The 105,929-nt window shown below is 52.8% G+C and overlaps 4 protein-coding genes across 6 annotated transcripts; 2 read left to right on the forward strand and 2 right to left on the reverse strand.

The window, feature by feature from the left end:
• Positions 1-1,016: 1,016 nt before the first annotated feature.
• On the forward strand, positions 1,017-22,645 carry HMGXB3 (HMG-box containing 3). The gene is made up of 20 exons (XM_086621524.1): positions 1,017-1,125; positions 1,830-1,977; positions 2,399-2,573; positions 3,030-3,593; positions 4,228-4,326; positions 5,818-5,949; positions 8,028-8,440; positions 8,806-8,981; positions 9,279-9,376; positions 9,922-10,020; positions 10,589-10,738; positions 12,427-12,728; positions 14,199-14,326; positions 14,952-15,083; positions 15,352-15,536; positions 16,135-16,354; positions 18,008-18,141; positions 18,528-18,644; positions 19,071-19,280; positions 20,660-22,645. Exons 1-20 carry the CDS (start codon positions 1,017-1,019, stop codon positions 21,128-21,130), a joined length of 4,062 nt encoding a protein of 1,353 aa, XP_086477650.1. The 3' UTR covers positions 21,131-22,645.
• An 832-nt stretch (positions 22,646-23,477) lies between these two features.
• On the reverse strand, positions 23,478-44,369 carry CSF1R (colony stimulating factor 1 receptor). Of its 3 annotated transcripts, none has more exons than XM_009983877.2 (22): positions 44,270-44,369; positions 39,042-39,296; positions 37,972-38,253; positions 37,671-37,673; positions 37,296-37,432; positions 36,372-36,531; positions 35,301-35,487; positions 34,108-34,223; positions 33,718-33,838; positions 32,850-33,040; positions 32,142-32,254; positions 30,117-30,243; positions 29,530-29,634; positions 29,087-29,197; positions 28,670-28,832; positions 27,923-28,023; positions 27,659-27,777; positions 26,782-26,904; positions 26,548-26,659; positions 26,135-26,234; positions 25,421-25,526; positions 23,478-24,918 (listed from the first exon to the last, which is right to left on the reverse strand). In XM_009983877.2, the coding sequence occupies exons 1-22, from the start codon at positions 44,316-44,318 to the stop codon at positions 24,787-24,789; spliced, it is 2,913 nt and encodes a 970-aa protein (XP_009982179.2). In that variant the 5' UTR covers positions 44,319-44,369; the 3' UTR covers positions 23,478-24,786. The 3 variants fall into 3 exon arrangements, with proteins under 3 accessions (XP_009982179.2, XP_086477478.1, XP_086477477.1); XM_086621352.1 differs by having other exon boundaries at positions 27,659-27,770; positions 27,919-28,023; XM_086621351.1 differs by lacking the exon at positions 37,671-37,673.
• Positions 44,370-53,694: 9,325 nt separating this feature from the next.
• Positions 53,695-67,861, reverse strand: PDGFRB (platelet derived growth factor receptor beta). Its single transcript, XM_009983869.2, has 22 exons — positions 67,807-67,861; positions 66,669-66,965; positions 65,953-66,222; positions 65,541-65,668; positions 65,017-65,191; positions 64,232-64,424; positions 63,903-64,018; positions 63,241-63,367; positions 62,878-63,089; positions 62,017-62,111; positions 61,592-61,724; positions 61,061-61,165; positions 60,841-60,951; positions 60,310-60,463; positions 58,925-59,091; positions 58,583-58,701; positions 57,241-57,363; positions 55,717-55,828; positions 55,324-55,423; positions 55,099-55,204; positions 54,356-54,594; positions 53,695-53,845 (listed from the first exon to the last, which is right to left on the reverse strand). Exons 1-22 carry the CDS (start codon positions 67,853-67,855, stop codon positions 53,695-53,697), a joined length of 3,282 nt encoding a protein of 1,093 aa, XP_009982171.1. The 5' UTR covers positions 67,856-67,861.
• A 22,396-nt stretch (positions 67,862-90,257) lies between these two features.
• CDX1 (caudal type homeobox 1) lies at positions 90,258-101,746 on the forward strand. Its single transcript, XM_009986091.2, has 3 exons — positions 90,258-90,684; positions 101,169-101,314; positions 101,540-101,746. Exons 1-3 carry the CDS (start codon positions 90,258-90,260, stop codon positions 101,744-101,746), a joined length of 780 nt encoding a protein of 259 aa, XP_009984393.2.
• Positions 101,747-105,929: the final 4,183 nt, after the last annotated feature.

The following is a 105,929-nucleotide window of genomic DNA, read 5'->3' on the forward strand; positions in this document are numbered from 1 at the left end:
AAAATGTGTTAATTTGAAAAACGTGTCATAGCAATAGTTGCATGATATCCCGCTTTCCGAAAGGTTCAAAGGAAGAGGGTTACGAGTAGAGAGCCCGATGGGGCTTTGTTCTCTGGGAAGAAACACGCTAATTTTTAGCATTCATGAAAAGCGAGAAGGTTATTACTTTGTCAGGTATGGAAAGTTCTGATTCTTCACAACTCTGAGAGAAACGCTGATGAAATGCTAGGTCTGAGAGACCCTGTGCGTACTGGGAGTGGCCCAGCGGCGGCACAGCTCTGGCGGCACAAGGAACAGCCACCGCCTCAGCCCAGCGGCACTGGCACCTCTCGCGCTTTCAGCTGGATCTGAACTTCAGGCTGCCCCGTCTCTGCCCCATCCCCGGGGTCAGGAAGGGGGACGGACCGCACCGCTGGGCTGGCGGTACCGGAGCCAAGCAGCAGCGCGTTGCCCCGGTGCCCCTCTGAGGGGAAGGGGCCGGGCCCGTACCCGCTGCTCTGAGACTCGAGAGAGAACGGCTGCGCAGTCAGACCGAAAGGCTGCCTCGCACCGCTGAAGAACGCAAGGACATGGCGCTCCTTCTGCTCCCAGCGGCCCGAGCCCTTCGCTAACCGCGCTCCGATGGTGCCGCGCTCCGCGCCGCCCGCTCCCGCCTTCCCGCACCGCCCTGAGGAGACCTGGCCACCCCCGCTGCCCCCGCGCGCTCCTTCCCGCCACAGCGCGACGGGACGCCGCGCACACGCGGAAAATCTGACCGCTCCCGGCCACCGTCCCGCACTGCCTCCCTCACCACCCCCCACGCCGTCAGCCGCCTCCCGGCACCGCCGCGGCACCGCCCTCTCCAGCCGTCACGCCGCGACCCGGATGCCGTTACCGCGAGCACTTCCGGCGGCGGCGAGCGGCCCCCGAGCAGACGGGCCCGGTGCCGTTCCGCCCCGCGGCCCGGCCCGGCCTGGCAGCCGGCGCAGCATGCCGAGGCGGCCCGCCCCGCCCAGCCCGCCCGCCCGCTCTTCTGCATGCGGCTGGCCCCTGTCTCCGGCGCTGCCTCTTCCGCGCCGCTGCGCCCCGGCCGGGACTTGACCGCAGCTCGCCGCCTGCCCGGCCGCTCGTCCGCGGCGCTGCCCAGTGAGTGGCCGAGGCCCCGGGGCCTTTCCGCAGGGGGGAAGCGGGGGCGGGAGGAGGGTCTCACCGGGGCCGGAGGCGATCCCGCCGCTCGCCTTCCTGTCGGGCGCGGGGGGGGGACACGGGGCCTCGGTGTAAAGGGCTTCGGCTCGCTCGGAATTAGCGACTGCGCGGGGCCGAGGTGTGGGTCATGTGTGGGCTGCGCCTGAGCCCAGGCCGAGTTGTCCCTTATCTCCTGAGGCTTCTCGTGTCCTCCCTGCCTCCCGGTGCCGCGGAGGCTGGAGCTGCCGTTGGTGCGAGGTGAGGATCTGGTGGGGAAGAGGATTATGAGGCTTCCACACTCATACAGCCTCTGGCCTTGCTTTTGGGAGCGTGGCCGTGATGTCTTGCGGCTGGGCACCTACCTGTTCGCTGGGCACCAGGCTCGTTCTGCATTGCCAGACTTATCTGAGAGGTTCCTGGGAAGCTACAGCTTCTAAGTGCTGATGCAGCGTGTCTGCACTGAACTGATGGTATTGAGGTCATAGTAATAACGATGTTTTCTTCTAAAAATAGATAAATAGCTAACACGTAGTTATCTCGGTTGATTAAAGTCGATCTTACGTGCCAGTGATGCTGTCGGTTTACAAAGGTGATGAAGAGCAGCCTTTGTTGGGAGAAATGCGGTGTAGCTTGTGGAGTGCGTAACGCAAAGTGTGTGTTTTTAGCAATGGAGGCTCCGTACGATGGCACTGAAGTGACTGTGGTAATGGAGGACATAGAGGGCACTTACACTTACGCATCACCGGTACCATCTAAGAAGAAAAAGAAACATAAAAGTACTGGCGATCATGGAGAAAAGGTCAAAAAGCCTAGGTAGGTTCTTTCTGTCTTCTTTCAGTGCCCGTGTAGGGTGTGGGAGCAGTTTTCCTTGTCTCTAATTTAAAGAGTGAACTTCGCAGCGTACTTGGAACACTTTGTAGTGTAAAACTTCGTATATCAAAAGTTAGCGTGACAGTTTGGGCCTGCTCTGACGTCCGTGACTTTATTGATGCTACTGTTGCTTAGTCTAAAGTTTGTGTACCCAGAATAACTTGCTTTAGGCTCTTTCTCCTTACTTCAGAGTTTCTCCTTAGAATCTTAGTTTTCATTTGGTTAAAAAATGCATTAACAAGTAGAATTGAATGTAACATGCTTATCATTTGACCTTGGGACAAACATAAACCTTGTAGGCTTCTTTTTCCAAAGGAATTTATGTTGAATGATGTTAACATTTCGGTCTCTGGTTGCGTTTCAGGTCTGCTTACCTCCTCTACTATTATGATATTTACTTGAAAGTACAGCAAGAGCTCCCTCACCTCCCTCAATCTGAAATCAACAAAAAGATCAGTGAGAGCTGGAGGTTGCTCAGCGTGGCTGAGAAAAGCTATTACTTGGAGAAAGCCAAGCTAGAGAAAGAGGGCTTGGACCCGGTAAGTCATCTTTCTGGCAGTTTTTTACCACGTGAAGAGGGAGGCACATAACTGCTGTCACAGCACTGTGTGTGGGGAAAATCATTTAACCATAGATTCCAGTTTGTATTTCTGCTTAGGACAACCCGTAACGAAGCAATGCATGAGGCCACTGCCTCTTCCTTTTGCCTTCTGTTCAGTCAAGGCATAGTGTTTTGAAATTCAAGACAGATATATTTGGTACTGGCTGATGGGGATGCTAATCATTTTTGCGTTATGTCATCAAGGGAATTGATGGTAAAGTGAATGATAAAACCAGAACTGAGAGGGACTCTGCTGGCTCCATCACGTGGAGAAGATCCCAGCAAACTACTTCAGGAAACCAACTGAACTTCAGGCACTAAAATAGCAGGATTGAGAACTGAATCCCTTCTTTTTCTCATATTCGTTTATTCTATACTCTGTTTTTGCCAACAGAACTCCAAGATGTCCACTCGAACTGCAGTAGTTCCAGACATTCCAGGTTTCCGTAAGATTCTTCCTCGCTCAGATTATATAATTATTCCCAAAACCACTCTTCAAGAGGACAGGAGCAGGCAGTCGCTGGAACTGTGTGTGACGCAGGGTCAGGCAGCGTCTGAAGGGTTAACGGCTCCCACCAATGCCACAAACCTCTCCCGTGATGCTGTGCAAAACATCCTGTCCGTGGACTCGAGCGGCGTTGGCGTTTCTGAGCAGTGCATTGCCATCGAAGGACTAGCAGAAGAGACTGCATCCTTTGGTCAGCCAGATGCTGTGGAGGAAGTGGTCGCGTCAGAGGTTCTCTCTCACTACGTTGGGCCCGTGACAGAGAAAGTGGCTGGAGATATCCTCTTGGATGAGACTTCTTTGGAAATAGAAGGGCAACCGTATCAGACGGCTCGCGTAGTTATTGAAGAGACTCTAGTTAGCAGCTCCACAGACATCTCCAACGGGAGCATCGCTGTGGCCCGTCCTCAGGTTTCAGATGGTGTGTCTGTGGTGACCGTGGTGACTGGGAGGGTGAGTTATTCTGGTGACCCTCAGACACCTGAAGTGTCTGAGTGCTGTTTGACACATTTTACTTGAGATCCTTGGTGGCCGCAGGAGATCCTGCGTTACCCAGTGTGCTTACACTCAGTGGAGAAGGGAACAGCAGCTTTTGTAATCGAGTGATCACAGCGTCTCTGCTTGCAGATTGACCCTACCATATGCTGATATCACTTGTGTCTTAAGATGACTGCTTGAGGTTTTTAAAATTATTTCTTACAACAATACTTGGGGTGGGTTCCACAGTTGGACTGCAAGATTTTGGGGAGAAAAAATGTTACCTCTATGCTCTTGATAGCTGTTTTCTTGGTCACAGAGAGGTGGAAGGGAGTCCTTTTAAGTTGAGATGTTAGGGGTTGGTTATAGAAAACCTTACTTTGTGAAGGATTGGATCTGCTGTTTTCCATTTCAGGCTGTGAAGAGTTTGGTAATTTCTAGAGTAGACCTGGCAAGGTCATTGCTTTTTAAACAATTGCTCTTCTTTCCCACTTTCTGGTCTCATTAGTCCTTAAGACATATGTTCAATGGTGGTGTTCATGAGAGGGTGGGACACAGGTCACCATGTCTCTTGTTTTCTGCATAAATTTTCCCATTGACTTCATTGTAGGATACTGAAGAGAGTAGCTCCTCCACACCTGCCACACAGTTTATTATGTTACCTTTGCCAGCTCATTCTGTTGTGGAGACCCCAGCGTCGATTAAATTGGTAAGAAATTCAGAGTCTTGTATGGTATTACCATAGGTTTGTCTTAAAGATGTTAGAGGAGGACGGGTTTGATCATGGTCCAGTTCCTAAAAATAATCCAGTTTGGAGTCATCATGTCAGTTGATACATTTCTTGTTCCTCGTTTTATGCCTCGTGTATCTTGATGGGGATCTCTGACTTCCCAAAGTGTCTTATATGGGCCAGTTTCTGCTGCTTTCTTCCTCAAGGAGTTCTTGGAAACAGATGCAGTAGGTAATACTATCACAACACATCTGGCCAGCAGCAGTTTCTATGTTCTGTCTCTTTCGGGGTCTGTGTGGCCATCTGTGTCCTCTATTTGGATACATATTTGTCTTCATAAAATGCTGGAGTCCATCCCTTTAAGGGCAAGAATCTGCTCTTGTGACAGGAATGTGTGAGCTCCCAGTCTTGTGGATAGCTGAGGCTTTGGCCACGAGACAGGAGAGGAGCAGTGATGTAAGGTGTTGAGAACCCGCTGCGGCCCCCTGTATTTCTGTAGTCACTGTAGGACTTCATTGTACAGTCAGCACTGCAGCTCCTTGAGTTTTATTAGCTAACATCAAATCCTGTTTTCCAAGTCTTCTAGGCTTCCAGCTGGTGGAACAGTGCAGATATTTATAGTGGTGCATAGCGTGATGTTCTCCCAGGTGTCTTAGGGAGAATGGAAACACCTCAGGTTTTTGTTTCCAAGAAGTGCCTAGCTTAAATTATCTCATTTCTTCAACAGCAGCACTTGCATTTCTAGGAAAAAAAAAAACATGCCTAGCTAGGGACTTACAGCACAACAGCTCCCTCGGGAGTGTTGAGTACAGAATACTGAGAAGTGCTACACTGACAAAAACTCAATGTGTTGGTGCAGTTATCCTGGCAAGGATGACAGATTCTGCTTTAGCTGTCTTTATAAATGGTGCCTGGTGGTGCTGCTGGTGTTACATTAATTGATAGCAAGTTACAGTAAAGCACCAGGGAGTGCTTGGTCACTGCATACAACAACAAATTACTGATGAAGACTGCCTCGACATCATGAGTGCTTGTCTTCAGGTCTTGTCACCCTGTTGACATGAGCCTATTGATCACATCTTGCCTCACTGTGGACTGCTGTTTGAATCATTTTTATACCATCTTATTATGTCTTTTCCATATTAATAAGAGAACTGTAACATCACTGTAAATGCAAGGTTAGCTTCTCCAGTGGGTTATACACATTGTTCATCTCTGCTCTGCAATTTGATGTAAATTCTGCTAATACTGAAGGCTCTTGTATAGACTGAGCATTTAGACTTGAAGTAGTTCCGGTGCTGACTCGCTCTGATGCAACTGTGTCGTGGCTGATCAGTAAAAGAAATAGCAGTGGAGGGCTGGTGATTTGCTGAATAATGTTTGTGAAGCGCTTACGAGGCAAAGGGAGTGATGAGAACAGCTTTGTGTTTTTCAGCTCTGTAGAGAAGTTCTTGACAACTCTCGTTTCAGACGACCACCTATACTCGCAGGGGACACGGAAATTGCACCAATCCTGGCTGTTCCTTCACTTATGTCACCAGGCATAAGCCACCAAAATGCCCAACATGTGGGAACTTCCTCGGAGGAAAATGGATCCCGAAGGTAAATTTGCCTTTCTTTCACTGATTTTCAGACAAAATGTGCTGGTTTTGTCAATGCCTGTGATATTTCTAGACCTGTAGATCTAGCACAGGAGGTCAGATATGCCAGAATTGATCCCTGCACTTGTGTTCCAATGCTTGTGCTGGAGCAAGTCACTGCTACAGAGACTGCTTGGCCAAGATGAGACAGACCCAAAATCACCACACCTTAGGTAAAGATGCCGCTTGTAATGGTGTCAGAATGAATGGGGCTGCATTTGATAACTCTCGCTCATTGAAAGGATACACGTTCTTCTGTCCATCTGGCTGCATTATAGCTCCTGTGACTGGAAGGCATTGCTGTTCTTCCTGCTACAGCCTTAGCTAAGCTCAGGAATTTGGCTGAACTGTTTGTTTTGTGGTAGTTTATTTGTGTTTGAAATTATTCTACAAATTGAGGTTTTCTGTCGTCTTTTGGTGTTGTTTTTTCAACAGAAAGGAGGAACAATTCTCATTTACAGAAGGTATATAATCCTTTGGGAGCTGCCTAATAAAGTTGATCTAGCGGAAGCTGAAGTGCTGTTGGGTATTGTTGACTCGTGGCCGTGTGTCTAATCATTCATGATGTTCTGCCCTTTGGCTGGCAGGAAATTCCCAGGTGTTGATGGACTTGTGAAGTTCATTTGAGTGGAAAAGTCTTTTTCCACAATATCTACTCTCCTTAAGTTACTGGCATCCCTGCTAGCTGTATACAGCAAAACCCACTTGCTCCTTAAACCTTGGCAATGTCATGGTAATTAATCAGCTCTGAACAGATGTGCGTTTATTAAATTTCTGTCTGAAACAAGGCTCCTCAGGCACAAATTAAAGGATGTTCTCGGTGTGAAAATTTGCATTGACATTCATTGGCTTTATGTGGATTTGTTCTGAACCTCCTCTGTGTCTAGATCCATTAAACATTTAGAGGCAAGAACATTTTAGGCAGCTTACAGACTCTGTAGTGTCTGAGCTGATGGCTGGGCTTCCTGTGTGGTGGGATACAAATGATGATGATGGCCACTTAGCTTTTGTTCTGTAAACCTGCTGAAGTAGGTAGGTGGCTAACTGCAAACACGTGTTTGTGCCTGAATATGGCATGCCTGCTCCTGTTAAATCCTGCATTGATCAGAACCGAAAGGTTTTAGAGGGAGTTTTCTTTCTGTCTTTCAGTTTTATTCTGCTGTTCTGGGAGCATGTTTGCATAAACAGTTCCATTTGTTTTTATGGTGTCATGCCTTGGGAAAAACATGCACCAGCATTTTTTTAACTGGTTATAACATCAGTAGAACTGAAACTAAATATTTACATACCTTGCTGTTCCTTAGAAAGGAAAGGGACTATGTTATAAGGTGTCAGTTTTTTAAAACCTAGATTATCCTTCTGAGTATGCGCTCCTTAGAGAGCTTAGAATTAATGTTTTTATCATGCCAGAAACTCTTGATTCCGTTTCTGATATCTTTTTGCGTATAACCAGTTCAGTTCCATTGTACCTTTGTTGACTCCAATACGTGGCTTCTGTAGCCTTAGTCTCAAAGGTAACGTTTTTCTTAAAGTCAGAAAACCTTCCTGAGTAATTCTCTGTTTCCTGACTCGCTCAAATGCATGCTTTTCTGAATGCATGTGTTCAAAAGATACAAGTTTTCTATCCGGCTCCCGTTGGTACCTCAGTAGTGTGGAAGAACAAACAGTGCCAGAGAGCTGAAGCTGTGATAGGGGAGCGTAGGAGGCAGGTCCTTCTTACAGCAGGTGGTGGGTGAGTTTGTGATGTTGATGCTAATGGTGATATATAAGGGAGTTTAAAAAAGACTGATTCCTCCAAGTAAACAGTGTCTAAAAATAATAGCTGAAGGGCCAGGAGGCTAGATAAGATGTTAACAGGGACTTTGCTGTCGTAGGAGATGATGTCTTTCTGCTCTGGTATGGTTCTCTGCTTAAACACTTATAATTTTGCTGTTTTGATCCAGCATGAAATAGTCCGTGACAAACCTGGCATATGTGAAGGGAACTTACCTGTCTGTGAAAGCCTAAAGCTCTGAAATGTGACTGTGTCTTTGTTTCCAGGAAAAGCAACCAAAAAGCAAATCTGAGCCAAATTCAGGCACCTCTCTAAAAACTCCCCCAGCTAAAAGAGGTCAACAGTCAGTATTCGCAGAACCGGCAGCTGTCAGTGAGGGTACCTGCAGGGGTGCCTCGGAGAGCTCTGAAGCAGTCAGCCAGCTGCTGAGTGCTGTGCCTGTTGGAAGGCAGATGCAGCAGACGGAGTGGGAGGAAGTGATCGTCTCTGAGGCTCACGTTCTTGCAAACAATGTGCTTGCTGAAGAGAGAGGGAGTGCTGTCGGAGTGATGCTGGGTCAAGAGAGCCAACGGCAAGGAGACTCTTCTTCAGAGCAGGCAGAAAAAGATAGCGTAGGGCTGGGGATGCCACCATCTTCTGAGATGCCGAGTCCAAATGCCTCTGCAAAAAAGCCAGTGGGGTGAGTCAGTTTTCCGTATGCTGTGGGAGTACATGATGTCTGTTGTGTGCTGATGGGACTAATCCAAGAAATTGAAGGCTGTTGGCAGTGCTTCCTGTAAGACCTGGTCTGTTTACTGTCTGTTTTCTACCAGTTCGGGATTGTTCCTTTGATGCTGTTTTGTCCATCACAGCTAATTTTATTTTTTTTTTAAGTGACAATTAAATTGTAGTCACAGGGCAAATGTATCCTTAGCACTACTTCTCCTTTCTACTGCAATAGTTGTGATTGTTGTGCTAATAAAGCACGGTTCAGGGAAGAGAAGAACAGTGAGGCTGAGGGGGAAACCAGGAGATTTTGTTCCAATTGTAGCTCTTGTCTTTCAGAATTGATGCTCCAGCTGCTACACACAAAGGACAGGAAGTAAAGAGTAAACCGAGACCTAAGCCCTCCTTGCTGGCTGCAGCAAGACCCATGCGAGCCATTCTGCCTGCGCCAGCCAGCGTGGTGAGAGAAGCCAGCTCTGAGCAGCCTAGCAACAGACAGGCCTTTGCGAATACCGGTAAAAGCAGTGTTCTCTGGTGTGCTTTGGGAGTGGTTGTCTTTCCTCACCACGTTGGAGTGGTCTCTGTCAAATAATAAGGTATATCTGAAAGGAGATGGTGATCTACACTAGAGAAAAACACTCTTTTTCTCTCTAACTGAGTGCAGGTAAATGCCCCATGAAACACCTGCTTGAGTCGTTTCAAGTTCAGAGGAAAAATCTCACATGGCTATGATGGCATTTACCAAAGATGTCAGAATGAAACAGGTCCTGTTTTCTCCTGTCTAACCTGCTGCATCCTTTTCCTCCTTCAAGACAAGCATTCCCCTGTGAGAACATCAGGCTTGAAGCCCAGTACGCTGAAACAGCTGGGTCAGTCGGTTCTTCAGCCACCAAGTGCCGAGGAGCGAAAGGTACCTGTGCTTTGTTCTTTAGATGCATGTTATTTTCTTTTGGATTTTTTTTTCTCCAGGTGAGGGGTATGACATGAGTGATGAGAAATAGAACATAAAAATGTAGCAGCCTTATGATGGTTAGGTCTGTGACTGACAGTTTTTTTGAGATGGCTGGGAAGCAGCATGAACGCCAAATGGCTGACTGTAGAAACGGAGCTGATAGACGTGGCCGGACAGTCCTTCTGTTGGCTGCTTTGAGAACCTCCCAGCTCCTTCCAGAAGATGTTTTGAGGATCTGCTAGTGCTTTGATAATCTGACATGTAATACTGAGTACTGAGTCTTTCACCTGTGGAATATAACTGGGTATGCCAAGATGCTGGAATACTTCTGTTTGAATTGTAATGCCTTAGTATGCAAACCAGTGGGTTGTAGTCTTCTGCTATTAAATGAACATTAATCGATTTCTTGGGGGTAAAAAATGCCAATAGGTATTGCTCACAGAATGTATGTACTCAGTAGTAGATGTCTCATGGGTGTTGTTTCTTCTGCTTTCAATCTCTAGCTCCACAGCGCTTTGACCAGCGGGGCGTCTCAGGTTAAAGTAGTGGAGGTCAAACCAGACGTATTCCCGTCGTACAAGTACAGCTGCACTGTAACTTTGGTGAGCGTTTTTCATATGGTCTCACTTATGCCGTGCAGAGTGTCTTCTCTGGGATGAGACCGTTTTGTGACTTTCTTTTTACTGACTTGCGGAAATGTATCTCGCGTTTCATGTGAGACAATCTATACTTTGTGTGTCGTCTGTTGCCCTAAACCAGGGTGACTGTTGCAGTCGTGCTTGGGACCTTGTTCAGAACTGGGTTTCTCTTCATGTCCTAGCGTAATCCCCATCACCTCCATGAGTTCAGCAGGGAGGACCAGTGGTTTTTGAATGAGTTTAATATATGTTTGTGGACTCTGGAACTGGTCCCAGAATGTTTGAGTGCCAGTTAAAATACTCTGTGCAAAGTTTCTCTGCTATTTGACCTTTAAACAAGGTGTTACAAAGCAGTGAAAAAGCATATGATATTCAAGCAGACTTTTCTAGAATCTTGTTGTCATCTAAAAGTCAAGGTCAGCAAACATCTCTTTTTTTTTTTCTTTTTTTTTTTCTTTTTTTTTCTTTTTTTTTTTTCTTTTTTTTTCTTTTTTTTTTTTCTTTTTTTTTTTTTTCTGTGTATGTCATTCAGGATTTGGGATTGGCAACATCACGTGGCAGAGGGAAATGCAAGAACCCCTTTTGCAGTTACGTGTATACAAACAGGCACAAGCCACGAATCTGTCCAAGCTGCGGATACAATCTTGCCAAAGACAGAGCTGAGAAAACAGCAAAATCCCTGGTGAGGTTCAGAATAGTTTGTCTTATCAAATGGCTATTGTGGGGTGGGCAGGGAGGTACCGTAGTTTGCAAGTGCCCGTGGGAAAATGTTTTTCTTCTTCTTCGTTATGGTAAGCTTTTCTGAGAATAATGTCCTATTGAAAATACTTGTCATGATGTTTTTGTACTGTCCAGCTCCTGCACCGGTGGTGCTTCAGGCTGAGAATGAGACTGAACACACTCAGTTGTACCACTGGATGTCTCTGTAGCTTAAAAATGCCCATGATGTGTCGGTACATGCTGGGGAAATCACCCCTGAAGTCACATTTGTTGTGTCCGCTTTGTTGAACTTCAGGCTTCATCAAGAAACTCCCAAGTATGCTCTACTTTGTGACCAGTTTGTGGCTAATGTCAATTGAGTTAGTACGTCTTGTACTAGAGCTTCCTATTTTTAGGGGGTTGTAGTGCAACTTTACTTCCAGCCTGAATTTATTTCTGGATGTAGTACTTTTTTCTGTTGTAGAAAGATGTTTTTCAGTTGTCTGTTGCTCTACATGGGATGTAAATAATGAATTCTTTTGTTTGTTTGTTTGTTTTATTTTTTGCATTTGAAGTTGCAAAGGTTAGCTTTTCTCATACAGAATTATTTTGTTTAAAAAATAAAAAAAAAAAGGAGCTGTCCTGTTCTTAGCTGAAGTGTCCACTCAGCATATAGACAAGATTACATTTTAGTCTGTGTGGTAATATGACTCTTCCACTTGCTTTTTTTATTTTGAAGAACATAACTTTGTTTGCTTTTTTTTAAAAAACACTACACAAACAAACTGAAATTGCCCGTGTGAAACTCGCACATAAGCAGCTGTGTAAGGAACAGCAGTGCGCTTAGCTCAGCTTGCATTTTGAGAGGCGTGTGGCTTGTCCCTTCCTCATTTAGTGTTTTCTTACTTTCTGGTTTCTAGATGCGTTTAACATTCCTGTCACACCGTTCATTGTTGTCTCTGGGCTTTGGGTTGATCATTTATCTCATTGCTAGCATAGACAGAAAAACAGGTTGAAATGTTGGCAGAAGAGTTTAAGTGATTAAACAGATTAGCCTGTTTGCGTTCTTGCTGTTCTTCTTAGCCACCTGGGGTTTGATTCTCCTGTGCTTGTGCACTGTATCTTGATAGCATGCGTGTGTTGGGGGTGTGTGTGTCTAAGGGCTGAAGCTGATGAATTGTTGATTAGTGCGTTCTGTAATCACAGCCCCTAGTTCTCATTTAGCACTTGTCTCCGTTAGCTTCTGGAGAGCTGTGCAGACTGCCGTGGCTGGCTGAGCGTGCTATGCAGAAGAATGTGCTTGATAACCTATGGAGAAAGGCACTGATGATTGCCAGGATTACTGAAGTGTTTATATACCTGTTGATGGCTTTCCTCGCCTTCTTGATCCTCTGTCTTTGCCCTAACACTCCATTTTACTGGCACATCTGTGATGGTCTAGCAGTATTATAGGAGTTCCTGAAAGGCTGGGCTGTAATAAGTGTTTTGGTGAAGTAACTTAGGCTTGAAGCTACTGTCTGCAGTCAGTGATTGGGCAGTGGAGTAGAAGTCAAGTCTACTGAGTACAAAGGTTACCGTGTTTCTGCTACCTTTTGTGACTTCTTTGGGCTTCTTAATATTTCATCCTCTGCTTGCCTAGTTGAATATGTGAGTGTTTGACTTGCTTTCTAGGAGGTCAGTCCAGGTCAGTCTGATGTGCTGAACACCAGCGAGCCCCTAACCCCATCCCAGAAAGAGATCCAGCGTCAATCCACCCTGCAGTTGCTGCGCAAGGTATTGCAGATCCCAGAGAACGAGTCAGAACTGGCCGAGGTCTTCACGCTCATCCATGAACTCAACAGCTCGCGGCTCATCCTGTCCAACGTGAGTGAGGAGACAGTCACCATAGAGCAGACCTCCTGGTCAAACTACTATGAGTCTCCATCTGCGCAGTGCCTCCTCTGTAACAGCCCATTGTTCAAAGGGGGACAGAAGTAAGATTCTGTTTTAGACTTGTGACTCTTTCAACCTCGTGCTGGTATTCTGTGTTACAAGCGTGCCTGAAATAATACTTGCTGTAGCCCCTGGTACTGAAGCTGGTGTAGGTGCCACTGAATAAGCTACGTGTGTGTGCGAAGGTTTTAGCTGGTTGGTGATAAGTTGTTTTTCCTTCTCCTGTGCAGTGTAGTTTGTGATAGTATTTCCTTACAGCAGGAGAGCTTGATCAAAGAGGGACTGTTGAGTCTAGATGTAATTTCTTTTTTTCCTTGAAATGGAATCTTTTCATTAGTCATCCCTTCTTTGTTTTCCAGTCTGATGTTTTGAGGCTGTCAGAGGCAAAATTGTGGGATTATAGATGTGCATTATGTGATTTCCCTTTTCTTTCTCATCTTGATCTGAATATTTCCTGTGTGGATCTTTCTGCTTATTTTTTCATTCTTTTCATGGCTTAGTGTGGGCTTGAGTGAATTCTGTTTTGGAACAAATATCCAAATTGAAACCTGAAGGACTGTGAGAAATTACCGATGTGTAGGCTAGATTACCTTACCTAGATTTGTATGAAAACCTGTCGAATATCTCCTCACTAAGTCTGCTAAACATCTTCCTGTTGCTGAAGGACTGAGCTGAAACATTTCCCACAGCAAAATGTCAGGTAGTTTACTGTTGTGTTTCTTTCTTCAACCAGAAAGATTTTCTTGATACCAATTATGGGTGTTTGCTTTGGTCAGGCTAGTACTAACTGAGTTTTTTTTCAGCAGAGACACTTTTTGTACTCAGTAATTTTTGCAGAACAGTACTGTCTTGCACCCTGTCCCTCACCTTGTGACTTACCAACCTGTGCATTATAAATCCTTGCTTCAAGGCTGGGCTGCTTTGCCCAGTGCTGAAGGTGGCACTGAGTGTGAGACTCTCACGTGTGCCTGCGTGGGCTCTAGTTAAACCCCTGCCCGTGGCAGGGAGCTCACTTCGACTTTGATTCCTCTTTTCTCAGGTGGACAGCTGTATTTCTGCCACTAGGGCACACCTGGCATTTTCCTGTTGGAACTTCTTCCTCGGCAGTTGTGCTGTAGAGGAGCAGGCCTTTCTGAGTCCTTGTGTGTGCAGGGACAGGCTGTCAGGTAGAATGTGTTACTAGTCACTGTTGGTTGCCCCACAGCAATAGGGCTGACGCTTCTCCTAGGGCAGCTGGGGCTGTAGATTTTTTTTCCACCTCTCAAATACTATGCACCCAATGTACAGAGCTGGAGAGATGCTGTAGTACTGTTTTAAGAATGTGAGTAGTGACCTGACTCTGCCAGGGGAATCCATTTTAAAATGTAACATTTTATTTTTTTCTGGTGAGAACTGGTGTTAACTGAGACTGACTGACGAACTGATGTCAACTAGAACATTTTAAGTTACTGCAAGACTGGACTGAAAAACCGGTGGCTTGATTCTGAGTTGTCTTTTGTTGTCTGTTACAGTTCCTTTGCTGGTCCTCAGGAGTGCTGGCTGCTGACAGCTAATAGATTACAGGTGGTTACAGCTCAGGTCAAAGTGTGCTTGAACCTGCAGTGTCTGGCCCTCCATAGCTTCACTGATATTTACACAGGTAGGAAAAATGTGAGCATGCCAACTTACAGCATGACTACAGTCTGAACCCTTCATAAGCCTTGAGACTGTATCAGGGCATTGTCTTTGCACAGAAAAGCCTACTCTCTGCCCAAACGTGTTAAACTTGAATTATTTTTGACTTGCGTTATTCTTCTGCATCTTCTGCAAGTAAATCAGTATTTGTGAGAAAAACACGTTTGAATGCTTTGATGAGGAAGACCACGCCTTGCTTCACTGGCGTAGGTCTCCTCTGTGTAAGTGGCAAATGTTGAGTTCTGCAAGGCAACCCCTGAGATCTTAGTCAAAGACATCTCTGCAGAGTGCTGTTTCTCAGCGTTGACTAGTGAGACTCGGTGGCAGTCACTGTGGGCCTCCTGCAAGGCAACATGGAGCTGATGGATTGGCTGCTGTTCCTTGTAGCTTTTTAAACTTTAAGGCGAGTCTGTGAAAGCAGCTAATCTTGCTAATGTGCAGAGGGAGCAGTCCCAGAAGCACTATCCAGTTGTTTCCGTTATCATCTGAACCACACTCGTATGAGTATTTTGCATATCGGTAAGGAATGTGTTTCTTTGTGAGGAAGATCTGGAACCCGACAGACAATCACTGTCTCGTTTTAACTACAGGCCTTTTCAATGTGGGTAACAAGTTGCTAGTGAGCTTGGATCTTCTGTTTGCAATCCGAAACCACATTAAACTTGGAGAGGATCCCAGAGTGGCTGTTGGCAATATTCTTGACTCTGTTCAGGAGCAAACTGGTGGGTCTTCTTTCTTGTTTTTTACTGTAACACTTACACCAAACTATGACCTGGTGATGATCATTAGGTAACAAAATGGCAAAACTCGCCTCTTACAGTGCAATGTTTTTCTACTGAATCACTTCCTAAACCAAACAGTACCTCTGTGACCAGTTCTTTGTAACGATTCTCTAGAGGACAAATTTGTTTTTACTCTGTGTAGGAGAGTTCTACCTCTCCACTGACTTTAGGAAGTGAAAGCTGTAACAGTGACATGTTCTCTTTTCAGAAAAAAGCCTGAACCCTGATGAGCAGGTTCAGCTCCAGGAATTGCTGTGCAATGGCTACTGGGCCTTTGAATGCCTAACAGTCCGGGATTACAATGATATGATCTGTGGAATCTGTGGCATAACCCCCAAGGTGGAAATAGCCCAGAGGAATGTGGAAAATGTCCTGGCACTGAAAAATATAGAGGTAGGCTTTTCACAAACTTCACATCCTGTTCATGTTCAAAGCAGATCATAATGACTTTTGCTGACTCTAGTCTTTGTAATGCACAGTAATTACACGAGACCTTTGTGAGCAGATTTCTGCTGATGCCTGGCAAGAGGATGTGGCTGAAGTGGTGATGCCTGCACTTCCTCTTAGAGGTGTTGATGTATGGTTTGGTGAAAACAATATCCTCTGTCCCTGGACCACAGCTTTTGTCCAGCAGCTTCTGCCAGTAGGGACCTTGGGTGAAAGTTGCTGAACTTGGCCTTCTTCCTTTGACACGAAGGCATTCTTTTTTTTTCACCAATAGCAGCTTCCTTGAGGTGCTGTCTTCTCTAACAGGGAAAAAAAGCCCTGCTAGTAGTATGCAGCATGTCTGGCTTTTATGTCAAATAGATGATTTTGATTCTCACCCAACAAAAAGTTATTGTGAAGAACTCTAGGAGCCTGAAGTCATCTTTTTATATTTGGGCTGTGCGCTCTCCTGGGTAGTCCTCATGCCTTGAGTGAGGCTGACACAAAACTATCAGATGACCCGTGGTTGTTTGTATTTGACTAGTGTGTTTCTTGCTCTTTCTAGTTTACTTGGCCAGAATTCTTGTCATCAAGTGAAGTGAATGTAGAAGACTTCTGGTCCACGATGGAGACAGAGGTGATTGAGCAGGTGGCTTTTCCTTCCAGCATCCCCATCACGAAGTTTGATGCCTCTATTGTTGCTCCTTTCTTCCCTCCACTGATGAGAGGAGCAATGGTGATTAATACTGAGAAGGACAAGAACCTGGATGCACAGCCGGTGCCAGGTAACTGCTGAGGTTGTGCTTATTAAGGGAGTGCTTTATGTGGCAGTGGCTTCAGTTTTCTGGTGATGTTTAGAGTTGAGAATTGGTGATTGTACTCTGCCCTCGTGAGACCTCACTTGGAGTACTGCGTCCAGTTCTGGAGTCCCCAACATAAGAAGGACATGGACCAGTTGGAGAGGGTCCAGAGGAGGGCCACGAAGATGATAAGAGGGCTGGAGCACCTTTCCTATGAGGACAGGCTGAAAGAGTTGGGGCTGTTCAGCCTGGAGAAGAGGAGGCTCCGGGGTGACCTTATAGCGGTCTTCCAGTACCTCAAGGGGGCCTACAGGAAAGATGGGGAGAGGCTGTTCAGGAGGGCCAGTTATGATAGGACAAGGGGTAATGGTTTTAAAATAGAGGGAGGTAGGTTCAGGTTGGATATTAGGAAAAAATTTTTTACTATGAGAGTGGTAGAACACTGGAACAGGTTGCCCAGAGAGGTGGTGGATGCTCCATCCCTGGAGACGTTCAAGGCCAGGTTGGACAAGGCCCTGAGCAACCTGATCTAGTTGGAGATATCCCTGTTCCTTGCAGGGGGGTTGGACTAGATGACCTTTGAAGGTCCCTTCCAGCCCTAACCATTCTATGATTCTATGATTCTATGATTGCATGACTCTTTAAACATGTCTGCTGAGAGAAGGCAAGAATTCTGAGGTGAGTTCAGCTGTTTTCAGGATGCTTAGCAGTTTGAGTTTTGTGAGCCCGGTGAAGCTTGAATGCACTGGTGTGCTCTGATACGTTTGAGACATGGGGGACATGAAAATACTGCACCCCAAATGAGATATGGTCTGATTGCAGAAGGATGGATGCACAATTTGAATGCCAGTCAGTATTCGTTTCGTCTTGGACTGATGCTTGGACTGTGAAAGCTTCAGACAGTGCTTGGTGTCTCAATATCATGATCTCAATAAAGGGTGAATACGCTTTTACAGAACTTGAAAAAAAGACTAGGAGATGGACGTGTTAGTCCTGACCAGTGTTGTCAACGTTCGGTACATCCAGGGCATTGACTACACCTAACAAGAAACCATGAGGTGAATAAGTTCAGATGTACGAGAGCTAGATTTAGTTAGCCCCTCGTTCCCTTAACAGTTTAGGTATTAGGTGTAAGAGGGAAAACTGGCTTTGCAAGCTTAACAAGTGTATGAGTTGGCTTTGCAGACAGGTCTGCAGCCGTTTGAGAGACTTGAACTGCAGAAGGGCTATGTGGGCTTTTGTGGAAGTGGAGCTCCAGAGAAAGAAGCAGGGAGGAGATGTGAAGGGTAAGCCTGGAGCTGCTCGGTCTAAGGGCTGCAGTCACATATCTCTGTGCGCTTGTGTCACTTGTTCATCCTCATGTCAATCCAGCCAGTCATTTAAAGGTTACAAACAACAGGATAGACAAGTGCTTCTGGAGTCTGCAGCTCTGCTGGCCTCAGGCTGGTGGCCTCACCAGTGAAAGGTTTGAGAGAAGTGTGGACTCTTGACGCACTTTGGAAATAGGAGTATTAATGGCTTTCTCTTGCTGGCAGTTGGTCATGCAGCCTCTGCTTCTGTAGTTCTTCAGAAGAAATTATTTTGGTGACTTCCCTTCTGAGAATGAGTGGTGCTGAGACTTGTTTCCTGCCTTTGCAGGTAATGGGAGTGCCTTGGTGAGGCTCCTTCAGGAAGAAACCTTCAGGCTTGAGCTGATAAGCTCTTACAGTGAGAAGGAGCTTCAGAGCTTTCTGACACAGTGTGACATCCCCTGGAAGGCTTCAGATACAAAGGTAATGGCTTGTTTGCCCGCATACAAGCCTGCAGGAGTGAAGCTGTTCTTTCCCTCATTCACACTTGCCATCCTAGATAATTAACTTCTCACCTGACTGCACTAAGGGCAGGGGTGGGTTAGAAGTGGGTGCCTGCAGACTATGAGATAACTTACACATGGTGAAATACAGTGAACCTTTGTGGACTGGGAGAAAGGAAGCCGTAATTATCTTGTCACAGACTCAGCATTGTGTAATTGCTTGTCATCCTCACAGTGCTGAGTGTGGGATTAGGAAGGTATTGGATGAAGTGCAAATTAGCGTTTGGGAGACCTTGCCTGCAGTCTCTGGAGGAGTCCATTAATTTTAGCCACATACAGACTTTCTCTGGGGCCTGTTTTTTCTAGGACCAGCTCTGCTACTCCCTCCTGGCTCTCTATGAGTTTGTACAGAATGGGACAAACATCACACAAGCCTCTGCTGATCACACAGGAGGGAAGATCTACAAAGTGTGTCCACATCAGGTGAGGAAGCCTGGAGTCAGCAATGTTTTTTCTTACCTTGCTATTCACTATTACCTGACTTACCAGTGTGGAACTCCCTCATTAAATAGAAGCAATGGAATGAGCCTCTCAGCCTTGGGAATGGAACACATTGGCTTGAGGGCTTGGAGTATGAGCAGTCCTGCAGGAGATTTCAAGATCGACTAGTGATCTGAAGCCTGGTTTTGATTGGAGTGGAGTTGAAAATTGCCTCTTCCTGAACAAGATGAAGTGGATGTGTATGAAGAGCAAATAGAATGTCTTTAGAGAAAGTAACTGTCTGGTTACTGTATTGTCTGGGATACCTGAAAGGAAGCTTGATTTTTTTTTTTTTTTCTTAAGGTTGTATTTTTTTCCATAAGTTTTCAGTTTTATTGTGCTGTTTGGTGATAATCCTTTGTTTTCCAGGTTGTATGTGGCTCAAAGTACATCGTAAGAGGAGAAAATGCTCGGGATCATGTGGACTTGTTGGTTTCCTCACGTCACTGGCCTCCAGTGTATGTTGTTGATACAGCCTCTTCAGTGGCACTGTGTGCAGACATCTGCTGTCCTGGCCTGACTTCCCAGATGTGGGGGAAGAACCAGGGCTGCTTTTCTGACCCCATGGATCCTCCAACGGTTAGTTATGTCCACCTTTGCACTTGGCTATGCCAGTCCACTATGGAAAAGTTTCAAGTGAGATTTAAAATTAAAAAAAATAAAAATATTAAAAAAGTAGGTGTAACCTTCATTATGCCTCAAGATCATTTGACCTGGTGGTAAGTTTATCCTGATTCACAGCTTTGCCAGTGCCGTAGCTTCTGAGCGTAGCGGAAAGTATTGTGTGTTGCTTTGGGCACTGTATTCTCATTGACTTTGAGGGTGGTGAGGCACTGGAACAGGTTGCCCAGAGAAGTTGTGGCTGCCCTGTCCCTGGAAGTGTTCAAGGTCAGGTTGGATGAGGCTTTGAGCAACCTGGTATAGTGGAGGGTTTCCCTGCCCATGGCAGGGGGATTGGAACTAGATAATCTTTGAGGTCCCTTCCAACGCAAACCATTCTGTGATTCTGTGATTCTATGTGTTATGTTCATGCTCTTTAATAGGAGTTGCTGTGCTGGAAGTGCATTGTCACAGTTCAAATCATGATCTGTGGAGCACGTAGCTTATTTTGACACAGCAACTCACTTCTTTCAAACTACTGCTATGACTTGAGAAATGGGAGAGGAAGAGGGTTGCTAGTGCCTTGGGCTTATCTCTGAGGGCATACAAGTGAGGAGGGAGTGTACAGAACCACCTTTGTGGCATTTAGGGGAACCCTGAATCAGTTAGCCCTCCCTCTGTCCTGGGTCATAGTGCTGGTTGGAGTTCAGCCGAACGGCAGCTTTGACTTGTTCTTCTTAGCTGTGGGGAAGCTGCTGCTTGTTCTACCTGGTTGTCCTGGTTTTGGCTGAGATGGAGTTAAGTTTCCTTCCTAGTAGCTGGTACAGTGCTGTGTTTGGGAATTAGGATGACAATAATGTTGATAACACACTGATGTTTTAGTTGCTGCTAAGCAGGGCTTGCACTAAGTCAAGGACTTTTCACCTTCTCATACTGCCCTGCCAGTGAGGAGGTCTGGGGTACACAAGGATCTGGGAGGGGACACAGCCAGGACAGCTGACCCAAACTGGCCAAAGGGGTGTTCCATGCCATATGATGTCATGCTCAGTGTATAAACTAGGGAGGAAGTTAGCTGGGGGGGCCACTGCTCAGGAAGTGGCTGGGCATTGGTCGGTGGTTGGTGAGCAACTGCATTGTGCATCACTTGTTTTGTATATTCTTTTATCATTATTATTATTTTCCCTTCCTTTTCTGACCTATTAAACTGTCTTTATCTCAACCCATTAATTTTATTTTTTTTTTTACTACCAATTCTCTCCCCAGTCCCACTGCGGGGAGGAGGGTGAGCAAACGGCTGCATGGTGTTTAGCTGCCTGCCAGCTTAAACCACAACACTGGTGTGTGTCTCTCTCTCCCAGTATGTGTCCTGTCCTGAACTGCTAGACCAGCACTACAGCGTGGACGTGACTGCGGCCGAGCACTCTGTTCAGCACCCGATCACCAAGTCGTCGGTGCGCCGGATCGTTCACACGGGTTCGGAGCAGAACAGCCACCGAGATCCCACAGCTCGGCATCACTGCATCTCCTTGTGCCGCGAGCTGGAGCCTTATGGAGCCATCATCGCCGCTATCAACGACAGCAAAACCAGCAACATCCGCCAGAGGCCCATCACCTTTGAGAACGCCACGCACTATTACCTCTACAACCGCCTCATGGACTTCCTCACCAGCAGGGAAATTGTGAACCGGCAGATCCAGGAGATTGTACAGAGCTGCCAGCCGGGGGAGGTGGTCATCCGCGATGCTCTCTACCGGCTTGGAGTGGCCCAGATCAAAACAGAAACAGAAGAGGAGGAAGAGGGGAAGCAGGAGGATGATAGAGGTTGCTGAGTAACAAAACAGCTGGTTGGCTTCTCTCTCTCTTCATGTGGATGGGTGGGCTGGGCCAGCTTCTGCAAGGTTTGGGCAGCTGTCTGGCTTGAGAGTTTGTTTTCACAGGTTGGAGATGTGATGCTGGTGGCTTTGACTTCTGTTAACGACCAAAGAGCTGTGTGCTTCCAGAGTGTCATGGTAGCTGCTGTTGAGCAGGGGTCTGTCACCTGCCTTGCTGCAGGCTGCAGTTGCCTTTCGAGGTGTGTGATGGACCCACTGTTAGGTGGTGTGGAACATTGCCCTCCCTGCAGCTGGCGAGTGGAGAAGGGAGAGGCATTTCTGGTGGCAGGGAGTGTGCATGGTCAAGCGCACAGGTTTTGAATTCTGAATCTTGCTTGCTGACTTCTTTGTGCATATTGGTGGCAGGGCTGGAGGCGTGGGAGCAGGTGTGAAAGGCAGACAGCTAAGAAGATTTCCCCCAAAATGTTCTGAATACACCAGTTTAGGACACTGACTCCTGCTTGGAAGTCTTGCAGAGCTCTCTCATGCATTGGCTGTGAGGACTCTTTAGTCGAGGACGAGCCATGCAGCTTTAACATGCCGTATCTGGGGAGCCTCCCTGGACCAGGATTGTGTCTGCTTTGGCTGCAGAAAGTTTTTAGAATTCGTCCCTTTACATGAGCACTAATAATTTAGAAGCTGAAACACGCAGTGGGTGGAAGATGTTAAGGTAAGAATTGGCCGGGCGAGCCCCAGGGGAGCTGAGCTCGTTGGAGGGCCGTGTGAGCGCTGTGCAAGGTGGTGGCTGTGGGAAGGGGAAGGACACTTCTGTGCTCTCCTCCTGGACACTGGGTTGTTTTTTAGCAGTTTCATCCTGTTCAAGGACTTGAGTTTCTGTTGTCCAGCCCTTAGAACAGGATCGCAAACACTGTGGAATCAAGGAGGAACGATGAATGCGGTGTCACCAGGAGAGCAGGGTTCAGTGTTCTTCCCTCAGAGGAGATGCTGGGAGAGCTGCATCCATGTGTGCAACCTCCACGCTCTGTCAGGTGTCCTGTTTGCCCTGCCCATGTCCACACAGCGCTGTGTGGGTTAGAGAAGTCTCATACCACCCAGGCTGCTTCATCAGCTCCTTGAGAAGAGCCGGGCTGAGACCTCTGCCCCTACAGCGTGTGTGAAGAACACCTTGGGCTGCGGTTGTAAAGCTGTGCATGATGTCTGCTGCCAGCTCCCTTCTGCTGTTGCTGGCAACGAAGCTGAGGGTGGATGGATGTTTGCAGTGACCCGCAGAGGAGCGGAGGGGGGTGCTAGACTGCTAATTTGCCATCCAGGGAGCTTGTTTTGTCTGGGTGAGCAGGGGGGGAGATTCGGAGGCTTGCGGTGTGGCTGAAAATTCCCTTCTGCGAAGGGGAACCCATCAAGTACCGTACTGTTAAAGTAAATGTATTAAGTCTGAGCACATGCAGTTAAGTATAGCTTGGGGTTTTCTTCTTCTTTTCTTAACTTATTATAAGAGACATTAGTGACTTTTTCAGTCAGTGATAAACTTTAATAAATTATCTCCAATTTTTGGGGTGAAACTGTGGCCAAGTGACTTGTTTTTTGTGTACAAGACCTAGAGGACTGCAGTGGGAATGGGCACAAACACCATGTGGATATACACCGTGATTCCAGTCTGCATTGGAATTGGGAAAAGCTTGGTATTCTCAGAAGCAAGGTGTTCTGAGAGGAGCAGCTCAAGAAATCGCTTGGGTCACCTCACCAGAGCATCAAATAAAATTATCACTAAACATAGCTGAGGTGTAGTTCTTAGAAGTGGCAAGAAAGTAGCTTTGGCAGATGGTCGGCTCCCCTGATCTGCCTGCTCTTGTTCTGCAGTTCCCTGCACAGGGCAGCTCCTGAGGTGACTTTCATAGGCAAGAGTCTGCAGTAGGTGCCAGCAGCTTCTCTTCAGGATGTGTTTGATAGCCTGGGCTGGAGCCCCTGCTACAGGAGGTTCTGCTGCAGTAAGCACGAGTCTGGTCACCTGGAGTAGGGCCCTTCTGCCTGTCCCCTGCCCTCAGTGTTACACAGACTGGTGCCATGCACCCATCTCAAACAGTGACCGTTGACAGACATCCCATCATCACAATCAAAATTACTCCACCCTTATATCTGTGCATGCTTCATTTTTCCCGATTACAGACAGGGTCACTTAGAGCAAAGTGCTTTAAAACCTGGCTTTTAATAAGTTTTTTTGCATTATACAAGATTGAATAGTTTTGAGAACTGGTAACGAGGAACTGGAGCAAGAGTCGCAGGGTGCAAGAGGATGGGCCAGTGCATGACCCCTGCTCCAATCCGTTCCCCTCTGAGAACAGTCCTTAAAGCCCTGGAAGAGACTTGGCTTTGTTAAACTTCTGACTTTATTCTTTACAATGCAGACAGAAACGTGTTAGCTTTTTATTTAGTAAGGAGGAATGAATCACTTGGTGTTAGCACAAAACCCAGGTTTAATACAATCAGAAGTGGCCCACGACATAATTGCTCACAGTATGACAAAGGGCACCTGCCGTACACCGTAGTTCCGTGGCGCTGGAGTTTGCCTGAGCCCTGTCAGTGCTTGTACCTGGAATACTGATCCTCTACCCCCCAAGTCGGGTGAAGCGAAGAAGGTTCATGAGCTATTCCTGATAGCTGCACAGGACCCGGTGGCTGTGGCATTAGTAACCCTCAACAAGAGCTAGATGAGAAATAAGTTTAAGGGCATTAGGCCCTAGCTTATGGAAAAAACTTACCTCAGCTCTACTATTCAAATACATTCAGGAAAATATGTACAAGAGCATATCTGTAATCACAACAGGGATTGCTACATCTTTAATAATTGAGAAGTTTTGCAGGATATGTGTGATGTTGATCATTTCCAGATCTGTTTCAGCTGCCGTTCTTTCCTGGATTGGGATTGTGTGCGGTGCTCACATGGAAGAACACTGGTTACTTCTGTATTTTACCTGAGAAATAACTGCCCCTCTGTCCTCTTACTGGGGCACAAGTTCACATAACGCTGAGGTTGTCTCCTTGGCTTGCTTCACCCAGACAATCTCTGCAAAAGCATCAGCTGCAGAGAGGTAGATTGCATGAGGAAATGGAGAGGTTAATGCATATTTAATGCTAAGTAGGGGCTTCACCTGTGTCTAAACACTCACTGTGCATCGTCCAGGGTCAGACTGATAAAGGGAAGAGAGCAGGATCACCAAGGTGTGTGCTTCAGGACTTGACATTCAAGATGTGCTCATAAAACACCAGGCTTCAGTCATGTGAGTGACTTCTGGAAATGCCTTACTTGGCTGCAACTTGTCTTTTTTAAAAAAACAACAAAACCCAAACACCCCACAGACCCCTCCGAGGGGTGGAGAGGCAGGTGATGGGACCTCTCTGTATCTTGCAGAGATGGAGCATATTATCATCCTAACAACTCTCTATTACACCTGAGATAAGACTTTAGGGACCCCTTGGTGAGTCTTGGTTTTGAGTCACTCCAGTGCTGCCCTTTCAGGGAGGGAGTTGGTAACACTGGTACTTCAGTAAGCACAGAGAGGAGAGCCAAAGCAGAAGGCGTCTGCGTCCTAGGGCAGAGTGGAACCGTGCGCTCTGCAGGGCCAGGACAGGGATCTACCCCAGGGCCATGGTGCCAGCTAACAGAACTGGTAGTTGTTGCTCTTGAGAAGGGGCTGGCCGCTGTCCTCTTGCTCACAGGACTCCTCACAGCAGCCAGAGGTATCGCAGCCACTGTCCTTCTCAGCAGTGGAGGGGAGGTTGGTGTAGTCCTTCAAAGCAAAAACATCCCCAAGTGGGTTTCGGTCCCTTCAGTGGTGGACAACACCCATTTCTGCATAGATGACCAGCCAGGGATGCTAACTCTACCCTAGCCTTTGCTGTGCCCACAGGGCATGGCTGCTGGTGGGACAGGCGTGCCCATGGTTTTGTGGAGCTGCAGGACAGGTAGTCAGGAGGCAGCACTCCTTTTGTCCAGCTGCATACCCAATCCAGGGGCATGGGGCAGGGCTGCTGCACTGATAGTCATATGTCTACCTATAGAGGTTGCTGCTAAGCAGCTGTGTTTCTTTGTCCATCCTCCTTTGGTCATGGTGGGGCGTGACTTAACCCTTCAGCATGGGGAAATCTGAATGCCTCTCTGCACTTTCCACCAACATTAAAGTGCTCTTATCAGTTAAAGGTAAGGGACATCACCAGGAAAGTTGTCCAGGAGCTATATTCATGTAACGGGAAAGCACATCTCCCTTCCCCCTTCTCCCCAAAGGTCCTCACCTGTTCCTTATGCACCTCCAGCTCTTTCTGAATGAAGCAGCTGATCTGGTCAAAGGTAGGTCTCTGTGTGGGCTCCAGGCTCCAGCATGCCTGCATGATGCTGTACCTGCAGAGCCAAACAGGGACAGGATGGTTGCACTCGGATGCTGCAAAGCTGCTGGAGAGTCAGCACCCCCGGCTCTTCCCTGCAGCACCTTGTTTCATGTAGTCCCTTGTCTTCCTGCCTGTAAAACCCATGGCCAGTGCATGTGTAATGCTCCAGGGGAAGGTGAGCGCAGGAGTGGATAGAGCAAACTTCTCTAATCTATCAACAAGGGGCTTTATGCCTCCAGTACTTTTTTTCTTTAAGCTTAAACTCATTCCTTTCCTGTAACCTGCTCAGGCTTGTCTTCTCATACTCCTGGAGTCAAAAGTAGCTGACTGAAAAAACCACCACCAAGTTCAGGAATGTAGACATAGAACATGAGCTCTCCTGTCTTCCTGTCCATAAGCACAGGAAATACTGGGCAGAGCACCATAACTGACTGCCCCAAGTCTTGCTTTCCTACAGGAGCAAGGAACAGCCTGGCAGGATCCAACCTCAGGGGCAGACACACCTGGGAGCAGGCAGCAGACCTGTGACCAAGGTCCCTGTGCCATCTCCCTGCCCACTCCCCACGAAGCAGCTCCAGCCACCCTGTCACCCGTTGGGTGCATCTCAGCGCATCCACTCACATTTGGAAGGGAGCGAAGTCAGGCCTGGCCATCTGGTATCCCTGCTTCACCATGCTGTAGAACTTGCTGTTGACCACCATGCCAGGATACGGGCTTTTACCTGTGACAGTAACAGAGCAGAGGTGGCTCTCACATCAAGGCTTTGACACTGCAGCCTTGTGGGGTGGGAAGAGGCAGCCTGGAGCATGGCCTGAGCCAGTACTACCCCTTCTCAGGGATTTCTGAGTTAGAGCAAATCATCCAGGTTCCATTGCTTCCAGAGGGACCATTAAAAGCATAAGACAGTATTTTATAGCTCTGATAAAACCTAGATTTTTGTCAACCTTCCTCCTTTCTTGGAAACTTTTCTGCAGAGACATTGGCGCAGTGGTAAGCCATGGAAAACAAGGTTTGCATGCTCGCTTCTTTCTTACCAAGGGAGAAGATCTCCCAGAGAAGGATGCCGTAAGACCAGACATCGCTCTGCACTGTGTAAATGCAGTCAAAGATGCTCTCTGGGGCCATCCATTTCACGGGCAGGCGGGCCTGGAAGAACAGAGTGTCCTGCAGACTGGGACAAGGTGACAGCTTACGCTACACCCTGTCCTTCGAGCTCCAGCCTCACCCCCACCCTCGTACCATCTCTTGTCCCCATTTTAATGACTTACGTTGCCTTTTACAACATAGTTCGAGTCATTCATGATATCACGGGCCAGGCCGAAGTCACAAATCTTGGCTACCCGTCCATCTGATACGAGCACATTCCTGGCTGCTAAGTCACGGTGGATGCACTGGGGAGAAGAGCGTGCTACTGAGATCCAGAAAATGTCCCCCAGCAGTCCCAACAAATTCCCTACGGCCCAGGCCTGTCACCAAAACACAGGAGCAAGGGGAACGTGTACTGCTTGACAAGCCCCTGTACGAGGCACTGTGTCACATACGAGGAGTAGGGGCTCTCCAACAACTTCATTTGCAGTGCTACAACACTGTGACATTTCATGCCATGTCCTTTAGTCACTCATGGGGCTGTCATCCTCCCCGTGGGAGGAGGCTCAGGACCAGGGGCTGTTCACACTGTGTCCTCCTCTCTGGAACAGTCACACGGTTACTCTGATACTCTAAACGAGCCAGCTCTGGCAGACAGAGCGACGGCCACTTTCAGTTCCTTGTCCCCTGGGCAGCGGGGAAGCTGCCAATGCGAGAAAGCTTCGCATCAAAGTTCCTGACCTCACGTGAAAGCTGGGGAGAAAAATGTTGAGACTAGCACGATACACAGCCCTGGGCTCCCCCCCATAGTGCTGCCCTGCCGCGATGGCCTGCCTGGAGCCCGTGGGAGACAAAGGCTCTGAAGGGAACCAGTCACTGTGGCCCAGCATGTCTGAACCCAGCAGATAGAGCAGAGAAGTTCATTTCCAGCTTGCCTGAGCTTGGCCAGCCCATCCAAAAACATCCCGAGCCTCATGTAGAGGGGATGGCTGGTGCCTGCTGGCTGGACTGGCATCTCCCAGTTGAGGTGTCAGGGGCAGTTGTCTGCTTGGCACTCACGTTCTTTGATGCAAGAAAGGCCATGCCCTGGGCCACCTGGCTGGAGAACTGCAGCAGGTCAGAGAGACTGAGGGGACGGAGGTCCTCCCTGGTTTCATCTTCTTCCTCTGAGCTTTTCCCTGAAATTTAAAGCAAAGTTTTAGAGTTGCTGCAAGCCTGGCGAGTAATGCAAGCTATGCTGTATCCTGGTTTCCCAGGGCTAAACCAGACAGGATGGCTGGAATAAAGAAATCATGAAAACACAAAAATGAGCCTTTAACTCACCCCTGGCTTGCCCGGAATCTGATGATGCTGAAGAGGATGATGATGACACAGGCCTCATTTCAACATACGTTTCCAAACCCTGGCTTGAGAAGCCACTGTCACTGAGTCAGAAGCAATAGAGATGGAGGCAGACGGTTAGCAACCCTCCAGCAGTACCTTCTGCCCTTCTCCACCTCCACTGAGAGGAGAAACCACATCGCTGCCTGCAGGAAGTGGCTTCGCTAAAGGCTTAAGGGAAAGTCAATGTTGAGATAGAATCATAGAATCGTTAGGGCTGGAAGGGACCTTCAAAGGTCATCTAGTCCAACCCCCCTGCAAGGAACAGATCGATTCGGAAAGGGGACGACCTAGGTGCCCTGTGGTACGTGGCTCCAAGTACTGCTCCCCTTTTGTCAAGGGACAGCCCTTGGCTGATGGGGAGCGCTAGGCCTCCTGTCCTACAAAACCCACATGCCCAACAGTGCAGGAAACCAAAACGTTCTGTTTCCAGATCGTGGGAGGACAGACTGGATTGAAACCTGGATTTGTTGTGCGATGTTCAACGACTGCTGTCAAAGACACTGAAAAACTTGGAGCTGTAACCAAGTCTAAAGACACACATTCCCAGTGGCTTCCACATCCTGGTATTCTGCACGTCTCCAAAGCTTTTGCCTTAATCTCTGCCCAGCACAGCTCTCCACACTTCTCCCAGCAAGTACCCAGGCCCTGCATTGCTCAGCCCTGTGGCTACCAGAGCTCTGCTTTCACCTGCAGATGTATTTCTTCTCTAGGTCAACGTTTTTGTAATCAGCAGTGCTGTCTAAAGAGGTATCCAGGGTAGAATCCTGGATAATTATGGATTCAGCCTTCTTCCGCAGGAAATTCAGCAAATCTCCGTGGCGACAGTACTCGGTGATGACGAGGATAGGACCTGGGAGAGGGGCAGAAAGGGTTCATTAAGAAGTGACACTACTGTGACCTGTCCTGAGGATTGCTTTCCCCAGGATGGGCTGCAGAACCCATGCTGCACATAAGCACATCTGGAAATGGCCAGGCCACAGGCCCTTGCAACGTTATAGGGTCAAAAAAGACCGAGTTCGTCAGCTATCTCTGTTGTGAGACTGAGGAGAGGTAACAGTCCCAGAAGAGCAGGCCACAGGAGGAAGGCAGGCTGTGAGATCCTACCTCCATAGGTACATGCTCCCAGCAGGTTAACAATATTCTCGTGGTGTCCCAAGTGACTCATAATCTTCAGCTCAGACATGAGAGCCTCCTGCTCATCTGTGTCTGCCGATGCTGCAAGACAAGAGGAGAAGGCCTGTGTGAAGGAGTGATGGAGGCACAAGGAAGAGATAATGGGAGAGAACAGCCAAAGGTGCAGACAAAGATAAGAAACAAAAGGAGAACACGAACTCAGAAAGGAAATTGTGTCCTTTGTCTGTGCCTGTGGCCACCTGCATCAACAAAAACGACAGCAGCGCAATTACAACACCCAGTACTTGTCACAGAAACATCTAAGAAAGTAGATGTTGCAGCCTGGGAGCACCAACAGATGCGGTGAACACACGGTATGTCCTGCTTAAAGGAGCTAAGGGGATTTCAGCCTTTGCAAGTTGCTCTGGGCTTACATTTTAGCATCTTCACAGCCACTTTGAGGACCGAATCTTCTTTGCCCAGTCCAAAAGCAGTGGCTTCTACCACTTTTCCAAAGGCTCCTGCTCCAAGAGTTTTTCCTGTAAAGGGAAAAACAAAAAAGTGCTTATAAGAGGCTTTAGAGACAGATTGAGCAGTTGCCCTGCACACAGCCTTGAGGAGAATGTCTGGTGGGTGGGGATTCCTGCTACGCCCAGATAAGATGACACATCCCTTAGTCAGGAGCTGGTTAACATCTGAGGGGAACTCTACTATGGGCAAAGATGGTATGAAAGAGCCCATGTCCAAACATGGGCTCACCGGCTCTACGTGCTAGGAAGAGGAGCAAGAGGAGGGACATGGTCCTCTCAACCTTCCTTGGAGCAATGTAGGGCTGGAGGGTTGTTGTACCCTAGCATTTGCTACGCTGTGTGGAAGAGGGCAGAAAGGCCTGGTCAAGGATGTTGTACTGTCTGGATGCAGCTTTGGATGTTGCCCAGTTACTTTGGCTCTGTCCCTTGGAGGATTTCAGCTCTATGGTGAGCTGCATGCCACCAGGGAGGCAGCAAGGAAGGTTTCTTACCAAACTGGAGATTATTCCTGGGAAACTCCCATTTTTCATTGTATGGCAGCTGAGTAGGATCAATAAAGATGTAGTTATTCCCTTCACAGGCCTCAATGATCTTCCACCGCACCTGGTATTTTGGTTTCTGTAAGGAAGAGACTCCAGTTACTCAATGTTCCTCAAGTCCTGAGGGTTCCCCAGTCCCAGCATGCTCTCTAGCTCTCACCCTGCAGGCACAGAGGGAAGACTCAGGTTTCAGACCTCCCTCACTTGGGATGGCAGAGCCAGGAGAGCCAGCATGTCCCACTAGATCGGTGGCTGACAGCACCCAGCTGGTGCCAGAGGAAGGTGTCCCTGCTGTGTCTCCTTCCTCAATACCCTGGGTTGCTGAGCACAGCAAAATGGTGGAGCTGGCCAAGCCCCACTTCCCTTAAGGGGAAAAAAGAAATGGAGAAAGAGAAGTAAGAATTTCTTCTCTTTTCCACGAATCTCATGGCAGAAGTAACCAGGCAAGGACAGAGAGAAGTAGTGCTGGAGCTCATGGGCAGAGGTGGTCACCAGTTTGTGCTGGGTGTTGTCAATCATGCTGAGAGGTCTAGGGAGCCAGGGTGGAGGCCCAAATACAGAGAAAGGTGGTGACATTGCCTGGCACGAGAATACCGTGTGCGGCCTGTGGTCCTGTGCAAGGGGACAAGCAAGGACCTGCACCCCAGAGTGATAAAGGGGGTCTCAGGTCCACCAAGGCAGGCACAGGGGAGCACGGGTAGAGTGACCATGGTTGTGATGAATCACAGCATGTCCCAGCTACTGCAAGATGTGTGCTGAAATGCTTCTCCTCACCACTTCTGCTGGATAGTTGCAGAGAAGAATGCAGTGTAGGGGTACATGCTCAAAACTGGGTTAGCACGGGCAGGAAGGACAAAACCTGAGGCAAACAGATCCACAGTTTTGATGTGGAGTCTGTTTGTTTTCCCCCCCAAAACTGCTTCTTTTTCCTTTTCCTGAGAGTTGAACACTCATGCCCATGCAGGCTGTTGAAAAAGGCCCAGACAGGATGCTCCAAGCAGCACAGTTTCTGGTGGAGGTCCCTCAAAGAACACCACAGGCACTCAGTTTATTTGCTGTTGCCTCCTCCCACCTCGCACTGCAGCGCTCAGCCATAGCTCAAGAAGTCCATGGCTGAGATAGAGATTATTTATAAATAAGTCCTGCTTCTCTTGGGCTTGAAACTCCTTCCTAAAAGCTATTTTTTTCAGAGCTGTTCTTACACATTCATCCACCTCTCTTTCTCTGAACTACCAGCCAAAGACAGCTCTGCCTGCAAAGCTGTAGGTTTTAGAGAGGGCTCTGATGGATCTTCTGACAACCAGCACCAGAACTTTGCACCAGAAATTTGCAGCCTTGATGGGCTGTCAAAGGAAGAATGCCAAAAGGGAGAGCTGAAAAACAGGAGGTTTTCACCCACTGATGAAGCAGAGGTGGCTACTGAATGGTAGAGTTTATGGAAACAACCCAGAAGGAATCCAAATGCTCAAAATGACTCTTGCAGAGAAAACGGGGCAAGTTCTTGTACAAAAATAGTGACCAAGTCTTCCTGGAGACAAACACCTTCTAACATCATCCTGTTTCCCCATAAAGAGGTTTTTTTATAAAGCAGGAAGGAGAATAAAAAGTAGATGCGAGTTGCCAACCAGTTTCTTTTTCCTCCTTAAATTGGCCTGTGGATTCACAGTGACCAGAGCAAAACCAGCTGCAATGGACAGCACAGAGTGAGCACCTTTGTCTGGCACCAAGGAATATCCACATTGACCTCCGGGCTACAAGACTGAGGGATCAAGGTGGGAGAGGTGTTAATACACTGGGTTTGGTGCATGAGCCTTGCCCTGTAGCAGGAAGCTGCTGGGGGAAGTTGGGAGGCAGTGGAGATGAGGGAGGTAGCTTGCCTGGTACGTCCAAGCTGAATGCTCCCTGCTTGCAGCTGCCAGCAGAGACAGTGTGGCCTCTGAGGCTGGGCAGCCCTTGCTATGCAACAGTGAATCTGACCTGGTTATACTTGTAGAGGAGGAAGAGGAGTAGGAGGAGCAGCAGGACCAATGTGCCTATGCAGGTGGAGAGAACGGGGCTGAAGAGGTTGTTTGGGGGTGCCATGACATTTCCTGGAGGAGCAAAAAAAAACAAAGATGAGTAAAACACTCCTGTTTCAATCCCATCTCTGGGAGCATTTTGCCCAGCTCTTCACTTAGGCTTTCCCTGTATGCAACACAACCTGGCACTGGCCTCAGAGACGCCCAGAAGAGCTACTGGAAACCGAGGGAAGTTCTTGATGCCAAACTCAAGGCTGCAATGGTTTGCCCCTGTGCACCCTGATTTCCACGCAAAGAGCACCAGGTGCAGGTCAGACTGACTGGGACCAAGATCTGCGCAGCAAGAACAGATCAAAAGATGCAACCCCTGGACTGCAGTGGGCTGGGCAACAGCCGACTGCGCTGTGTCCTGGAGCGAGGTCCTGCAGTTATACGGTGTTCGTAATGTGGCTCAGCCTTTGGCACCAGGCTGTGTGCAACCAGTAATTCCCATACAGCTCCTAGGACTGGCAAATGCCAAAGCCTCCCACCTCCTGTGAGGACAGAGGGCTTGTGGAATCTAGTCCACCCCTCTTGCATGACTGTAGGGATATAAATATAGGAAGATGGGCCCCCAGAAGCCCCCAAATTCTCCCCCACTCCACCAAGCTACCAGTTTGTATCTTACTGGTGATGGTGAGCGAGTGAAACATGTCAGAAGCGTTCCCCTCTCTGTTAATGGCCACACAGCAGAAGGTGAAATTGGCACTAGGCTCCTGGAAGGGGATGGCGCTCTCCACCTCCACCTCTCGGAAGGGCAACGTGTTCACCACCTGGGGACTGGAGTCATTCAGTAGCAACCTATAGTTCTCGTTGTACCTGCAGAGGCACCAAGCAGGACAGAATGAGTGTTCTTCTGTAGCACAGCTGCTCACGGGTGCCTGTATCAGACTAGAGAGGAGACACTGGGAATTAGCATTGCAGCTCTATAAGACATGTTACTCTCTGCCCAGTTAAAGACCTCTCCCTGAGCATTGAAGCCTGTATAGACAGAGCCGTAAATGCTACAGCTGTGTTCTGGCAGCAATTCCCTCCTTGAATGGGGCTGGTACTGAGACACAATCACCCCTCTCCAGGCAGCTGCAGTTGCCTCCCATCACACTGTAGCTCAGCGAGCCTGTGCTCTGCAAAGCCTCAGACCTGTGGAGGTCCCAGAAAGGTGACTAGGACCAGCCAGGATGTAGCTCTACAATAAGCTACACTGGAGCATTTCTCCAAGGGACCCACATGTTCCTTAGAAAAGCATTGGAAGAACATGAATCACAGGTAGCTGAACTCTTCAAGCTCAGGACTTTAGGAACAGTACCTGCCCCCTTCTTCTCAGACAGTCCCCAAGAACCTGTTTTTTTTAGCAGAGCAACATCCCTGTTGCTGTTACTGAGCAGGCTCTGCTGTATTGCGTGTAGGCAAGCCCACGTGGTGCTGCTCAGCAAACGCCAGCATAGCAGGGGCAAGTGCAGATCTCGGAGGTGCTCAGTCTCCTGGGCACCTCTTACCTGTCAGAGTGAATGGGACACTGGTACCACTCAATGCGTGGGGCAGGGTAGCCAATGGCCATGCACTGAAGGATGCTGGAGTCATTGGCTGGTACCTTGATTTTGCAGACCCTTGGAGGAGCTGTTGGGGAAGGTAGACAAACTGTCAGTGCGATGACCAGAGGAAATGCACATTCCCTGTGCTCTGATTTACTTTTCAGGTGTGTAACAATATAACACCAGGAACCCCTGTGCTATGCATAGCCTTGGGCTGAGTCCCAGACTCAGTCTGGCTATGTGTCTCGTGGACACTGGGCTGGAAGCATCCTGGTACCCCACCCTACTTGCTGCCAGCTGGGCAGCAGCCCCAGGACAAGCAGGGTGAGAGAATGGGCAGTGCCGAGCACTTACATTTCACAGAGACACTGAAGGTAACTGATGCATTGGTCTCATTGTTAAGGGCATAAAATGTATAGAGACCTCCCTCTCCTTCCTGCAGGCGGTTCAGGGAAAGCGTGTTGTTATACCTGCTCACACAGAGAGAGTAAACACCATGAAGAAAGCTGTGCTGAGGAAAGCCAAACACACAGTTTTTGCTCAGTGAGATGCTGCTGCTTCCTGTGCCATGGAGTGGGTGAACACTTCCCAGCACTAATCCCAGCCCATGGGGGAAATCTGCTACCTGCTTCTTCAGGGGAAGCAGGAAGGGGCTCATCTTCCTTAGAGGAAAGACCTTTTGCTGCCAAGCACACAACACTTCCAAAAGACTACAGGTGGGTGAATGCTCAGAAAGGAGAGTTTAACATCCAGATCATTGCCTTTGAAGGGCTAGAGGATACTGGCCCTCCTGCCTTTGGCAGAATGAGTTATTCCTCCCATTTCTTAGCCCATCAAGTCATCGTCCCTAGTGCCTGCTCCCCTTGGCCCCCAGCCCATTTCTCAGGTCTCAATACAAGAAAGCGTTTGCCCTAAAGCCAGCACGCTTACTGAGTGACACAGTCCCCTTGTGGATTATTTTGGGTTTCTAAGAAAATGAAAGGGGAATTGCTAAAGCTCCCCACTAAATGGAATGATTCGCTTTCTTTCAGTCTCCTTTTGGCCTCAGTTGGCTGTAGGCTTTGGCAAAGCAGGGCTGTGCCCTCCATTGGTTCTTATTCACACAACAATGTTTCTGGCTTCTCTTGACATGAGGCATGCAGTACTGCTCAGTAGATACACTCTCCAGACCACAGACCATGGGACAGGTCTGAGGAGCAGCAAGCAAATTCATTTTTTTTGTGCTGTTCATCCATCCCTGCTATTTCTTCCTGCAAGGAGAGCGAGAACTTGAACAGCTAGACCACAAACATGATAGTGACTTCCACAAGGTTTTCTACAGAGAAGGCTGCCAAGTTAGACAGAGGTGGTGTTCTCCTTGACCTGATCAGACCTGCTCACTGTGGTTTGATAATAATACTGGAAAGAGAAGACAGAAAGGCAGAACACTTCCCCTCTTTAAAACCAGAGAGGTTTCTGTGAGCCAGTAGAGTGGGGTCTACCTGTCTCACAAGGAAAGCACTGTTGGAAACATGCCATAGCCAGTGTAGAAGAGAGAGCACACATACCAGTTGTTTCCAGAGATCATGCGGCCCTCAAATGTGGTACTTCCAGAGTCCAAGGGGTTTGTGTGCTCCCAGCCCCAGTGGAGAAGTTTTGGGTAAGCCTCAACGTGGACCTGCAGCTTCAGACTCTCTCCCAAAGCAAGCTCCTGGCTCGTGGCTTGCACTGGGGTCAGGAACACATAACCTCTCTCTGCAGGATAGAGGAGAGCATGACCATCAGCAGGCATGTCCAGAGATCTGAAACAAGCTTATACCAGCTTGATAAATGGACCATTATTGGAAACGGCAGCCTCAGCTGGGAGACTGCAGGAGGTAGAGGCATTGCACAGATTATTTTGCCAAAGGAGTACTCTTAGGTTGCTCCTTTGCCATGGCAGCTTGGATAACACTCTGCCTGAGGAGAGATAGAAAATCTTAGTGAACTTTCATGGAGAAAGAGGCTTTACATGTTGTATCCTAATAGATGATGTGGCTAAACCAGTTTCTCCTGATCATCCATAGAAGACAGGCCCCTTAGCTAAACTCCTGGCTTCTCACTTGGAAACAACTCAGACCAAGCCCTCTTTCTGAGTCATGTTATGCAGCAGCTTTGGGTCATCAGCAAACGCCAGCTTGCGAGCTGCAAGGATGAATTTCTGTCTCAAGATACAAACAAGTATATAATAGATCTGAATCCTCTGATGCAGATCTGTTACTGGAAGAGACAAAGATCCATACTCTGCTTATGTGGCTTGCCTTTCCTTCTAGCCAGCCTTTCCTGGTCATCAGCATAACCTTGCTCCACTTTTTTTTTTTTTTGTTATTTTAAAGCTGTTTATAAACACACAGAAACTGAGAGGAGCTTTCCAATTTTTCATCCAGAATCTAAAAAATGTCCTCCTGCCCCTCAAGACATGAAGGGAACACCAGTTCCTTTCCTAGCAGCTCCACAGCTCTCATATGAGCCTTCAGGCTCAAGTGAGAATGATGTTTCCAACAACAAAACTAGGAAGAAGATGGAGGCAGAAGCAACAAATACTCAAGGCTAGTCGTGATTCAGCATGCACCTTCTTGGTCTTTTGGGGAAGTGCTCACCTACTACCTGAAGCAGTGTTGAGGCATTCTTGAATCCTGCTGAATTGTTAGCTATACAAGTGTATTTCCCACTGTCTTCCATGGTCACCTCTGGAACAGACAGGATGGCGTCGATGAGGTAGTTATCATTTTCAAAGCTACGGTTTCGAGTTGTCCTGACCTGTCAGGCAGGGAGGGAACATCAGGCACTTTCTCAGAAAGGTAGAAGATGGAACTGAATGATATTTACAACAAATATACCCATCCTCTCCTGTTCTGGGCTACTGAGCTTTGTTATACAGCCCCTGTCACTAAAAGCTCTCTGTGTGGAGACCAAGAGGCACATTAAGCCCGAGTACTCAGGGCAGATGTTCCACAGCAGTTAGGATGACAGCTGTTGTCAGCCTTCTGACTGCAAGTTGTCCTTATGTTGTGTGATCCAAACATATCTAGTATGTTATTTCAACTTCTTAATAAAGGTATCAGATATAATAAGGACCTCTAGCAAACCTTATCTAACCACCTAGCAGTTAAAAGTCAGCACAACAGATAGTTTGAAATACATTCCTTTCCTTCACCCATATCTTTTTTCTGGGGAACTGTGTGTCCTGAACATGTTTGCTGCTTTATAAGCCGTGGCAGGGCTGGGTGGAAAAACACTGCCTTAGTAGGTACTGTGGCTCCTGCTCAAGGAACTCAGCTGAAGCAACAGACTTTCCTTCTGTCTTGCAGCAAGATCCTGACAATGGCCAGGTGTTTCTTAACCCTCTGTCAGCCCAAGGAAAGGATGGCCATATTGAGAGTTTTACAGCTTATTTGAATATCTGCTTTGGTTGAGCAGTTCAAGGCTTTGGTACAGGTGACTTGGGTCTGGCCAGTTCTTACCACCCTTTATCTCCCAGTTTCCAGGAAATCCCGACACCCCCTTGAAGCTGCACAGCTTACCCTCTTTGCTGCTGTCACCCATCTGATGTCATACTTGTGGGAAGGAGCAATTACTCTACAAGTGACTTTGAAAGGTTCACCCACGATTCTCACATGGTCTACAGGGTCCATCGTCACTGATACAGGCTTCTCCAGAGCTACACAAAGGCAAGCAGGGAAAGATTCAGTGTCAGCTGACCCAGTGACCTCACGTACTTCGGAGACTCCCCAGGGCCTGGCTACCTTCTCCTTTCCATCCTCTTCAGCCTCTTTACCCCAAGCCTTCTCCTTCCCTAGGGATCATCACTTTTTTGTGCACGTGCCTACAGGAAGCAGCACAGGTTGGGGAGAGGTACAGCAGCAGCAGTCAGCACTGGGTTGAAAGGAAAGAGAAACCTTCTGACTGAGCATCAGGGCCTGAGGACTTGCAGGACGTCTAGAAAATAGGTGAACTTTTTTTCTCTGTTCTGTGATAGCACCTGCAAAGATTTGAACAGTGCTGAACCCATGGAGATCCACCTGAAGGAGACAATTTGCCAGAAGCTGATAGAATTTTGCTTCCATTAAATACCCTTTAAAGATTGCAGGTTCAGAAGACCTTTCCTACCACCACTGAGGAGCTTTTGCTTAACTATCTACTGTGGCCAGCTTAGCTATTGGTGTCTCCCTGAGGATAACAGCAACGTCAATTCATTACCTTCAACAAGCAGTCTTATTCTTGATGACTTCTCTATTTTTCCATTTATCACTGCTTGGCATCTGTAATAGCCCTTCTGCTTGCTTTGCACATTGTATACTGTTATTCCTTTCTCAGTACTGAAAGAATAGTTGGTCCTGGGCGAGAGACGAGAGCCGTCATCCATTATCAGAGTCACGCTGGATCCGTACTCGGGGGCCGTGACGAGACAGGGGAGCTCAGCATCACCACCTGTGGTCACGGAGATCCAGAAACTCGGGACGTACCACACATTATTGGGATCTGCGGAAGAAACAAGGCAGGCCAGAGAATGGGATCAGAAAATGCATTGAAGCTGAAAAGCACATTCCAGCAAAGGCAAGTCTCCAGCATTGCTGCCCAGTGGGAGGCTGATGCTGGGGCAGCCCTACTCAACGTCTGCCTGACCCAGCCTCCAAAAACTTGCATGACAAGCCCAATTCCAGCTAAGGAGTTTGAGGAGAGCACAGCTCAGAGCACATACTAAGAAGTATGCTTACCTCTAATTAAACTTTTCACCAGGGTGTTAGTTAGTTTAGACCTCCAGTTTCCCTGTCCAGAACAATATTTCTGGTAAAAGGGAAGGGGTGAACTCAAGGGGTGGAGCTACCACAGCATAACTTCTTCTGGGGTAAAAGAATATTTGGGGTTCAGATCATGTTGCGAGGATATGATTCATGTGACTCTGTCCCTTATCTGGGGTACAAGCAATACCAGTATCTGGAAATCTGCGATTCCAGATCTCACCACTCATTACAACACCAAACACACTTTCATCCATTTTTCAGAAAGGGAAGCTAGGTAAACGGAGGGAGAGGTCCATTCCCATACATGCATGAGATGTAGATGCCCTGTACTCTACCCTAGAGCTTCAGCCACAGGCCCCATTTTATGTGGGCTTACATGATTGTGGGTGGGCCACTGCCCCACTAGGAACCTGCACTGCTCCCCTAAACACACACACTCCCCCACAGCCATAGAGAGGACCTGTGTAATGGCCATGATCCCTGGAAGGAGGTTGTTCTGCCAGGATATGTGAGAAGCATGGATACCTCGCACGAACAGATGCACGGTTGCAATGCTTTTGTCACTGCTGTTGACATAAGCACACATATAGGTGCCTGTATTCCTGAAAGTGGCCTTGAGAATACTGAGTGTGCTGCTGGTGTGGTTGCTGGTGTGGTTGAATGTATCCTTTCGGCCTTTCCACTCAACTTCAGACTCTCCTGAGCAGTACAAGATGACTGGATCACCGGTGTTGACAACCAGAGCAGGGAGGTCAGGGCTGATCACTGGGGATGCTGAGCCTACAAAGGAAAGAAAGAGTGAGGATACAAAAATGATCCTTAAAGACGCTCTGTTGGAGCTCACACTGCTCAGAATGGAGCAGCTCAGCATCAGGAAGAGGCTGGGCTTGGGATGCAGACTACCTTTTTGGCTTGGATCACTCCAGCCATTCTCCATCCTACCAGACTGATACGGCCTGATACTCCAAGGAATGAATTTCAGGGAACAGAGAAAACCCCACATGTGAACATTTAGAGCACTGGGACAGGAAAAACAATCATCTGAAGCTGATTAGGCCAGATGCTAGCTTGGAAATTATTCCTGTTGAGTTTTGCCTCTTCTTGCAACAGTTTTCCTTTAGAGGCAGAACTGGATCTACTCCATGAACTTCATTAGCCAACAACACCATTTGGTGAAGTTGAAGCCAAATCCAGTGGACAGGACTCTTTCTTGCATTAGCGCTGTGATGAGCTAGAACAGACCTGGAAAGCTTTTGCGGAGCACATCTTTTGGGAAGACTGGCTTTTTGGTTGCTGGGCAGTAGATTTTGAAGGACACCTACTTCAGCCTTATCATAGAGTCACACAGTGCATTTTCCTCATAGATACCACCAAATCATTATGAAGCAAGTCAGCATTATTATCCATATTTGGGAGTGAGAAACTGAGTCACAAAAAAGCTAAACAGCTCGTGAAAGCTCATAGTGGTACGTACAGCACACCCGGCCACACTGACACTGGCATTGCAACCCAAATGGATTTCCGATGCCATCACTGCTTTGAAGATGGCTTCTCTGCTGGCTGAATAAAGGGGAACCAGGGTCCCACTCCAGCTCTTAGTGTCAGAGGGAAACATTTTTTCCCTGTTTTGCCGCGTCAGCGAGTTCTTTGAGTCACCACCTATATTTAGGGTGGGGGGAAGTGAGAAATGAATCAGTGCCGTGGGGCTAGGGAAGAAGCAGTACCACCACCCCCACGCCAGGCCTTTGAGGAGGACAGGAAACACATTGCAAAGGGCTATCTGTGCTCGGGGGGCTCTGCACTCCCCACCAGCCCCTATCCACTGCTATTCTCCCACTTCTGCTTTCCTCCCCAGTTGCTAACCCATCCTCACATCTTAAAGGGACACACAGATGGGTTCAAATAATACTAAGTAGAAAGGTAGCTGCCCAATTTATCAATTCTTTGCTCTTTGGAGGCAAGGTCACTGCAGACAGTCCTCCTCTGAGGTGGTGGCTGCAGAATGAGGGCTAAGTTTGGTCTTGTGATGCCTCGAACTCTGCAGCAGACTGCTCTGAACTCCCAGGAGCTCTTTAGTTGCAAGATTTGTTGTCCAAATGAACATAAACCCCCCAATTATCAGGAAATGGGAGAGGGCAAGACACCTTATAATGACACATTATTATTATTACCAGCTGCACTTGCATATCCTTCAGGGCAAGGGGTAGTAGTGGACAGATGTTACGGCCCTTCACTGTCCAAACCTGTTGCAGAGAAGAGAAGGCTGCTCATGGGCACAGGTACTAAAGACAGTTTAAAGCACATCTCTTCCCAGGTGCTGCCTTGGACATTGTTTCTGTAACAGCCAACAGAAGAGGATGGGTGCATGCTTCATCCACCCCTGCTCGCAGTTCTCACTTGGTGAGAAAGACCATCTGAGGTACAAACATGTGTCCTGTGCTACCAGCTGCGCTCAGAGCTTACACCAGAGCCTGTCCATCAGAGCTCAAATAGCATCATTTAAGCAGTCTTGGGCTGATGCCTCTCTCCATGCAACCCTGGAGAGTGTTGCTGGTGTGTGACAACACTGCAGTTGCCCAGGGGAAACCCAAACAAGGCCTGGATCAAACTCACTGGCCCTGTAGGAAGAAGCAGAGGACAGGGAGTTTAGGAACATGGAATATTTGACATTTTATCTCCCTCTTTTTTTTGGTTTTGTTTTTTGTGGTTTTTTTTTTTGGTAATGCCTTTATCTTTCTGTGGAAACAGGAAAAGCCTCATTTATTCCTAGAGCAGAGAGAAACGTATCCCAGAATCCTTTACAAAGCCACATTTTCCACATATCTGAGGCACAACATTCCTCCCTTTTTGCTAAGCTGTGTTATCTAGTGGGGCTTGACACATTTCTGTTGCTTTAACTCTGTCAATGGATGTTTTCCCTCATCTACTCTCTACTTTAGCTATCCCTCCATATCCAAGGCTTCAGCACCATTTAATGGTGGAGTCAAGCTCTTCAACTCAGAGCTGCATTCAGCCTGGCTCAGGATGCTGTCCAGGGTGGGAGGACAAGAAAAATAAGAGTCATGTCACTCTGTGTCCTTGTTGTCAACCTCCAGTTACTACTCAGATGTTATGGCCAGAGAAGTCTCAAGATAGGTGCTCTCCATAACAGCAAAGAAGCCAGTAGCCTTCAGGCTGTCACTGGAGACTCCTGTCAATGGCACAAGCACCACTCAACTGGAGTTAGGATAGACAGGGCAGAGACACTAAAAGCAGGACAATGCTGGGTGAAGGCTACCCAAGTGTCCACTCCTTTGTGTGTGCTGGGGAATGAGTCAGACCAGCAGGTCCTTTTCCAGAATGGGGAAGCAGGACTGCTGGGGAGGCTTTATCCCTGCTGACCAGTGTGCAATCTTGCACGAAGCCCAGGGACGTCTCTCCGCTGCTCCCCAGCAGCTTCCGCAGCATTGCCAGTAACTGCTGGCCAAAGGTTTTACCACACTTGGGTTGCATAACCATGACCTCTAGCCACAGCTGCAGGCTCTGTCCCTGCTTCTCCCATGCCAGCCAAAACATGACTTTCTTCTGCTGAGGGTTTGGAAATGGTGAGGAAGGAGAAATGAAGGCTGGTAAGACAGAGAGGCTCAAGAACCTTACCACAGAAGCCACTCATCAGGATCTTGACTAGGTCCTGAGAGATAACTAGGCTAAGGTCTGGCCTCAGGAGGGACCCATACCAGGCCTGAGCTCCCCTTGCTCCCACCTCAACGATGAGAGAGAAAAGCTTGATTTCTGAGAAGACTTTCCCTGGAGTCACCAACAGTATCTGCGGGGCAGGAGATGGGGAAAAGGGTGCTTTATCATGTCTCTGCCCAGGGATTATACCTCAGAGGTTTAGATTCATCTACAACAAGAAAACAAAAGAACCCCCAGGAAGATTTCTCAAGATAGCTAAGAACATGGATGTGAGCTGATCAGGTTTCCAATCCTTCCTCTGATCGATCTGAAGCTGGGATTTGAGCCTTTGACACTCTTTCAGCAAGAGCCCAGATCACAATGGCCATACCACATCAGCCCTGGCTTCTCTCAGAAGATGCACTTGCAATCCAAGAGCTAGGAGAAGGAAGTCAGGCTCTGGCTCCAGCTTGAGGCTATTGCTTTGGATAATCTTGGCATGCTGCAGCTTTGTGTAGATGGCCACCAATGCTGGTACTCAGACAAGTGTGTGTCTAGCACCCTGACACGGCAGACAGTGCCTGATGAGGATGTCACAGCTAGTGACCTGCACTGCACAGTGCCTTAAGGACCCTTCAGAGAGATCCTGACAGATATGATTATGATCTCTTACAAATCTACATCAGACCTAGTCCCTATTACCTTAAAGAGCTTACCATAAGAACTCAAAAACCCTGCAGCCTTCACAACCCAGTTCCCAGCACAGCAGACCTGGAAAAAGCCTGCTCAGCATGTCAAAGACATGAGTTGAAGTGAAATGCCACGCAGTGCAACAGCGAGCAGGATGCTAATTTCCTGGGCTGAAGATACAAACAGGAGTGGCTCAAGAGAGATACGCTGCCTCCTTATTACATGCTGAATGCTTTCCCCCCTAGATCACACCCTTCCATGGGGGACTTCCCACCATAGTCTCATTATGTGAGGAGCCAGTTCGAAAGGATAATGAAAGGAAGTGTCTGACAAGATCCGAGAGGCTACCAGCACTTAAGATGCAAGATTAGTAATACTGGTTTCTGTCTGTTTGATTGCAAACCTCAAAACAGGCTTAGTGACTCTTTCTTGAGGTTAATGGGTTATCACCTCTTGGCCATCTCCACAGCCTCAAAAACCAGGCGTATTTATCTTTCCCTCCTTGGCTGCCTGAGTTCTGTTTCCATCACAAGGTCTGACACCTGGCTTTACAGCCCTGTTGTGTATGCCAGCACTATCAGAAAACAGCAATCTTCAGACATCTTCAGCCAGGCACAAGGTGCATTGGAAGGTGCCAATGCAGCCAACGTCTTTGACTCTTTCACCTAAAGACTAAGCTCTTGCCTGGTTTGGGCAAAGGGTTATTTCAGAGACAGCTTCCTGAGGGACATATTTTCTGCAGAACCTCTCCTTCCTCCTAATCCCCAGCCAGACCCAAACAGCAGGAAGTTTCCCTTTCCTATCTCCCCACTGCTGAGGCTCTTCCTATGCTGCGTGCACCTTTCATACCCCTTGGTCCTCTCCTGGCAGTGCTGCAGGCAGACAAGAGCAAGCCCTCAGCACGGCTGGCTCCAGAGCCAACACAGACTAGCAACACACCCTCTTTCCACCACTTTTCTCCCTCTGTGACAGCCAGTTCAGGATGGTCTTCAGGAAGCTGCTAGAGCCAAGTCTGCGCTAAAAGCCGAGCTGGTGTCTCTTTCCCTGCTATGCCATGGAGCAGACATATTCTCTTGCCTGCTGACTGCCCATGCTGAGGCTCCTTGAACCTTCCCCCAGCAGCAGCGGCTGCCTCATGAAGCAGCCTCCAGAAGCAGGGAGCATCCCAGCCCACAGCAGGCTTTTTGTAGGCATGACTGGGAGCTCAGCTTCACCCTCCACCACCAGGAGCTGAGCGCCCATTAGCCCAACTTCAGCACTGCTCCAGCCCCACCAAGGCTGTCGCTCCTCCTTGCCCAAGGAGGGATAAAGCACTCACACCAGACAACCAGGAAACCCTCACCACATCCCAAACCTGCCCCGGAGCAACATGGAGACACCACAGGGCTTTGAGGGGTCGGTGGACCTACCGTGCCAGACACCAGCTGCACTGAGCAGCAGGAGCAGAGCAGGACTCATGTTCCCAGGGACCGCAGGGCCTCCAGCATGGAGCAGGGACACGGCCGAAGTATCCTCTGGAGCAGTAGGCACCTCTCCTCACAGGCACCGTCCGCAGCACTCCCTCAGCAGGAGCTTCTCCTTTCTGACTTGACCACAAGTTAAGAAATTCCCCTTTTTTTTGTTTGTTTTTGAAACAGGAGAGAAAAAAAAAAGCAAGCAATGTTTTGAGACTGGTGACAAACGCCCTCGGCAGAGGTGGGGCCATGCACGTACCCCACTGCAGGGCCACCCCCTGTCGCAGACCTCAGAGGGCTGCAGCCCCTGGGCCGCTGCTCCAGGCCAGGGTGTGGGACAATCCCAGTCCACCCTGCCCACTGCCACACTCTTTCCTTGGAGACACAGAAACCTGACTGGTCCTTGCCTTGATGGCAGGGGACTCCATTTTACCTCAGGCCCCATGGCTCTTGCAGACTGCAGGCGCTGAGGGTGCACATGGCTGACCACCCCACAACCAGCCCACAGAGGTGTTCCCACCTGGGGCAGGAAAACACCTGTGAAGACAACAGATTATTTTGTTTTAACCAAGAGCACAATCCCTGGTGCAGAGAGGGGTCCTGTAGCTACACAGAGCCGCCCTGAAGCCCCACTCCAGCACCACGCAGAGGCAGGGTCATTCCCAGCCAGTACAGGCTCACCTTCTCTACTCTCCCCAGGAGCTGTGGTCCAGCCTGCAGACCCTTCCCTGTCCCCAGCCAGGCTGGGGGACGGGGACAGACCCTTCCTCTCCCAGTGCCCCCAAGCTCAGCCTGAGGCTCAGCACTCCTCTGTCACCATGAAGCAGCCACACAGCAAAGACCAACTCCCATCCCATCCCTCCTGCTGCTCTTCTGGGGAGGCTTTTTGAAGCTGTTTTCTAATTGACAACCTGGCAGGCACCTGGGAGCAGTAATTAGGCGCTTCGTTAACCCTCCCTTGGACTGTGCCTCTTCCAAAGCAGGGGGTGAGGGTATGCTTGAAGGAAACCAACTCTCCCAGGGATGCTCAAGTCAGCAAGATGTTAGCAGGTCAAGTCAGACACAGGGTGCCCCTCGCTCTCTGCTCTATCTCTGGATAACCTCATCCTGCAGTAGAAGTTCATGACAGCTCATGGAAGCTCTGGGGTGGGAAGTTATGGACACCACCTGACGGTGCTGGGGAGGAAGGTCCTGCCTGGGGTGAGCTGGAGGGCTCTGCCTTGGGTGCACCCAGCTGCAGCCCCTTGGGTGGGGAGGTGACAGGGACACTGGCTGCAAAACGTAGGCAGAAGGAAATGGGCTTTTCCAAAACGTCTGCACAGAGATGGCTGTCGAATCTGCACTTGCAACGCAAAGGTGCCAGGCAGAGGAGTGCCCCTCATGCCTCTGCAAACCAGAGGGGAATGGGCTTCTCCAAAGGTGGCAATTAGAGAGGTACCAGCAAGACAAGCTCCTGGGGCCAAGAAATGAGAGCATGGCTGACTGTGCTGAAGATGACTAAGAGTCATGGGAACATGGACAGAGCTCTTGGTTTTGGCCAGAGGGATAGCTGGAGAGCATGAGGGAGTCGGGAGAAAAGGAAAGGCAGCTTTTGGCTGGAGAAGATTTCCTCTCAGCAGTTTTTCCTGGCAGGATGTGGGGAAGAGGAACACAAAGTAGAGGCAGCGTGGTGTGCTGGGGGCTCCTGCCCAGAGCCAGGGGGCTGTCAAGCGGCTGGGCCACAGGAGATGTCTGCCTGATTATTCTTTCCTCCTTTTGAGCCAAAGGGGCTTTTTAAAGCGTGTTTGTTTCCCCCCTTCTTCTTTTTAGGTTTGTTTTTTTTGTGCCTTTTTTTTTTTCCAGGAACAAATGCCAGCTCAGAGAGAACTGACTCACCAGTGTGAACAACTACTAAACCAGACACGTCTCGTACAGAGAAGGGAAACAATCTCTCAGCCTCTCTCCTCTTTGAGGAGGCCCTTTGCAGAGCATCTCTGGTGGCAGTGGTCCATAGATGACAAGTCACAGCCCGTGCACACAGGTCCCCAAGCTGGGGCTGGGGGATGCTCAGGCTGGTGAGACAAGCTGTCTGCCGGGGTTTGACCCTCACTGGTGGCCATCTCTTCCTGCCTGCAGGCTGCACCCCAAATCCTGCAGCTCAGCCCCAGGATGCTCTGAGCATCACCCTCAAGCAGCTCCTAGAGGAGCTGAAACCTTATTTGGAGTAATTCAAATCCCAGGGATAACTGTGGAGGCCTTGATGACCAGGAAGGTGTGCTGGGAGATAGCATGAGATTTTCTCAGTGCCTGGGCGGCTGCAGGCTGGATGTAGAGGGGAGAGGGAGGGGCTGCTGTGAGCCCTGGTTGGGAGCACTGGGAGCGAGGATGGGCCATTCCAGCTCTACAGGACCCCTGCACTGAGTACAGCTGGCTGTGCTGTCATGCCTGCCTCTGCTGAGGACACATGTGAAACACCTCTGAGCGAGCTGTTGGTACCCAAACAGCTAAAAATCCTGGTTGCAGCAGGCCAGGGTTTGTCTCCACAGTCTGAATTTCTCTGCTTCCCTGAGCTCTTCAACGAGGTGCTCTCATCACTGGAGAGGAGACTTGTTTCAGGGTGGGGAAAATGCCCTGCTGTGAGTCTCCATGTCTGCCTACTCGTTCCCAGCCCCATGACCCCTCCTTGTGCATCCCGACCTGCAAAAGGCCTGCCAGGCAGGCAGGGATCAGGCAGTGGGAGCCAGCTGGGTTCAGGGCTGAGGGCTACTAAATCCCCCTCCCTGCTTTCCCCCAAAGCTTTTACTGCAGCCTCTCTGGAGACGAGGTGTTTTTTTTTCCCTGCTGATTCAGCTTCTGGAGAAAAATGCCCTGTCTGCCTGTCATGGCTGAGCTGTGCCAGGTGACTCAGAGCATATCTGGGGAGAATCAGCCTGAGCTGGTCAGGGAGGCTGCAAATCTCCTCGCTGGCAAACTGAGCAAAGCCAGAAGCCCGGGACAGGCCGTGCTGGAGAAGGGAGCCTTGCTGGGACTTGGACCTGTCTCCTGCTGCAGCCGGTGCCTTGGGACTTTGGATACAAGAGGGGTTTCTAGGAGCTGCGAGAGGCACGACTGCTGTCAGAGGGGACTTGCACTGGGGCTGCACCATGCAGCCTGAAAACAAGGTCAACATTGATATATTTGAACCTTGGTTCAAAATCCCCTCTTTGCAGCAACCTCAGGCTGTCTGAGCATGTGGCTCAGAGCTGGCTGCAAACAGCAACACTCAGCAGCCTGGGGTCATTTTCAGGAGGAGCAGTTTCATTGGAGCCAGAGAGAGGAGAAAACTTTGGGCTGGACTAAGGAGGTATCTGTCTGCCATGGGACTGGGGGACCCCAGCCCTTCTGGAGAGGTGACTGGGGGAAGGTGAAGGGAGCAGGAGGAAATTAGGTGGATGTGTGGACCTAAGGGAGTGGTCGTGTGGGGAGCTGGTATTTTGGGCTTGCATCTTTAAAGGGTATCAGTGAATTCCTCCTCCCAGAGGGAGGGGAGGAGAACCCAGCTCCGAGGAGAAGTGGACATGGGGAGCCCTGTGCACTGCAGTGTGGCTCCTCCTGGTGCCCTGCCCCATTGCTACCCCTAGTCTCTCCCACCACCCTGAGCTATTAAACTACATGGAAAAATCAACAGCACTGTGGTGTTCCCCATCTCCTTCAGCTCAGCACTGTTCAGGCTGACGGCTCCCGCATCCCTACCCTGATCTGAGCCCAGACCCAGCGATGCCTCCAAGGAGCATGTCAAGCCCTGTTGGGGCTGCTGGCCCAAAACTCTGGCACTGGGGATATACACGGGAAATGTTCCTGGCGTCCTACCCTCTACCCACCTCCTCCCAGTGCAACACGACCCACAAGCTGGCCAGTTACCAGAGAGACAGGTCAAATCCTGCCCTGTTCGCAGCCCCTTTTCCTTACCACATCCCTGGGCTCAGCTGTTGCCTTGCTGTGCTTCTCTCCGCCTGGCTCCAAGCTTGGCTTTTGCTAAGCGTTGGGGTCATGCACAGCGTATTAGCATGCTTAGCCTTCACCAACGACATGGTTTAAGCTGTATTCCCAGCCCCATCTGAGTGTGAGAAGGTGGCAGCAACCAAAACCAGGCAAACGAAGGAAGAGATGGAACTTTGCAAATAGAAAAACACCTTTATTTTTAAACTCTTTCTTTAAAAACATATTTGTAAAAGTTTACAGCATAAAAATAGTATCTCATGGCTATAGATGTGACATAGTACAAATCCTACAAATACATCTGTAAACCTAGGAAAATGTTAACTCTTTGGTACCTTAGTCCAAACTCTGTTTTTCCCTTTGCCCTCAGGATGGTTTCTGACAGACAGCATGGAGGCAGGTGCTGCTTCTGTTCAGGGATGCTGCAGAGTAACCGCATGATGCCAGCAAGCCAGCATAGCAGGAGGGGGAGAGGGCAGAGGGCATGCTTTGGGCAGGCTTTGCAGTTCTGGTGCAATCCATGAAGGAGGAAAGGACAGGAACAATAGAATGCCGCAGGCCTCTCAGCACAAGTTGGCTTTCCTGCCTCCTCCCACCCCTGCAAGAGTTGTGTCTCCAAAGTGCCGCTGCAGCTACACTGGAACAGTTCCCCTGCCTTTGCCAAAGCCAACTGGATCCATCTTGGCATGTCCCAGAGACTTCAGCCCTCCAGGTGAAACATGGAACTTATGCTGGGACCCCAGCAACCCATGTGCTGGTCCATGAAATCTGATTTTTAACAAATACCTGGTCTGCCCTTGTCAAGTCCTGCAGACAACATGGTGCCTCCACCATCACAGTCAGTCCTGGCTGCTCAGCGTCCAGACTGGGCTGGGGTCTGCTGCGGGAAGGACCTGTGCATGGCCCAGGAGCTGCCCGGCGCCCAGCAGGGACCTGCAGCTGCCCTGGCTACTCTCTGCCTGTGCAACCACCCGGGGCAAAGGCTGCCGAAAGGCTGCCGAGGGCTGCCAAAGGGCAACCTTCATGTTCTCCAAGTGGGAGTGCAGCCAGGCTGTGTCTGGGCTCCCCAGGGCTGGCTTGGCAGCCCGCTGCTCTCCTGTCCGTATGGGACATCCTGTGGTTTGCCCTGTGAACCAGCCACACTGATCCTGGGATCTGAGCTAAGCACTGAGCCCGGCCAGAGCCCTTCCTTGCGCTTGTATGTTGGAGCATGGGTTTTGCCTCCTTAGCACATTAGCTGACATCTCATTTTAGAAAAAGCCCCCAAAAGGAGACATCTGTGAAATCCCCTTCTCCAGATCTGCTCAGCTTTACCCAGGCACAGCTTCCCCACAGCCAAAACCTAACCCACTGCCCGGTACCCTCTATTTGTGGTGCTGCCTCTCCCCTAGCCCAGAGTCCTGACTGGGAAGAAGAGGAAGAGCCATTTCTCACTTCTGCCTGACTTCCTCCTGGCTGCACATCTGCACTGCACTTCTGCCTTCCCAGCCCCGTGGGATTCCGCCACAGCTCCCTTGGCAGGTGAACAGAGACAATTTAGTTACAAGTAAAGTCCGCTGTGCTCTACATTTCTTAACACGACACAAACACACACTAAACGTGGCAGTCTCACTTAAAAAAACCAACCAGACATGCTCAAACCGAGAAGGACAAAAGGACTAAAACCGGTGCACACATCAGGCTGAGAAGCGTCTTAAATGTGGAAAGAGACACCGGAGTGTTGCATTAATTTCTGGGATACGCTTACGTATGTATGAAATAGTGACTGGCAGTAGGATTATGCATAAACTGGTGCTGATAACAATGTAACAGCTGTAGAGTAAAATATAATCTACGAATAAAAGATATTGCACTAGAGATGGGCCCAAGCTGGGGCATGTGTCCCTTTTTGGGTGGCTCAGTTTGGGTCCACCTCTGAACACAAAACCACACCCAAACAAAAATATCGATCATCAAAACTAAAAACCCGGAGGGATCGGTTCCCTTCGGAGTCTCACCGGAGAAATTATGGCCCAGAACAGCTGACCATTTCTGCTGGCCTTCACCCGCCAGGCCACGCAGGGACTGGAATGTTGGCAGCACAGAGGGAGGAAGAGGGGGCTGGAGCTGGTTCCCTGAGCAGAGAGAGCTTGTTGGGGGGGGCTGCTGTAAGCCTCTACCCTGCCAAGCCCCCTCTTCGAGGAAAGTTGCAGGGATGCTCAGCAAAACATGTTGGCTTTGCCCAGCTGCCAGGCTGTCCCCGGCTGAGAAGATCTGCTCGCTGCAGCGAGTGTGCGTACCCGCGCTAAATGATGATGGGAATAGTTGAATAAGGACAGGAAAGTACCACAAAGTGCAAGACTTGGCCCTTGCAATCACAGGGCCAAAGGCGAATATTTGGTCACATCTCTCTGGAGTGGAGAACGGTACCATTCTGCACGGAGTCTGACGTACCTACTTTAAGAAGGATGAGGGAGGTGGGGTTAGCACCCTGTCAGCAGCCAGAACAGGTTTTGATGCAAAGAATATTTGCAATAAATCTACAAATGGGACAAAATCCAATAGGCATCCAAGTGCAGATAATGCCCAGCTAACAGGACAGGATACCTGAGTTCCCACAGCAGGGAGAAGAAATAGATCTTGTCTTTCAGGACTGTGGAAACTATTTGATAGTGGGAAATAAGTAATTTAATTAGCAACTAATCTGTATGAGATGGAGTTTAGTACAGGATTTGTGAAGAAAATAAGCACACGGCCAAGGGGAGGGTGACAAGGGGTGAATTGATCAGGAAATCTTTGGACTGGACAGAGGTAGTAAAGTAGCTCTCTAGGGTTGCTTTTGATGCTCAAAGTATGTAATATTTTTATTAGTCAGTCCAGCCCAAAACTAACAGTTTGTTAACAACATGTGCTGATGACCCGATGTCTGGAACAGCAGGGAGTATCTTGGTTAGAAATGCTGGAAGAGTAGAAAGACGTAGGTGCTTAGATTGGTCAGAGGATGACTCCAAACTGCAGGTATGCTGTGGCTGGGAAAAGGCCAACATTATCCAAAACTACACCAGGCAAATCAAATCCAGTACAGACCAGAACTATTAATGCCCTATGCGAGGTCTGGATTTGACCTCACTTGGAGTACTGAGTACTTCTGGTCACCTTTGATAGAGAAGGACAAATTAATGATGGAGCTGGTGCAGACAGGGTCTAATAGGATGATCTGATGTGCCATCCTATGGGCTCAAGTTGCAGTGACATGGATCCTACCAAGCACCTTACATGTTAGAAAAATAAAGTGGTCTGACCCCAAGGATCTCATGAGTTACTGCCTCTCTGTGGTTAGGATCATTTCATAAGCTATGGCCACAGAAGATGGCTCCTTCATTACAAGCAGGAGGAACAGAGCATGGAAAAACATTTGTCATTCACAGTGTGTTTCCTATGGATGGTGGGGAATCTGACCACATGGGCTGAAAATATACTCCACTGGCTGCCAATAAAAGTGCTATTTCTTATGTTCACATTTTACCAAGGACTTTAGCCCACAAAACATCTACTCCTCTTTTAGCTGCATAAACGGCAGCATCGCAACTATAGACAACTTGAACCAAAAGCTGTTTTGCTGAGGATTTCTGGCAGAAGTTTCATATTTTGAAAAAAAACTCCTTAGTGGCTCTGAGGTGGCAGAAGCCCAGCAAGATGCTAATTGAATTTCTGAATTTGTAAACCTGCCTGTGCAGTTTTTGTGGGATGCACAGAGATATGTGCAGAGAGTAGGGCAATGAAGGGGTTACTGGGAGTGGGAGGCATGCAGCGAACAGAGCTCTGTGCAAGGCAAAACTCCTTTCAGAAAAAAAAAACCCTGCTAGTTTCTATGGTGTCAGACCTGTAGTTTTTGGGGTCCAGCTTTCATCTCTGCAGAGGTGGGGCTCACCACTGGTTTCAAAATCCTGGTGTTCCTCCTGCTTTGAGTCTCCTCATTCAAGCCCAGCTCAGAGCACAAGTTTTTCCAGGCCTACCTGTGATAAGTAAGGAAGAAGGCAAGAAGCTGGAGGAAGGTCTCTGCCTTTTCGTTCTTCAAAACACTTTCCAAGAGAGAGGAATCCTCTTTGATTCCTCTTGCTCTGCTTGGTTCCCCATGACACTTCATCCACAGACCTGGCAGGCTGCTGTGCCTGGCCCCTAGAAAGTGGCAGGGTGTGAGATACAGCTGTGACCAAACAGCTTCCCAGCCTCTCTCCTTCTCTCTCTTTGAGATGTCCCTGGGCTGGTGTTCTGGCATCTTTATTGCTCCCTATAGTCTCGCTATGGCTCAGGAGGGACCGGTGAGACATTCCATCCTGAGAAAGGGTGTTCGGGTGAACAGTCTATCAAAAGGGAACCCTCGCTCCCCAAAGATAAGGCACAAAGATTTTGCAGCTGGCAGGGTTATATGATGTCCCAGCAGATGAGCTGGGCTTAGTGGCAGTGGATTAATGAATAGCCATATTGCTTCCTTATACTGGCCCTGGCTAGTGGATTAATATATTTGTTCCCTTTAAATCTTCAATGGAAAATGATTAGCTTAGTGTCCACAAAAACGACATGAACAACACTGGACTGCCCTCTTTGCTACTACAAGAGTCATTTTGAGGGCATTTTGAGGTCCTGGCATGCCCTTGGGGCTCCTGGTGCCATGCTGGGCACAAAAGGGTTTGGGGTATGACAGCCCCTCTACTAGGTGGGTGCAGAGCTGTGCCCCAGAGCCATGGGTACCTCTAGTGCTTGTGGTGCTCTATCCACCATAGAAGAGTTGTCAAAAAAAGAAAACAGTGATTCAGTATCTCTGAGACGCTGGCTGGTCTCTCCTGGACTTGGATGTGCTTGGAGAAGAATCTACCCCATATACTCTTGATCTCAAGCAGCTGAAGGTTGATGTTGCAGGTTCTCTACACCCCAGCAGTGGGCTCCAAGCAAATCATCTATCACAGTGGCATTTCATGGAACCACGGTGTGGCTGGTGCTGAAACCATCAGAGAAGTGCTGGTGCAGAGGAGATGAAACTTGTTGCCATCTGAAGAGCATGGAGGGGGAAGAAGATGTAGTATCATCTTAGTAATGCAGAAAGTGGTGTCTCTTGTGGAAATGCAGCCCACGTCTTCCACTTGAAAAGAAGATGTTGGTCTGTGAGATGTCTCCCTCCTGCAGTGGTTTGATCACTGAGGAGGATGTGGCAGTGATCTGGAAGGTTTCTGGCACTGAGCCACCTCTTCGTAAGGAGGAAGCGGATGGCAATGGGAAAAGTCTCTAATTCCCCACCTGATGCTGGGAGATGGGAAGGAAGGCAGAATGCTGGGACAGGTGGAGATAGCCCGATGTACAAGCGCAAAGCATGGGTCTCTGCGACGTCTGGGTCAGCCCCTCAGCTGGCCTCGCCATGGGGAGATGCAGAGTCAGCCCAGCTCTGACTACAGGAAGCTCTCCTCCACCTCTTGGTGCCCTGTGGTGGGCTCCTGGCAGCCCGGCTGTGGGTCAGATTCCTGCTCCTCATCCTGCCGGAGGCCCAGAGGGCTGTCACAGGATATTGTAGACGATGTGTTGGCCTCATTCAGCATAGAGCTGAAGGGAGACAAAAGTGAGAGAGAAATGAGTGCCTTGTCCCAAGTCTCCTAGTGAGAGAAGATTCCCAATGGCTGAGAAGCACATTGATCTCCTGGCAGCCCCAGTCTATCTGAGCAGCTTTCCAGAGGAGGACAGACAGTATTGCTTGGGTCTATTCAGCCCTCAAACACAACATACAGCCAGCTGGGTTCTGCAGACCATGGACCCCAGTGTGCCCTACTCCTTGTAACTGGGGTCTCTTGTCCCCAGCTGTGCCAGCTGTTGTACAGGGATGTGACATGACACCCTATCTTAGCTCACGTCCCAGCTTCTCTGGTTCATCTCCATCCCTGCAGGCTCATGCAAGTTTGCAGGACCTCACATGGGGATGACACCGCCCTCCTTCTTTCCTGGTAAACCCACCCCTGGTCTGTCCCATAGCAGAATGTCCCCATTTCCTCTTGAGGCCCCCATTTTCAGATCTGGGCAGCCAAGGGATGGGACAACATTCAGAAGCAATGTTTTTACCTGGCCCGGCTGATAGAGGCCTCCTGAGGGAGATCGCAGATTGCCTCGGGTTTGGGGTCGGGAAGAGGGATGATATAATCGTTCTCGCCCCCGTTCTGGTGCACGGCTGTGTAGAGGATGCTGCCGGTGGGGGAGCTGGGAGTGAGTCTGGTGTTGTTCAGCCCAGGGATCGTGGGTCTTGTGCGCACAACAGCGGGGTGGTCACTCTTCATGAACTCTTCATCCACCTGCTGGTACCTCTGCTCTCACAGGGCAGGTTACCAAAGAAGAGGGAAGGTCTTGTGAATGGAGAAAGTACACTCGCATTGTGTTTACTTTCCCTGTCTGCTAGGCTTTTGCTAGAGCGGCTGGCATCTTCCAGCTGGGTTCAGCTACCCTGACTCCACCAAAGACAGGCCACGAACATTTCCTAAGGGAGAGATCAGGGGCACAGCTCCACCGCTCCGAAACGCCAAGCAGTTGGAGGCAGGTTTTTGATCTCCTGCCAGTTCTGATTTCCGCAGTTGCTGAGATACCAGCTGCCTGTCTGGCGATGCCAGTTGTCTCGGTGATCTCCCCAGGATGTCCAAACCACTTTAATTGGCTGTTCAAACTAAAGTAGCCTTAGTCACAGCAAAATCCTCTGGCACAGCAGCACTGAACATTGGTCTCTAAACCCTAATTGAGGGCCCTAACCAAGGCAGCATCCTCCACAGAGCACTGAACCTCCTCTGTCCCTCCAGCACAGGCTCCTTTGAACATACCTTTCTGTAGCAATCCACCAAGAGGTTTCCCATAAGCACCACTAGCTGTGAGAAGGACGGCCTGATCTCAAACTTCTCCTCCCAACACTTCTGCATGATATCGTAGCTAACAAGCGGGAAGAGAGAGCACTCTGGTGAGTTAGCGGGTGGCGAAAACAGAGGCAGAAATGCTTCTGAAGTTCATGTAGGGCAGGGCCAGGGCAAACGTGTATGGGCAGCACTTACATTTCATCAGAGGCGTGAGTGGGTTTGGACATCCGATAGCCACGTTTGATGGCGTTGTAGAACTGTTCATTCATAGGCAGTTCAGGGTATGGAGTCCCTCCTGGACATAAAGGGAGAGCAGGAAATCAGGCTGGTGGATTGCCTGCCATCCCCATGCCAGCATGCATTTCACACCAAGGTTTCCTTTTTTCTTTACCTTTCCTGTTTCATTTAACTTCCAAGTGGCAACGACAGCATGGGAAAGAAGGAGACAGGGAATGAAGTGCTACTCTGATGCTGGTAAGGTAGGGACTTGGGGATTAGAAACGGATTTCTGTTGTCTCAGTTTGGGAAGGGATCCTACTAACATGCTATCAGACCTATGGACACCACCATGATCTCCAGGGTATTTACCTAGAGTGAATATCTCCCAGAGAAGAATCCCAAAGGACCACACATCACTCAGGGTGGTGTAGAGGTTGTTGAATATGCTCTCTGGAGCCATCCACTTAAGTGGTAAGAAGGTCTAAGAGGAAAAAAATGGAACAAGAAGAGAGTCAGCTGCATCTACAACACTTGTTTCAACAGGTGAGAGCCTGACATCCGATCTACAAGCAGAGAAGACCCTTCAGAGCTGCCTGTCAGCCCAACACATCCACTGACATCTGCTGTCAGCCAGTCCTTGGAGGGACCAGTTTCCTTTTTCCTTGTGGAGGATGAACTCAGCAGGCAGGAGGAAAGGTGGGGGTGCTACATCCATTTCCATCACTGTCTGCCATGGTGAACTATCATGGTGTTCTTGGATCCCTAGTTCTTGGGGAATCCATTGACTGGCATAACATGACCGCAGCCCTCCTGAAGGGAGTCTTTGGAAACCTGCAACCAGGCTGGAAAGGGCTATGGGATGTCTAGAAAAGAGCTGAAGGACACATCCGGCTTTTTCCTGCTTTTACTCAGAGTGATACATGAAAAGGAGCCTCACTTGACCAGCTTGTATGCCGCATTGGCTGTGCTGTTCCTGGGATTTGCTTGCACAATGAATACCAAAATAATCTCCAGGAAGGATTGCAAAGGGGCCTATTTTCACTTCCCATTTTGGAAGGAAAAGCAGCCGTGCCAAGGCTGGACTGGAGAACCCAGCTCCTCTGCAGGAGGGTCTCCCTGCCCAGGCACTGAGTACTTGTCTGCCAACCCATGCAAATGGGAGAAAGCAGGCGAGAAGTTAACTAGTTCATAGAGCAGATAAAGATTGGAGTTGGAGGGGCCTGGCTCTACTCTCAGCTCCCCCAGCCTCAGTTTCTCTGTGTAGGAATTACATGGCCTGCTTTGCTAGGGGTTGCACATTCCCAAATGTCCCAGGACTGGAGAGGACATGCTGTTGTTGAAGTCACAGGGGAGGTTCTGGGGAAGCCCAGTCACACCCTCATCCTCTCCCGCCTCGAAAGATTGGAGACGTCTTTCTGGAAAGTAGCTACTCGCAGGAAAATACTTCCTCTTGCCCTGTGGTCTCGTGGTTAGGGCAGAAGTCTGTGAGCCTCTTCCCAGAGTGGCCAGTGACTCACTGCAGCGCTGTCAAGCTGCCTGACCTTGCACTCCTCCTGCCTGCAGCTCAGGAGCAGACTCAGTGCCGTGCAGAGAGGGGATGCAGCACTGCTGCCAGCGATGGGCTGTACCTCGGACAATCCTTAGTTTTGCTGCCACTGCTGCCCAGGGACTTTTGTAGGACCCGGAAGATATGGGCATGCAATTCTGCTACTCCACAGCACACAGAGAACATCAGGTGCAGGATCGTTGGCCACTGACACCATCTTCTGAGAGTCCTGCCCTGTTACCACCCCTGGGCACAATGACGGACAGGCAACTCACAGGGGGAGTGTATAGGGGGTGCCAGGCCCACAGCCCTGGCAAGAAGGGGCTTGCATGGCTCCAGGTACTCACGCTGCCTTTGGAGATGTAGTTGGAATCTCTCATGATGTCCCTTGCCAGGCCAAAGTCACAGATCTTCACCAGCTTCCCCTCGCAGATGAGGACGTTCCTGGCAGCCAGGTCCCGATGCACGCACTGCAGGGGGGAGGCAGGGCACTGTCACTGCGAGGGGACCCCAGACAGCCCAGGGAAGCAGCCCAGCTCCAGCACCAGCCCATTTCTGGGACTGCAGGGATAAGAGTCAGCTCGCAGCATCTAAGGCATCTCCTCCACCTCTAGGGACAACCATGGCTCAAAGCCACTAGCAGAGCTACCACATCTTCACTGCTCACCTGGACTGCTACCCCCGTGACAGCAACAGGCATACAAATCTGACAAGGGCAATTTGAACGATCCAGTAGAGAAGGGATTGCCAGGGCCTGACCAAGCAAGGAGGCTGATGGGCTGGCAAGGAGGGGATGTCTCCATCTCTGTTTGGACAATCCAGCTCAGCAGTCTGAAGACATTAGTTACACCAGCCTAGCTTTTGCCTCCTGGTTTGCCAGCATGTTGGATGCTTTCCACAGGAACAGCCCTGAGGTTTGTTCAAGGCCCTGTGAGATACCACTAGCCTGTGTAGTGATACTATGCACTGTAAAGCATGACTGTGGGAAGGTGTTGGTAGCTGGGAGCAGCTCTTCTGTCCTCCATGGGTGAGCACTGACCATGCACTTTTGATGGTCAAACTGTCTGGCTGGAGGAAAAGAGCCTGGAATTTCTCTCCACATATCATTGATGTCGTCTCTACCCTGTCTCTAACCCCTTGCCCTGTGTGATGCTTCATACAGACAAACTATATTACTGCCTGCCCTGGGCTAAGCCAGACCTTATGAAATCTCAGAGCCTGGTCCTCCATGGTGGCTTAATTTCCACTACCCAAGCACTTCTTATTAGGCCTGAGGGGCTCAGAGCACATGGTGCAACAGGGGTGTCCATGGGCAGTTGTAGCTTTGCTGTGGAGTGCCTGGTGCTTTAGCACAGGGAGGCTATCGCTGTTTGGTCATCCTGGTAAATAGGGATGATATGACACCACAGCTGTGTTGCACATGGCTTGGGAGGAGCTCAGGCAGGGAATTTGAGGTCTGAAGCTCAATTTAAGCCAGCGTTAGCTGTCACGTGCAAATACAGTCACGCTGATCCCCGGGGCTGTGTTTCCAAAGAGAAGTGGTCAGCAGCTCTTCAATTGCATGGCCACTTCTCCTGCGAGGAGGTTGGTATGGACAGAAGGACCATGAGCGGAAACTGACCACAGGACACGGCAGAGCATTGCCAGCCTCCACTGCCGCAGGCACCACGGACCAGCTGGCATACGTACGTTTTTGGAAGCCAGAAACTCCATCCCATTGGCCACCTGGAAGCTGAAGCCCACCAAGTCCATGTAGCTGAGGAGTGGAGACTCGTTTATCAGTGTCACCCGGTCTGTTCTTTCAGGAGCTGGAGGGCAAGGAGAGATGGATGTTCGTGTTACTCCGCACACTTGTGGGCTGCCCACCGGTGGAGGGATAAAGAGGCAGAGCTGGGAGCTCCCATCATGAGGACATCTGCCATCGCTGCTGATAGTGACTCTTTGCAATATGGACCATCCATCTCTGCAAGCAAAGACATCCAGCGCCCAAAGTGCAAGGACCTCTCCCTCCCGCTGTGGCTGAGCTGTTACCTGACGGGGAATAGCTGTCCAGCTCGTACGGGGTGCCGTAGTTAGAGGACTCGATGTCAGCGTACTTGACTTCACCCTTCATGTCGGACATGGGCACATAATCCAGGGAGTCATCCTTGCTCATGTCCATGTAGCCCCCGTCGCTCTCCACAGACAAGGAGAGGTGGCTGTGGGGGGAAGCAAAGAGGCTGGTCAGGTCAAGAGGAGAGGAGGAGACACAAGGGATGGGGTGAATGAGTTGTGGGACTGCATGGGTCTTCAGGTGTCCTTACCCACAGGCTGAAGCTTCTCATGCTCACCTTGCCTGGCAGAGCACAGGCTTGGCTCAGCACATGAGCTCTCCACTGGGGAGGGCAGGAAGGGAAATCAGGGCCACGCAGCTCCACACAGCAGGAGTGCATGAGACCCAAGGCAGAGTGGGTCAGCGAAACCCTTCACCTTGGCTGTGCATGTTCCCAGACTGGCCAGGACTGGCCTGGAGAAGGTTGAACTGACCAGGCAGGACACAACCTTCTGTGCACAGTTAAACCTTCCCATTTTGGATCAGCAAACACCTGCATCCTTGAGCACTTCTCCCTTGAGTGAACAACAATTTCATCTGGGAAACAGCATCTTGAAGCCTTCCATGTGCTGGTGCTGGGCAAGAGAAACCTGCTGCATGGCCAGAGTTGTGGGGCACGTCCTCACAGGCTTAGGAGGCCATGTTTAGTGCTTGGAGGATCTCAGCTGCCTTCAAGCAGAAAGTGCTGGGGCCAGCTGTGCTGATGTCCTAACACTGCTCTATTTTACTATTGGTTTGGTGTGCTGGAAGGAAATGCTGCTTTCTAACTTCCCATGGGACTGTTTCTCTGCGCTGCTGTGCCTGCATCCCTTACAGCTGGCAAATGGACAAAGGACCGTTTCCCTTTCCTTGTAGCACCTCTTGTGCAACTGCACTCTTTCCAGCACTTGTCCCTTACACAGAGTGGCAATGTGATCTACCCTGAAAACGCAGAGCTGAGGTCCTCAGGGTTAAGACATGCTGGGAAACCCTTCATCTCTGCACTCAATGCATAGCTATGGTTATGCCAGTAAAGTTAACCATGCCAGGGAATATTCCCAGCTGGCATGGAGCAGCCAGCGTGTGTGCTAGCAAACTCAGCCTCCAGGACATACCGATTGCCTCCGCTAACTAACTCCTCGTCTGCCAGGAGCGGTTTGGAGGTGGCTGGTTGGCACATGGGTTGGTCTCACAGCAGCCAGCTGTGTCCCAGTGCTGGGCCAGCATTTATTTTACTGGTCTGGCGGAAATATGGGTATGCTTCCTGGCAGCACCAGCCCCCCTCATTGATGGGGGCTAGGATAGGGTAGCACCAGGAAGGAGGAGAGTGCTGCTTTCCAGGTACCTCTGCACGTGGTCCTCCTTAGTGGTGTTCCCGTACAGCTCTGCTTCTCGCCGTGCCTTCTCTCCGTAGCACTGCAGGAAGGTGTGCTTGTTGCGGTGCAGGTAGTCCACCAGGTCCCCATAGCGGCAGTACTCAGTGATGATATAGATGGGACCTGGTAGGAGAGAGCATCTGTGTCAGCCCTGCCTTGGCCCTGCTCACTCCTCGGGGCAGTGAATTTCATTCCACAGGGACATTACAGAATTGTAGGACATCTAGGCAGGGCCAGAGGGAAAAACCACCTTTCTGGTATCAAGCATTTCTGGAATTTGAAATTTGTGTTTGGGGAGGGAGGTGGGGGTTAACAGAAACATGCTGTCTCAGTTTCAACCAGATTGGAAGGAAAGGCTTTCAGAGCCCCCCAAGGCTTCCCTAGGGGAAGGGGGAACGATTTTGAACGAGAAAACAGGAATTATTCTCTCTGAGGTCACCTCTCCTAAGCACAGCCCAGGACAGCAAGAAGAGGAGACAAGGCGCCCAGGGCTCAGCTACCTCCTTTGGTGCAGGCCCCCAGCAAGTTGACAATGTTGAGATGAGGTCCCAAGTGGCTCATGATCTTCAGCTCGGACATGAGGGCTTGCTTCTCGCTGCTCCGGGCAGTGGCTGTTGGGGAGAGCCGGTGTGAGTGGCAGGGTGAGCAGGGAAGAGCATGGGCACTGTTCAGCCTTGCAGCTTTGGGATGGGGGAAAGGGATGGTATGGGGGCAACTCACACTTGAGCATTTTGACCGCCACTTTCATGGTGGACTGCGAATGGCTCAGGCCGTGGGCTGTTGCCTCCACCACGCGTCCAAAGGCACCAGAGCCAAGAGTGCGTCCTGCAAAGAAACAGTGAGGAGACAAGGTTGGCGGTGGCCTTCAAGGAGACGTGAGGAGAGGAGTTTGGAAAAGACAAGTGTCCTGTCTGAAACCACAGCAGCCTCACTGCAGCCATCCTGGTGGGCATGGAGGTGGACGTGAGCGATGATGTTTGGGGTTGGGGTTGGTTTCTATCTGGCCGGGGGAAGGAGCTGCCAGCCACAAGAGAGGATAGCCAGGAATAACCCAGTGCTTCATGCCAAAGGGGATAGCAGGCTTCCCACCGTGGTCCCAGATGGTCCCTCTGTCCCAGGACCACATCGTAGCTCCAGGGATCTCTGTGCCCTTTCTGGGTTGGTCTCTTTTGCAGATCTCAAACTCAAAGATATCATCCCCAGACAGCCGGGACCCCAGAGGTCCATCAGTGGGACCTGTACAGTCATTACCTAACACCAGCTTGTCCCTGGGCACCTCCCAGCTGGAGTCGTAAGGGAGCTGCATGGGATCCACGTAGATATACTCGTGCCCATCGGAGCTGACTGACTCGATCACCTTCCAGCGGATTTCATAACGAGGTTTCTGGCAAGGGGAGCAAAGGGGAAAGAGATATCTGAGATCCTGAGGGTCAGGGAGGGTGTGGGGGGTGTGGATGGGTTTTATCAGGGAGTCTTTTGTCCCTGCAACCATTGCCTCATTCCCCGTCTAGCCTACAGATGCCAGGTAGATGCAGAGGCCGATGGAGGCTCATGGTCCCTGACATGGGTGGGACATCATCAAGCCCATGCCAGCAGGAATTCACAGCTTTGCTCTTCCCAGCCACCCTGACACGTGGGTACCACTGTGGCAGCCTGGGAATGCTCTCCTCTTTTACCTTCTGCCACAGGACGATCAGGATGATCAGGGAGATGACGGTGAGGACCAGCAAGGCCAGGATGACAGAGATGATGAGCACTTTGAACGGCAAGGCTACAACGATAACAGGGATAGCAATTAGACTTCTCCAGCCCTGCATGGCTTGGACAACCTGGGGAAAGGGGGGGACAGCAGCACAGAGGCATCCCTGCACAATTTTCCTTTCCTCCTCTATCCACTGTCCCCGTCCTGTTACACACTTGCCCCCCGCACATTGACCCCAAGCTCTCCTCTGGGTGGAGGCAGTCCCTGTCCTCTCCTCCTGGGCAGACCTGCCTGGCATTTGCAGGGCCAGTACCCCAGGGATAGTAGGGTGATGAGTTGTTACAGCCTGTTGAAGTCCTTGCAGCCTTGGGAGAGGTTTGGCCATGGGAGGGTGCAAGGAGCCAGAAGGACTAGTTTGCTTGGGGAAAAGCTGGCAGCTCCAGGCCTGGGTTTACACCATCCTTCCTTAGATTTGGGATGCTCAGCACACGGATGTTCGAGTCCGTGGCACCATCTAGTGACCCGCAGGCTAATAACAAGACACCAGGGACCTGCTCAGGCACTCTCATCTTGCCTCCCTGAAGGGATGACCCTGCCAGTGGTGAGAAGAGGATGTCCATGGCCAGCGGACATTGGGCTCCAGACTTCTTCTGGAGGAGCCTTTCCTGCTTAACTCAAAGGAGGCTTCATTTTGGGCAGAAATACCCAGGCTTCCTGCCACCGAGGACTGCAGTCATCAAAGGACAGTCCTGGCTCCTAACGCCTCCAGGCTGGAGGCATGGAGAGAAAAGTCTAGCTCCCCACAACGAGCTCAAACACCTCCCTCAGCGCTCACCGTGTGGGACCAGGGTGATGTCCTGGGAGCTGGTGCCCAGGAAGTTTTCCACAGTGCATCTCAGGAGCAGGGGCTCGTCCACCCTATGCAGCTGCAGGGTGCTGTTCACACGGTACACCTGCAGCTCCGCGTGGTATGAGGCGTTGGTCTGCAGACCGATCTCTGCGGACTCATTCCCCAGCAGCCGGGTGGGCTTCCCCTTGGTGCTGCACCTGGCCCGGGGGAGGATAAAGGCATCTGAGACCACATGCCACCATGGGATGCCTGGACGTGTGGGCCAGCAGAACACAATAAAATAATAGTGTATTATTCTAATAAATGTGAGAACCCAGACGTTCCTCTGGGCTCCATCATGCCACCTACCATTTGATGTCGCTGCAAGTAGACCAGCTGATCTCTGGCTGGGGCATCCCTTCAGCAGAGCACGTTACAGTCTGCTCCCCGCTGCTGGCACTGCTGTTCTCCTTGAGATCTACCACTTTGGCTGGCACTGAAACCAAGAGACACTGATGGGAATTCATCCTCCACTTTGACTGCAGGATGGAAAGGGAACATGATTCCCCTCTACCCCTAACATGGCCCAGGGGTGAGGTGACAGTGAGGTAGGTCTCATCACAGCAATCGTGTTTCATTTTTGAAACCTAATGGCAAAAAGAGAACTGTTCCAGGAGGTCATGAAGGAGATCTGTCCACATTTATGTTGCTTAGAGAACAGAGGTGAGCACAAGGGAGAGTGCTGGACACCAGAGCTGCCCACCTGACTCTGCATCTACTACCTTAGGCCATGAAGGCCAAGCTGCTGGTGTCTGCACTGCCTCCCTGTCTCCCTTGCTCTGATATCACGTGTGAAATATTTCAAGTGAGCACGTTTCCTGCTTTAATGCTCTTCCATTTACTAAAATCACTCTGGAGCTCTAGTCAGAGAAGAAAGGGCATCAGCCTGGGGGTCCTGCGGCAAAGGATGGATCCATCCCCTGAGACTGCCCCCACCCTGCTCAGCCCCACATCTGCACACCCATCCTCACCATTTATCTGCAGATGGAAGGACAATTCCTGCTCATCATCCTCATTGGAAGCCCGGATGGTGTAAAATCCTCCTTCTTCCTGCTTCACCCGCACCAGGACCAGAGCTGTCTGGTACCTGGAGGAGACACAGTCCCAGAGCGATGGGTGGGGGAAGGTTACCTGGGGACTGACAATGCTCAGAGGCAGTCAGCTCCCACCTATCTGAGGCATGCTCAGAATCCACTTATGGAAAGACACTGAACCACCAACTACATCCAAGCTGCAACTTGGAGGTTGCTTTGTGAATTATCCCCTCCCTGCACCCCGGTGACGAATGATGGGCCCTCACCTTGTTTCTGACAGGTTCCTGCTGGTGATGGCGAACTCGCTGCTGCTCTCCATGGTCAACGTCTTGTTGTTCTTCAGCCACACAATGCTAGGTTGCGGGTAGGCCTCCACCTCCACCTGGATGGTGTGGCTCTTGTGGACCTCGGCATACACCGTGCTGGGTAGGTGGGTGTGGAAGTGCACGAAGCCATGCTCTGAGAGGACGAAGGAGGAAAAAAGGGCTCAGTGAGAGAAAGAACCCCCTCTCCAGCTCTTTGGGCAAACATGAATCTGGAATAAACCATCCAAACATCCAGAAATTGTAGGGCAACTCCAGATCCATCCCTCAAGGCTTCACGCTTATGTCCAAGAGGACTGTGGATGCAGAACTGCTCTTTGGATCAGGGGAGCTCATGGGTTGTAGGCGGCATGTGGGGAAAAGTCTTAAATGTGGAGATGGGGAACGTTCCCTCAAAGTAAATGAAAGGAGGACAGAGGCAGATGGGAAGTGGCAATCTGACCTTGCAGCACATTGGCTCTGCACAGTGCAGAAGAGCTCTCACCCACACCCTCAAGTGTCTTAAAGGGTCCCAAAAGCCATGGTGAGGGATTTGGGATGTTTTGAAGCCAAGAAGTGGGCAGGAGCGACATGGGGTGAGGGCTAGCTTTTTGCTGTCATTACTCAGGGCAGAGGTGAGGAGAGCAAATGGCTGGAGGCTGTGCAGAGAGAAGAGGGTGCCACCCTTGGGCAGCCTGCCTGGACACCCATGTGGTTTGCTGACTTTGGGTGCATGGGCAGCAACGCACCGATCACACGGACTGTGATGTCTTTCCGGTCTGTTTTCTCATGGTAGCCCTCAGAGACATTGCAGACGTAGGTCCCGCTGTCCTCCAGCTCTGCGTTCTGGATGACGAGGATGGAGCGGATCTCGTGGGTGGACCCAGGCAGGAAGTCGGTCACTGGCTCCACAGCCTTCCCTGCCTGCACAATGGGGACAGGAGATACAGTCTGAGAAGTCAAGAGCGTGTTCTGCCATTGGAGCTACAGAGCCAGGCTCACAGGGAGGGAGGAGGAGGGAGTAGAGGACCCCAGTCTGGCTGCAACAGGGACAGGGAACATGCACAGATCAGAAGCCACTGCGACAGACAGCCTTAATCCAAGGATCTCCCTATCAAACTTCCCTGTGTGGCAGCAGCAGCATCCCTGAGCTTCTGCCATGGGATGAAGCTTCCTATGAAGCGTCACCTAGGACACTGAGGAGTGATTGCCATGGGACATCTGGGCGAAGGCTGGAGCTGCTGCCTGGAGCCTCTGAGACTGGAGCACTCACCTGCTTGCGGGGATAATCCCAGTTGAAGTTGACCAGCTCATTGCCGCTCACGGTGCACATCAGGGTGACGTTTTCTCCCTGACGCACTATGGTCTGCACTGCACTGATGGAGACATTCACAGATGAGACTGTGGGAAAGGTGAAAGAGAGGAATGAATAATGAAGGAAGGGATGAGTGGGGACCCAGTCCATTTATCCTGGGTGGAGTGGTCCGCTGGAAAGTCACTTCCCTAAGGGATGAGGTTGGCACTTTAGCAAAACCAGTTCTCTAATGGAGACAGGACTAAATTCAGCCTCCATATTGATCAGGGGCATTGCTAAGGAGACAGGGAGAGCTTTGCTGTCCCCTGCAATTGGGCTGAAGGAGCTGCCACAGCAGGTGCACAGGTATGCTAAGACAATGGCAGCTCACCCTGGATCCTGTAGACATAGAAAGTGTCTGAATCCACCTCCTGGTCATCCACGATTGTCCGGCAGAAATAAGTCTTGTCTTCAAAAAAGCCTTTGAATCCCTGTTGTGGGTCATAAACAGCTGGGATGGGGTTCTCCACCTTTTTCTCATAGAGGGTGACCTGCATCTGCGGGTTGGTCACACGGCAGGGGATGATAGCCTCTGTGTAGCCGGTGATGAAGATGAAGAGCTCTTCAGAGGTGATTGTGGGGAGGAAGACTAGGGAGGGATCTGTGGGAGAGAGGGAACAGTGGTTACAGAAAGCTGCTTGAAGCTGAACCAGGACTGTTCTGTGCTGCTCCAGGACAGCTCCAACATAGAGCTCTGTCTCCAGACTGGTGGGATGCTTCTTTCCTTACTCCCCATGGCAAAGTAGAGCTGCCATGTCCTGGGCTTGCCAAACCTCTCCCAGGAGGTGAGAGATACCCAGACATTTCCACCTAGCACTATTGCATCCTCCACCACTTGTCCCAACACACCACACAGGGGTCTCTCCATGACCTGGCACACCAGAGACATGCTGCAGCCAGATGACCCTGCCATGAGGGCTCTCCTGCAATGGAAGGAAGGATTTTAGGAGGCCAGGTGCTTGGAGATAGAATGATGATTCAAAGTCCTCTTTCTCTTGGTTGCTAAACCCCGTGGAAATGCAGAGACAAGGACATGCTGTCCCCTACCTGGAACGTAGATGTACAGGGCTTTCCTCTCCATGGGCTCTGGAGCCTGGTCAGGGCTGTAGGTGCATGTGTACTCCCCGGTGTGACGGCCCGTCACGTTCCTGAGAGTGAGATTGCTGACAAAGACGTTGTCCCTGTGCTCCAGCGAGGCAGCAAGGGGCTGACCCTCCCGTTCCCAGACCAACGCTCGGTCTCCATAGCACAAGAGGGAAAAGGTACTGTGGAGGTCTAGGACGAGCTCAGCATCTCTGGGTTTGATGTGCAGCCCTCCGCTGCCAGACGTTACCTCCAGCAGACCTGGAAGAGGAGGAAGATGAGAGCAAATAGGATTCCTCTGAAATCCAAGGAGAAGCGCACTGGATCATAACCTCATGCCGATATATTTGGTTCACGGTGTCAGCCTTTACACTGAAAAATAACTCCTGTATTCTTCCTCCTTGGTGTAGCCACCGCTGACCACATTCTCTCCTCAGAAATGTCCTGTCAATCCCGACCTTGGTGGGTCACCCTTCATTCAGTGTACCCCCTGAACCCCTCACTGGGAAGGGAATAAGACATCACAGGCTTTAGCGACGTTCCACATTGCCCAGGCTGTCTGTGGGAACGCTGGGTGGAGAAATCCCTATTTTATGCTTTAACTATATCTGCCCCCATCCAACCTTTCTGCCAGGCAGCTGCACCCTCAGTGCCACCCGGTGCTGCCTGGTGCCAGCAGGTGGTGAGGAGCAAGGGGCTGGCTCGGGAGGGATTCGGGGCAGCCTTTGAAACAGAGACGAGCTGTGATGCTGCTGCACCAGCCCATGGGGCATCCTTGGTGAGGACGGGGCTGGAAATGGGGGTGACCTGGGCCTCCCCCACATGGTTGCACCTTCAAAGGCTCGGAAAGGCCATACATTTAGACAGCACCAGCATGAAGCAGGTGTGGACTTTACACCCACCTCGCCATAGGATCGAGTCAGCATGAGCTGATGGACCTGAATCATTAGGAGGGACGGATGCGCCTGGAGCAGGCTGTGCACTGCTGTGCCTCCCCAGACCATAACCCCTTTCCTCCCCCTTGCCCTGGGGTGAGCACCCTGGGGCAGCGTTCCCACACAGGGCCCAATCCTGCAGACACCACCCCAGCTGCAGCACTCACCGGTGAGGACAAGGAGCTGGAGAGATGCTTTCAGAGCAGGACACAGCATGGTGGGCTCCACAGCTTGACGGCCAAATCCTGCCATGAGCAAAGTGTGGTGAGTGCGGTACTGCCAGCAGAGAGGGCTCCCCCAGCCGCCCTGCGTGGGGGGGGTCCCCAAGTCCCCACCTGAGCCCCCTTCTCCACCTCAGAACCCCCCTATCTCTTTCCAGTTTCCAGTTTTTCCCTCCTGACAGGGTGGTCGGTTCCCCCTTGTGCTGGATCTGCAGAAGAAGCTGTTTCTAAAGCATCTGCCGCTGGTGAACAGGGATTTTGCTGGAAGCTCCAGGAGTTGTGTCAACTCCTGCTCATCTCTGCTTGAAATGCTGCTCCCCCCGCTGCAGGGCCTTGCCTTTCTCCCAGCCTTTGCTCCATCGCTTGCCTTTTTTCCCCTTTTTTTTTCATTTTCCTATTTTCCCCTTAATTTTTCGCTTCCCTCAGTCCCAATGAGATAAAACTTGCTAGAAAGCAGATCCCCCTCCAACTCTCCCACACTTTCTGCTCCTTCCAATTCAATGAAACAAGCCCAAAGAAACCCCACAAAAAAACTGAGTTTCTTGTACTTAACTTTTAAATAGATATATTTTAAGTGAATATTTAAGAGGGCTTTTTAGTTAAAAATCCCTTTTATCAACATTTCTTGAGAAATCCTTTCCACCAACCATTTTCATCCCTCCCTGGTGTATACCAACAGCTCCCAAGAGACGAGACCAGAGGTCCCTAAGAGCACTGGGGTCTGTCCCCCATGTAACGGGGTGACAGGTAACCTTCCCCATTGCACCCATAGGTATGGGGATGAGTATTTTGGGAAAAGCAAAATGAAGATGCTAAGAAGGGGAAGAGTAAGAGGAAAGGCTTCCTCTGTGCCTGGACAAAGCTGAGGCGAAATGAGTTCAGTAGTCCTGAACTTGGGAACACTTCCGCATGGAGCTGAACTTCATGGCTTAGCCATGCTGCAATCCGGGGCCGAGCTCCTGCCCTCTCCCAGACATTTGGAACCTGCTCCTGAGGCAGATCCCAAGGAGTCTAGCCCGAGGAGATGGCTAGTGGCCATCTGGGCTTGCTGACCTGGCCCCAGGCACTGTCTCTTACTGAGCGTCTCTGCTGCCTCTTGGCCCTGGAGTGGCCTCCTGGTCCGCTTGTTGTTAAGGAGGAAATGTTTTTTAAATGACGTGCGCTTGTCAGATGTTTTTATTATTCTCTCGCTTTGGCTCAACAAAAGTCTGATCTACCAGCAAATCCTTACAGGTCTCCAGCTTATTCAGCAGCTTCCCTCTCCCCACTCCAGAAAACCCCTCCGTGACTCCCTCTCTCTTCTGCGTTTGCCAGAGGGGATGAGAGCACTTACGGGGATGAGAGCACTTACAGGGAAAAGCTGGGGGGAGGTAGGATGAAATTCAAACTGTAAATGAATGTGACCTTGCTACACCCACCCTCAGAAAGCACTAACCGGCAGGAGAGAGGAGGAGGATGGAAAACCTAATCTCGCTGCTCCTGCCATGAGAATAATTAGCTTTGTTTCCCAATTCTCCTTTACAGAGGTGCGTGATTTGTCCATTATTCAATGTTCAAGGCTCTAAGGACAACTGGGATCCTCTCCTTCCACCTCTCCCTGCCTGCATGCACAAACCAGGCTGTATTCCCCCTCTCTCCAAATCTCTACCTGCCAGCTGCTAGGGTCTTCCCAAGCTCATGTCCAGCTTTTAGCTGCCTGTGCAGCCTGGTGGCTGTCAGTTAGCTCTGTTGCAGGTGAGATCTTGGCTCTCTCTGCCCACACGGATGAGTCCCTTGCTTCACTGGTGATCTCTGCAGGATCACTGATGGGGAAAATTGCTGCTGTGCTGGAGCCGGGGAGCAGAGACGGGTGCATGCTGGTGCTGGGCTCGCATGGGTGTTGCTTCAGCGACAGTCCTGCAGCCTCCGCCTGCTGCCTCTGGCCGCCTCCCCTGTGTTCATAGCTGGGTTTAATAAATCTGCTGGTTTTGCAGAAAGGCATTTCTCTTGGAGAGGCTTCCCAAGCAGAGTGGGAGGGTGGCAACATCCCACAGAGAGTGGTGACCTCTCCCTTGTTTGTCTGCGCTGGCCGGGGCGAGAGGAGTGCTTGGAGCCTGCAGGAAGCGTGCAGAGCCTCGCAAGCAGAAGGACAAACCTTTCTCTCTCTGTCTCGGGGACACGTGTGCTTGCACACGCGAGTGCGCACAGGCATTTCACAAGGGATGCAAATGCACCCAGCTCACTGCCAGCCTTGAGAGCACTTCTTGTCTCCCTCCTCAATCTCAGCTTTGTTCTCAGCAAGAGTGGCAAGACATACCGTATAAGTGCCAGACAAGGAGGAGCTGAGGTGGTTGCAGCCCCCCTCAATGATCCGAAAGCAGGTGCCCAGATGTTATGCCACCCAGAGACCCAAACACGGGCACTTACGCAATGCTCAGCTTCCTCGGACCGTCTCCTCCTAGACCTACGGGTGAGCAGGGAGCCATGGACCCCTCGGATTCCTACAGATGGGCCAGGACCTGAGCATCTTCGAGCCATGGGACCATTTGCCTCCACCCATCCTGGCACAGGCCTGGAGGCCAGGAAGGTCCTGCAGCAATGCCACGTGCCACATCCCACGCCTGTCACTCAGCCCTGCAGCTCTGCAACAGCCTCCCGCCTTGCAGCCTCCAAGGTCAAGTCCCAAGTCTCCATCTCCACGTTATACCCCTCATCATCCTCTCCTCCCCATCAGCACAGCTACAGACCTTCCCTCTGCCCCTCTCGGACACCATGATGCAAGGGCAAGCCATTCCCAGCCCGGCAGGGCCCGGAGCTTTTCTCTTGAGCTGCACTGTTTATTATTCTAAAAGAGGAATTTGGCTGGGAGAGGAGAAGGGAGGTCAGCTGGCTCGGAGAGAGGCTGGGCTGGCTGGGGGATGCAGTCCCTCACTCAGCCCCACGTACCTGTGGGGTGGCTCCGCTCTGCCCGGGGCTCGGGTCCCCAGGGACATGCTGGGGCTCTGCCGATCACCACGGGGGAGGACGGGTCCCCACCAGCTCTCACACTGTGTCCTTCTCACCTCCGCGCTGCCAGCCAGCGAGGCCGGGAGCTGGGCACTGCAGGAGCAGGAACGTCTGGGAGGTCTTTGAGTCCAAACAAGACACAGATAGGAGCGACTGTCCCTGCCCGGTGACACAGCCGTATTGTCTGTCCTTATCTCTCCTCTGTAACCACATCAGCCTGGCCGGGTGCTGCACGTGTGGCCGCAGGAATGCACCCGGCGGCCGCTCCTCCTCCGGAAGCCAAAAGCTTCGGGGAGCATTTGCAGGCGAGACGAGGGAGAGTTGTCCCAGCTCCGGGGCTGTCAGGTTTCCCAGCCCACTGCTGAAAGGAAAGCGTCCCACAGCCATGCACCGTGGGGGCTGGCAGGGCGCCTATGGAAAGCCTGGTTGAGCATCTCTAGCCTTGTGCTTTTGCAGAGTGTTACACGGGGCGATGGGATAAATGGGAGCCCTCCGACATCCCTAAGCAGCAGCGGCACGGTGCAGAGGGCACCCCAGGCTCTGACAGCCCACAGAGCTGGACAGGAGACAGGCAAGAGGGCCAGAGCAAAGAGGTCAAACACTCCGGCCAAGGCCACACAGCGGGACCATGGCTGTGCCAGGACTGGGATTCAAGTCTCATGATTCCCCGTCTCATGACTTCGCAGCTTCTCCAGAGCAGCCTGCTCTTGTTTCTCCTGCATCCCAGATCTGACGACAGCTGAGCTTTCTCCTCCGCCTCCTCTCCCACTCCCCCACTCGCTGCTGCGAGCGGCGGCCGGGGGCTGATGCCTCTGTGGATGATGAACTTGAACAGGAATTTCTGCAGTGCGAGAAGGGCTACGCCCAGGATTTTGGATACGAGGAAGAGCCGTATCCAGCCTCTGCTGGGGACAGGCCCACCTTTATTTAGGGAGGACCATTCCTTCAGCCATCTCTGCCACTCCTCCCACCTCCCAGTGCCTTGCTAAGGAGCTCGAGCATCACCAAACCTTATTGATTTATTACGGTTGCCCCACCCCAGACCTATCTCTGGTTTAAGGATGCTATTAAGCCAAAGATGCCTTTGCTAATGCCCAAAATATGTTGTGTGGGCTCAGTCTTGACTATTCTTGGGTAATGAGGCAAGAATTTCTTTTGCCTTTGCTCATCATGCCCTGTCGTACCTCTGAGCCCCCTTCCCTCTGCATTCGCTCCCAGCACACATACAACGCAGTGCACCTGGCACAGCAGCTCAGCATGCATGGCAGCCACTGCTGACACCAGCATGGCATGACACTGCCCATGTCCAAGCACCGATCACACAGGACAGGGCCATTTCCAGCACCGTGAATGCCTTAAACCATGTGAGACCTACACAGATAGGCATCCACACCAAGGAGATCCTCCTGATCCACTGCCCTCCTCCCCAGCATGCCTAAACTATGTTTCCTTCCTCTCCTCCACAACCACCAATGCCCTGCAGAGAACCAGTATGGGGGTCCCGCAAGCACCCCCAGAGCTGCGGGAGCTGGAAACCAGCCTGCAGAGCTGATGGACAGGGAAGGGGATGGCTCAGCATGCCAGGGAGGGGCAGAGCAGCCATTGCTGCCCTGGTAGACACTTTGGAAGGAGCTCTGGTCTCTACAGACTATCAATCACTGGCAAGGGAATGTGCTGTCTGCTGGAAACTGAGGTGCACAGCCCCCTCTCAACAAATCCCATTTGCATTTCCAGGGGCACTTCCTGCACCCCTTGCACCACGCTGCTCTTCTCCCACGATCTGCTGCCCTTGCCCCAGCCTCCCCACTCCAGCGGTGCTGGCCAGAGGTGCTGGCACTGGCCCAGCCCACGAGGGCATCTCGGCTGGCAGCAGCACGACCGCAGGGAAGGAAGGAGCGGAGAAGCAAAGCCAGGCTCCTTGCACAGCTGCCGGTCCTTTCTCTTCCTCTAGTTTTCTATTTCTAGCCCCTTGCCTTGCTGGGGCTGCGCTTCCAGGCGCTCCCACAATGCTGGCCGGCCCTGCGCTCCTGCCAAGCAGGCCAGGGACATCTGGTGCAGATTAGCGGGAAGTAAAATATACTTTATTTCTTCTTTGTCTAAGCGCATCTGAGTCATTAAGTGAGATCACGGGTGCCCGTATGCAATAAAAAAAAAGCCCCATATGGATCGCATGACCAATGCCGCTCACAGCCACGGAGCGAGGGCTTCTCCTGGCCGGAGGGACATCATCCCCCACTTTTGAAGGCAAACATGTCCCCAAGCAAAGGCTAGTGGCCCCTGAAACCCAAGCTTTGCTTGTCCAACAGCGAAACTCCTCGGCTTGTCCTGTTTTCCTCTGCCACCCTCCCCCCGGCCTCCAGGACTGCTTCTTTCCCACCCTTTAATCTAAATAAAACTGAGTGGGTTTTTTTTTTGTTGTGGGTTGTTTTTTTTTTTTTTCCCTTGGCTGGAACCGTCCGGAGTTGCAACATCTCTCCTCTGGGGTCCCTCGGCTCCCATGACACCGCGTTTACTCACAGGCCAGATTACCATCACAGAGCACTTTTTCTTTTTTTCCCAGCACATGGCTAGAATTAGGCAGGGCACACACATGGGGAGCTTGTCATCCCAAGGCCCAGAAACAGCTGCTGATAAAACGCAGAGGTCGGAAATCTGAAACCAGGCTGAGGAGCAGAGGGGCTGGCGAGTCCCCCGGGTCCCACAGGCCATCCCAGCCCGAGGGCTGGACACTGGGGGGCAAAACCTCCTTGTCGGGCTGCCTGCCAGAGCCAATGGGCTCCTGAGGCTTTGCCCAGGCACTGGTGAGACCAAGGGTTGCTGAGATGTTTGCAGCGTGCCTGGGTTTGGGGGTTTCTTTTAGTCACACGTCAGTGAGGTTCTGCAAACACTCACAGGCAGCGTCACAAATGCCTGAAGCCTCTGAGGGGTTTTGCCAGAGCACCTTGGTCTGTGAACATGTGATTAAAGCCATGACCACTGATCCCTGGTGTGGACCAAGCTCTCTAGGAGATGGTCAAAGCAGGGGTAGATGCCACTTCCAGGGCAGCACGAGCTCAGAGCCACCATGCCCACACAGGAGGACGACTCTCCTGCCTGCCGCTGCTGCAAAGAGCAGGGCCGGTATGACTGGACCCCCTGCCCAGGACCTCAGACCCTGGTCCCCAGCTTTGGTGGCACCTGGAGAAGGCAGTCACAGTGATGCTGGTTCTGCAGCAGACAGCGGGACACGAGCTAGCGCAGCCAGCTCCTCCGGGCCAGACACGGGCTATCATGGGCTTTGACAGCATCTGCCAGAAAGCCAAAAATGAAAACCGTGACTCCAAAGCAGAGGGGAGGCTGCCAGGGAGGATGACGAGTCCACACTGAGCCCCGGCAGCATGATTCAGCAGCCCTGGGGTCAGCGATGTGAGGAATGGGGTGGGTTTTGAACCCCACGCAGCCCCGTTACAGCTGTGGCCATCTCCTGCTCCCCCTCCACGCATGGGGGGACCGTGACATCCACGCACACAATCCAGCTAACTTCCAGCCATGGGCTCTCGGCACCTCATTGCTGCGAGGACCTGGCACGGGGGGTATGTGGGACCACAGCAAACCCTGCACTCTCACCTCCAATCCCCCCACTTTCCTCCTCTGTTTTAAGCCCATGGGGAGACGGAGGAAACGAGTGACCTATTTAGTGCAAGTTCAAAATAAAACGAAACATCTGTTTGGAGAGGTGCCAGCGTTATAAATAATCCCCCAGCCCCGAGTGTCGGTATTCGTGGCCCTTTCGGCTGCGCATGCTCCCCAGCTTCCGCTTTCGGAGGAAAGGCCGGGTCCCGGGGCTAGCGGGGCGGCTCCCCAGGGCCTGTGAGCTTGGCCCAGACTGTGGGAAAACCCTGGGTGAGAACCAGGGCTCACCTGGGGCTGGGGAAGGAGAGACGGGAGTGTTGGGAGGAACAGCTGCCACGTGCCGGGCGAGGCAGATGCAGTGCCCGGGCTGCCCCTTGCTGCATCCCCTGCTCCTTGCCCTGGCTGAATCCTGCCCTCTTTGGGCTCCCTAGGGCAGCTGGTGGGGGTTAGGGTCATGGTGATGCTGGGGCTGGCCAGTGTTTTGGAGCACAGCCCCAAAGTCCGGCGTTGTGCATGACAGGGGATGCTCATGCCAGGTGTGGGGAGCTGGGCTCTGTTCAGCTTTGGAGATCACCCCGTGTGGTGCGATGAACCCCCGGGGAGGAACAAATGTGCCCCTTGGGGCAGTTTCAGCCTTTCCCAGTACCCTTCTCCAGCAGGATGATCTAAAGGATGCAATAGAACCCAGCCAGGGCTGCCCATAACTGTCCCCCAACTTCTCCATTGCCCCCTCCCCCAAAGACATTTTTGGGAGAATGCACCACGCTGCTTCATGAGCAATGTGAGTTACAGATGTGGCCATGGGCCAGGACCCACATAGCTCCCTGCATCGCTTCACCACTGACTCTTCCAGCCGGGTAGCAAAGCCTCGGGCCTGACTAGCAGTGGTGACTCTAAGAGGTGTCTGGACCCTCCAGCCCCAAACTGGCATACTGAGGGGTCCCAGCTCCTGAGCACGTGGGGCTAGATGGGGCTTACCTCTCTGAACAGAGCCCATCTGCTGCTTTTCCCCACCACCAGCAGAATGGAGAGGGGAAGCAAGGGACATGAGAGCGAGGGCACCATTCTGACTGCTTGTCCCATGCCCTGGCACCCCCAGGGCTTTCCTCACTCTTATGCCATGGCTGCCAGAAAGCAGAGATTCAAGGGAAGGTATATGTGAGGAGGAAAACAGTCCCCAGCACATTAGCATCTCCATCACCTGCTCACAGTTGCTGTTGGAGGGTAGCTGCTACGGTGGAGCCAGGGCTGGAGCCAAAGGTCCTGGCTGGCTCTAATTAACCACTCATCATCAGCTACGAGGGGAGGGCAGTGGAGGCAGGAGGAGAGAAAGAGCCTTCCTGAGCCCTAGTAGGAATTAGGGGCTTTGCAAAGCCCCAGAAGCTGTCAGTGTTGTGGTCTTCCCAGCCCTACATCCCAGTGAAGGATGAGCAACCTGATCCTCCTCTGAAAATTTCCATGAGACACGGATCTGCTGGGGAGGAGGAGATAATCTGCGTGGATGCATCGGCTCTTCTCTTCTCGGCTGCCCGAGAGGGACCCGAGCTTAATTGTTTTGTTCTGGGGTTTTAGGCTCTCGTGGCTGGGATTAGGCGCTCACCAGCTCTGTGGTCAGGGCACCCTTTGCAGGCGGGACCCAGAGATGAGCCTGGCACTGAGGACAGGGTGGGAGAGGACGGGGCTGGGCAGTGCTGGGGTACAAGGGGCAGAGGCTGATTTCAGGGGGTGGCTGTGTTTCATCTGGCCCTGCTGCCTCTGGGTTCCTGAGAGGCAGCAAAATGTAGCTGCTGCTGCAGCTCTTGGTGCCAGGGGTTGATCCTGCCCCCTTCTCCATAAGCCCACCTGTGCGGCAAGAAGACCAGGGTGGTGGCACCCAGCACCAGGACTGCACAGACAGCTGAAGCGCAGTGCTGGGGGCAGCCACCCTTGCCCTGTGCCCCCTTGCCCGCTAGCAAGCTGGGGACAGATCCCCGGGCAGCGATCGCGCGCCAGTGAGGGTCTGGCCCCTACCTCCTTATAACAACAGGACCTGGGGACAACCGTGGAGCTTTCTAGGGAAGGGAGGAGCAGAAAGCCAAGCACATTCCCTGTGCAATCACACATTGCATGAGGGATGCGTCCCTCTTGGAGAACCTCTTCCTATGTGCTCCAGCCAGGCGGCATGAGCCGTGTTTGCCATCTGGCACACAGGGTCCTTTATAGCCTCCAGCAGTTCCTCTCCCCTCAGTCACCAAGCAAAAAATCCGCTCCCTGTGCTCTGCAAACAGCCCCTGCCCCCAGACGCCATGGATATTCCGGAGGAGAAGTCAAGGCAGGGTTCGGCGTTGGGGCTGGTGGCTGCCAGCACCCCCCACTCCCCCCGAGCGCAGCCTTAAAACGGACACTGAGTCCTGCTCCCCGCACCAGGAATTCACCTCCTTGAATCAGACCATGCTCTCCCAAACAGCTCCCAGGCTGGAGAAGGGAAACTTGGCAGCTGCCTGCAGGGACATGGTGGGAATCATTCTGGCTGTGCCGGCAGCACTCAGCCCCGAGGAGAGCGAGGTGTCTGTTCTGCAACTGTTTGCTCGGCGAAAGCTGGAACTGAGGTGACTTCCAGCTCACTTTCGGAGAGCGGGGTTCGAAATGGTGAATTTTCTGCTGGCCCCAGTTCAGACAAACCCACAAGCAAACATATTTTTTTGTATAAATAAGACAGTGTGTCTCGCCAGTTAAAGCAATTCAAACATGAATGTAGCAATTTAATTGGTGCCAATTACTGTGTCTCGGTAGCATTAAGATTTCAGTCACAGACTCTCCCGCATGGTGGATGAGCCAGAAGGGGAAGGCAGAGGGACCGGCGGGATGGGGCCTGGCCCATCTCCTGCCTGCTTTGGGAGCCTTGTCCCCCTCGAGCAGCCCTGGTGCTGCCCATGGGGTGTGCTGAGAAGTCTCTTCTGTTACAGGGAGAAGGTACCTCCTGCTCCATCTGTCTCTTGGTTTGCAACCCGGGGTTTGGCAGCCCTGGTTACACCTCTGCACTCTCCAACACTTCCCTGCTCCTGCACCCCCCAACCCTTCCCTGCTCCTGCACCCCAAAGCGTCCTGTGAGCCCCATCACATGCCGGCTCTCGCTGAGCCCAGGGATTTGCATAGGATGGGTGTTAGGGCAGACCTGGACAGATAAGCGGGTGCCCCAGCACACATGCCCGGGAGAGGACGGGTCCTCCCATGGGTGCAGAACACCCACCGCTCGCACCACGCCAGCCCAGCTCTCCTGGCAGCAGCTTTTCCATGGGAGCTTTTGTGAGCTGCCTGCTGCCTGCATGGGCTCTCCACACCATGGTCCTCTGGCCATGCAGGTGGGTGGTTGCCAGAGAAGGGGACAAACGCAGATCAGGGCATGCCCCAGCCTGTGACCCAGGGAGGATGGAAAACCAGGGTGTGAGGGGCAGCACATAACTGTACGTTTCCTGCTACCAGGCTGGGAGGGCAATGGACCCGTAGGACCACCTCGCTCAGCTCACAACCCGTGTCCCAGCACCCCTCTGTGCATCACCGACACGTGTCCCTGTCCCGGCTGGGTCTGCTCTGTGTCCCTCATGGTGCTGGGAAAGTGCTGCACTTCCAGGAGGAGGCATCCCAGCGGGAGCAGAGCAGGGCAGAGGTGTGCTTGGCTCGAGGAGCCTAATTAGGCAACAGGGGAGAGGAGGAGGGGAAACAGCCACCCCTAAAACAAGTCTTGTTATGTCCAATTTGCCTGGTGGAGCGGAAGGAGCCTCCTGGAGCCACTCCAGCCCCTCAGGAAACAATACCCAGTCTATACCCTCCCCTCGCAGCTCTTCTCCAGGGGATTTCTTTCCCTTGGTTAAAGTACAAACAAACAAACTCCATGAAGTGTTCGGCCCGGATCCTCCCTCACAGCGACAAGACGTGTCCAGCCAGCCCCAAGCCTGCAGTCCCCAGCTCCTGCCAGCTCCAGGCCAAAGGCAGCCCCCACTGCCAGCGCCGGCAGCTGCGCTCCCACAGGATTTGGCCACCGCGAGGCTCCTCTGCTCCCTGCCCTTTGCTGCTGCATCCCGGGAAGACGTTTCGCCGGAGCCTGACCCTATGAACACCAATGCAATCCCATCCCGCTTCAGCACGGCATCGGACACCAGGGCCAGAGGGACCTTGGAGACCACCTGGTCCCAGCGTGGAGCTGGGTGCAGGTGTCCCTGCCCAGACTCACCATCGGTGGCCGGTCACACCTGTCTGTCACTGGGGTGATACCATGGCCAGCCACCATGGTCTCTTCTTGCACAGCATTGCTCTTACAGCTAGAGACCATTTCCTAACCTCGCCTTTCCTCTGGTGCTCCCCAAGACACTTTTGTCTTGCCCTAGTCCTGGAGAAGAGCTCAGTGCTCTCCTCTTCCCTAACAGTGTTGTTCTCAATGCATTAGAAATCCAGTTACAGACCCATCAAAAATAAGGCTGAAAGACATCATGGGGTCATTGCCCTGCTGCGGTGTCCCCATTTCCTCAGCCAGAGGTTTTCCTGACGTGTCCTTTGAAACCTGCAGGGCTGAAGGCACTCAGCCTCATGTCTTTAAACCTACTGACATTTCCCCTACAAGCCAACATTTTTCTTCACGGTGACCTTTCCTGTGCATGAAGACAGTGTACCACCCCCCTGCAACACCCAGTGACCAACCATTAACCCCTCTTCCAGTCCTCCGCTGCCTATTCTGGGCTTCTCATCACCCTTGTGCTCACCCCGAGTCTTTCCACTCCATGCACATCCCTGCTGAAGATGCTCGGCATCGCTCGCTGGGGAGGACCCGCTCCATTCACCCCATGTGCCCAGTCTGCCTCCAGCACATCCCATGGGAAGAGCCATGGGTTTCCCCACTCCATGCCGCAATCTGGTTTGTGTCCGCTATAGCCCCCAGATGCTTTCCCACCATACAAACAGCCTGGGCTGCTGGCTCCCAAGATCATGCACAGCCATTTCATATTTGCTTCCCAATGGCAGCACTCTGGCACAGCTCACTGTTGCCTGGTTGATGCTGGACTCCTCCTGGAGTCCTCTGGCATCCTCCCGCGCTCCGATCTGCCCGCACACCAGCTGTCCACCCAGCTTGGTGCTTATCTGTCACCCAGGCAGTTAATGTAGGAATTACAGAGGACCAAGCCCAGGCCAGAGCTCCGTGGGACCTTGGTAGCAATGCCCAGGACTTTGGCCAACAAGCCATTGCCAACTTCCTCCTGACTACAGCATTACAGCCAGCACTGCCTTCACCGTCCTTGTGTTCAGACTGTGCTCCCTGTACAAACTGCGGGCACCCTGAACCTCCTGCCCTGTGCAGGGATGTGGGACATGAGCCGATGGGAGATATTTGGGTGGCTGTGGTCCCTCCGCCTGGTCATTCAGTGAGGACCCTCCATGCTGTTGAGCTGGAGGAAGGAACAGTTGGTCTTAAGGAGAGAGAAAAGCCCTTTGCATGCCGCAAATGGGTCGCTGTGACTTGGTGCTTCTCCAAAACACTGACCCCTCCCAATGCACTGAGACTCGGGGCTGTTTCTTGGACCCAGGGACACTGTCCAGGGATGGCAACTGCTGCCAGGGCCATAGCACACCCAGGCCTGGCTGACAGCAACATCAAGGAGTGACTTCAAGCCTCACGTCAGACCATACCCAGGGCTGGATGCCAACCGAGGTGGCTACCTGGTGGCTCCCCCACCAAGCCAGCCTGGCCACATGCCCTCTGCCAGGAAGAGCCATGTCTTTGCCACTGGCTCCAGCTGCCTGAATGAAACTTGCCCCTTTCCCGAGAGCATGTGATGCACAGGCACCTTCTCCCTGCAGTGCCAAGGGGGAAATGACCCTTCAACTAACACCTCAGTGGCCCTTGGGGAGCACTGGGGCTCAAAATTGCTGGTCCTTGTCATCGATGTGAGACCCTCTGAAAAGATTTGGGGCTACCAAGCCCATGCAAACAGGGTTGCATGTCAAACTGCCTACTTATAGCTATTTGCCCACTGCTTTAGCAGAAGCCCCAGGTGCTCTGCAGCAGGGATGGAGCAGCACAACATCCCTGTCCACCCTAAGCCTTGCTTTGAAAGTCTCTCTGTTGGCAGGTGAGCACAGGAGCTGGATGCTCTGAGCCCACAATGGTCCCAGTGTGAGTGCCGAAGCCCTGCAGGTCATGCAACCCTGTGTCCCCACACTGTTGGGGCTGTCTGAGGTAGCACAGCTTCGCTCCAGACGAGCTCCAGTCTGTTTGGAGACCCTCAGATCCTCCGCTTTTGGGATAGCATTGCCCACATCCATGTCTAGAAGGGTTTTACCAAGCTCTTCCCTATTCGGTACCCAGCATGCGGGGGTGCAGGTGCTGAGCAGGGCTCGCAGACGTCCCTCTCTGCATTGGCCTGGCCCATGGGGACAGGAGTCTCAGCAAGAGCAGAGATCGAAGCAGTGTGGTCCTAGGAGCACTCTGCATTTAGCAATGATTGTGGATGTGTTCGGATGGTCTAACGCTGCGGTGACACTGCTCTGCAGCGGGGCACACTCATGTCTCTAAAAGCTGTCTCACTGGGGAGGGCAAGCAGCCCCTTCCCCACACCCCCCCAGCCCTTCAACAGCTCCTAGGCTGGGAGAGCCAGGGTAATCCCCCAATCCAGGGAGGTACCGAGAGCTCCCCAGGGAGAAGCAGAGATCCCCTGGGCCCCACTCCCACTGCAGTGGGGTCCTCCTGCCTGCCCTACAGCTGCTGCGTCCCCTTAGCTCCCCACGTCCCAACAGGACAGCTTTTCCCGTGGGATGCCGCAGAGCTCGGCTGCTCTCCACCACACACCACCTCCCCAGGGCTTGGCAGGGCGTTTTGGTGTGCCAGCCCCTTGCAGGAGTGCAAAGCCCCTTCCAGAGCAACCTGGCTGGCTCAGGGAGAGGGTCCTTGGGGTCCCGCACCACCTCCAGCGCAAGTATTCCCGGCCAGAAAGAGGGAGCAGGGTGGGAGGATGCACCAGCAGCCGGGTGGGCAACGCAAGGGCTTACCTTGGGCAGGGTCCCACCAGGCAAGCACTGGTGCCACACGTCCCGTGGGCTCTGGCCGCCCCGAAATTCCTTCCTCTTCTCCTCCTCTGAGCTCTTTATCTGCTGCCTGCCAAGGCTCTCCCTGCCCTCCCAGCCTTCTCCAGCTGGCAAGGCTTTTCCACTTAAAGGAGAAAGAGAGGGAAGGGCAGAAATGAAGTGGAGGGGGGACGGGTAGGAAATCAAATCAAATCAAAAAGAGAGGCAAGGCTGTGCCAGGGCTGGGCTGCAGCCAAGCCCTTGCTCTGCTCCTCTAGTGCATCTCAGCATGGCAGCCCCCAGCCCACCTGGGAGGGGGTCCGGGTGCCGCGGGCCCCGGCGTGGAGCGGAGCCCCGGGCGGAGGGATGTGCACGCGTGTCTGTCTGCGTGTATAAATAAAAGAGACCCCGGCAGGAGGAGAAGGGGGGGCGCCTCGCCAATGAGGAGCGCAGCGCGTCCGACCTCCTCCCTCCACCCTCCGCGGGGACTCTTTGCAGAGCAGAAGTTGTGCTGAAAGCCCGGAGGACGAGTGCGATGGGGGGAAAAAATAATTCAAAAAAAAAAAGGGAGGAGAAGCCAAGGTGGCTGTGAGGACAGGGGGGTTCTGCCGCAGCCTGCCGGTGACGAGGAGCGGAGAGGGCCCGGCTAACGGGAAACAAAAGGAGCCCGGACCAGCCCGGCTCTCGCCTCCTTAAGCAGGAGGGAAGGAGCTGCTCTCTCCCTGTGTCTGCTTTCAATTCTGGCCTTTTTCCCTGTTTTCTTTTTCTTTTCTTTTTTTTTTTTCTCTCAAGCCCCCCTCTCCCGTTTTCGTTTTCTTTTTCTTTTTCTTTTTTTATTTTTTTCACTCTCTCAGGATATGAGGGGATGTTTAGAAAATCCACTGCCCACGCCAGCAGCTGACTCATGTTTTTATTAAAGAAGGCCTGTACTGAGCCGACTCCGCGTATTCCCCCCGGATGCCTCCCCGTGCTGTGCCGTGCCGGCACTGTGCCTCCCGCCTCACTGACCCTCGGCCGGCCGCAGCCGCTCGGGGACCGCCAACGCATCCTCCCTGCCCCTTTTTTCTGTTTGGAAAAGGGAATAAAAGGTTTTGTGGGATGGTGTGGCAGAGGGTGGGTTTGGTTGGGGTCTCGGGGCCGTTTGGGCTGTGGAAGGGCATGGAGCTGGGAGAGAGGGTGGGAGTTTCCAGCTCAGCCATGCCATCGTCTCAGATGTCCTGCACCCCCCTGCACTCGGGGGGTGTAATCCAGATGATGAACCTGCTTTAAATCCTCCACACACCTTGATTAGTTCAAATAAAGTTGCTGAGAATCTCTCAACAGGCAAAACATAATTTGTCCAAAAGGGGATTTTTTTCCAATTTGTTTTGGCACTGTAACAAGGCGCAGAAGGTCTTTGGATCAAAACTGTCTTTTGACCCACCAGTTCTTGTCACCGTTTCCATCTTGGGGATGCGATTCTGTCTGATCCAAACAAGAAAACTCCAAAAATGCACTGGTTATCCTGAAAAAGGAGACTCCCTTGAAAAGATACCTTTCCATCTTTTTTTTTTCTCTTTCCAAGAATAAAAAAGCCCTTCCCATAAAGACAACACCGCTGAGATCTGTGTTCCTGGCTTGTTTGCAAGGCAGACTCATCCCCTCCTGCCTCACTAACGCACCTGCACAATGGGCATGGCTAATGATTCCCCCGCTGGACGAGCCCAGGAGATTGCCCCTTATCGCCTGTTATCTCCGTGTTTTCTTTGCACTGATGAAAAACCAAACAGGATGGCCTTTATTCTGTGCAGCCATGGAGGGCAAGGAGAGCCAGTCTGTGGCACCTCCGTTATCCACACACAACGAATGGCACATTGCATGGGGCTCATGCACCAGCTCCATGCCTGGAAGGGTCTGGCAGCTGGGCAGGCACAGCCGGAGCCAGGGCAGGGGAGATATGGGCCTGGCTGAGCCTGGCAAGAGATGGAGGCTGGGGAAAGGAAGGATGCTGGAAAGGCACAGCCACCCGGAAGCTGGAGGGGCTCTTGTGTCGGCTGCATCGGAGGATGAAGCGGTGATGGCTGGGCGAGACCCCGCTGCTGCCCTGCGCTGGGCTGGCTGGATTCCCCAACTCCAGACATGGTGGTGGCCACATAGTGGGGGGCCCTGGCAGCCCCCCCGGAGCCCAGGCGGTCTGTCGTGCAGACGAGGAGCCGGCGAGTGTGAGAGAGGCTCATACGAGGGACAAGCGGCAAAGGGGACGTGCCGTACACATGGATCTTCCCAACACTTTTCCCAAGGGATAAAGACGTGTCTGGCGAGTCCTTGCGCAGGGACATGTGGTCTGTTGGGAATAGCTCATCAAAGTTATTTCCCGGCAGCGTCCCCCCCTCCAAGCACAGCACTGCTGCTCCAAACGCAGTGGGGTGGGGAGAAACCCGCTGGTACAATCTTGCTGGGCCCCTTGCACCAGGGACAGGCTACCTGGTGAGCAGGGGGCGGAAAAGCCAGCACGGACCATGCTTGAGGGCAGAGCATCCTGATCCCGAGGTGGGACATATTCCCCCCTCTCTGCCCTGCAAACAGATGACCCCAGTGCCCACTCCTGGGCTGGGAGCAGGGACAACCTGGGCAAACAAAACTCTCTCCCAGAAGACTACAAAGGCCGGGGTTCATTATTTTGGGGTGCTGGGAGAGCCCCAGAGAGCCCCCAGCATCCCAGCAAGCACATGTCGGCCTGCGCTGTATGTCCCCAGGGAGCATCCAGGGCTGCACACTGTTTAGGAACAGCACATCGGGGTTACGGCAGCTCCTGGGAAAGGCCAGCTCGGAGGAAGCACCGAAGCCAGAGGGACTCGCTTGTGCAAGCGTGTGGGTGGAGGGGAGCAGCTCGGCTACCTCCGCCTCATCCCCGCTTCGTTGCTCACCTCTATTTTTGGCTCCTGCACCCCCGTTTGTGGTGCTTGCAGGACTTAGTGATTCCCCCAGGGCTGGGACAGCTGCAGTGTGGGCTGCCAGAGCAGCTCTTGCTGAGATTTCCAACCTCAATAAGCATCGTTAAGTGCTAGTGGGGATTTGGGGTCATGTAGTGCAGCATTTCTGATGGGGACAGCAGGCACTGAGATAGGGACACTTTGGGGCATTTGGGCTGCTCTGGCATCACCTGGGTCAAAGGAGTTCTCCAACCTCCTGCTCCATCACAGGTGGAGCTGGGACCATGGGGAAAAACCCATATCTTGCACCTGATGGGGATAAGAGACACCAGAGCCAGGTGACCAACATGATGGTGGGAATGGCCATGCTGGAGTCAGCGACAGGTCCCACATGCCAGAAGATGACAGGCAGGTAGGAAAGAAGAAGCAGATGTCGGCCTTTCCCACTTCTCCAAAGGTTTAATGAGGGCCAGGTTCGCCCCTGGCATCGGTTCCTCTGAGCCTCTATCAACTCCAAGACAGCCCAGGAATTTCAGCATCGCTCTGATGTGGCGTCGAGCTGCAGACCACAAAAGAGGGGTGGTGGGTACCGGGGAGTGCAGCCCCGCATCTGGGCAACCCATCCGGCGTGGCAGCTGCCAGTACTTGCTCCTGGCTGGATCCAGCCCTTGGGCCCTGGGGAGGCCCGCACAGAGGCTTCATCCAGCCCTTTCCAGAGCTCTGCCCTGGCCTCTGGAGGAACTGCTGCCCTGGGCATGGTCCTGCTTTGCCAGAGTGGAGGTGGGTGACAGCAGTGCCCAGGGAGGAAGAGGAGGCAGAAAGTGCTGGGCTCCTTCCAAAGTGACCATATAGTCAAGCACAACATGTTGGGAACATCCCGGGCTGAGGCACGTCCTGCAGCACCGTCAACACCAACCACGGACACTGCAAGGTGACAGTGGTGTCAGGAGGTAGCACTGAGCCAGACGCCATACGGTGCTGTGTCCCTACGGATCCTGGCCCATCCCCTTCATCCCCTGGGTTCAAGAACTTGATGGAGGCACTAGCCAGCGACAGAGGATGCTAGCCCTGTGCCTCAGCCTGCCTCGGGGCCTCTCTACCCCTGTCCCACTCACTCTTCCTAACCCCCACGACGAGCTTTGGTATTAAATGTGCTCTGCGGAGCCCCGGGAGGCAGCGGCAGGCTCCTGGGTGAATACTAATAGCGATGCCGTCCGGTCGCCCCAGACTTTCCCACACATCTGCAGCCACTTAACGTGGGAATCGTTAACCCTCTGCTTTATGCAGCGCCTGAAACGTGGCGAAGGAGCAAAGCGTGGTCGGGATGCTCCCCACCGGGCCTCGGCCACCTTCGGGACCCCACATCTCCTGTCACGGGCTGGGTGGGTGAGCTGTGCTCAGCACCCACGGGCTGCATGGCCAGCACCCAGCGCTGGGCTGGTGCAGGGGGAATCACATCACCCACCCAGTGGGAGCAGGGCCCCCGCATGTGCTGGAAAGCCATGAGACATGCCAGTGTGTGCCACTGTCCCCAATGCCCTTTTGAGGCTAGTCCCAAGCTTTGTGGCTTTTGCATTTTTCCAGGAAAGCGGATCCGGATCCCAAAGAGCGACATGGAGTGCTGGGGAGGGGAGAGGGGGGTGTATGGCAGTGCTGGCAGGACAGGGATTTTGGCTACCCTATTCCAGCCCCCATCTCTCTGGGGACCAGCTCTGCATCTCTCTATGGGGACACAAGTGCCAGCAGAGACAGGGTTCAGGCACCCAGGAAAAACCAAAGGGCAGGCAGGAGTCTGCAGTGGGATTCGTGGAGCTGAGGCAGGGGGTTGTCCTCTGCAAGAGAGTTGCACCGATGTCTCTATTGCCAGAAAGGAGATGATGCTCTTGGGGCATTTGGTGGGGTGACTTTGCTTGCCCCATCACTCCCTTGCTCTCTGGGATGCTGCTCCAAAGCTGTAGGGCAGGGATGATGCCCAGGAGACATGCTGTGCTCTCCCTTTCCTCCTGCTTCGGGAGGACGGCAGGAGAAGCTGGGGAATGGGAAGAAGGTGCTTGCTGGGCTGGGGTGTGCGTGGGGCCACGCAGCTCTGGGATGCACCGGTCTGAGGCCCCAGGATTGCCTCTGGGAGCAGCAGAGTCTAAGAGGAGCGGGGAGGCCATGGGCCCCAGAGAGGTGCTGGGGCAAGAGGATCTGGGGGGAAAAGAGGAGCGAGGGAACGCACCTACTTAACCCTCTGCAGGCATCTCCCTGTCCTGCTGAAACATGGTGAGGTTCAGAGCAAGCCAGGGGACAAGGCAGGGCTCGGTTTCCCAGGGTGAGTGCCTCTCCCTGCAGGGGAGGTGGTGGGCTGGTGATCTCCTCTGCAAACCTGCTCCAGCTGTGATTGATAGCTGCTTGAAGCCTGGCCCTGGGGACCTCCCAGCCCTCCCTTCCCCAGCCCTCCTGCTTCCAGGAGATGGCATCACTCGATCATGGATAGCTGCACCAAGTCCCAGGGAGCGGCTAGGGAACCTTGGCCGCTCTCCCTCTGCTACATCCGCCTGGTTTCCACCAGGAATCTCAGGCCTGGAGGATTAGAAGGAGCTCCCCAGTCTGGGTTTGGTGCTGGGGGTCTCTGGGGTGGATGGAGAGGGTCCTGCCACCTCCTCTTGTCCAGCTGGGAACCCCTGAGGGCTCTGGCAGCCCCTGACCTGCTCACCCATGGGACCCCACTGTGGGTGACATCCTGGGGCACCGAGGGTCCCCAGCAGCACCCTTCAGCCCCAGTCCAGTAGCTGGGCTGCTCCTCGGGTATCCAGTGGATGGGAACCCATGGAGGGCTCCTTGCCTGGCACTTCCCCAGCATAAATTTTGCCAACCATATTCCTCACCAGCAATTAACAGGCCAAAGAAAAGGAAAAGAGGGAAGTTATCATCGGTGGATCTTTATGGCTCAATTGTCTTCCCCTGCCCCGTTTGCCCTGCGCCAAGGGAGCTCCCGGCACAGCTGTTTGCGGGCACCTGGCTATGCTGTACCCCGCTGAGCCCTTCAGCTGCCGCAGGGAGGGTACAGGTGTGGGGTGCTGCCCCCGGACCCCTGAACTCCCAGTCCCCAGCAGCTGCCTAAGCCCTTGGTCATGGCTCCACTGGCTGGAAAAAGGGAAAGGGGCACCTGGGCTGCATGTCACTGACCATTAGAAACAGCCAGCAGCAGGAATAACTCCAGCATCCCCCGTCCCTGAAACACAGCCGTCCCTGGGGTAGGACCCAGCAGCCACCTTCGTCCCTCTGTACCTCCCACCATCTGCTCAGCCACGGGATTTTCTTCTTTTCTATTATTTTTTCCATTCCTTGAGCCATTGTCTCTTTCCTGGCAAGAGGAGGAGGAGGAAGACCTTGGCTCTTTTGTTTAAACAAAGCCATGGCGGCACTGAGACCTTGGGAAAAACCAGGATGGATGGAGTTGTACGGTGCATCAATCAATCTGCTCTGTGACGTGAGCTGGGATCATCACCGGGTGGGACAGTCACCTTTGTCACGAGGGAGGGAGCTGGGACGAGGCTGGGTGAGGAGCTGATGCTGAGGGGCACAGGGAGGCGAGATGAGGATGCTGCGAATCGCTCACCTCTCACGGTACCTCTGGCCATGCCAGGTGTTGGGAGGCGGAGCTGGGGTGATGCCACCTCTGGGGGTGATTTCCCATTGCTGGGGTTTCATTCTGCTCCCATCTTGCAAGCCAGATCCCTTATCTCTTCCCGTCTCCCTTTGGTCTCATCCTGGCTCCCACCTCCTTGCGGGGCATGGATGTACATGAGGGCATCCAACAACATGTAATATTTTCACCCAATTTCAGCCAGAATTAGGGCTGGAGCAACAGGACGAGGCGCCCAGGAGTGATGCAGAGCTGCTGCGAGTCCACAGCTCTGAGATTGGGGTCACTGCCCTGTTATGACTCCAGCGTGGCGTAGTCGATGGCAGCGTGGGAATGGCAGCAGCCTGGCCTGGCCATGGCAGGAGGGCTGCGAGGTGGCTGCGGCAGAATCTCGCAAAGTTCACCTTGAGCAAACAGATGACAGCAGTGCTGCAGGGGCTCAGGGACGCTCCGATCCCTCCACGAACGTGGGAGAGCTCAGGATGCTGTGGGGAGGAAGGGCTGGGGTGGGAGCGAGCCAGGCCCTGGGGAGCACCGGGGGCTGGAGGCTGTCCCGAACCCACTGGCCAACAGTGGGGACATCGGTCACCAGCTGGATGGAGGAAAGCAAGAAATGGTCTGGTTGTGCATCAAGTGCACTGACCTCCTTGAGTCAGAGGCTTTGCTGGTTTTGGTACCGTTTTCCTCTTAACCCCACGGATCTGGGAGGCAATTCCACCCTGGAAACACTTCCCAGGTTCATATCAGGAAAAAGCTCTGAAAGTCTGTCATTTTATTCCCTCTTAATTTCATCCTAAATCTCTTTTTTCTCTCTTTTTTTTTTTTCCCTTTTTTCTGTTTCTTATTGTCAGATTCCAGGCTGTTTCCATCCAGGGAAGGTGAGGACAGACCAGTCCTTGCCCTGCTCATACTTCCAGCAGAAGAAGGGGCTGGTGCAGAGGAAAGGGCAGAGGTGGCCTTGGGGAGGTGACAAAACACCCTCCTGGAGCCTCTGCAGGGCTGTGCATTGATTTGAGGAGAAAAAGCCACCCTACAAATGATGACTGTGACTATGCGATGGTGGTCATTGCAGCCAGAGTGTGACACTGGTGGGCAGGGGGGCTTCGGGGGGGCAGGCGGCTCCTGGCTGCAGGTGATGGGGGATTCTGGCCTGGATGGCACAGAGCTAGTCCTTGGTCCCTCGTGTCCCCCCCGGAGGAGAGACGTGTCTGGCCTGACGGGTGACGAGTGGGCCATCTCTGCTGGGGGCTGTTTCTGGCTGGTGGCCACCTCCCACCTTGCAGACAGACACGACTCCACGAGGGTCCCGTTTCTGCTTGGTTTTCCCAACCAGAAAACACATGGGGATGTTTTTGCTTCTTTAAGAGAGAAAACAGGCAAGAAAATCCTCTCGCCAAAGGATCGCAAGCCCCTTGGAGCCACGTGGGAGACTGAGACACCCCATTGGGTCCATGGTGGGGGCATTCACCCCACACACAGCCAGCTCGCTCTATCCGTCTGTCCCGCTCGCTGAGGCTGGGCTGAGCTTTGCTATCAGGGTTGGGAGGGTGGGTTTGCCCCCGGGTGGAGTAAACTCCAGAGGGCCCAGAACCTTCTCTTCCTACCAGCCCCACGTTCTGAATGAGCCCACAGATGCTGCCGCGGCACGGGAAAACACCAGCCCAGGGCGAGGGTTGAGCGTCCCCCAAGGCGAAACGGGGCTGATGGCAGCTGGGATTTAACAGAAGGGCTCAGCCCAGGGCATCCCATGCCCAGGGTACGGATGGCTGCAGGGACGGGTGGGCTCCTTCAGGGCATCCTCGCGGGCGACCCTGGCGATGCCCTACTGTCCCCAAAACCGGCTGCTATAAAGGGACCCCGGCTGGTGGCACAGGGACAACTGCAGGGTGGTGACAGCAGAGGGGACACGGGGTCCTGGGTGTTCCCCGGGGCCACCCACTGCCTCAGCCCCATGGAGCCAGGATGGGAGGTTCGAATTCGCCCCCCTCGCCCCGCTGGGGTTCCTGCACTTTGAAATGCAAACCTGCCTTTCAATGCAAATCCTGCGAGAGGTTGGGCCCAATAAAAGCCTGTGGGCAGGGAGGTGCCTGGCCCCAGGACACAGCTCCCCAAGGCGCCCAGGTGAGCAGCGGCGAAGGAGGGGCGGCCGCCTCCCCGCCAAACCGAACCCGGCCCGCAGCCAGCGGCACGGCGGCACAGCATGTGCGCGGAGCCGGCCGGGGAAGATGTATGTAGGTTATCTTTTGGATAAGGACACCAACATGTATCCCAGCCCTGTTCGGCATCCCAGCCTCAACCTCAACCCCCAGAATTATGTGCCGGGGCCACCCCAGTACTCGGACTTCGCCAGCTACCACCATGTGCCGGGGATTAACAACGACCCACACCACGGGCAGCCAGCTGCCGCCTGGGGCTCTCCCTACACCCCTGCCAAGGAGGACTGGCATTCCTACGGGACCCCCTCGGCACCTTCCACCGCCAGCCCGGGGCAGTTTGGATTCAGCCCCCCAGATTTTAACCCCATCCAGCCCCCAGGCTCTGGACTCCTGCCTCCACCCATCAGCAGCTCGGTCCCCCAGCTCTCCCCTAACGCCCAGAGACGCACCCCGTATGAGTGGATGAGGCGCAGCATTCCCAGCACCAGCAGCAGCGGTAAGGAAACCCCTAGCCCTGCACCCTGGCACCTTCCTCGGTGCACAGGGATCCCTGGGCTTGAAGTCTCGTGGGGCCGGATCCTGCCCCGGGGCTCTCCCTACATGGCGACTGCCGGGGGAGAATGGCATGCTTGGCCTGCCCTCGGCATGGCACCTGGTCCCCAAAGAGCAGGGGGACCTCACTGCCAGGGTGGCAGGGGCCGAGGGTTGGCAGGGCTGGTACCGTCCTTCCGCATTGCTGACAGCGGGCTTGTGCAGTTGGAAAGTCCTTTTTCCTGACGAGTCGCTGCCCCTGCGCCCCTGCCCTCGCCTGCCGCCACCGGGTAGGATGGGCAGAGCCGGAGACCCTCCGGGATCCCAGGGCCCTGCCAGCCCCGAGGGGGTGTTGGGTGGGTGTGCAAGGGTGAGCGCGCGGGGTTGCGGCTGCATGTGAGAGTCCGTGTATGGAGGGTGTGCGTATGTGTGTGCAAGGTCCCTCACTGCCTGCACAGCCGGGTGAAGCTGTGTGTGTATATGTGCCCAGGGAAGGTGCCATATGTATATACGTGGAGGGAAGGTGCTGCATGTGCTCTGTGTGTGTCTAAGTGTGTTCAGTGCCTGTGAGGTGCCGTGAGCTCTGTGTGCGTGTGTAAGGTACCATAGGCAGTAGGTGTGTACGGAGCTTGCTGTACAGATAGTGTCGGTGAGCGTGTACGGGGGATGATACATGCCCGGCGTGTGCGTGCACGGTGCTGCGTGCTGAGGACGGTGCCGCGCACGGTGCACGCACAAGGTGCAGCGTGAGTGTGCATGTGTGCAAAGCGTGGCGCGTTCGGGGACGGTGCCGCGTGGAGGGTGCGTGTGGGTGCTGTGGGTTTGGCACGCCGCGCGCGCGTGTGCACAGCGTGCGGGTGCCCCGCACTGTGCGAACGGGTGCCCCCGCTCCTGTGCCTGCCGCCGGCCCGGGCACCACGCGGTCGTGCTGTCCCCGGGATCCTGTCCCCCTGTCCCCCGGGTCCTGTTCCCGCTGAACTCCTGACCCGGGGGTGGGGGAGAAGCGTCTGGGCAACCCCAGCCCCCTGCTTACTGGCCGGAGGGGCCCTGCTGCCCACTTCAAAGGCGGTGGGCAGATCCCTGCTTGGGGCTAGCCCAAATTGACAAGGGCTTTGCTTTGTCATGGAGATGGTGGCCGGCTCCTTTGGCAGTGAGATGAGGTGCGGGGCCCTTTGTCCAGCCCTACCCTCACCCTTTCATCTTCCCCTCCAGGTTGTCACTGCGGCTGCCAGCCCAGCCCGGACCCATCCTGCTGGTGGCAGGACCCTCCATTCACCAGCCTTGCCCAGACCTGACACCCCCTTCCCTTGCCCGTGCTGGCCATGAGCTCCACAGATCACTGCTGGGGCCCAGCTCACTACAGGAGTGGTCTGTGCATCTCTCAGGGGCGAGTTTGCTTTCGGTTGCCCCACAACCCCCGCACTGGGGCCAGGGCTCCCTCTTTGCAAAGTGTCTCCAATTTTAGGCTTGTTTCTGGTTCCCCGCTGTCCCAGCTCCATGTAGAGACCCTCGTGCAAGCGTTTTGTGCGGAGGTGCCTGAGGTCTTCCAGCATGGAAAATAGATCCTCATGTTCAGCGGGGATGGGAATGAGGCTGTCCCAGTGGGACCAGTGGCTGCAGTGGAGCAGGCAGAACATCCCAATAAATGGAAAAAGCTAGACCTGGTCCGGAAAAAAGGAGGGGAGAGGCAGGCTGGTATTTCCTGGTTCATTTTAAGCACTGAATATACTTATTTAGGAAAAATACCTCCCCCTATACTCAGTGATGGAGACCCACAGGCATGCCAGAGCTGACGGAGGCCCTGGGGTGGGAGGGGGTGTGATCCTGCAGCCCCTCCGTGCGTTCAGGGGTGCAAGGCTGCGAGTGCAGCCGTGACCTCGCCGCTTTTGCAGGTCCGAACGTCTCGGTTTCTTCTGGGGAGAGAAGTGGGAGGGAAAATTAGTGAGGGGAGAAAGACATCAGCACACGTCTCCTCTGGATCAAGGGCACAGTTTTACACCCAGCAGTGGGGCTGAGATAAAACAGAGGCTTGAAAGTGCCTCTGATTGAGTTAGATGACAATTGAGTTGATTGAATTCTGGAAAAATATCATTAGTTCCTTAGTTTGTATCTCTTAGATTAAACACATACAAAGGGAGAAATAAAATCAGCCTTGTTCCCCTCGCACACAGCCAAGGAACTGCCCCAGCCCAGCCCCAGCAATGCGGGGACGGGTGCTGGGGTGAAAGCCCCTGTTTTATGGTGCTCCCCAGGTTGGATGACCGGCGAGGTCCCTTTTTAAGGCACTTGCAGATTAAAGACCTGCTCTTGTGTCTCTGCTGGGTCCAAGCCCAGTGCTGGTGGTGCCAAGCGGTTGCAGGATTTGGCCACAGTAGGACCATGTCCTGGGGACAGTGGGATGCAGCCCATGTTTTGCAGGGCTGCCCTTTAAAAAAAGAAAAAGAGTCTTTCTCTGTTAAGCTTGAAAGAGAGCAGGGCAGAGATGGGTTTGACTTAGATAAGGATGAAATTCTTAGATGAATCGTTTTATTGAAATCAATAAACTGGACTTTAATCAGTCTGGATTGATTAACTACCCGTCTCACCGCAGCGGGAATAGCAAATGAATACGCGGAGTTTTTTTGCTATAAATATCAACAGTTTCATTGCGAATGCTATAAATCATAATACTTCAGAGGGTTGTAAATTCAGGTTCCCTCTCTGTCTTGCCTTGTATAAACAGCTCTTGGCCGCAGTTTGAAAGCTTTTGGGAAAGAGCTGCGTGGCGGTGAGAGAAAATGTTACACAGGGAATAGAAGTGTGTTGGGAGCTTCTGCAAAATGCGATCCAGAGCCCGAGAAAAATCAATGAGAAATCTCCCGGTGACTCGCTGTAGAGTCAGGCTTTACAGGGGGGATGATTTTATATACCTGTTGCTAAATACGTGCGTGCTTCACCTGGCTGTGCCGAGATAACCCCACAGGCGAAGGGACTGCGATGCCAGAGGACTGGTCGCTGGAAATCGGGAGCTAAAGGGAACAGAGCTGGAAGATGTCTCCAGGCCTCATTTCTCTCCCCGATGTCACCTCTTTTTCTGCTCATAAAATCTTCACGAGCAGCGTGTCAGAGCCTCATGCTTCCTCCTTATTCACAATCATTTGCAAACTTCCCTGCGAATTGCACCCCAGCTCTATAAAAAGCTCAGGAAGGCGGCTGGAAACAGCGGCTGGCTGAACTTTGAAATTCACCCTCTGCTCGTTAGTTATGTAAATCCTCAGATACTGCCCCGGGTCTGGCTTTTAGGTCACTAATCGAGCTGGGGCCACACCGTGCTAAATATTGCAAGTGAAAGTGCAATTGGGGCATCCCTTGGGGAGGGGAACGTGCTCAGGGCTTCACGTGGTATCGGTGCCCGCGGTGCCCGGGCGGGATTCGGGGTGATGGGGCACAAAGAGTGATGCTCCGAGCACGGGCGAGCGGCGATCTGCTGGGTGAGCCATTTTCCATGCCAGTTTTCATTATTCCCAGCTCAGTTTTCCAGCTTGATTGTTTGGCCCTAGTGAGGTCCATGAAAGGTGGAGGAAAGAGTAAAAACCCCATTAATGAGACAGAAACGTTTTCCCTGGACAGGTGGGGTTCATGCCATGCATGGTACATTTTGGAGTGATGGTGATGGCTGGAGGATGGTGGGTTTCCCCAATTAGTCCCTGCCTGAGGGACCCCTCTTTAGGACACAGTTGCTCCCCATGAGACCCTTTGCTCCCCGAGGTCACTCAGTGTGTGCTTGCATCGGGCCCCATCGGTCTTCTCCCCTTGAATTATTAACCCACAACCTGCTCCTGGCCCCCGCTGGGATTTGTTGACTGCTCAGCACACTGGCCAAGGTACAGGCATTTCAAACTTTCCTAGAACTGACTTTCTTTGAACAAAAAGGGTTTCCCTGGAGCACTGGTGGTACCTACGTGATGGGCTTGGCAGGCTAATACCCTGGGATTAGTAGAGGGACACTTTAAACCTCTGGCCAATGGCAGATGTTTCCTACAGGAGACCTTTCAAGGACGCCCACACCACCACTGTTAGCTTTGCGATCGCCTGGATAAGGGGCCAGATCCTTCCCCCACGCTGCCCCATGGTAAGGATGGGCTGAGCCCTATGAGGCTGCGAAGCAGGAGAGGAGTTCCAGTGCCCAGCTGGCACCACCACCACCTTGCTGTCCTCCTCCTCCCACTGCAGCCTGGCCAGATCCATCCAGGCAGCTGATCCAGATGAGGTGGATCAGGGCTCAGCGCCGTGTGGCTGGCGTGAAGGTGACGCTCTGAAACGGGCCGTTTTCAACCCACATGCCACGGCCAGCCCGCGTGCCGCCCCGGCACTCCTTGCCCTCCCGCGCTGGTGCGGTCTTTGACCCTGCGCAGGAGCCTGGCTGGCGGCGCATGGCTTGGTGCTCATAAAACCATAGGAGCAACCGAAGGAATCCACCAGTTGCCAAAATAAAGGGCTGAATCACTGCAGGGCTGGGAAACGCTTGCCCCAACACCCGACCTCAAGCTGCCACCCCTGGGGTTGAAGCATCTCCTGTCGTGTTGCTCCTCTGTGTCCGAGAATGCGGGGTTGTGATGGGGACACGCCAGCTTGCTGCGACTGCTGGCAACCTGCTCCTTGTCCCCTTGGGGTCTGCACCTCCTGGGAGGAAGATGAGGCTTGCAGGAGGGGTGCATTCGCCTCGCATATATGGGTTTATGTGCAGAGCTGGCACTGTCACGCTGCTCCAGCAGTGCAGACCCCAGCCGGGATCAGCCCGTGCTCTGTACACTGATCTGTGCTCTCCTGATTCTACTCTTCTCCGCATGTTTCTGCCCCATCCCAGCAGCCGGGCACTGACCTGTGCAGCTGCGCCACGTGCTGAGCCTCAGTCTCTGCCTCCCGGCTCTGCCAGTCCCCTAACCCCCAAGCAACCAACCACCCATGGACACTGACTTATGGCAAAGCTGCGGGGCTTTTCCAGAAGCACAGAGCTCCATCCTTTGCGTGTGGGAGACCAGAAAGCCATCGGGACAAGTGGCACTGGTTTGTAAGTAAAACATTTCCAGTGCACGTTGTATCAAGCCAAATCCGGTTTTATTGCTCACGGGGCGCCCACGGGAGCGTTGCTGTTGGCTCCAAAGTCTTTGGCACCAGGAAGAAATCCCCAGGTTGGGTCAATGTCAGGCAAACAGCCATGCCGGGAGCTACCCTGGGTGCAGGAGGGTTGCTGGCTTGCAGGAGGGGTCCCAGTGCCCCTGGGCACAGATGAGTCCTGCCTTCAACCCAGCACCTTGGAAATGCCTGTTTCTCCGAGCTGGAGCAGAGCTGGGGGAGCCTTGGCAGGGTCCAGCCTTGGCAGGGTCCATGGGGTGCAGACTCAGCCGGCATCCCCTGCCTCCGCAGCACAGAGATGTTAAATATGTATGAGGGGGGGTGGTTTCTCTCACTCACTTTTTGACACCCAGCAGTTGTCTAAATCCAACGCCCTTTGGCAGAGGAATGATCTCAGGCAGGGATCTTGGGAAGGATTGCCTTCCGGAGGGGCTCCTTTCTCGCTGGCGGCGATAAAGCAAGCCACATGGCTCCGGTCCTTTGCTCCGTGTCGGTTGTCTCATCCATCACCCCTCTGCTTCCTGCGGCAGAGGAAAAATAGCTGATGATATTGAAGCACGCATGGGAAGGGGGAGGCTTGTGAAAATGCTGACCTGCTGGTTCCCAGCACTCGGGGAGAGTGGGGGGGCTTGGGTTTATCCCCCTTCCCTGGCCACAGAGGTGCGTGGGTGCTTTGGGGAGGCTGCTGGAGCTGGAGGGGAGCAGAGGGGAGTGAGAGAGTGTGGGGCAGGGGGGTGGAGGGAGGGTGTCGGGGGGCTCAACCCCTGCCGGTGTCGGTGCAGACGTCAGAGTTCCCATTTCCAGTAAGTTTAGGGACAGTGAAATGAGCTGGGCTGTCTGTCCCGAGCGCCGGCATCACCGCTGCGCAGCACGGCTGCCATTGCCTCTGCTCGGCAGAGGGAGCATCCGCCCCTCCACGCAGCGGCAGCTGGAGCACATCTGGCTGCCAGATGGAGTGACTCCAGCCAGCACGAAGGCTCCTGAGCTTTAGGAGCTGACCCCAGCCCTCTCCTGAGCCTGGGGTCTCCGTCACGGGGCATCGTTCTGCTGGCTGTCCCCATCTTTGCAGTGGGAGAGGGGTTTCGCCCCATGGAGCTGCAGAAGGATCGGAGGTTGAGCTGCCCAGGGAGCCCCACCAGCACTAAGAGCCCACGGCGCTGACCCTGGCACTGGTTTGGAGCTGCTTCTGTGCCTCATTTTCTCCATCCATAGCACTGCCTAAGCTACACCAGGGGTAGGGGGACGTTTTCCTTGATACTTTCCCTAGGGACGAATGGCAAATCCTGAGGGAGCACTGATTCTTCCGGAGTGGGAGGATTTTACCCTCTTTGCAAGCAGTTGCTGCTCATTCAGAATGAAGCAGCTTTATCAGGGAGAGGAAGCACCTACCCGGGGTGGGGGGGACAGCCTTGCACCCCACCCTGATGCACTTGAACTCCAGTGCAGACGAGTTCTTTCCCTGGTGCTCACCAGTGATGGCACTTCCACACCTGATGTTTTCCAGCATGAAAATATCATAGTGCCATCAGACAGGGGCGAGTCAACCACCCGGCACAGATGGGCAAACAAGGCTGTACAGGTGGAGCCAGTGCATGGGCAGAGCACCGCCGGGTTGGTGAGACCACACGGGGTGGCTCCAGGAGCACGTTGCCCAGACTTTCGGTGGCAGCTGTGCGAGGAACGGCTGTGCAGCGGGGCGTGCAGAGCTGCCGAGCAGCCGTGGGGCACCCTGCAATGTGCCGTCGTCCCCAAGCCTCGGGGACCTCTGCAGTGGGGCACGATGTCCAGCACAGCCGGGGGCTCTCATCTCAGTGGCACCGGTGAGCGGGGTGGGGATGTCGTACCCTGGATGTGCTGATCAGAGCCCTGATGGGTGCATAGCCCAGGATCAGCACACAGGGACCTAGTTGGATTTTCCCCTGGCAGGCTCCTGACCCGGTCCAGGGCAGGACTCCAGCATCCCTGTCCATGGGGCAGGGCTGCCGTGGGGAGCAGATCCGGGCTAGGGGTTAGGACCCTGTCCCCCCGCATGTGTGCGAGTGCGTGTGCGTGCACACTCAGGAGTGCGTCCTTCGGGGTTTGCAGAGCACATTAAAGCTATTCCCTTATCTAATCACGGCTCAGGTGAGTGCTATTAGGGTTATACATTAACAGCGGTAACGATACCCTCTCCCCACGCAGCCATTGGCCCTGCCTTGATCCCAAAGCCGAAACCATTCCCACTGGCCCCGCAAATGGCTCCATTTGGTTGCCTGAGCAGTTCCTTTGCCTGGTCTCTTGGGTACAAGCAGAAGGGACTTTAAAAGCCTGGCAGAGCTGGAAAGGGCAGCTGGAGGAGACATCCCCAGCACCCTCTTCGCATCCTGTGCACCCTGCCCGTGCTCCCTTCCGATGCAGCAGCTCCGGGCTATCCCAGCTGTGGGACAGCCCGATCCGCCTCCAACGGGCTTCACTGGAGACGTGGGAGCGGCTCCATCCCTCTGCTCGGCCACACTCCCTGCCGCAGTGCCAGGGTTTCCTTGTAGGTACGAGGGGTCCCCGTAAGGAGCCGGGCTGGCTCATCCCAAATTTCCTCTTTCCTTTCACAGAGCCATAAAAAGTCTCCAGGAGAGAGTTAAGTGTAGCCTAGCATTCATATTCAAGGTAGTTGAATTATTCATTGTCAATAGTATTTCTTGCAAATCCTTTGCTTTTCCTTGTGAATCACCCACAGTACATTCCTGAATTCAGCAAACATCGCTGAAACCAGCAATTAGGCGAGATGAAGAACTTTCCATCTCTGGCTTTTTCCTGAGCTCTCTGCTCTGAGTCTTTGCTACCTGATCTTGGGCACCGAGATGGTGCCCAGCTCACATGGCGACGGCTCGCCGGCATGGCCGGGTGTATCTGCCAGACCTGAGGCAAAGCACAGGCTTCAAGGATGAACGGGGAAAAGGGAATAACAAAGAACAAGCTGTGATGGATCTGTTTACAGCTGCAGCAGGAAATAATAATAATTCCTGCTGAAATTCATGGCATATGTGGTGTTCACAAACCGCCTTATTTCTTTATTCTTTAATAATTTTTTTCACTTTATCTGTCAATTCCTTTGCTTTCCAACTGTTTTTTTTTTTTTCTCCAAGCCGTGGTATTCAAACAGCAATATTGCAAGTAAGATGATTTTTAAGTCATTATCTCTTCAGAAAGGTTTTCGCTTTCAAATGAAAAAAAAATTTCTATGAGAAAGAAAAAAACTCATAGGAGTCCCTAGCATGGAGCAGAGACAGAGGGAGCCCAGTTTCTCACGGAGCTGCTAAACCCTGCATAAATCTCCGCCGGCGCCTCTGGTTTACTCTGTAACTCGCTGGGAACTGCTGTGTTCGCACATTCAGCACAGGTCCCTCCTGGGCTGGGGTACAGGGGCCCTTCTCACACCAACAAACCCTTCACCCGCGGGGCGGTGAGAGGAGGCAGCGGCCCCATGGGAAGGGCAGGGGTCCCACGGGAGAGTGAGGGGACAGCCCGGGGTGCCACATGGGATGGGTGCTCCCAGCATCACCCCAGCCCCATGCTGTGCCACGGTCGTTTTTTTCCCGAGCTGCCATGGCCACGTCATGCCAAGGAGGAAACAAACGCCCAGAAATGCTGCTGTGGACCCCTTTTCACCAAATCGCTGCGTCCCAGCCACGTGTCTGCAGACATCTCTGTACACATCTTGCTCAACCAAATTACCTTTTTTACCCTGTTTTTACCTGCAGGGTCACCCTGTGTGGCCAGGTTTGCTCTCGGTGGCGGTGAGGAGAGATTAGGTGTTCACTTCCAAAGAGCCCTGGGATGAGCTGGGCTCCCTGCTCCCTGAAGCAGTGACTGAATTCATCCCATCCCTCAAATAGGAGTTAGCGGCTAAAGCCCAGCCCCGGTGCTGAGGCATTTGGTTTCTACTCACGGCCATGTTGCAGCCTTGCCGTGCCCCTACCCCCCTCCCTTTGGTGCTGCCTGGGGACTGCGCTGGGACCCTCCATCATCCCAACCAGCCCCGGGCATCATCCTGCTCCCATTGTGCTGAGCCCGGGTGTGCTGAACATCCACTTCCAGGATGGGCAGTGTCCTGTCCACGCTGGTACAACCAGGGCAGCCCTGGGGAAATCCATGGAGCTGTTCTGGGTTTGCTCCTGCCCCTTCCCACAGCAGCACCACTCTCAGCAGCAGAAATTCAGAGGAAGATGGGCAAACGTGTCTGCCAGGCAAACAAACAGCTGGTTTCCCAGTCGGAAGGACCATGGCTGCCCAGCTGAAAGCACAGCTCCATCCCTCCCGATGCCCTGGAGCAGGATTTTGTTATTGGGAGTGGAGGAGCAAATATTCACAGCTGTGTTTGTTCCCCTCCTTTGGGGTCTTCTGCAGAGGAAAGCACCAGGGACTGGTCAGCAAACTGCCGGGCATGGGCACTCTCCCTCGCAGTGCCACCCGCACCCCCGCGGCTCCCGTTGGCTCTTGCTCCGCACCTTGCCCTGCCTGGGTGCCATTTAACGGAGGTGCTAACGGAGAAGGCAGCTGGGGCCGGGCTATTTTTAGCTGTATTTTTCTGCTAGAAAGTGGCAGGTGCTGCCTTGTGCACAGAGGAGATGTGGGGCTCGATGGCCCCAAGCTCTGTCTGTGCCTGGGGGGCCCCAAGGTGAGATTTGGACTGGCTTTGGTCAAACAAACATGGCTGGCCGATGGATCCAGTCCCTGGGAACCCTGGTGCACCACGTGGGCTCTCTTCAGCACATCTTTAAAGACTGCACCAAATGAATAAGCTGCTGCCCTCTGAGCTGGGTATCGGGAGGAGGAAAAGAACCCTCCTGGTGGCAGAGAAACGGTGTTGTCCCTGGGTTTCCCTCTTTCTCCTGTCCTGATCTGTGTGCCTTCAAGCAATAGCACCTTGGGTTTGGGTTCCCAGTGAAGAGCTGGGCATCCCTCAGCCCTCCCAGGCTGTGCTTTTTGCAGGAAGCTTGTCCTCAGCCCACTGCAGGGCTTGCAGCTCTGCCTGTCTCTGGGATGGTGTGTCATGGCTCATGGGATGTATAGCCCTTCTTCTCGGGATGCCTCTGAATCCCTCCTATTCTTTCCACCAAGCAATTTCCCCAATGCCCAGATGCTTTCCAACACAGAGAAACACCCTGGTGCTCCCCAGGATGGGCATTAAATCCAGTAGGACCCTCACAACTCTTTTCCACTGGTCCCTGGGGCTTTGCCATGTTTCTGCTGAGCTCTCCACGGGTGGCTGTGTTTGCTCCTCCATGTCCTTGGTGATGCTCCTACCTCTCCCTTCCATCCCCTCTCGGCTCACCCCTGCTCTGCTCTCTCTGCCAGGCAAGACCAGGACGAAAGACAAGTACCGGGTGGTGTACACGGACCACCAGCGTCTGGAGCTGGAGAAGGAGTTTCACTACAGCCGCTACATCACCATTCGCCGCAAAGCCGAGCTGGCTGCTGCCCTGGGGCTCACTGAACGGCAGGTCAGTGCTGCAGCGTCCCAGAAAACCCACGTGCTGAGTGGAGACGGGGCTGGGGAGGGGAAGGGCTGCAGCCCAAGCAGACAGCGGTGGTCCCACCTTGCTCCGCATCTCTGTCTTCTCTTCCAATCTCTGGGATGCTCCCCTGGCCTCAGGAGGACACCAAGGGCTGTCATCCCTGGCTGCCTCTGTCCCCACCTCCGCATAACCGTCTTTGTCTTTCTGCAGGTGAAAATCTGGTTTCAAAACCGGAGAGCGAAGGAGAGGAAGGTGAATAAAAAGAAGATGCAGCAGCAGAGCCAGCCCACCAGCACCACCACGCCGACCCCACCGGCTGTCGGCACGCCGGGACCCATCGGAGGCCTCTGCAGCAACAGCGCCCCGAACCTTGTCTCCTCATCTCCGCTGACAATCAAGGAGGAATTCATGCCTTAACCCCCTTCACCAGCTATAGACACCAAGAGATAAGCACTACGCAGCAGAGCCCAGCCAGTCCGTGTGCTCTGAAGAGTGGCAGCCCCTTCCCAAAGACACGATGGTCCCTGGCTGAACCAACAGGGAGACTGGCAAGGCTGACCAAGGTGGCACCGGGACCTTCCCAAGGGGCTGGTGGGTTCTCTCCTACATAAAAACCACAGGTTAGGTAGTATTGCTGTCTTGCAGCAGGAAACATGCACCTGTCTGGTCTCTGATATTTGTAGCCCAAAGCAAGGTGCTAACGTCAGCAGAAGGAAGGGGGTGGTGGCAGAGGATGGCTTTCCTGCGGTGCTTCAGGTGGAGCTGGTAGGACGCTTCCTTCGGTCCTCCTGGTGATCCAGCTGCCTGGAGCTTGTAGGGCAGTTTGAGCAAGACTGAACTAGAAAAAAGACCTGTCTGGACTCAGGGTAAAACAAATTTCCGCTGAGCTTGTCTCCTGGATCTGCTGCGCCAGGAAGGGCGGTGCTGAGGGCAGAGGGAGTTGGACTGCGGGAGCCAGGCAGGACCCTCGGCCATGGGACCCGAGGGGGCACTCCTCCAAACCCCAGCGATGGTGGCAAGCCAGAGCACACCCTTGGTGAGAGCCCCTGCACATCCTCACCCACGTCCCCCAACCACCCTGGCACCACCTGCTCCTGTGTCCTCTGCCCCTGCAGCCACAAAGAGCCACATGGAGATGTGTCTGGCAGCCCCGGTGTCCCCAGCTGTGCCGTGGCAGGGCAGCACTGCAGCCAGCCTCCGCCTGGAGGACAGGGAGAAGCGAGGAGAGGAGCCAGGCATGGGCACGCTGGAGATGGACCACCCTGCTGAGCCCTGAGCCCACCTGCCAGTGGGGAAGGGGAGGAGAACAAGAAGGTTTGCCATTGGGACAGGATGCAAGAACTGGCCCCAGGCTGTCCAGGAGGGCCGATACTGGGAGAGCTTTGTGGTGCTGCTCCAAGGGAACGCAGCCACCATGGACACTGGGAGCTGCTGCAGGGGTGGGTGGAGGCTGTTTCAGGTAGAGGAAGGTCTAGCATGTGCCCTAGTGCTGGGTGATGGAGAGGTAGTTTCTAGAAAGCCAGAGAAGTCTTTGTTCCTATTTTATTCAAAACCCAAAGGAGTCCAGGTTTTGCTCTCCATCTCTCCCCTCCTCCATGCACTGCACCGCCTCTCACCCACTGCATGCCCCAGGCCAGTAAGTGATACCCCTCTTTTCCTGCTGAAACTGCAGCCGAAATGTCCCTTCACCCTGCAGAGTCCTGATCGCTGTGTTGACCTGGGTTTCCGATGTCCCAACGGCAAACGGGGCACAGCTGGGACACGACAGGGTCTGCAGCTGCTGCTGGGGGCTGCGCTGGGTGCTCCTGGGCTGCCGCTTCCCAAGACCAAGACTGGGATGAGAGTGCACGGGCTTCACGTGGCAGCACGGTTTCTCTGAGCTCCACAAAGATGGAGCACCAGACATGTGCCCCGCTGTCTGCACGGCGCCCGGCCGAGTCCTCGCACGACACCCGACACTGCCTGTGAATCGCATCCCTCGGCCGCCCTGTCCGCCGCCAGCCTCGCGCAGCTCCCAGGTGCTCCTGGCCCAGAAAACATGACACCCAGACACACTGCGGCTTTCACCAGCAATTCCCTGCCATTCCACTGTGCCCATCACCCCACTCCAGCTCTTGCAGGATTTGGGTCTCCTTCCCACGGGGGCCGACGACACCTCCCTCGGCCACCGCTGCCAGCTGCTCTCGGTGGCAAGGACGAATGTTTGCCTTGCCTGGGGACTTTGGCTCAGTGTTTGTGTATATAAGGCAGAACTGGTTTTCCTTTTTATTTTTCAGGCATCGGCCAAAATAAAAGCGAGCAGGAATCCTGCACGACGCTTCTTTGTTGCTGTCTCCTCCCAGCCCGCGGTGCTGCCGCAGGGGAGGGATGCCAGCTCCAGGGTCTCTCCAGCACTGATGCCCCGTGTGTGGCCAGAGTTGGGAGCGAGGGGTCCAGCCTGATCTCACCAAAACTGGTGCAGATGGATATCCTGATGCAGCAGCTTGCCCCTGTAGCATGTGGTGTGCCCACCCCATAGGGGCATTGCTGGGGGTCCACGGCCGTTGCCACCGGGAGGGCTGGCTGTGCTGGGCTGCAAACTCGGAGCCCCGGGGGCAGCCGGGGAAAGGGTGAGGCCAGGCTTGGGCTGGCAGAGGCCAAAGAACAAGGCCAGCTGCCCACGGATGTGGCCACCTCCCATTGGCGCCTCCTGGCCTCTAATCTTGTTTTATGGCTGTTGACGGGCTGAACATCCTCCCTGTCCAAGAACAGCAAACAGAGAATGAGGATGTGAGATAGTGCCTGGGACAGCTGGCATCAGTGCCCAACACACTCCTCTCTCCATCCCAGCCACGTCTCCCCAGTCCTGCAGGGCACCGAGCAAGGGGCTGCCCTCAAATCCCTGCCCAAAACAGCTCCTCCAGCCCCAAGATGTGCCAAGTGTTGCCTGGAAAGAGAGAGGGACATGTGTGCTGAGGTGCCCGGGCAAGGCAGGTGGCTGTAGAGGGACACCTGATGCAGGATAAAGTCCTCATGGGTGGAGGAGATGAGGGAGCAGGAGCAGGATGAGGTGGCATTGCAGAGAGACAGAGCAAAGGATTTTCTCCTGATCTTGCAACAGTGGCTGCATGTACCACTGCTCTCTGGTGATCCCTTGCTCACCAGCATGGTGCCTGGGCTGCCCACGGCATGGGACCACCACCTCCCTGCAACGCTGCAAGGGGATGTGGGGCATCAGAATCTAAAACAGGCCAGAGGAGGCAAAGGAAATGGAGCCAGAGCCATATGGGAAAAGGAACTGAATGGGCCACTTGCCCAAATAGCTGGGCTAGGCTGGGACAACTGAGGTCCATTTCTGTGGGGAGACCCCAGTGTGGTCCCCATGCCAGGGGCTGGCTCCTCCACATGCATCCTCCTCCCTTGCTGGGCTTCACCCGCCTTTGACATCCAATTTTGTCATTGCTACATGGAGACCAGCCAGTGGGCTCCTGCCCTGGCAGGGGATGGGGTGGTGGCCACTCAGCCCTGGGCATCACCATTGCCTGCAAGGTCTTGCTCAAGGGGGAAGCTTGAAGGGGAACAGAGTCCTGGGGTGGGCTGAAACGTGCGTCTCCCAAATTCGCTCGCTGCATTGGGGTGCCCACGGGTGGGCAAGGGGCCGGGCTGGAGGGAAGATGCTCCACCACCCACCCAGAGAGGCTGTGGGTGCCGTTGACAGGATGAAATTCCAACTGATACCCTAATCTGGCGCCTGCCTGTTTGCACAGCAGGGTAAAAGTCCAGCCAGCCATGGGCTGTGCCCTTGGGTCCCTGCCGTCCGTGTGTGCTCAGGGAGCCGGCACTGGCGGGAAGAGGCAATAAATGCGCCCACACACCCAGCCACCCCTTCCCCCAACACACACACACGCCTCTTGGCCAGATGACGAAATGCATCTGCTGCGTCCCTGCTCCCATGTCCTCCCCTGCCTCTCTCCGTGCCAGGAAAGGGACTGGTGGACCCCATGTCCCAACCAGCTTTGGGTCCTTTGGTCCAAACCTCCCAGCCATGTGTCACCTTAACAGTGGCACCCCCAGCAGGTGACAGGCACCCGCTTTTAGCACCTGCAGCAGCTGCCTCCTGAGTCACACGGCCCCACACGGAGCCTGGTCCGTATGGGGACAACCTGGCCCCGTGGCCAGGGGAGCCTGGGGACTGTCCGCAACAAGCCCCCGCAGTTTCTTTCTGTTCTTTCCTCTGCACTTCCCACTGGCTCCCACTGCCCGGCCGCACCCCTCCTCGGAGAAATCTTGAAATCATCATCAAAATAAGGCAACGCACTGCAGGCGGCCGAAAACGCATGGCACGCTTCCCGGCGGTGACTAACCGGAGCGCCGCTGCCGTTGTCGCCTTCCTCGTGTCTCACGGAACGGATCTGGGCACGGTCCCATCTTGCTGTCAGCCACCTTCTCGCCTCTGCCCAGGTGGCTGCCGCCAGGATGCAGGGGGGCTGCCCGAGCGGGGTGGGCAAGGGTGTTTCCCCAGCCGGTGTGCTGCCCTCCCTTTTCCCACCTATGGCAGCTTCCCTGCAGCCCTACCACTCCGTTGCACCCCTGCTTCAGCCCATGGGAAAGGAAAGGTTTA

Source organism: Tauraco erythrolophus, chromosome 16 (assembly GCF_009769465.1).
Source record: "Tauraco erythrolophus isolate bTauEry1 chromosome 16, bTauEry1.pri, whole genome shotgun sequence".
Classification (NCBI taxonomy): Eukaryota; Metazoa; Chordata; class Aves; order Musophagiformes; family Musophagidae; genus Tauraco; species Tauraco erythrolophus.

What these genes read in the sequence shown, in the direction of transcription:
- PDGFRB (XM_009983869.2), bottom strand. Translation starts at nt 67,855, where the DNA reads ATGCTGTGTCCTGCTCTGAAAGCATCTCTCCAGCTCCTTGTCCTCACC. An exon ending in CTTCCATCTGCAGATAAATG is followed by an intron (nt 63,368 to 63,902) that starts GTGAGGATGGGT and finishes TCTTGGTTTCAG; the next exon opens with TGCCAGCCAAAGTGGTAGAT. An exon ending in CTGGGAGATATTCACTCTAG is followed by an intron (nt 55,424 to 55,716) that starts GTAAATACCCTG and finishes CTTTATGTCCAG; the next exon opens with GAGGGACTCCATACCCTGAA.
- CSF1R (XM_009983877.2), bottom strand. Translation starts at nt 44,318, where the DNA reads ATGAGTCCTGCTCTGCTCCTGCTGCTCAGTGCAGCTGGTGTCTGGCAC. An exon ending in CAGGAATAATCTCCAGTTTG is followed by an intron (nt 29,635 to 30,116) that starts GTAAGAAACCTT and finishes TTCCCTTTACAG; the next exon opens with GAAAAACTCTTGGAGCAGGA. An exon ending in ACTATGTTGTAAAAGGCAAC is followed by an intron (nt 26,660 to 26,781) that starts GTAAGTCATTAA and finishes CTGTTCTTCCAG; the next exon opens with GCCCGCCTGCCCGTGAAATG.
- HMGXB3 (XM_086621524.1), top strand. Translation starts at nt 1,017, where the DNA reads ATGCGGCTGGCCCCTGTCTCCGGCGCTGCCTCTTCCGCGCCGCTGCGC. An exon ending in ACAGGCCTTTGCGAATACCG is followed by an intron (nt 8,982 to 9,278) that starts GTAAAAGCAGTG and finishes TCCTCCTTCAAG; the next exon opens with ACAAGCATTCCCCTGTGAGA. An exon ending in TTGTTCAAAGGGGGACAGAA is followed by an intron (nt 12,729 to 14,198) that starts GTAAGATTCTGT and finishes TGTCTGTTACAG; the next exon opens with TTCCTTTGCTGGTCCTCAGG.
- CDX1 (XM_009986091.2), top strand. Translation starts at nt 90,258, where the DNA reads ATGTATGTAGGTTATCTTTTGGATAAGGACACCAACATGTATCCCAGC. An exon ending in TCCCAGCACCAGCAGCAGCG is followed by an intron (nt 90,685 to 101,168) that starts GTAAGGAAACCC and finishes TCTCTCTGCCAG; the next exon opens with GCAAGACCAGGACGAAAGAC. An exon ending in TGGGGCTCACTGAACGGCAG is followed by an intron (nt 101,315 to 101,539) that starts GTCAGTGCTGCA and finishes GTCTTTCTGCAG; the next exon opens with GTGAAAATCTGGTTTCAAAA.